The sequence below is a fragment of the Heterocephalus glaber genome, unplaced genomic scaffold, assembly GCF_053883595.1.
Source record: "Heterocephalus glaber isolate CG9 unplaced genomic scaffold, H.glaber_assembly_v1.0 deba00001806, whole genome shotgun sequence".
Lineage (NCBI taxonomy): Eukaryota > Metazoa > Chordata > Mammalia > Rodentia > Bathyergidae > Heterocephalus > Heterocephalus glaber.
The window spans coordinates 1,287,700-1,423,847 of NW_028258481.1; the positions used below are offsets into that span (position 1 = coordinate 1,287,700).

Genomic DNA, 136,148 nt, shown 5'->3' on the forward strand with positions numbered 1-136,148 from the left:
GGTGTCATTCATGCTAGGCAAGTCCTTACCACTGAGCTATACCATCACTCTCGACTTTCCTCTTCTTTAATATTTGTGGGTGTTTTGTTTTGTTTTGAGACAGGGTCTTGCTATGAAGTTGAATCACTGTGTAGCCCAAGCTGGCCTGGAACTAACTCACAGAGATAGATCCTCTTGCCTCAGCCTCCTGAGTGCTGTGATTACAGGCATGCGCCACCATGCCCAGCTAAGTTTTGTAGGTTTTTTTGTTTTTGTTTTGTTTTGTTTTTTGAGACAAGGTCTTGCTCTGTAGTTCAGGCTTTCCTTGAGCTACTTACCCCAGGTTGGCCTCGAACTCTCAGCAATTCTCCCACCTCAGTGCTAGGATTACAGATGTGTGCCACCACCCTTGGCTTAATTTTTGTGTTTTAAGGCTACAAATTCCCCTTCAGATGCTAATTTAGAGACATCTATGAATCCTGTGACCTTGCTAAATTAAATGCATTTATTAATAGTAGTGGGTTTGTTTTTTTTTTGTACCAGGGATCAAACTCGGGACCTTGAGCTTTCAAGGCAGGCAGTGGAACCACTGAGCTAAATCCCCGGCCCTACAATGGCTTTTAGATTCTCTAGGATTTTAAAAATAATTTTCGAATACAGTTTTGCTTCTTCCTTCTCAATCAGTATGCCTTTTTTTCTCCCCCTACTGGAGTGATGAGACAGTGTAATGTTTTTTATTTATTTATTTATTTATTTTTTGGTGCGGGGGATTGAACTCAGGACCTTGTGCTTTCAAGGCAGGCAATGGCACCACTGAGCTATATCCCCAGTCCCGAGACAGTAATGTTGATAGAAATAGTGGAACCTATATCTATGCCCTTTCCCTGATCTCAAAAAATACTCAGTTTTGCCAGGAGTAGTGGCTTATGCCCATAAATCCCAGCACTCAGGAAACTCAGGCAGGATGATTTTGTGTTTGAGGCCAGCCTGGACTACATATGAAGCCCTGGGTCAAAAAATAACAGCATCAACAACAAAAATTCAGCTTTTAGCCAGGCGCTGTGGGAGAGAGTGTGTAATCCCAGCTACCCCAGAGGCTGAGGTAGGACTGTCAGTTCATGATCAGCCTGGATGGCACCGCAAAACCCATCTCAAAAAAATTATTTTCAGTTTCTCCTCAGTGAGGCCGTGGATATTTCATGGGTGCTTTTCTCCCTTTTGTTGCTGGGGACTGAACGCAGCCTCATGTATCAAAGAACACATTGACCAGAGGTGTACCCTGCCCTCAGAGTACTTTTATCCAACAGAGGGAGCTGCCTTTGGGTTTTTTTTGTTTTTTGTTTTTTGGGGTACTGGGGATCAAACTTGGGTCTTTGCGCTTGCACAACAGGCGGCAAAACCACTGAGCTAAATCCCCGGCCCCTGCCTTTGGTTTTTGTCACGAGCGGGAATTGAATGTTGTCAGGGCTCCAGTCATTTCCTGTCATGATAAAAATGTTTTTGCCCTTTACTCTATTGGTATGGTGAATTTCATGCATTCATTTTTAGTTGTTAAGTCAGTCTTAGGCTCCTGGAATACACCCTGCTGGTTACCCTGTTTGTTTTTATATTGCTACACTCAGTTTGCTAATTTTTTTGAGATAGTCTCACTGTGTAATCCAGGCTGGCTTTGCACTCATGATTCTCCTGACTCAAATTTTCCCAAGTGCTGGGATTAAAGCAACCAGGCTTAACTGTCAAATGTACTGGCATACAGTTGTCCACAGCACTCTATAATACTTTTAATGTATATTAAATATACCATATGTAATTTTAAGTTGAGCACGGTGGCATGCATCTGTAGTCCTAGGTACTCAGAAGGCTGAGGCAGGAGGCTTGCTTAACTCAGGAGTTCAAGACCAGCCTGGGGCAATGTAGACCCTGTCTCAAAAAAAGAAAAATGAATACTCACATGTGTGTCAGAACATCTCTCCCGCTCTTTTGTCTCTTTGTGCACATGCCAGACAAGTGCTGTGCCACCCAGCTGCCCACAGCCCCTTTCATTCTTAACTCTGGGCCTGGTCATTTTTGTCCTCTTTTTCTTGACGATGCAGCCAGATTCATCTGAGGAGCCCTCAAGGAGCTAACTTTGGTTACACATGTCTTCTCTGTTTGTGCACCTGCTCCATGTCTTGTCTGACCTTTATTCTTTCCTTCTACTTTGTTCATTTTCTAGTTTAAAATTAAACCTTAGACACTGATTTTAATTTCTTTTTTTAAAAAATTACTTGTTTGTTTGTTTGAGCCTTTGCATTGGGCTACATCCCTGGAATCACTGGCCATGAAGCATGAAGACTTCCTTCCGGGCCCTGCCACTGTCTGTTTGTGGCCCCTTTGCTTCCGGTCCCCGCCCTGTCCCACTGACTAGGAGAAGTACACCCTGCTACGTCAGCCCTGCCAAGTGCCTGGGCCCGAGATTGCAGAATGAATTCAAAGGGCAACAAAGGTGGAGTGGGAAAGGTTTGCTGGGGAATAGGAGTAGCTCCTGAGAGCCAGGAAGGGTCCAGGAAGCAGGTGGCCACTGAGGGCCTTTGACAGGGTAATTTATGCAGCAGAGTCACACTGGGTACCAGGCGAGCCAACTACATGGAGCATCACAAGTACAGCTGCTAACTGAACACTGACTGCCGCAGCCAAGGCCAAAGATGGCCCTTCGCCTCCTTCCTGCTCCCTTTCTCTCCATAGACTGATTGCAGACCCCGGATGGCGCAGACCCCGGATGACACAGCCCCGGGAGACGGCGACACATGAACCCTTCTTCCGTGTTCCCTCTCTGCGCCTGCCCCGACCACGAGAAAATCACGATGCGTTCAGCCTAGGCCACTGGCACTAGTCACCTGCCTCCTCTTCCTGTTTGTCTTACAGTACAAATAAAGAGCACGCTCGACCCCAGGCAGCCATTAGCTCCCCACAGGCCCTGGCTCCACCTGGTCCCATCTTTCAAGCATAATCTTTTTTGTTTGGTTGGTTTTTGTTTTTTGGTACTGGGGATTGCCATGAGTTTAAGGCCAGCCTGGGCTACAAAGTTAGACCCTGTCTCAAAACTGAAAAAAAGGAATCTGTTATTTCTCTGTTGAGGTTACCCAGTAAGTTAGAAATAAAGGGGTGAGTCACTCCCTTCCCTCTGTTCAACTGTAAGCACCACACCACCCTACTGGTCATCCCTGCTTCCATACTCCTATGACAGGGAAGCTGTGTGAGCCACTTCGCTTCTGTCCATTCAGCCATTAACCAAACACCAGCCCTGTGACTACCGGGGCTTAAACTAGGAGGCCTCACAGGCTCTGAAGTCAGAGAGACGGTGGGGGTGCCTGGGAGCAGTGGTGTCTGACCCTGTAAATCCCCAAGCCAAAGCCGGAGTAATGCAGTCCCTTTTTGTCCCGTCCCCCGCCAGTCCCTCTTGACTTCATCTTTTATCCCTTCGCCCTTCTCCCTGTACCCGCTGTCCTGAGATCCTGAAAGACGTCGCCCCTATGGCACACTACGAGCACTGTGCTTGGCAGTCCTCTCCGTGCTGAACTCCAGAACCTGCACTGCCCCCGGCCCGCTCAGCTGCACCATGCATGCCTCTTCATTCTCCGACGCCACATTCCCACAGATGCTCTGAGATCCTCGTTTGCTGATTCCGGCAAGCAGTCCCCACACGGGCAGCCTTGACCGTCAGTGCAGCAGGCTGTGAGCTCAGATTTGCCTGCAGACTTGGCGAGTAGGCCCAGGGTCAAGCCACCTGGCGAGGCTTGAGTCTGAGCCATGCGGCGGCCGTTCCCTCTCCTGGCTCCTCTTCCTCAGACTTCTCGTCCTCCCCAGAATCAGGGCCTTGCCCCTTCCTCGGAAACTGGGGTTCTCACCAGCACATCCCCCAGGAAGCCTCCGGCCACAAGCAGCAAAACCAGGGAGCACTTCCCGGCCCAGGCCAGGTCGATGGCGGTGTGGAACGGGGCACAAACCAGCACCACGTAGCTTAGGAATTGCTGAGAATCGGCTGCCCTCTTCTTTGGGAGTGATAGGGGAAAGTTTTAGATAACTTAATAGACTGAATATTAAGGTAGTTATAGAAGCAAAATAAGTAATGTGTTCTTTTAAGATTTGCTTTTCCCATAACTCCTTGTTTAGGGTGCAGGCTATCTGACTCTAACCTGTAACTTCATTAACCTAACAAAGTTACCACGCCAGGGTGAATTTACAATGTATATGTGCCTATCTCGTGTCTGTGACTTGTAAATAGAAACTGGAATTGTATTTACACATCAAAGACCACTAGGGATGAGATAATGGCTAAAAAGGATATAAAAAGGGAAACGCTGAACAAAGAGGGTGTGGATACAAACCAGACCTGTTTCTGGTGTTCCTTCCTGCTCATGAGAAGAAATTTTATTATTTTACCCGAATTCTGTGTCTCTGTGTATTTCTTTCCAAGATTTCTGCAACCTTTGGTTCCCTGACCGGGAATCGGGAATGAAATAGCCCTTTTGGGCACCGGCCCGAACCCCACCGGAGGGAGCGGCTCTCTATCTCCTGGAGAGCAAAGGCGCGCCCCTGGGACTAATTTCCTAGGCTCCCCAACAGGACACAGAGACCCGCTCACCGGCAGAGGATCGCCCGAACCCGAGAAGGAGACCACAGAAGGAGGACTGCTGCTCTTGGTGTCTCCTCTGTCTCTTTCCTTTGCCAGGTGAGAAACCCCGGGAAACCCCCTAGTGGTTAACTTCTGGTTTTGCCTTGTGAATTTGTATTCTGTAAGTTTGGGCAAATACAGCGCAGGGGCCTGATCACCCCTTGTGCTTTGCCATTTGGGGAGGTAGCTTCTTTCATTTGTTTTGGTCACGGTTAGGGGTCACCGGGAGGGAATGTGATAACTTCTGTATAAATGTGTGAGTGAAAGAGTTCTGGACAGGAGAGTGTGTGGAACGAGCTGTGGAACAAGACAGAGGGAGGAAGCGCTTGTGCTTAGAGTCCTCCCCGAGTCATAGAATTTGTGTGTGGTCGCGTTTAACGAAGGTACAATGGCCGGGGATTTAGTTCAGTGGTTCCAGCACCTGCCTTGCAAGCCCAAAGTTCCGAGTTCCATGCCTGGTACCAAAAAAAAAACAAACAAAGGCACGATGGTGAGCTTAGGCGACAGCCCACCTTAGCCTGAAGGGACCTTATAATGGCCGAGAAGCCTGCAGCCAGGCAGGCGAGTGAGTGATCCCCACCTTCGTCTGTCTTGGGTCTCCATACAAAGGTACCCATACACACACCTACACTCTGATCGGCCGGTCATGGGGACAGAAACATCGTGTCCTACTGTTTTGGAATGCATGCTTAGGAATTTTAAGAAAGATTTTACTGGAAATTATGGTATTAAGATGAAACCCCCAAACTTAGAGCCTTTTGTGAGGTAGAATGGCCCAAGCTTTGCCCAGCTTGGCCAACAGGGAGATCCCTAGGTGAGGGTCTCATCTGGTCCATCTGGCTAACAGTCACAAATGTAAGACCGAGGGCCTTACCAAATGCTCCGAGGAGCTGACTGCAGTGAAGAACACCCGGGAGGGAACACACCGGACAAGTTGGAAAATAAAACAGACCTTTATTAGTCTGGCCAGACGGCACTCCCAAAGCAAAGTAGCTAAGCGAGGCAACTGGCTCAGAGTCCGAGGCTGTTTTATAGGGGGTTGAGGGGGAGGTTAACATGTAGATTTACAGAAAAAAAGGAACAAAGGTTAGTGGTCGACTGTCACGTACTGATGGTCAGCAGACATACACACTAATGGTCACGACCGTCACATACTGATGGTCAGCAGACACATTGATGGATTGTTCTACAGGTGGTGGGCCTGGGAACATTCGTTCTCCGGACAAACAAGGGGTTGAGCAATTTTACTTAGGAACTCTGTTTCGTTACAGATTCTATTATCCCAGAACTAACAAGCACATTTTAACTATTAATTTACAAGTACAATAGAGGCTAGGGGAATAATTGATTTTGGATTTATGTAGTCCCACACCACCCCTGGACGGGAACATCCAGCTCAATTTCCCTATATTGATTTAGGGCTCACATTGTGCCACAGAATGCCTCCTTGGCTTCATATGTGCGCCCCGGAAGCGAAAAGCAACATCCTGGTCCTCCGTCAGAAAGGGGACGATGCTGAAAAGTAACTGGTCCTTTCAGATCCGGACCAAGAGAATTTAGACTTTCCCCCTCCTTTTGAGTTCCTAAATTCACAGGTTTGGAGGAGGTGGGGACAAAAGCATGAAAACTGCTTGGCTTCAGAGCACCGTGCTGTGGTCAGACTCAGAGAGGATCAAATGGGGCTTATGCTCAAATTAAAAAAAAGAAATTAGAAAGAGAAAATAAGTGGTGGATTAAAAACAGCTAAAAAAGCTCTGAAGGAAATAAAACAAAGCCAGAGAAAGTAAGAAATTTTACAAGGGTTACAAATTTTAGCTAATTGATAAATGTATCTGTTTCGATTTTAAGTTACAAATTTTAGCTAATTGACAAACGTATCTATGTTTCAGTTTGAAAAGTTACAAATTTTTAGTTAATTGATAAATGTATCTGTGTTTCAGTTTGAGTTGAAGTTTAATTGGTGTGCTTAAAGTATTTCTTGTACATTGCAAACTCTTCAACTGTAATTATAAGGTTAACTTGCTCTTTTCTGTACTTTGTTGATAAAAAACCCTCAAGGTTACTACCATTCTATTGGCAGCCAACCAAATTTAAAGTGTAACAATCTGAGAACGAAAAAAGGGACACTTTAAAATTTTAACAGCTGAAGACAAGTTTGTGATTAAAGGTCTATAGTGAGATAAAAAATATATATTTAAAAGCTATAAGTAAAAGAGATACAATTTTGATATAAAAAATTTTGTATGTTTGTCTTGTTAAAAAGATAAAAAAATATACAAGGCCAGAAGGCCTAGGTATGTTAAAAGATGCGGGAAAGTGATTTATCAAAAAATATGTATGTTTGTCCCTCGTACCAAAAAAAAAAAAAAAAAAAATGTATGTTTGTTCGTTGGTTTCAAGTTTGTTATAAAAAGTTTAAATATGTTTACATTGGTTGTCATCAAAGGGTTAAATTCTAAATATGTTACTATAATATGTGTACATTGGTCATCTTCAAAGGGTTTAAGAGCCAACAGGTTACAATATGACCTCCTCCTTTATAGTGAGTTAGAAAAAAAGACTTGGAAAAAGGCACAAAAATGTCAGACCAAGGTGCGGTATTTGGGATTTGACCTAAAAAAAGACAAAGGAGGCTCGGTCCAGAGAAAAGGAAAGTCATTTATTCTCTGCCAAGACCCCTCCAAAATGCTTCAGTTATTTGATTCCATCTTTGCTACCCATTGTCCTAATTGGGAGGACTGTAAAGAACTTTGTAAAACTTTGTTAACCTCTAAAAATGCAGAGAGTTTTAGGAGAAATTAAAAAGATCAATGCTCCTAGAATGCCGGCAGGCACACAAAATCCAGGCGCTTGGCATGAACAGCAATTTCCAGTGAATGAGCAGCCCAATTGGAACCCCAACACCCCAGGAGGCCAGGACAGCTTAAGCAATTATGAGACAGCCCTCCTGGCAGGGATACGAGCCTCCAGTAAACCACCTACAAATATGATTAAAGTACTAGAAACACAGCAGGAGCCCAATGAGAGCCCTGAGAGATTTTATGAGTAGCTCTGTAAAGTTAACAGAATGTATACACCTTTTGATCCTGCTGTTCCTGATAACCATCAGTTAATCAATATGACTTTGTGACCCAGTCAGCTCAAGATATTAGAAGAAAATTCAAGAACAAGGAACTTGGGAGGGTATGACTATAACAGTTGCTACAATTGGCTAAAAAAGTGTCTGTGAAAACAGAGTCAGTGAGAGAGAAGGAACGGGCGAAGAGGAAAGATGAACGAGATAAGAGACAGCTGAGGGAGTTCCTTGGGGCGACAGGCTTCTGTAGAATTTCGATTCCTGGTTTTGCATAGACCACTAAACCTCTTTATGAAGCTCTAAAGGAAAAAAAATCATTAACTTTGGGCTATAGAAAAAAAAAGGCTTTTAGGCGACTACAACTGACCTTAGCAGCTGCCCCTGCTCTAGGCATGCTGGATGTAAAGCGGCCTTTTGTTCTTTATGTGACTGAGAAGAACCGTGTGTGTTGACCCAAGAAGTAGGCCCATGGAATCAACTGGTGGCATATTTGTCTAAGAATTTAGATCCAGTAGCAAAAGGATGGCCTCCTTGTCTTTGGGCCTTAGCAGCTTCAGTTCTGCCGATCCAAGAAGCAGACAAGCTGACTTTAGGTCAGGAACTAACTGTGCAGGTGCCACACGTGGTCCTAGAACTGCTGAACACAAGGGAGCATCGTTGGCTCTCAAATAATCAGGTTACTCAGTACCAAGCCCTTCTCTGTGAGAACCCCCGCTTACGGTTTATTCCTATAAAATCTTTAAATCCTGCTACCCTCTTGCCCATGGTGACAGGCCCTCCCAACCATGACTGCTTGAGTGTCACCCATGAGCTCTTTTCCAGCCTCCCTGACCTACAGATGACACCCTTGTCCGATGCTGACCTCGTTCTGCTCACGGATGGCAGCAGCTTCATGGAAGATGGGGTTCATCATGCTGGATATGCGGTAACCACAAAGGATGAGGTGGTCCTAGCCAGGGCCCCTTCCTTAGTTGGCACAGTGTGATAAGGTCTGGGCACTCATACAGGCACGCCGATGGGCAAAGGGTAAAAAGGTAAAATATATACGGACTTTCGCTACGCATTTGCTACATTACACATCATTGGCATGATTTGCCGAGAGCAAGGTCTTCTCATGGCAGAAGGGAAGCTAATTAAAAATAAACAGGAAATTATACAGATGCTAGAGGCAGTGTGGGAACCTAGCAAAGTCACAGTAATACATTGTTCAGGACATCAGAAAGGCAAAGACTTCATTGCACAAGGTAACAACAAAGCTGATGCTGAAAGCCGAGAAAGACACCGCACTCAAAGCCCTCCCCTCACCACTCCGGAGGCTGGTGAGGCAACGCACGGCTGAAGGATGGGAGCCCCAACAAGGCCGACATGGGTTATTGTGTTGTGCGATCACCACTGCCTTAAGCTTCCTTGTTTTTGAATTATGGGTGTTTAGGCCTAGTTATGAAAAGTTTGATGAACACTATGTGACTTTTAAAATGGTAAAATGGGAACCGGAAGGCTATCCGTTTACAATAGTCTTTGATAAAAACATTACGGGGGACCTGGGGTAGCTTCTGACTGTGGGGGGCTATTCTAATGAAAAATTATATTGCAAAGAGAAAACCCAAGTTTGGATCAATGGCTCCCTTGTTGGACGAGCCACTGGTAACTGTAACAATTGTAAACAAGGTCAGTGTAATCCTATATCTATGTATATGCCAGCCCCATGGGATCTTATTTGGCTACAAGGAGTAATATATTTCATTAGGACAAGAAATTTAAAAAGATCTTGAGGAAATTCGAGACGCACTTCAGGCTTTAGAAACCCAACTAGATTCACTGGCCAATGTCATTACAGAATAGGTATGCTCTCGATTTGCTCACAGCCCAGAAAGAAGGGACTTGCTTACTTCTTGGTGAAAAGAGTTGTTAATATGCTAATAAATCTGGTGTAGTACAAGAATCACTAGGCAAACTACAAGATCAGATCAAGGCTCTCGGGAAATGTGGTACAGGAGAGCTGTCCTATGGGATTAATTTTACTTGGGCAGGATGAAAAAAAACTTGGATAGGACCTCTTCTGAGTCCCCTTGTTATAATATTACTATTAATAATTGGTCCTGGTGTCATCCCGTGGGACTGCATAACCTTCGCCCCTTTTTCTCCAGCCCCATTGTGATTAAAATGTAAGTTAATAGATGGAGATGCTTGTTAGTCTAAGGATGCTAGATCCTCCAGCCCCATTGTGATTAAAATGTGAGTTAATGGATGGAGATGTTTGTTAGTCTAGAGATGCTAGATAGGAATCTGTAACCGACCTAGGGTCCCAGAGTAAACTACTCATCTCTTTGTTTATCCAGAACTGATATTCCAGGCACCACAATTGTTAGAACAAGCTGCAGATGTCTGCTAACCATCAATATGTGACAGTCGACCACTAACCTTAGTCCCCTTTTCTTTGATATGTTAACTTCCCCCTCAACCCCCTATAAAAACAGCCTCGGATTCTGAGCCAGTTGCCTCTCTAAGCTATTTTGCTTTGAGAGTGCCGTCTGGCCAGACTAATAAAGGTCTGTTTCCCAACTTGGCTGGTGTGTTCCTTCCCAGGTGGTCTTCGCTGTAGCCAGCTCCTTGGAGCATTTGGTAAGGCTCTTGGTCTTACATTCTGAAGGCACCGCTGGGATTCCTGGGTGTGCTCCACTTCAGCTCCTTGGAGCATTTGGTAAGGCCCTTGGCCTTACATTCTGGAGGCACCACTGGAATCCCTGGGTGTGCTCCACTTCAGCTCCTCGGAGCGTTTGGTAAGGCCCTCGGTCTTACAATCCAATGGATTTCAAAATTTATATAGCAGTGCATTGCTGCAGCTCAACATTACCAAATGCGAGTGTTAAGAAATGTAGATAAACTGGATAGAACTTATAATGGATAGAAGAATTATCCTGAAGTAAACAGAGGGAGGAATGATAGGGAAAAGTTTTAGATAACTTAATACATTGAATATTAAGGTAGTTGTAGAACCAAAATAAGTAATGTGTTCTTTTAAGATTTGCTTTTCCCATAACGCCTTGTTTAATGTTCGGGTTATCTGACTCTAACCTGTAACTTCATTAACCTAACAAAGTTACCATGCCAGGGTGAATTTACAATGTATATGGCCTGTCTTGTGTCTGTGACTTGTAAATAGGAACTGGAATTGTATTTACACATCAAAGACCACTAGGGATGAGATAATGGCTAAAAAGGATATAAAAAGGGAAACGCTGAACAAAGGGGCGGGTGGATACTAACCAGACCTGTTTCTGGCGTTCCCACCTGCTTGAGAGAAGAAATTTTATCGGAATTCTGTGTCTCTGTGTATTTCTTTCCGAGATTTCTGCAACAGGAGGAGGCTTCCCAGTGCCTTCAAGTGCTTCTGTATTTCATAGGTTTTTACAGATTTTCAGTAAGCCAGCGCCCCAGGCCCAGCTCAGCCATCAGCAGCAGAACCCCATGTGGTTGAGTCTGCGTTTCCTCCACATTTCTGTTTTCTTGAGCATTCCCATCACAGGCAACTCTTTGTCTCCCTTTCCAACATCTATAGTTCCCTCTTTTTCTCTGGTTGTAAATGGTACGGTCCCGTCTCTCGGCACATTGGTCAATTTTATGAGGCACAGAAATTATATAGAAAAACTTGTAAACTGGTGGCTACAATCCTGTAATCCCAGCACTCAAGAGGCTGAGGCAGGAGGATTGCTATGAGTTCCAGGCCAACCTGGGCTATATCATGAGCTCAAGACCAGCCTGAACTGCAAAGCAAGACTCAGTCTCAAAAAGAAAGAAAAAGCAAGCAAGCAAGCGAGAGGAGCTTGTAGTGCCTGTAGATGTTTCAGATGTTTTTCCACCCCTTCGAGTGGGCAGACAGAATGGAGCAATCCTTACTCTGCTGAGGATCTGTGTGGTTTGAGCTGCACTCGACTTTGTTTTCTTTTCTGTTGCTTTGCGGTTTCAGAGTCACTGCCAGGGCTCAGTCTCCCCACCCCAGCCTGTCCCTGGTGAGCAGCCCCAGCCCTCGTCAGCACTGTCAGCGACTGCTCTGCTTGGCCATGCTTGGGACCAGGCCTGGACCATGGCAGAGCATCTCAAGGGGAGATGGATGCACTTTGCCTCTAAGGCTCCTCAAGTCCTCTCTCTCGTCCTCCCGGCTGGGGTCACCCAGCTCCACCGGCTTCTCTGTCGCAGCCACACCCCATGATCCTGGGGTCCTTTGCCGTGAGCACCCAGGCAGAAAACTGCCCACTCCAGCTCCTCCCCACAGTTAGCCTGCTCCAGAGCACAGGCCTGGGGCTCCCTCGAGCAGTGAGACACGGGACTGTGTCTGTGTGAATCATCTGTCAGTAGCTGAGAGCACACAGTGTCGTGCAGTAAAAGACACACTGCCACACATCCTCCTCACCCCACCCCCACCCCCACCCCCCGCTTTGAACACTTATCCATCATTCTGCCTCAGCCTCCCCAGGGCTGGGACCACAGGTGTGCGCCACACCCCCACTTTATCTCACTGCTCTTGCCACTTTATACAGCAGCTCTGGAGTCCTCTTTCCTAAGTGTCTTTAGTTGTGCTGTCTTGGCTGCCTCAATGCCCTGAATCGATTCAAAGTATTTCCCTTTCATCGTCATTTTGACTGTGGGGAAGAGCTGGAAGAAGCCACAGTGTCAAATCTGGTGAATAAGGTGGATGAGCAGCTGGATGTGGTGGCACATGCTTAAAATCCCAGCACTTGGGAGGCTGAGGCAGGAGGATCACAGTGAGTTCAAGGCCAGCCTAGGCTACATAAGAGACCCAGTACCAAAAAACAAAACAAACAAAAAAGGTGGATAAGGCCACAGTGTCATGTTTTTATGAGTCTGCCTCTCCAGTGGATGGCACTCAGCAGCGGCATTCACCATATCTATCTATTTTTTTAATCACACCTTGTGGAGACATTCAGGAAAAAGGACATGCAGAACGTCTCAGAACGTGACAAAAAAGAGCCAGAAATGGTGTCAAACACCTGTAATCCCAGCACTCAGGAAGCTGAGCCAGAAAGATGGCCATGAGTCCAAGGTCAGCCTGCGTTACATAGTAAGTTCAAAGTCAGCCTGAACTACAAAGTGAGACCCTGTCTCAAAAAACAACAGAAAAAACAAAAGAAAAAAGAGGGAAGGTCGATGCCATGAGTAGAGCGAGGAGGGGTTCAGGAGAGTCAGTGGCAGTACACCTTTCACTGTGATACACTTTCAAAAGTTTATACATTCACCGTGCATATACATACATATATATACACATATATACATATATATTTGGTTTTTTGGTGCCGGGGATCAAACTCAGGTCCTTGTCCTTGCAGAGCAGGCAGCGGAACCACTAAGCTACATCCCTGGCCCGGCCTCACTGTATATTTTGATCGCACTTTACATAGCATATGCTTGATCGTCTATAGTTCCCATGACATATAGCAATAGGTCACAGGGAACTCTACGGGCACGTCAGTGATGACGTCCACCGCTCTGGGCGCTGCGGAGGAAGCCAGTTTCTCCCGAGCGGTATTCCTGGTCTTCTCTGAGATCCCGGAGAAGACTTCTTAGGTTTCCACCTGAGCACTGGCCAGCTGGTTTCCCTCCCGTGCACTTGAGTCCCCGTGCTTCCGAGGGTGTGACGGCCTCCTAAACGCACTCCTCCTGCCAGGACAGCGAGAGACAAACAGGCTGCTTCCCGGCGCTCCGGCCCTGGGCGGGGCCTCTCCTTCAGGACAGTTAGGACAGTGCTGCTGCTTCCAAGGGAAAGAGGGAGTAGCCTCTTCCGGGCCCAACCTGAGTGGCCGCAGCCTGGGACACAGATCCAAGTTGCCCTGAGTGAGGGCTCCCAGGAAGAGAAACTGAGGCAACACATTGGTTACTAGTGCTATGAGAGTCGCACGCAGAGCTCGCTGTGGCCTCCTTCTCCCCGTACCTCCCCTTCCCTCTCCCATCCTCTCTCCCTGTTCTCTAACGTCCCCTGCTACTCTCACGCGTCACACGTCACTGTATACCCAGAGGACGAATGAATACCCTCAGGGACACGGCGGCCACTGCCGGGCTCAGATGGCTCTCAGATGGCTCCTCGCTCGCTCGCTCGTCCTGAGTGGGCAGACTGGGCACCTCGTCAGGTCAGGTCGAGGCGGGGTCGCGGCCTGAGGACAAGGCCTGCACAGCACAGCCGCAGCTCACAAGCCCCCAGAGCTCGCCCTTTCACTTAACCTCTTTTCCCATGATCCGCCCGGCCGGTCCAGGCAGAGCTTTACTGTTCCTCTTGTTTCAGGACTGGAGTCGGGCCCAGGCCCCTGCACGCTGGGCGACGGCGCTGCTGCAGAGCTCCCGCCCACCCTGAGACGAGTTTCTTCATCTCCTCACTAGATTACTCTTTATTACAAAGGAGGCGACTCAGGAGCAGCTGGCCAGGTGCCTGATGTGCTCACCAGCCTGGAACCTGGAAACCTGCTCTGTACCAGGGCGTGCCTGCAGCCCCTCTCCCCCCTCAGGTCTGCTTGGTTCCCCTGGCCGCTGGCCCTTGACGGGCAACCCAGGAGACCTGTCCCACTCTAAGCATCCACGCAGACTCGCTTTGCGGGGCCCGGGTTTTAGGTGTGCGCCAAGCAGAGGTGTCACGGTGTAAAAGAAGGTAGACTATCTCGTGCCTGTTTCCTGCAATCATGGTGTGTGCAGTGACCGCAGACAGTCGGGCTCGGAGAGGCCAGGGAAGCGAGGCCAGTGAACAGCGAGCACGCTGCAGCGTGGATCTGAACCCCGGCCACAAATCCGGAGTCTGGGGTGGAACTGACACAGGGGATGGGCCGACCCGAGACACTGCTGGGGCCCGCTGCCCATCCCTGCCACTGGCGTCTGCGTCGTCCCCATAATAAACTTTAGCCTAAAGGCTGGCCCGGTGCAACCTCCATCTATGTGTGGCCAGGATCCAGGGAGCCAGTGGTGGAGGGAGGATTAAGGCAATTTTCCTTTGTAAAAACCTTCTTGAGATGTTACCCGTTAGTCACAAAGAAGCCAGATTGTCAGCTGGACGAGGCAGCAAGCGATGTGAAGGTTACAGCACAGACCTTCCCATTCGCTTTTCCAAGGCTGGGGTCCAACCCAGGGCCGCGTGTGACCACACCCCAGGCCTGTCGACTTCACTCGGGACCTGGCGCTTTCGAGGGGGGCGGTGCCACGGAGCGACATCCCTGGCTCCTTGCAGACCTTTTTATTTACTATTTACTTGGAGAGACAGGGCCCTGTGAGTAGCCCAGGCTGGCCTCAGTCTCATGATCCTCCTGCCTCTGCCTCCTGAGACCATAGGAATGCACTACTGGCCTCTACTTAAATCTTTTTTATAATTGAATTTTGTGCTATGTAAACGCACTGAGACACACATGCACACGCGCACGAGATTCAGAGACACCAGGTGCCATGAATACGTCAGTGAGGAAACGGGGACTTGGCTGTGCTCAGTGGGTGCGAAGAAACAGAAGTAATCGGGCTGATGCCCTGGGGTGCGGCAGAGTGGCTGACTTTAGCAGCCAGTGCTAAGCAAGGGGCTGCAGTATTCCTCCGAGCCTTTGTGAGAAGATTCAACACCACTCCACGGCTTGTCCTCCCTCACAGAAGAGGTGTAATCAGTGCAGGCGGCAGCCATGCTAGACCTGCGGGTGCTGGTACCTCAGGCATTCTAACTGTTCTAGCCGGGCGTGGTGGTGCACACTGGTAATCCCAGCACTCGGGAGGCTGCGGCAGGACTGCGGTGAGTTCGAGGGCGGCCTGGGCTACACAGTGAGTTCAAGGGCAGCCTGAACTAATAGCAAGACCCAGTCTCAAAAAAGAAAAAAATTCTACCTTTTCTTTTTTTGCGGCGGGGCCTTGCTGTGCTGCCACGCTGGTCTTAACTGGGCACCAGTGATCCTCCTGCCTCAGCCTCCCAGCGAGCTGGAATTACAGACAGGCATCACAATGCTTGGCTTACCTTTTCTAACCTACTTTAAAATCTTTTCTTTCATTTTGCTTTTTTCTGTTTGTTCTTTTGATGCAGGGTCTCCCTATGTAGCCCAGGCTGGCCTCGAACTCGGGGCACTCCTGCTGCAAGTGCTGGGATCACAGGCATCACCAGCGTGCCCAGCATACGTGGCTCACTCTTTATGTACAGTCTCCTCTATTCCACATCTCGTGTCAGAGCAACCCTAGACCTAAATATTTGCTGTCTGGCCCTTTGTTTAAAGAGTTGGCTAACACCTGTGCATTCTTCGTTTTTTTTAGACACAACTTTTTTTTCAGGATCTTATTTTTATTTTTTGAGGTACGGTCTTGCCCTGTAGCCCAGGCTGGCCTCGAACTCTTGATGCTCCTCCTGCCACAGCCTTGCGGTGCTGTGATGACAGGTATGCAGCCTTCCCCATGTTTCACAGGACAGCTGTCAGGGGTGGTCAGATGGAGTTACGGCCGCCCATCCCATATCAGGGCCCGGCCCGGCCCGCTGAGCCCTGCGCTGGGAGCTTCCTTCTGGGTGCTACCTCCTCACTCTGGCAATGGAAATGGCTCGGGACTCAGGACGTCCAATACTTCTGCTGCCAGACAGGAGGAGGCGGAGGCACTCGGGGCAGGGAGAGCACTGCAGCATCAGAAGCCCAAGGTGCAGCTGCTGTGGACCGAGGTGGGGCTCGGGCACCTGCCGGGTACTGTGCTGCGTGCAGTCTGAGGCCGGCCCCATGCCACCCTCCCATGGGGAGCTCCAGTGACGTGGACGGCTTCTGGTCGTTATGAGAAAGGAGTTCAGTTTATTTCCCATTTATAAACGTAACACGTCCCGTGGGTGTGACATCTAAACGTCAGCGGGGCCGCTGGTCAGGAGCAGGGCTGGTGCACGGGGGCCTCAGTCACTGTGCTGGTGCCAGGAGAACGGGGGCTGGTGTCCACTGTCCCCTCAGAGCCACAGGATGGAGGGGCAAGGCAGAGGGCGTGGTGGTGAAGCAGGCATAGGGCGCCCGCCACGTGCAGAACGGCGCTTCCTCCTGGTGCCCTGGGTGCCGTGGGCGCCCAGTGCAGCGGCCGGGCCTCCTCGAAGAGCAGCCAAGGTGCTTCCAGCAGGAGGCGGAGGTCGCCGTCAGCCCTGCAGGAACTCCTTTCGCAGCCACTGTGAGTCGCGGTAGAAGCGGGGGTCAGCCAGCCGCAGGGCGGTCCGCTTGTAGAAGTAGCAGTACAGCACGGCTGCTGCGGGGAGGGAGGCAGGCAGCGCTTAGGCCCGAGCCGCGAGCGCAGGGCAGCGCCTGCTTCGTCCCTGGCGCGGGCTCGAGCTCCTTACCCAGCCTCTGGAGCACGAACAGTGCCTGCAGCCCGCTGGTCCACACGAAGCCCAGGGAGTTCCTCCAGCGCAGGTTCTAGGGAGAGAGGGCCCGGTCAGCACCACACACGGCTCAGCTCCTGAGGTGCCACTGGGAGGAAGCGCCTCACCGCGCTCTCCTCCTCTCCCCAGAGAACCTCAAGACTCCCTGTGCTGTAGAGGACCCTTCAGCCCCGGGAGGACCCTGGGCACTGCCTCCCGGGACTCTCAGCCCAGTTCCCGTCAGCAAAGGCCCAGCTGCCATGCTGTAATCAGTGGCTCTAGTTCATGAGGCCGGAACATCTCTAAGCCCAGCACCAGGGCCAGGCCGGCTGCAGGCGGCACCCGAGGCCTCGGCACAAGCACTCAAGGCCTCCTTTCCCTGGTCCCAAGCGAAGAGGCCACTTTGGGCCAGAGGGGACTGGGACCCCGACCTGGAGCCTGGGGCCTCACTGCGGCACGTGCTCCCCGCCAGCTCTGCCCCAGCCCAGACATGAGGTGCTGAGTGCCGTCAGCGCAGACACAAGAGGCACAGAGACAGAAGAACCTGCGGAGCAGCAAACCTGAAGCCAAGGAGCCCAGGCGACCCGGGCCTCAGGTGCCAAGGGGAACTCCTGGGGCCCGCAGAGGGCACAGGACGCCGAGGGCAGCAGCTCTGCTGCCAGCTGCCCCCCCCCAACACCGCTGTCATAGCCCAGCCCCGGCACGATGATGCCCAAAAGCCCGATGACAGTCAGTCAGCTTCGGGCCTTTGCCTGCCGGCCAGTTTGAGGCGAGACTGACCAAGTTCGGGGAACAATCCCAGCCCTCGCTCAAGGCCCCTCAGCACAGACAGCCAGCTGGTGTGGCTCAGTGGCAGGGCCCACACAAGCATGGCCTGCTTCCGTCCACAGCGCCACCAAAACAACACTATTTCTTTTAATACTGCTTCTGAGCCAAGCACAGTGGGGCACGCTGGTAATCCCAGCACTCTGGGAGGCTGGGGCAGGAGGATCCTAAGTTTGAACCTAGCCTGGGCAACTTAATAATTTAGTGGGACCCTGTCTCCAAAAAAACAGGCTGGGGTAAAGCTCAGTGTGAAGGTCCTGGGTTCAATTCCCAGCACTGCAAAAAAACCAGAGAGCCTGGCGTGGTGGCACACACCTGTAATCCCAGCACTTGGGAGGCTGAGACAGGAGATTTCTGAGTCCAAAGTCAGCTTGGGCTACACAGTGAGTTCAAGGCCAACCTGAACTACATAGTGAGACCCTGTGTCAAAAAAAAAAAAACATTGAAAAAAACCCAAAATCGACAAACAACCCAAAGACAAAACCAGAAGCTTAACTCCAGAGAGAAGGCCGGACAGGAGTCCTCTGCCTGTGCCTAGCACTCCAGCCCAGAACACTCCCCTTCACTCATCTGCTGCAGGGGCTCAGATGACACTGGGCTCCCAGAAGACTCGGAGCCACGCTTACCATGACCCACATGTGGAGGGAGATGCTGAGGGCGAAGTACATGGCCGTCAGGATGATGGTCCCTTTGAACTTACGGAACAGGAGGCTGACCAGGCCGGCCTGGAAGACGAAGGTGTTGAAGAACATGAGGAAAACGATGATGACGTTGAAGAGGATGGCAATGTCCTGGATGCTGCGGACAGAAAACAGAGCACCCACATGGAGGCCTGTGCCCCAGGGCCAGTGTTCGGCCCATCCTTTTCTGTGACAGCATGGGCTGCAGGACCCAAATGACACAAAACTACAGCCACCTCTTGAGTCACAGTAGACACAGGCTGTCCTGCCAAGCACTTCTGAGAGCTCATTTCTTCCCATTTCCTGTCACTCAGAGGCTGGTCCATAAGACAGAGGTGCACTGCCTCATCCTTGCTGGGGCTCAGGGCCTTCCAAGGGTCAGCCCTGTCCTGCCCCCAGACAGACTCTGAGACCCCATTAAGGAAGGCAGCCTCCCTCGCTCTGCAGCATGTGACACACCTCGGCAAGAAACGACCAGACCTTGCCTGACGTGGCCACTGTCCCTCTCCAGAGGAGAAACCTGTGGGCAGCAGCCTCTGGCTGACCACTAACCAGGACCCCAACTGCAGACAGCACACAGCACTGGGGGAGGGAAGCCTGTGCCAGGGCTGTGACATTCAGCTGACAAACAGCCTCGGGGAGCCATGAACCCTCAGCCCTGCAGGGATGGTGAACCTTTTAGAGCTTTCAATTGATACAAACAGCCTGCTGCAGCACGTAGGCCATAGATTCACCACCGCTGGGCTATGGGATCACACACCTTAATTTCTACGCTCACTCTTTAACCTGTCATTTGCTAATTCTCTTGCATGGTAGAGACAACACTGCTACCTGCAGGAGAAAATGACAGGGCAGGAGACTCTCCCTGCTATGTGAACTGTTCCCGTCCCCAGCCCTTGTGAGAAGACACACAAACATGCCTTGGGCCGTCTATGTACCACGGGGAACCAGGACAATGTCCAATTTTCTCCTGGCTGATAGTTCTCTACTAACAACCTTGCTTATGCTGCCCTGGGCCTGGGGTGGAACCCGGGCCCCCACATGCCCGGCACAGTCCAGCCACAGATGGCTCTGACAGTCAGGGAAGCCGCTCAGCCTCCCAGAGCCCCGTGGACTCACATGAAGAGCACCAGCTGGACGACAGGTGCCATCCGGAGGAGCTCGGAGAACGCGTTGACAAAGAGGTCGTAGGCCAGCAGCAGGAACTGCAGGGACAGCACAAGGCTGTAGCTGCTGGTCTGGAGCATCTTCCTGCTGCTTTCTGGGCCCAGGCCACATCCCAGTCCCTCCCGGACACCAGGAGGGGTGCCGACCTCTTCCAGTCACAGCTGTTCCTCTTGTGCTAGAGCAAGGACCTTTAGGGGCAAAGAGAGAGGCGATATCAGAAAGCCACCAATAAACACAGACTGAGCACCTACTGTGTGTGAGGCACCATCTCAGAGACCAATTAGTGAACAAAACCAGCAACCAAAACACCCCCATTTGTCATTCCTCTGAGGAGCCCTCACCCTCAAACCTTTCTCTACCTACACCCTCTAAAGACCGAGCTGTTCCTAACCAAACAGTCCAGGAGGACTGGAAGTCAGAGTGGCCGCCTGCTCCTGTGAGAGCAGTAACTACAACAACAGCTGAAAACCCATCGGGGTGTGGTGGTGTGGCCTGTAATCCCAACAACCTGGGAGGCTGAGGCAGGAGGATCTTGAATTTGGGCTCAGCTTGGGCAACTCGGTGACTTAGTGAGACTGTCCTAAAAAGGAGGAGAGGAAGACTGGGGATGTAGCGGACATCGAAGGCCCTGGAACTAGGGAAAAAGTGAGCACTATGTGTCACTTGCAGTATGCAAGGAGGTCTGTAACCACTAACAGTACTCAAACCTCATAGTAACCTCAGGAGGGGTGGAAGATGCTCTGACTTTACCCATGTTACAGACAAGAAAACAGGAGCCCAGAGGCCTAGACCAGTTTGTCAAACGTTACCCAGCTGGTAAGCAGCACAGCTGAGATTCGGGTGCAGTCTGCTCCTAACTCCTGCACTGCGCTGCCTGGTACTAACTAGGTAGCAAAAGGGTCCACGCGGGATGGAGCTGGTGTAGATGGAAAGCACTGGAAGGAAAAAGGGCTCCGTGAAAAGGTCACATCGTGCTGGGGCAGCAGCACAGGGGCTCGGGTAAGGGGAGCTGGGCCTTTGCTGCCACAGATCTCAAGAGGCACGAGTTCTGGGGGTGCCCTGCGACCCTGCAAAAGGCACCGGGCTGGTGGTGCGCACCTGTAACCACAGCACTCAGGAGGCTGAGGCAGGAGGATCACTTGGAGTTCGAGGCCGGCCTGAACTACACAGTGAGACCCTGTCTCAAACCAAACCAAACCAAACCCGGACTGCTCCGAAGTGTCGGAAGGTGGTTAAGTGAAAACCCGCAAGGCCTTTTACACTTCACAAACTCTGCACACCGCTCAATCCCGGGATCACCTCGGCCACGTCAGCGCGCAGAAGCCCTTCCGCGCAGAGGCGGGAAGCAGAGGTCCCCGTACTGGACGATGGCCGTGGCCGTGGCCTCCACACCCCACCCACCCCCCGTGAACCCACGTCCTTTAACCCGTGCAGCAACTGCGCGTGCGCGGCGTGGACAAGGTCCGGGTTCCCGGCACTCCCCCAGGGCGCCGCGGGCAGGCCCAGGACGCCTAACCCGGTCCGCTGAAGGGAAACGCGCCTCGCATCCCCGCCACGCAGCGCTCTGCACTGCCGGGCCGCCGCCCCCAACCGCCTGCCTTGTCCTAGAGCAGTTTTCATCACTCTTCTCAGCCCACTTAAAAGTGGGGTTGTTTGGCAAAAGCTCAAACCCAAAGCAACGGCGACAACAATCCTAGCTTCCGGTCGCTCTACCCATCTTCTCCTCACCCGCACTCACCTCAAAGAGCCCACGGCGGTTGCCATGGGGACACAGTCCTGCTTCCGGAAGCCGGCCAGAAGTTCCGGAAGTAGATGGCCACCGCTTCACGTTCGGTGTCCGGCAGGCCGCCATGTTTGTCCTTCGCTTTCTGGGCCCGCCTGCTCCTGGTCCTCCCATCTTCCGCTCATTTTGAGAGCCAGCCCCCGGCGGGAGGCTGTACGTCAACCACAACCTTTCTGCTTTTTCGGGATGAGGGATGAGGGACAGAGCGGAGGCGTCGCGGTGCCCGAGGCCCTGACCCCGGGCGTGAGGAAGAAACGCCCGCGGGGGAACTGCGACCGGAGACCGAAACCTTGGTGCTGCCGGACCATGGGGCTTGGACTCCATTTCCCAGGAGGGCTCGCGCGCAACCGGCAGTTCAGCGAGCCTATAAGAGCGCCCCGCGGCGCGCGCGCCTCTACTCTTGCCGACGGCGGCCCCTGTGGATTTTGTACGCTAGTTCCAGGACTTGGAGGAGTGGCGCTGCGGCTCCCGGCGGCGAGAGGCGGGCCTTGGGGGGGGTCCCCGGCCAGTGGCGTCCCGCTCTGGCTAGGGGTGAGAAAGAGTCGGGGCTGGGATGTCAAGACCTGGGATCAAGTGCTGGCTCCGCCGTACCTAGCTTTGCGCTGTCGCTACCCGTCTCGGCTTCGGTTTGCTCTTTTAGGAAAGGGACACTGTTCTCTGAGTCCTTCCTTGCACAAGCGGTAGTTGCGAAGGCTGGAACGCTTTGGGGGAGGTACGGAAAGCAGTCGAAGCCCCCGTCCCCTTTTCCACCCAGGGTTGGCTGGGACCAAGTGCCCAGAAGAGGGGGAGGTATCAGCCCTGACTCAGTCCCAAGCCTGGGTCACTGGGGCTGAGCACCTGGCTTACTTAGCTGGGCTGTAGAGCCGCTCAGCCTGGAGTCCTGATGTTACACGAGCTGCCTTGGGAAAGACCGCACCCTGGGCACAGAGGAGGGAGCACCTGGGTGCTTCCCAGCGCTGCCACCCGCTTGCCAAGTCATTTTCCATCTTTAGCCCTAGTGTTAGGTAAGGTTAGGGCTTGACTCCTAAGTCCTGTTCTCAGGATTCCTGAGTTGGGGGAGCAATGCTCTTTGTTCTGTCATCTGTTTGTGATTCTAAAATTTGAAAGTAATGTGAGAGTTTGGAATACAGTGCAGCCTTTTTCCAAGACTAAGACCAATGGGGCATCCCCATTTCTCATTCCTGAGCCCAGTCCTGGCGAAGCCTAGGACAGTGGTGGTGAACCCAGGGCACGCATGCCGCAGCAGGCTGTTTGTATCATTGAAAGATCTAAAAGTTTGCCATCACTGACCTGGGAGAACCCTTCTGCAAGGGAATTGAAGGAAGTGTTGGATTACAGTAGATTCCTTAGATCAGGGTCGAAGGACTGTAAGTCACAGGCCACATCTGGCCACCTGAATGGTTTCTGCGTGTTGAAATGATTGAGAGAAATGAAAAGCTTTTTTGTATAGGGGTAGTGGGGATTGAGCCCAATTTTGAGGCAGGGCCTCACTAAGTTGCAGGCCGGAACTAGTGATTCTCTTGCCTCAGCCCAGAGTGCGGGGATTATAGGCGTGTCCCATCGTGTCCCGCACAGGATAGCATTTTTTTGACATGTGAAGATGACAGACAGACTCAGATTTTAGTGTTCACAAAAGGTCACTGGAACGCTGTGATGTCGTGCTCACTTGCTAAGTGGTTGTCTGTGGCTGCTCTTGCAGTACGGTGCATCAGCAGAGTGGATGACAAAGTTGTGCAAGCGACCGTGACCTGAAGATTGAAATTATTTGTTACCTGGGCCTTTTGGAAGAGGTTGCTGCCTCCTGTCTTAGAACGGGGCTCTGCAGGGCAGGGCAGAGCAGGAGGCCAAGCTTCGGCCAACACCTCCTGAAGCCCTGCCCAGCACCTACATCAGTGTCACTGCCCCCATTCCAGGAACTGAGGGCTGGTCTGTGTGCTGTGGTCAGCGGCCTAGACTTCCCTGCCCTTGGTCACGAAAGTGCCCCATCATCTGCCCTTCACTCATCACAGCAGTAATTGGGACTTTATCTAGGGGTGTGGATACAGTCCTGTTTGGAGCATATTTACTTTTTTTTCTGTGTATGTGTGTTTTGGGTTTTTTTGTTGTTTATTGAGACAAGGTCTCACTATGTAGCCAGGCTGGCCTCAAACACAGCAGTCCTCCTGCCTCAGTCTCCCAAGCGCTGGGATTAGAGGCATGCACCACCATGCCTGGCTACTTTTCTTTTTACAAAGGAAAAAAAGGAAAAGATTGGGATCTCAGGACTCTGGGAGGCTGAGGCAGGAGGATGGCAAGTTTTAGCCTAGCCTGGGCAACTTAGCACTTAATGAGATCCTGTCTCAAAATGAAAAATAAAGAACTGGGGAGGTGGCTCAGTTGGAAGTCCCTAGGTTCAATCCCCAGTACCTCCCCACCTCACAAAAAGATTGTGGAAATAGTTGTTGTTAGATGCTGGAGCCCGCTGCTGACCAGGGCTTCTTACAGCTATGTAATGTCGCACAGGGGGCCTGGTGCACTGGCAGGAGTTGAGGTGGCAGCACAAGGCTGGGTAGTGAGTCTCCAAGCTCAGTCGCCAAGTCATGAGGCAGGAGACATGGAATTCTTCTGCCACTCCTCCTTGGGAAGCTTGTTCCTCCCTGGCCTGGGATCTTCCTTTCTCAAAGGTTACTGACAGCCTGGGTCACCTGTGGAGCCCAGTTCCCACCCTGGTTATGTGGAGCTGGGTCAGCACAGCTTCCCATCTGGGCTGCTGAGAGGCTTGGGCAGGCTCAGGGACTTCGAGCTTCACGGTGTTGTTTGTTTGTCTTGTGTTTTTGTTTTCATTTTCAGGGATCGAACTCAGGATCTTGCCCTTGCAAGGCCTGCTCCGTCCAGTGAGCCAGATCCCCGGCCCTTCAGGGTTTTGTTTGTATGTTTGTTTTTAGAGACTAGTTCTCATGTTGCCCAACCTGGCCTTGAACTCCTGGGCTCAAATGATCTTTCCTGTCTCAGCCTCCCAAGTAGCTGGGACTGCAGACCTGCGTCACCACACCCAGCTAACTGCAGTTTTTGTTAGCAGTTAGGATAAAATCCTTCAAGAGTGATAAATGGGAAGTGTTGTAATAGTTGCTTCTCAAAATGTCCTTAACATTTTCTCTCCTGCTGACAGCCGTGATGGGGGGAAGTACTGGCTGTGGGCTGAGAAGCCAACAGAGGAGGGTCAGACACCGGACACCCACTTACCGTCCTGACGCGACTTAATGGTTCTGAGCCTGACTCCTCGTGTGTAAGATGGGCTACTGCTGTTTACATTCTTGGTGTTCACAGATGGCGTTCAGCATGGAGTTAGTTCTCACTGCTGTGCCTCTTTCAGGTGCAAACAAGTGCGAAGGCGCGAAGCACCCTGCTCCAGCCAGCCGCCCAGGCCGTGAGGCCCCGAGCCCAGGCCACGCCTCCCAGCTCCTGCCAGGCCTGAAGGTGAGGAATTGGGTGTGGGCTCTCCTGGGTGTCACGGCTACCTCTTCAGAGTGAGGTGCCTCACATGCGAGAAACCAGCTCGGGTGGCCTGAGTCTGTGGGGTGGGGATGGGGTGGCTGCCTTGAGGTCGGGGCCTGTGCCTGTTGCACGTGCACGTGTGTGTGTGTGTTCACGTGTGGCACTGAGCCTGGCGTTCTAGGGCAGCCCTCTGCCCCCAAGCTGCACACCCAGGCCCTGGCCTGGCTTTTCAGAGCAGCTGCGTGGGACGTGGGAGACACGAATACCAGGCCTGAAACCAGAGCTGGCTTCTGAGTTCATCAAGCACATGTGGAAAACCCTAAAATTAACCCTCCTACTTTCTAGGGTGTGAGTTCTCGCTTCCTGTTTCCTTCCCTGGACTTTCCCCAGAGCACAGAAAGCAGAAGTCTCAGGCTGGAGACACCTGCAGGTGGCCCTGCACTGGGGGAGTGCAGTGAGGCCTGGGTGAAGGCCTGGCTCCCGCCTTGGGGTGCTGGGCCTGGAGTCACCCCATCTGGGGAGGAGGACCCTTCTGTAGAAGTGGGGGCCACAGGGCCGTGTCCCAGTGGCCTTGTAATACAGGTTGAGCATCTCCATCCAGAATCCAAAGTGTTCTGAAACTATTAATTGTTTTATTTTATTTTTTTGAGACGGGCTCACTATGCAGTTCAGCCTGGCCTTAAACTCACTAGGTAGCTCAGGCTGACGTGGAACTTGCAGTGATCCTCCTGCCTCAGCCTCCTGAGTGCTAGGATTACAGGTGTGTGCCACTATGCCCAGCTGTGTTCTGAAGCTTTTTGATCACCAAAGTGAAGCTCAAAAAATGCAACATGCAAATATTCCAAAATCCAAAATTCTCAGCTGGATATAATGGCACACACATAATCTCAGCTACTTCAGAGGCTGAGGCAGGAGGATCTCAAGTTCAAGGCCAATCTGAGCAACTTAGCAAGACTCTGCCTCAAAATAAACATGAAAGAGCATTTGGGGATGCAGCTCTGTGGTAGAGCACTTGCCTGGCATGTGTGCACCCTGGGTTCCATCCCTAGTAGAGCAATGACAAAGATAATGAAAATCTCGGAAACCTACAACCCTGCCAGGTGCTGCTGTGAGCTGCACTCATTTGGGGGCCACTGGCCATTGAGGCCTCATGGGCAGGGCCCACGCAGGTGGCAGGGAACTGAAGCAGAGTCCAGGTTCTGGCCCCAGAGCCCGCTGGGCTGTGAGGGGCAGCTGGCCTGGCCCGTGGGGACAGTAACTCTCTTGCCCCTTCCAGGAGCGCTGATGGCGATGGCTTCCAGGGGCTTCTACCTGGCCTGCCTGCTACTGGGTGCCCTGGGGTTCCTCTGCATCCTTGGCACCACCTACTGGGCCCAGCACTGGCGAGGTGGCTTTGCCTGGGACGGCGGCAAGCACATGTTCAACTGGCACCCGGTGCTTATGGTGTCGGGCATGGTGGTGCTCTATGGAGCTGGTGAGTGAGGGCAGCATGGGGCGAGGGCACGGCCAGCTTGTCTGAAGTGGGCCTGGGACTGCCTGGCTGGTGCTGCATGCAGTTGGCATTCAGGGAAGCGTGGTAAGGGCAGGGGCAACTCAGGTACTTGGGGCAGGAGTTGGTGAACTTTCTGTCAAGGGCCAGGCTGCAGGCTTTTAGCTAGGCATGGGGGCGCGTGCCTGGCATATCCTCACTCTGGGAAGCTGAGGCAGGAGGGTCCTTAAATTCTGTCCCAGCCTAGGCAACACAGTACCCTGGGAAGAGTCAGTTTTCAAAATAAAAAAATGAGGGCCGGGTGTGGTGGCACACGCCTGTACTCCCCACACTTGGGAGGCTGAGGGAAGGAAGATCTCTGTGAGTTCAAGGCCAGCCTGAATGCACAGGGAGCCCTTGTCTCAAAAACACACACAAATAAAATAAAATGAGGGCTGAGGTTGCTCAGTGCCCAGTGCTGCAAGTAAAACAAAAACATAGGCTTTGTGAGCCGCGTGCTCTTCGCAGCAGCTGCTCGTGCCTCACTCACTCACAGCCTCAGCGAGTGCAGAGCACACAGGAGCTGAATCGGCAGCCACAGAGATCAGCGTGGGGCTGGGTGTGGCCTGAGAGCAGCAATTTGCTGCCTGTGTGCTGGGAGCCAGGGGCTGAAGCCTCCTGTGGCATAGCCTGGGCCTGACTAGGGTTTGCTTTCTCTTCAGGGCTTTGTCTTTGTCCAGGCATTGAAATCCATGCCTTATGAAATAGAAAGTGAGCCCCCTTCTCCCCTGTAAAAGGGGAATAACAGGAACCAGGCATGGTAGTGCACGCCTATCATCCCTGACCCAGGAGGCTGAGGCAGGAGGATCACCTGTGGGCTATGTAGCAAAACGGTGTCTAGGGGCCAGGGATTTAGCTCAGTGGTGCCACAACCTGCCTCACAAGCAGAAGGACCCGAGATCAATCCCCAGTAGCAGGGCAAAACCCTGTCTCAAAAAAAGTAGGGGTTGGGCCAGGGATTTAGCTCAATGGTACAGCACCTGCTTCGCAAGCGCAAGGACCTGAGTTCAATCCTCAGTCCGGAAAAAAAATGGATTGAAAAAAAGCAGGGCATGATGACACTGATGGCAGCAGCTCACTAGTGCTTTGCAGACTTCCCCTGCTTGGTTCCTACAAGCAGCTGTGGGCAGGCGCTGTTACCCCTGCCGACCAGAAGGAGCCCCAAACAGCTAAGAGGCAGAGCCCGGACTCCGACCTTCACACCTGCATTCTTTTCCTTCTTCATAATTTACTTTTCAGTGGGGTCTCCCTATATTGCCTGGCCGGCCTTGAACTTGTGATCCCCCTGCCTCAGCCCCCCAGGGAGCTGGGATCACAGGTGTGGCCTCTGCCCCCGGCCAAGCCCTGAGTTCTTGGTAGGTGACCTTGGCTGGGAGAATTCGATTTGATGAGCCGGTGCTTTTTGGCCCATGCAGCTGTGTTGGAACTACACTTAACAAACGACTGCCTGACAGATGTTTCCTTCTTTGAGGCTTTGGGGATTGAACACAGGTCCCTGCCCTGAGCCATATCCATGGCCCTCCCCCTTTTTTTCTTAAATTTTGACTATTTTGAGACAGGGTCTCATGAAGTTGTCCAGGCAGGCCTTGAACTCATGACCCTCCTGCCTCAGCCCCCAGAGCAGCTGGGGTCCCAGGTGCCTCGCATGGGCCCTCCCGACCCCTCCAGCGGCTGACTGTTATCCTGGGACCGAGGCCACGTGGAGGGCCTCAAGGCCTGGTGGCTGGGTGGGCACTGGGGCCCAGCGGCTGCTCTCTGTCCTGCAGCGTCGCTGGTGTACCGCCTGCCACAGGCATGGCTGGGGCCCCGGCTGCCCTGGAAGGCCCTGCACGCAGCTCTGCACCTGGGAGCCTTTGTCCTCGCTGTGGTGGGGCTGGTTGCTGTCTTCCGGTACCACAGCCATGCCGGGATCACCCACCTATACTCGCTGCACAGCTGGCTGGGCCTCACCACCACAGTCCTGTTCTCCTGCCAGGTGGGTACCCCCTCCTGCTGCTCCTGGCCCCTCTGCTTGCTGCCCCACAGCTGCTCATCGCTCATCCCGGCGCCCAGGGCGGAGCAGCAAGGCCCCATGGCTGCCCAGACCCTGCCCTCTGGACAGAGGTGGCTTCTACAAGGGAGGGCTTTGTCCAGGGTGCTGGAGGCCAGTGGCAGCGAGGGTCCACGCCTGCGTGTGGCTGGGGGACAGGCGTCCGTGCAGGGCAGTGGGGCTGGGGGTCGCACAGCACCGCAGGGTCCCCTCCCCTCCCCTCCCCCCCCTCAGTGGTTCCTGGGCTTCACCATCTTCCTGCTGCCCTGGGCGTCACTGTGGCTGCGCAGCCTCCTGAAGCCGCTGCATGTCTTCTTCGGAGCTGCCATCCTGTCTCTGTCGATGGCGTCTGTCATCTCCGGCATCAACGAGAAGCTGTTCTTCAGCCTGTGAGTGCGTGGGGTCCCTGGGGCCGAGGCAGGGAGGCCACGTGTCTGAGGTGTACGCAGTGCCTGGTGCTGGGCCCAGCGCGCCACCTGGCCCGTTCCTGTCGGGGCAGCAGGACTGTCCCCTTGGGGCTAAAGTAGTGAGCTGACCCGCAGACACTGACAGAGCTCAGCCTGCTGTGGCCCTGCTGCGAGAGCTGTGACGCACTCCACTGCCCTCCGGCTTCCATGCCCGTCACCGCCACTTAGAGGGGGACACGGAAGCTGGGGCGCTGCCGCGGGCCTGTCACACAGCCCTTGGGAGGCCGAGGCAGGAGGCTGGGGAGTCCAGGGTTGGCCTCAGCAAGTTGGAGGGCAGCCTGAGCTACACAGTGCCGGCCGAGTACCCAGCGACGCCCTGTCCCCAAACAATAAGCGAGGGCACTGAGGCACTAGGCTGTGACTTGGCCAGGAGACAGCTGCAGTGACAGTGCTGGGATTGGAGCCCCCAGCTTGTTTACAGGAGCAGAGTGTCTCAGGTGTTGGTGTGCAGGGACTGAGCAAGTCGGCTAAGGCCCCGGGAGAGCACTCTGCTCAGCGACCTGTCACAGCCACGTTTTGTAACCCTAGGAAGAATGCCACCAAGCCGTACCACAGCCTGCCCAGTGAGGCTGTCTTTGCCAACAGCACGGGGCTGCTAGTGGTGGCCTTCGGGGTGCTGGTCCTCTACATCCTCCTGGCGTCGCCGTGGAAGCGCCCCGAGCTGGGGGTCTTGGCCGACAGACAGGTCTGGCTGTTGGTCCCTGTCCCCAGGTGGCTTGGCCAGGTCTAGGGGTACTGCCTGGGAAGGACTGGGCCTCTCCCCGTATCGCCTGGCAGCCTGGGGGAGCAGGATGTGGCGGTGGCACCAGGCCAGGCGCGGGGGGCTGGGGCTCTGGTGGTCAGACACGCTGTCCAGGCTCCCTCCCCATTTACTATGGTCTGGGGGACGCCATGTGGCCTCGCCTTCCCCAAGGAAGGGCTCTGGCATGAGACGGGCACATGGTTGCCCCTGCTTCGGCTCTGCCAGCCTCCGGGTTGTTCTCGCCAGGCAGGCACCTGACCGAATTTGGGCCCGGGCCTCAGGCCCTCCCCAGAGACCGGGTGCCTGGGGCAAGGGCTGCAGGTCGGGGCCACTCACCCCTGCGCTCTGCCCTCTTTGCAGCCCCTGTTGTGTGACAGGGAATGATGTGAGAAGGAGCTCCCAGAAGTCGCCGCTGTGCCCTGCACCCCTCAGAAGCACGGTGCACCTGCGCCTGCCTGGTGTCGGGGTCTCCCTGCCTTGGGGCTGGCCCTCCCTCCAGCCAGCTGCTGTCTCCACTTCTCTGGGTATTGGCAGGGACTTCTCAGGCCTCCATTTGTGCAGGAGCCTCCTGCCCTGGCCACTGCTGCTTGCTGCTTACTGCTCTCCATGCAGATCGGGGGATCCACAGGAAGTGAGCCTTGGATCCGGCAGAGTCCAGCCGGTGTGGAAGCCAGGACGTGGGTGCAGCCCAGGCGCCGTTACCCAGCTGTTGGCCCTGCGTGTGGCATCACGGCACTGTGTGTGACTGTTTGCGTGGGCTCTTCCTCTTTTAGCTGCTGCTCCCGCCAGGGCGTGGATGCCACCCTTTCTGGGGCTCTCATGCCTGTCACGGCCAGGTGGTCCTAGCAGCCCCGTAACTGTGTCTCCAGGTGTCCCAGGATATCGAGGGAGGCTCCCTTACTCCCCATGCTGGCCATGGGCACCCTGCCCACCCTTCTGTCCCATTGTGGCCCAGAGGAAACCAAGGCGGCCGTGTGGGGCACTGTGCCCAGTGAAGCACAGAGCCTGTAGCTTCTGCGGTCTCCCTGGTCCCCTGCTAGCTGCGGCCCCCTTCCCACACGCTGGCTGGGCTCTCCGAGCCTCTCAGGACAGGCTGTGCTGGCCGCAGAGCCCAGGCAGGGAGGCACCCGGCTGCCCGTCCCGTGTGTGGCATCTCCCTGGCTCACAAAGCTCGGCTTTCATTAAACCCCGTGTTGTAGAGCTGACGCTGCCCTGTCTGTTCACCCTCGTAGCCTAGGGGGCAGAAACGTTTCTTCTGCCTAGTTTGGGGGGCTGCATGGCTCTGGTGTCTGGGGGGTTCGAGTCCCAGGAGCCGCGAAGGCCCCTCTGTCAGGACCAGGTGACCTCCCCGGTCTCATGTGGACATAAGAACGTGACGGAAGCCTTCTCTGTGGAAAGGGTGAGGGGCGCTGTCTGACCCGGGGGACTGCGGCCTTGAGCTGCTTCTCACCTCAAGAGGAAGGAAATGCTCCCTGTTCTACATGCTGGAAAATGACAATGCAAAAAAAAAGTGATTGCCCCAGCCAGGCAGCGGCAGAGCTGGGGCCATGTCCACTGGGCACATCTGCCTGTGAGCCAGTGGCAGCCTGGTGGGTAGGGACCCACAGCGGGGCAGGGGAAGTGCTAGGGCAGCTTCCGGGTGTGCCTCCCGGCTGCAGGACAAAGGCCCCAGGAGGCTGCGCTCCATGTGGTTTATTGCTCAGCTTCCTTTTCCGTGCAGACTGGGTTCAGGCTTGGAAGGCCTTCCTGGAAGGGTTAGGGGCAGCGACCTGGGGGCTGTACCCCACCCTGCAAAGGCAGGACCCCACTCCAGCTGACTCCACAGGCCAGTGCAGGGCTCCTGCCACACTCAGGGCAGGTGCAGGCTGGAGGGAGAGGAACTGGCTGGGCAAGGCAGTCACACGGCCAGGCTCTGCAAGGCCTCCAGGATGGCTCGGAGGATGGCAGCGGCAGCCACTGCGCCGGGGTCCGGTTGGTCCAGGCGGGCAGAGCTGATGTAGCTGGCCCTGCCTGCCGCGGCCTCCATGGTCTTGGTGGCCTCAGCTGCGGCAGCAGCACTCTGGGGACGGGCGGGTGGGGGGTAAGGACAGGCACGGCCTGGACACTCTGGTCCATCAAGGGGACAGCATGCCCTGCATGGTTCCCTGTGGCCCTCTGTGACCCACCTGGCTCCCCATGCTACGGCCCACCCACTCACCTGCACTGCTTTTTTCAGGACAGGCAGGAGGCTGGCCCCGGGGTGCTTCCAGGCCTGGAGCTCCTGTCCTGCTGCCCACAGGGAGTCCAGCTGCAGCGGGGACAGAGACGGGGCTGAGGGGAGGCCCTGCACTGAGGGGGCCTTCAGGGATCCAGGCTCCAAGGAGGAGGGTACACACCATGGTCCTGTCGCCTGGTGCAGCCTTTCCGTACCTGGCGGGGAAAGAACCACAGCCTCACGTCGGGGTCCTGTTAGGGGGGGCCGGCCGGCCGGGAGCAGGCACACCGTCACCCCATGCCCAGGGCTCCCAGGGCCCCGGCTCACTTCCGCATGGCATCCAGGCCGGCGTCCATGGCAGCAGACCAGGCGGCCAGGTCGGTCTTGGCCTTGAGGGGCTGGGCAGCTGCGGTCAGGAACAGGCCGTAGAGCTGGGGGCACAGGATGCTGAGACCGGAGCCACCCTCCGACCCACAGCCCTCCCGCCAGGCTGCCACCGCTCACCGCCCCAGAGGAGCCCCCCATCTTCTCCAGCAGCAGGACGGACAGGCTGGAGAGCAGGCGCGCGGGGCTGGTGGGTGGCGGGCCCTGCTCCAGCCAGCCCTGGATGGCTGCAAACAGAGAGCGTGGAACTTGGGGGACGCCCTCCTGTCCCCCTCCCTGCTGCGCCAGCAGCTTGCGTGTCAGTCACAGGGGTGTGGAGGCCAGGCCAGGGACTTGGGCTGCTTTGCTGGCTCTCTTGCCAGGCAGAGCCATGCCACCCTGGCCCGCAGAGGGCGCGTCTGTGCCTTTCCTGAATGAGCGGTGGGCAGCAAAGCGAGTCCTGAGTGGAGGATCCCATTCTCCCGGATGATGGCCCCCACACCTGGAGCACAAGCTCCTTCCTCTTCCTCAGGAAAGCAGAGGAGGGATGCTGGTGTTTTGTGAATGTCCTCACGGGGCGGAGGAAGGTGGTGCCCAGAGCAGCCCTCCACATGCTTTGGGATCTGTCCTGTGCCCACCCAAGAACCAGTGCCCCTCCAGCCCTCCTGCAACCCAGGGCCTGCTCTGACCTTGGGCCGCGCGGCTGTGGGTGGTCCCACAGTCCCCGTCACCGGCTGCCCGGTCCAGGGCGTTCAGGGGCTCCTCCAGGTCCTGCAGGGTGGTGCACACCTGCTCCAGCACATGCACCACCCTGTGTGAGGGCACACCTGCGGGAGGACAGAGGGCCAGGCCACTGGCTCCACACCATCAGTGCCAGGGCCCTGCTGCCCACCCCACATCCCCTGGGGCACCAAGGATGTGGTCCCTCCCCAGCAAGGCCTGGCACCTCCTGCAGCAGCAGCAGCTTCAGGGGCCTCTGGAGGTGCGGTGGGGGCTGCCCTGCTCCGTGTCCGCCCGGTCACGGACGCCCTGGCCATGTGCGGCCAGGCTGCTGCGGTGGTATCAGCATCTAGGACAGCACAGGGACTTCAGACACGCTGGCCAAGAGGAGGGAGGACCCACCTGGCCCTGGAGGAAGGGGCCTCCTGCATGAGCAGGGATCCGGAGAAGGGTTGCCTGGGTGGAGACCCTGTGCCGACCCCTACAGAGCCACATGGGAGCTGGAGACAGCTGGAGAAGGCTGATGGTCAGGGTTGGCTCTGAGGGCTGGGTGCCAAGCCTCACCTATCAGCTTCAAGAGGGGCTCGTCTGCCAGCAGGAGGGTGAGAGAGACGCCGGGCATCTCCAGGGCGGACATGAAGGTGCCCACCAGGGCACGGGCGATCTTCACCTGGCGGCCCTCTGCAGTGCCAACGCAAGAGGCCCATGAACTAACTCGAGAACCCCGGCGGCCCAAATTCCTCCACTGCTGGGTGCCCTCCGTGCTCCGAGCCACCAGCAGCACTGTGACGGTCAGACCCCGGCATAGAAGGACCGGGCTCGGGTCCCCAGTGAGAAGGGCAGTGTCGTGGCTCAGCCGAGGCCGTGACTGCTCAGTCCTGCTCTCGGCCACCCAAGACCCTCCCTGGACCGTCCCCCCTCACTCCGCTTGGCAGGGCTGGGTCCCCAGTGTGGGCTCACCCAGGCAGCGGACAGCAGCGTCAGCCACGATGCCCAGCTCCAGGAACGACAGGCCACCCAGGTTGTTGACCATCAGGACCACCGAGGAGCCTGCGTGCCCGTGAGACGCCCCGTGAGACCCGAGGTGCGGGGTGGCCCGGCACCCAGTAAAGGAGGGCGCTCACCTGGCTGCACAGGCACACGGGACACGTTGGAGGGGTCCGTCATGTGGTCCAGCATGAGCGCGACAGTCTCATCGGCGGTCGCCATCTGTCACGGTGACCAGAGGTGAGCTGTGTCTGGGGGCCTTGGCCTCAGGTTGGCTGGGGACAGGCGTCACCTACCTGGACCCGGCGCACACCTGCTTCCCCATGGATCCCTAAAGAGAGGAGCACTCATGTGGCCTGCCAGGCCAGGGGCAAGCTGTCACATCTTATCAAAGACTGAGCGTGTGGTGCCAGGCCAGGCACCGGGGCGGGGCGGTGAATGGGACTGGTGGTGGGGACAGCCAGAGTCCCCGCGGCTTCAACTAGAGGGAGGCGTGAGCGCCCAGACACGGACACCATCACCTCAGATGCGGGGAGGTGGGGACAGCACCGTGGACGAGGCCAGGTGGCCCTGAACGCCCTGGAGAGGGAGCCACACCTGGGTGTGGGGGATTCGGGCGGGGATCAGGCAGGGTGGCCGGGCCTGGTCTCCAGTACCCCTGGTGACCACTGAGACGCTAGCTGCAGGCGGCCAGGCCCGGGACGCAGGTGCGGCTTACCCAGGCCCAGCTCCACCTCGCTGGCGGCGAGCTCAAAGGTGGGTCTGGAGCCGGGGACGCTGCACGAGGACAGGCTCACACCCAGGGTGCCTAGGACAGTGGGATGCGGGGTGCCTGGCGTCAGGACAGGCAGCAGTGGTGCCTCGGGAGGCCCAGCCCCGACTGTCCCCATCTCCGTCAGGACAGAGACACCAGCTGTGGTCCCCAGGAGCCCTTGCCTCCCACCTGGAACAGGAACTGCTCGAGCCCCCGGGCTGCACTCACCCATGGCCTTGGCGACCTCGCTCACCCGCTCTGCGATCTCCTCCAGCCCCACGCCAGCCTCGGCCAGCGCCCCCGCCACCTGCAGCACATGGCCCAGTGGGAAGGAGTCCCCAGCCACTAGGGGCCAGGGGGCTGAGAGGATCCTGCGGAGAGAATCGCAGGGTCTCCACGCCCCACCTGGCCCCCGGCATTCAGGGCGCAAGTGTCTCCCCTTCATTCCCAGCGTGCCTTTCTGGGTCTTCAAGAATTCTGGGCTATTGGAGCCACCAGGAACTTACAGAGCACCATGTGGCCAGTCGGCGATTCTGAGGGCCATGGCCTGGCTCACTCAGTCCAGCCACCCGCCCGCTGTCACCAAGCACCTAGCGAGCACTGAGAACAGAGGGCGGAGCCACATCCCTGCCTCTGAGGGACACAGGGGGAACCGGCGGCAGGGAAGGAGTCTGCGGTCCACAGAGGCAGAGGGGGGCTCCACAGGAGGCTGCCCCAGCCCCAGACACGTGTTTTCAGTCACCTGTGGTGGCAGCGTGGGGACAGACAGGGCAGTGGGCACAGCAGAGGTGTCTGACCCCAGCGAGGACAGGACAGTGGGGGCGAGGACGTGTGTCACGCAGGCACTGGGTTAGCAGCAGGGCAGGGTGGCTGCATGGCTGGGGCCTGGGCACTCCTGGGTTGGGGGTGGCGGGCAGCATGGCATGGCATGGCATGGCACGGCACGACACGGCAGGGCAGCTCAGCCCACCTTGTGGATCAGCACGGTGCCACAGAGGCCCCGCCGGCCAGCCTTCTTCAGGACGGTGAAGGCGCTGTCGTCCCCGATGACCACCATCTCCACGGGGAGGCCCTCGGCACGGGCCTGCTCACGGGCCAGGCCAAAGTTGAGCCGGTCCCCAGTGTAGTTCTTCACAATGAGGAGAGTCCCCGCTGCCGGAGTGGCCAGGGTTATCAGCGCCTGCCCTCGCTGCCCGTGCACCCTGCCCACAGGAGCCCCATGCCAGCTGACCTGTGCCTGCCTGGGCCACCGCCCTGATGGCTGCCAGGATGCTGCCCACAGCTGGGGAGGTGAACACAGCTCCCGCGATGACACCCGTCAGCATCCCCTTCCCGATGAACCCTGGGGACGCGTGGGCAGGTGTGAGTGCTGGGTGGGGACAGTGCCTGTGTCCCGTGCCTCCCTGCTCGCTTGCCGCTGTGTTCCCTGCTGGCTGCTGTCTGGGCCCCAGGCAGGATGGCGGCCCCAGGACAGCAGGGGCCTTGTTTGTGGGGCTCAGGCTGGACCTGTGCCCAGGACAGGCCGGGCACCCTGGACTCGCCAAGGGAGACGGGAAAGCCACTGACAGCAGAGGCCAGTCCCGCCTCCCGGACCTCGGCCAGCCCTGACAGCTGGAAGAGCTGAGACCCCGAGGCCCAACCTCATGCTCCTGGAGGTGCCGGAGTCCCAAGGTGACTATCCCACTGCCCCACTCGCTCCCCGGGCCGCTCACCGGCGTGGGCAGGCTCGTGGCCAGAGCCTCCACCTGACAGCAGGGCCACCCGGCCCTGGAGGCTGTCCAGGTCAGAGCGCAGGGCCACGCGGTGGCCCTGCAGGAGCTGCAGACCCGGGTTGCAGGCCACCAGGCCAGCCAGGGCGTCGTCCGCGCAGCCCACCACTGAGTTCACCAGCTTCTTGGAGGTCTGTGGGAGAGGGGCGAGGACGTGGCTTGGGTGCAGTTGGTGGGGACCCCCAGCCTGCCAGCCATGCTGCTGTGCTGAGGACCCCTCTCCACAATGACTCAGGGGCTCTAGGGACACAGCTCCACCTTGACTGGGGCCCTACTGCACCAGGAAGGTGATTCTGTGACTTTCCTTCCTTCCTTTTGTTTGGGAGACAGGGTCTTGCCATGTAGGCCAGGTTGGCCTTGAACTCATAGGGATCTTCCTGCCTCAGCTTCCTGAGTGACTTGACAGGCATGCCCCACCACGCCTGGGCTCTGTGACTTTACTTCTTAATGACTCTTTCTTCAGTGCCTAACTGATAAACTTTTTGTATTCTTGCTTCAGCTTGCTCTGAAAAATGGCTTCAGTACAAAGAAAACAGGGGAGTTAGAGTTCCCAGTATAACAGATTAATGAATGTGGGTTGCACGCCTGCTTCCATCACACGAAGAGCCTCAGGCTGCTGCCCCTGGCTAGGGAGAGGACCAGCCAGGCCTCTCACCCAGGGTGAAGGCTTCCTAAGCCTGGGGTCAGCAGTCACAGAGACTTAGGTTCAAATCCCCCTCCTGCCTCTGATGAGCCAACTCACAGAGCTGCATCACTGTTGAGAGCAGTTCTTCCTCTGACCGCTAGGATATAATGTGCACCTTCGAGGCGGAGAAGCTCAACAGGAAGGAGCTGCTCCCTTCTGCGACGCTAACTGAGCTATGGGGTGGGACTCAGCCCCTTCCTTGTCAAGAAACAGCCAGACCCCGCCTCGTGGGCCCAGAGGAGGGTGCCCAGCGCCACCTGGTGGCCTCGAGGTGGCCTGCAGCTCAGCCAGGTTCTAGCAGGTGGCCTCTCCGATTTTACAGCTCCTCCGAGAGCCACCAGCTGGTGGGGGGTTCCTCAGGCAAAACACAGCCTCGGTGCCTCCCTGTCCCGAGTCTAGCAAGGGCCAAGGCCATGCCAGCTGTCTAAGGGTGAGGACAGAAGCTCAGGCCAGGGGCAACCCAAATAGTAAGATCAGCTGTTTGCCAAGCAGTGACTAGGAGCCAGGCCTGTTCTAAGTGCTTTTCAGTGTGACTCATCTAATTCCCCAGCAATCCCATGGGAAGAGGTCAGCCCAGACAGCAGACAGACAGTCACACAGGCAGCAAGGGTCCCAGTCTGCCTGGCTCAGAAACTGGTCCCGCTGGGGCCTTCTGCTGCTTTCCTGAGGGCCTGAAGGGAGACAACAGGGTGGCGGAGGTCCTACCCGAGGAAGGGCATGGGCTTGTGGCTGTAAGTCTACAGGGACAGGGACGTAATGCGAAGCTGTGAGCTGCTGTCAACTCCAAACCCAGCTTCTGCCACCATTCTCGCCTTCCAAGAATCTGTCCTACCTGAGACTCCACCCTCCCTGCCCTGGAGCTAGAGGAGGGCTGGGGACAGCGCCACCTGGCCCCAGTGATGAGGGGGTACAGGAAAGGAGGCATCATGTGAGGCCACGGACTCTGGTCTGACCAACACCTCGCAGCCCCTCGGCAGCAGGTCTTAACCTGCCACACTGCAGATGGAAAGAGGCTCCAAGAGGCCAGGCCTTCCGTAAAAGGTCGCACAGCTAGTGGGTGTCAGGGTGAACTCTGAACCGAGTCAGCTCACAGCTTACTTTGGTGCATATCAGCTTTAAGAGCGGCCTGAAGCAAAGCCCAGGGGCGTGGTAAGCCTCCCACACTGTAGTCAGGCTCCCCGCCCAGCCCACCCCTGCCCCAGGCTCCGCCGGACAGCTCATTCTCCCAGGTTCCTTCTGAGACTAGTGAGTGCCTATTTAGAACAAGTAACTGTCAATGTTCTACTCGAAATGTGCGACCCAGACACGGTTAGGTGGAGAGGAGTTTCAGGGGGAGGCAGAGGCCACCTCAGGCCTGGCTGGGACAGTGGCCGGCAAGACATAGAGAAGCAGGGGCAAGGCCAGCAGAGTGGGGGTGAGCCTCTCTATCAACCTCTGAACGTCAGGAGGCAGCAGCTGCTGGTCAGGTGTAACGGACTCCTGGAGCCCCAGGTGGGGGTGTCCACTGCTTCAAGACCACGTGTCCTCCCCTGCCCTGACCCCAGGACTCACCATGGCGATGCAAAATGCTTCTCCCTCTGCACGGAGCTGCTACGGGCGGGCAGACCTGTGGGTGCTACCTGGTCTGAGCACAGCTGAGCTGGCAGCCGTACCTGCAGGGGGGGACGATTGGAGCCACTGAAGGCTGGAAGCACACTGGCAGTTGAACCTCCAGTGCCTGGGGGATCAGGGAGCTGCCCCAGACTTTGATCCCAGTCCAAACTCTAGTACGTGGGCTAGGGATGGAAAGCAGCGTGCGGCTGACCAAGGTTCACACCTGCATCTGGCTGACAGCGGGCCGATCGATCCGTGTTGGGCACAGGGCTGCCCTATGCCCAGCAACAGCACCCAGTTCACAATCGGGGGCAACGCCAGCCATGTGTAACTTCATCTTATACAGGCCTCTCTTGCAGCAAGGGAGTTACAAAGGTCTCCACACACTTTCTGTTGTTGGCCCTGGCCCCACACCAGGAAGGAGCCACCTTTGTTGCCCTTTGTTGTCTTACTTCTGGGAAACACTCAGTACCCCAGGGATCGTCCAGGGTCAACCTGGTGAGACAGGACTCAGACCCCCATCCAGTCCTTCTCCAAAGCCTATGCTCTTTCTGCTGATAATGCAGTGCTCCCAGTCAGGCAGTCCTGCTGTGGGAACCCGAGGTGTAAACCCCACTCATATGTGTGTGTGCACGCACACGCGTGTACAACCCAGCCCTGGCTCTGCACTAGCGCTACCTGGACTTATGCGGGGCCTTTAGTAAACCCAGTCCCCTGAGCCCCAGCTTCATTTGTAAAGCAGGAGCAAGCTCCTGCCAGCATCCTGCACAGCGGATGCGTGGCTGAACCTGAAGGGCCTTTAGGGTCACCAAAGTCCCCACCAGCCAAACCCAGGGTCTGGGGTTGGGATCTGTGCCGCAGTGGGGGCGCTGATAATGCCAGGCCCTTACGAATAACCGGCGAAGAGGGGCCAGGCGGAAGCACCGGAGGGTGCAGAGGCCGGTCAGCCCGGGTCGGACACACGCTGTCGCCTCGCGCCCCACTACTCTGAGGTCCTTCCGGTTTCGGGGAAACAGCTCCGAGGGTTCTTGGAGCGATGGAGGGGCAGAGTCGGGGGGCTCAGGGCGGGCTGGGGACGCGCACCAGGAGGGAAGGTAAGCTAGGAAGGCGGCCGGGGACCCCACCCGCTCTCGCCTCTTGCTCCGCTACTGGAGAACCCGAAAGGCGCGCTCTCATCCGGGACCTCGGACACCGGGGGCGGGGCGTCGGGGGGTGGGGCCTCCCTTGGTTGGCCGCCTCCGGCTCCGCGAGTCCTCCCGGAGGCCCGGGAGGTCGTCCCGTGATGCCCCGCGCCGGCCGCTCTGGCCTGCAACGTGTCTCGGGGAGGAGTTGGCTTCGCGCGGGCGGGGGCTCCCGGTCTCTCCGCGGTGTCCATCCCTCGATCGTCGCTCTCGGTCCCGCCGGGCCGCCCCAGGCCTCGACATGTCGTACAATTACGTCGTGACGGCGCAGAAGCCCACCGCCGTCAATGGCTGCGTGACCGGTGAGGCAGTCGGGGACCCTGGAGAACGGGAGCAGGAGGGACCGAGGCCTAGGGAGGCCCGCGAATCTGGGCGGCGGGAGAACCGGGCCAGCATGTGGGCGCGCGGCCCGCAGCCTCCCCGGCCCGCGACCTCCAGGGAGTGGCCCCAGCGTCCGCGAGGGGCCCGAGGAGCTGCTCCCGCGGGTCCCCTTCGTCCTAGGAGGTCCCTTGGCCTCCGGGGCCGGGCGGCCCGTGGGACCCCGCGCGAGTGTGAGCTGTGTGTGTAGTGTCTGCTGTTTGAGCCCCGAGATTGGCCTGTGGTCAGGGGAAGAGACGGTGGCGATGGCACCTTTGCGATCAGAATTTAAGGTCGGGGAGCCGGGGTGGGGGACAAGGACGTGGAGGAATGGGAGCCTTGCCAGCCTGCGCTTAGCAGGGACTGGAGCCCTTTCCAGACCCACCCTTCCCCTGGGGCTGTTGTTTACCGGGAGGACTGGGTTTTTAGCCCGGTCTTTGCTGGGTTTGCCTTGTTGATCATGTGGGAGCATCATTAAGGACATAGACGCCCCAAACTGGCGAGTATTCATCCTGAACTCACATTCTCAGCTGGTTATGCAGCCCCCAAACCTTTGTGTTTATGTAAATCCTAATCGTGATTGCAGAACGGAAGTCTGTTGTTCAGGGACCTGTGGGAGGCTTAGAATGGTAGAGGTAGATTGCCGGGAGGGGAAGAGGTGTGGAGGAAGTATGGAAAACGGAATTTCTTCCTTTGACCTGGCCTGTTTGGCAGAGGTGTTCTTGTGAGGCTTTGGATGAGGACTGGAAGACGTGAACAATTCCTGTACCATCCTCAGTTATGCTCCCTACTATACAGTGGTAGGAGAGTAAGATTTAACAGGGTCATCTTTAAGGCTTTCACAGTCGTTTGTCAAAGGACACACTGCTCTTAGGCCTCCAGTCCAGTTTTCTCAATCTGACTATGGAAGCAGCTCTGTTGAATGCATGGAGACCCTTCGAGGTGCTGGATTTGCAAGAAGGAATAAATGGAGGGAGTCAGGGAAATCTGAAGTAGATGAGAATTCTGGAGTTAATTAGGTAGGCAGTGGTAGGATTGATATATAAGGGCTTGCAGGGCCTTTCCTCCAGCTTTAAAAGTTAGAGGATCTAGCTGGGTGTGGTGGCGCATTCCGGTAATCCCAGCACTCAGGAGGATAGCTGGGAGTTCGAGGCCAGCCTGGGCTACATAGTGAGTTCAGGGCCACCCTGAACTACAAAGGAAAACCCTGCCTCAACCCCCCCCACCCCGAAAAGTTAGAGGATCTATTCTTTCAGGACACTTTACTTCAGCGGAAGACTTGAACCTGTTGATTGCCAAAAACACAAGATTAGAGATCTATGTGGTCACTGCCGAGGGGCTTCGGCCAGTCAAAGAGGTGGGCATGTATGGGAAGATTGCTGTCATGGAGCTTTTCAGGCCCAAGGTAAGTAAGTGTCCCCCACTGGGACAGTTGTTGGTCATAGGTTGCTTTACATGATCGCTTAGGATGGGTGGATGGCATAAGGCTTAGAGGAATTTGCTCCTTTTTTTTTTTTTTTTTTTGGTACCGGGGATCAAACTCAGGTCCTTGCCCTTTCCATCTTTGGCGGTGGAACCACTGAGCTAAATACCCAGCCCTTCACTCCTCTTTTTGAGTGGCAGATTTCTGCACCTACTCTTCCTAAACAAACCTTGACAAGTAGAAAAGATTTCCTAGGGGAAATTCTGTCAAGTTGACTTTTCTGAGAAGAAGAATGACAGCAGTTGGAAATGTGGGTCACCGTATTGCCTAGTGACTGAGCGGGTAGCAAATGGGGTAGTCTTTGCTTCATTCCTTTTTTTTTCATTCCTTATTAATTCTCACATTAGGTGTCGCTTTAGTTGTCACTTATGACACCTTTCAGAGCCTTGATTTCTCCATCTACAAAGTGGGAATAAGAGTGTCTAATCCCCTTTAGTTCTTGTGAAGATTAAATGACTCAGTAATATAACCTGGTAATAACGGGTATTCACTGTTAACAGTTTCCATCACCAGCATTTATCATGATAACTCAAATGTTTGTCCAGTTGACTCCCACATTGCTTTATTGTATCTTAAATGTATCTAACAAAAATGCATTGGGTTCAACTGTTTAATTATAACTCTTTCAACAAAACACTCATGTTTGTGAGGTCTATGTTAAATAAGTAAGACTTTGAAGATCCATCGTAGCTTTCATTGTTATTACCACATTTTTTCCTTTCTCTAAATACTTGGAGAGGAAGGGGACAGGCATTAGATTCATCTTTCAGAATTTGAATGACAAGATTGAGATTAGCTTGATCAAAATAGGCGAAGACAGTGTATTTAGAGCCGAGAGCCAGAGAGTCAGAGTGAGGACTAGCTGTTTACCAGCTTTAGTTCTGGCCTTTAGTACATTCCCTGAGGGCATGTGTGTGGCTGGGACAACTCATAGCTAGTGTATTTTCTCTTTTAGTAGAGAAAGAAGTATTGGGAATGTTCTTAAAGAGCTTAGCGCGCTCAAGGAATGATCGTTTAAGGCAGGACAGGTTGTTCCTGTTTCTGCAAGAACCTCTTGATGGCATAATTTTGGTTTTCAGGGGGAGAGCAAGGACTTGCTGTTTATCCTGACAGCTAAGTACAACGCCTGCATCCTGGAGTATAAGCAGAGTGGTGAGAGCATCGACATCATCACACGAGCCCATGGCAATGTCCAGGTGAGGCAGCTGCTCAGGTTGAGGCTTTCCCAGGAAGGGCGAAGTGACTCAGTGGTCCAGCGAAGAGCACAGGGTGTCAGGGCAGCCTCGGCGTGATCAGAGAAGCAAGTGGAAGGCACACACAGTCACTGAGCTTCAGTGTTGCGCGGGATGTGCATGCAGATGTGTGGGCTTCCTGGCACGGCAGGCAGGTGTCACCAGTTCACCACCTCTCCTAAAATCATCCCAGGAAAGTGTCCTCTGTTAGCGTGTGGGTGTCGAGCCTCCTTCCTAATCCCCATTTTGTTTCTCAGGACCGGATTGGCCGCCCTTCAGAGACTGGCATTATTGGTATCATTGACCCTGAGTGCCGGATGATCGGCCTGCGACTCTACGATGGCCTTTTCAAGGTTATTCCGCTAGATCGGGACAACAAAGAGCTCAAGGCCTTCAACATTCGCCTGGAGGAATTGCATGTCATTGATGTCAAGTTCCTGTATGGTTGTCAAGCACCTACCATTTGCTTTGTCTACCAGGTAACAAGGTGGGGGAGAGCGGGAGGAGCTGGTTGGGAATGATGGGGTGGGTTTCTGCTAACGGAGAGTCTGCACTTGGTGGTAGCACTGGGAAAGGGCGAGAAGGTAGGTTAATGCCTGTGTCCTGAAACGTTTTGAACAATGCAGTTAATGCTGTAGTGCTTATCATGGACGTGACAGGCTTTCTGGGGCTTGTAGCAGACTTAATCCTGAGCTTACCCTCTGCTTGTAGGCCTTGGAGCTTTTGTATAGTGACCCAGTTTGTTCTTTGTCTGAGTCTTAGGGGGTTATGGAAACTTGGCTGTAGAGAAGTGATCTAGAACTTGCCTTTATAAGCAAAGAGGAATGTCTTTTTCTAAGAAGAGGTTTGTGTTTTGTCTAGCATTTGCTTTCTGGAGCCTTGCTGGCTCCTGGCTTTTATTTTAGTCTGTGTTTGAAACTGGCAGAGCTGATTCTGGGCGGCTGCTCCCTGGTCCGGATCTGTGCCGTGGGGTTGGGGGCTCCAGACTGACAGCCAGGGTCTCGGTGATGTCTCCGCCTTCTGACTGGGGCCCAGGCTGCGTGAGTTCGTCTCTTGCCTGTGGTTGAGGAGCTGGCAGAAGAAACGATGGCTCGTAGGACAGCAGCTGCATCTAGTAGTGCAGGTGCTCGTGTATTCCTGTGAGCGTTGTGGTGTCATCACAAGTGCTGTGGCCCTGAGGCTAGTGAAAGAGGGTTCATTGAGTAGAGTTGGAACTCTGCTTGATTTTGTTAAGTTTCTCTCCCTGCTTCAGTTTTCTTTTTTTTTTTTTGGTACGGGGGATCGAACTTGGGTCCTTGCGCTTGCGATGGTGGAACCACTGAGCTAAGTCCCCAGCCCAGTTTTCTTTTCTTTTTCTTTCTCTTGTTTTGAGATGGGGTTTCGCCATGTAGTTTAGGCTGGCCTTGAACTCGTGCTAGGATTATAGATGTGTGCCTCTGTGCCCTGCCCTCTGTAGTTTTATAAACATCAGGTCGCTGAAACATTGATGTTACTGAGTACTCGAGGCTGACTGGCCCCAGCCCAAGGTCTGCTACTTATAAACAGATCTGTTTCTCTGTGTGAGTCTCAGGCCCAAGTCCACTCTGGCTTGGACTTTTGGTGAAGTCATTGATGGGAAAAATGTCATCACGCTGTCTCCTGTTGTATGCCAGTTATTCAGTTTGACCGGTATCTCCGTACCTCAGCGAAGGGCCATCACAGTGACGGAGATGTGCTCCTGCGCTGCAGCAGGTTGTTGGATTCCTTCTGCAGCGCCTTAGACTCCGTCTGGCCTTTAGTGGCACCATCTTCCATTGGTGAAGCGCAGCCATCTGCCTGTCCCCGCTCTTTAGTCTCTCAGAGGTGATTCTGCAGCCCCAGGACTGGTGTGAGCCATTGTTCTGTAAAAGGAGGGGCAGAGTCATGGTTCAGAAGAGGGAGGAGATGGCGCTAACAGTGTCAGGCTGGAGGACAGTCTGCAGAGGAGCGCTGCAGTCTCTCCAATGCTTGGAGGGATTGGGTCGGGTTTTTTAAATCTCTGAAATGTGGCTCCTCAATGAGTTTTTCTCTTTCCTTGGGGCAAGGAATGGACATAGGCACACCGGGTCTCTTCCGGTGTCCAGTACGGTGTGGCAGGTTCCTTTTCCCGTGTGAACCTCTCTTGGTTGGCTGAGTTGGGAGGCAGTCAGTCCCAGATGTCAGCAGGTGACTGTCAGTGTCCTGACGATGAGGATGGAAGGGAAGGCTGACAGGACAGGCTGGCAGGCCCGGGGAGTGCGGGTCGTCCCTCAGCCTGGGAGTCACCTTTCTTAGAGCGAGCCGCTCCACCCCCCAGGACCCTCAGGGCCGGCACGTGAAGACCTACGAGGTGTCTCTCCGCGAGAAGGAGTTCAACAAGGGCCCTTGGAAACAGGAGAACGTGGAGGCCGAGGCTTCCATGGTGATCGCAGGTTGGTTCGGGACGTTCCTCGCCCTGGGTCAGAGCGGCCCCTGTGTGCCTTCTGTTGCCCACCTTCCCGCCTTCGTCCTGGCGTCGGGCTCTCTCTGCGTGTCCTGTCTGCACGGCCTGCTTTCGCTCCTCCATGCTGTCCTGGGAGCTCTGTTCTTGCTCCTCCGCCCGGGTGTGGGGTGCAGGGCTCGCCTGGGGAAAGTTGGGAGGATTTTGTGGAGTGGTAGGTGGAGGTGAGTCTGTTTCCTTGCTGGGCAGGGCGTTTAGAAACTGCAGGCCCAGCTCATCTCATCCGCCTGCTTCATCCACAAGCCCAGGCCCACACACCAGGGATGAAGCCCGGCGGGCGTCCTGGCCTCGCAGGGGCCACCTCACTCCTGAGGGAGAATTGTCTTCCACATAGTGACCCTGATCACAAAGGAGATGAAGCTGAGGAACAGGGTGCAGAGAAGTCACAGCGCAAGCTCTCAGTGAGAAAGGGCCTGGAGTTTAGGAGAGAAATGGGGAGACCACAGGGAAGGGCGGGCGCTCAGATCATGCTGCTGTGTGTGCGCTGCGGCAGCAGGGGTGATGCAAGGGGGTTACCTGGGGTGGGGTCCCAGGACCCAGGGGCTGTGATGGGAGGGTCACTTGAGTGCAGCCTGGGCAGCATGGCAAAACCTGTATCAAAGAGCAGAAACCAGCCCTTGCTGGGCTGGGGCATAGCTCAGTGGTGGAGGCCAGGACTGGATGCCAGTACCACCGAGAGCAGAAAGAAAACAAAACCTACCGGGATGAGACAATGCCAGGCCAAGGTTCTAACACGGGCATCTCAAAAGCTGTTGTGTTTCTTGGGCTTTGATAACCCTTTTTAAATGATTTTTTCTTTTTTTTTTTTTTTTGGCTGCTGGATATTGAACCCAGAGCCTTTGCACTGAGCTACATCCCAAGCCCTTTAAAAAAGTATACTTGTTGTTTTAGACAAGGTCTTGCTAGGTCATTAAGATCCCCAAGCTGGGCACTTGTCCTGCCTCAGCCTCTCCGAGCACTGGGATGATAGTTACGTGCCCCAAGCCTGGCTTAAAGATTGTTTTGAAGTTGGCCTCAGGGCTAAGCGGACCTGTGCCCTTGCCTGTGGTTTGACAGGTAGGTCTACAGTGCTGAGGGTTCTGATGCTGCTGTCTTCCTTGCAGTCCCTGAGCCCTTTGGAGGGGCCATCATCATCGGGCAGGAGTCGATCACCTATCATAATGGTGACAAGTACCTGGCCATTGCCCCTCCCATCATCAAGGTGAGCGCCTGTCCTGTCCTTTCTCTTCCCTAACCTTTGCCTGCTCCTCCTCCCTGTTTCCCCATTTGTCAGGTGAGACTCCGTGGACAGATGCTGCCTGCTCCTGCAGAATACAGCGAGGCTGGCCTGGCTTTGCTGGCTGAGATCTTGTTTGCTAAGTACAGGAAATAACAGTCAGAGTAGGTTTGTCCTTCCCAGCTACAGGGGCACCTTTGAGGCAGTTCTGGCAGATTTTATTGAAACTAGTATTTTCGGGGCTCCAGTCAGGCCAGGCAATAGGGATGTGTCGTACAGACTTCAGAAGTTAAGCCTCTGCATTTCAGTTGTGGAAATGAAACCGGACAAGCTCAGCTGTGCTTCCTTTTGGAGGGCATGGAGCCTGTGGCAGAGTTAGGGCTGGGAGGCAATTAGTGGGCATCCACAGAAACCTGCGGTAGCAGTGGTGGCCCAGTGAATACTTGCAGCTGCTTCTTGTTTCCTTTTTCTTTTTCTTTTCTTTGTGGTGTGGGGATGGAGCACAGGGCCTCTCAAATGCCAGGCAAGTGCTCGACCCCCCAGTTACACCCCAGTCCCCTCTGTACGTTTCTGCTTTCCACAGAGTAATGTGTGCGTGAATCTTTCAGGCACCTGGTTGAGCTCCTCAGAAAACTGTCTTGTCCTCACAGTAAAAGCTGCTGGTGTCCCTTCAGAGCAGCGCCCTGACCCGAGCGAGTCCTTGAGGCGCAGGGAGTCCTCTAGGGCCTGCTTTCTGGGTTAGAAGGCATGGCCTCTGATGACTGTTCGCTCCCTCACGGCAGCAAAGCACGATTGTGTGTCACAACCGTGTGGACCCAAATGGCTCGCGGTACCTGCTGGGAGACATGGAGGGGCGGCTCTTCATGCTCCTGCTGGAGAAGGAGGAGCAGATGGATGGCACCGTCGCCCTCAAGGATCTGCGTGTGGAGCTTCTCGGAGAGGTGGGCCGCCCTCGTCCTGCGGGTGCCTGTGACCCGAGATGTGTGCTCCTCACCCTGCCCTGGGACTTCTGCTGCCGAAGGGATTTCCCACTGTTACCATGGAGACTCCTGGCTGCCGGCCACCACCTCAGGCTTAAATCGGAAGGAACACAGGATGCAGTCCAGCACCAGTAGCTCACTGTTGTGGGAGAGTCCCTGAGTGTAACACTCACATGGGGCCCTCTAGAGGCTCCTGGTTTTGTGCAGAGTGGAGCTGCCGAGTTGGATTGAGCTCGGAGCAGGCACCTCTGAGAAGAAGCTGTGAACTTTTCCGAGTGGGGTGGGTGAAGGGCAATCACAGGCTCCATCAGGCACGGGAAGATTGGCTTGCGGGAGTCGATGAGGCTCCTTTCCCGAGTTAGGCTGCGGCGGGCAGTTCCTGGGGTCCGGGCGGGTGGACGGGCCTGATCTCTGCTCTCCCCACCAGACCTCCATCGCCGAGTGCCTGACCTACCTGGACAACGGGGTGGTGTTTGTTGGGTCGCGCCTGGGCGACTCCCAGCTGGTGAAGGTGAGAGGCTGTCCCGGCTCTGTGCTGCTGTCCTCGTGCCTCCCCCATTCTCCGGGTCTGACTCTCTCCCTAGGTGATCTTACACCCTGCTCTGGCCTCCAAGGAGCTCTTGTCTATTGTTTTCTTCTAAGTTTTTGTTTGTTTGTTTGGTACCAGGGATGGAACTCTGGACCTTGAGCTTGCGAGGTCTTCTAAGTTTTATTAGTGGACGTTTGCAATACGTGATGTTCGTGTCCGATTTGGTAACTTGGTGTGTGTGTGTCATGTGTCTTGGTCATTTTCCACGCCTTGGCTCCCTCCGCCCCCAGGCAGCTCTTTTTCTCAGCCCTTCTTCAGCTCCCGAGCTAGGTGCTGTGGGTTCTGCGAGGAATGAGACACAGTGCTGCCCTGTAAGTCACAGCCTGATGTCACGGATCCCTTGTAGAATACGAGCTTTGGCCCTTACGTGCATACTGACATTTGATGTTGACTTTGAAAGAGTCAGTGCTTCTCTGAAGTCCACGCTTGGAGCTCCAGGGTTGAGCCTGCGGGCTGGTTAGTGGTCACCCTTGGGACCACTGGGTTCCTCAGTCCCTTCCAGGAGCCCTTGGAGCACAAGAAGGACAGATCCAGCAGGATCAGGGTCTTCTTTTGATCACAATATTCTCATTCTCTCTCTCTCTCTCTCTCTCTCTCTCTCTCTCCCTCTCTCTTTCCAGTGGCAGTGGGGATTGAATCCAGGGTCTTTGGACTAACCTATGCCCCCAACTCTTTTTAAAGATTTTTGGTTTTGGTACTGGGGATTGAACTCGGGACCTTGCACTTGCGAGGCAGGCACCGGAACCACTGAGCTAAATCCCCAGCCCTTAAAGTTTATTTTTAAAGTTTTGACATAGGATCTACCTAAGTTGCCCAGGATGGGCTCAGATTTGTGATCCTTCAGTTTCAGTCTCCCAGAGTGCTGGGATTCTCTCAGTCCTGAAGATTGAACTCAGAGAGCACTGAGCCATATCCCCAGCTCTTTTTTAAAAAATCTTACTTGACAGAAGATCTCACTGCGTTGCCCAAGCTAGCCTTGAACTTGAGATCCTCCTGCCTCAGCCTCCAGAGTCGTGGGACTACTGGCTCGTGCCATCACAACGTGCTTAGTCATCTCTGTAGGGCGGAGACTGTTGGGGCACTCCAGGACTACCATCATTTTTTCTTCTTAGCTCAACGTTGACAGCAATGAGCAAGGCTCCTACGTGGTGGCCATGGAGACCTTTACCAACTTGGGGCCCATCGTGGATATGTGTGTGGTGGACCTGGAGAGGCAGGGGCAGGGGCAGGTAAGGGCCATCTGGAGGCCTGCTTGGTCCAGTCTGCGAGGCACTTCACACCTGAGCACCCCGTTAGGGGTCCTTGGCCATCCCAGAAGTGCAAAGCTTAGGGCTGAGAAAAGGCGAAGGATTTGTCCGAGGTCCTTCCGTTGCTGCGTGGCAAGGGCATCTGCTCCAGAGCCCGAGCTCTTCCTAGTAGATGGGGTTTCAGACCTGTCTGCCTGTCCAGGAGCATGGAGAGGAGGCTTCTGCTCCATGTCTGGGGACTTGGGGACCACCTTGGCTAGTCTGCACCTCGCTCCCAGCTCGCAGCTGGGGGCCGGCTGCTGGGCTGCTGCAGTGTGACTGCTGCACTCCAGGGGGCTCCTCGGGACCCTTTCCTCTGCTTGCAGCTGGTCACTTGCTCCGGGGCTTTCAAGGAGGGGTCCTTGCGGATCATCCGGAACGGCATCGGGATCCACGAGCACGCCAGCATCGACTTGCCGGGCATCAAAGGTAGCCTCAGTGGGGGATGTGGTCCCTCAGCTTCCTTCCGTGTTGTGGAGGCTGGAAGGGCACAGATGGGGAGTGAGAGGTGACGACAGAGGGGTGGCAGGACCCAGATACGTTTTGCAGGAAAGGAGAAAATTTAAGAATCCTCTTTATCAAAATGGGCATGCAGTGGAGCAGCTGAGGAGGAATAAGTGACAAGTTAAATTTTAAGTTGTAGCTGGGCATGGCAGCACATGCCTATAATCCCAGCACTTGGGAGGCTGGGACAGGAGGATCACCATGCCTTTGAGGCCAGCTTGGGCTACATGTGAGTTCAAAGCTAGCCTGGACTACACAGCGAGACCCTGTCTCAAAAATTTTTTTTAATGTTGTTTATATAAGTGCATTGATAGGATCCTTAAAGCAAGAGGGACTATGGCTATCACAGAGAGGTAGATTATAAATGTAACTTAAAGCAAAAATGTCAGAGCAGCTCTAAATTCCAGAAGAATTGTAATTCAAAACAGATTAGAAAAGCCCCGTGTGGTGGCACACATGTGTAATCCCAGCGTTCTGGGAGGCTGAGGCAGGAGGGTTGCAAGCTTGAGTCCAGCCTGGGAAATTTAGGGATTTAGCAAGATCTTCTCTCAAAAGTTAAAAAATTAAAAATAAAAGGCTTGGCCTGGGGATTTAGCTCAGTGGTTTCACCGCCTGCCTCACAAGCGCAAGGTTCCGAGTTCGACTCCCGGTGCCAAAAAAAATAAAAGGCTGGAGATGTAGCTCAGAGAAAGCTTACAAAGTGACACTCACAAAATTGCCATCAAACATGTCTGTCGCGAGTGCCTATACATGGGCTAAACTCACCGCTCTGAGCAGAAATGATCAGTTAGAATCATGAAGCAAAACCAAGCCAGAGTGGCACACCGGAGGCGTACATCTTCCAGAAGTAAGGCTGGGAAGAGATGAGTCAGGAAACAGGTGCGAGATGGGAACGGGAGAGATCGAATGATCCCGACACCCATGATAACCAGCTGCGGTACTGGCCAGCAGCTGAGCAAGGCAGCGGGCGGTGGCGGAAGGTGGCAGGGTCAGTAAACAGGAAGTGCAGGGAGGCAGAGAGGCTGTTAGGGAGACCAGAGGTCAGACACTGAGGGATGTGCAACACCCGCACAAGGGTTAAGCGCGGAGGGTCAGCTGCAAAAGGCACGTCCAGGTCTACAGATGAGTGTTAAAATTGCTCTCTCTTCCTTTTGTTCTGTTTACTACACCTTGACAGAAACAGTTGTAGGTTTTTTTCCTTGACTTGGACAATTCCAAGTGGAAAAATCAAGAAGCTTCACTGGCAAGGAAAACTTGAACTGAGAGATGGGAGGGTCGTGCCTTTGCGCCTCAGCCACTCTTGCTTGCCTAACACAAGCCAGGTGTGGGGTTTCATCCCTGCCCTGTGAAAGGAGGCACACCCCTACAGTCCCAGCTACGCAGAGGCTGAGGCAGGAGGGTTGCTTGAGCCTAGGAGTTCAGGGCTAGCCTGGGCAACATAGTGAGGCCCTGCCTCAAAAAAAGCTTTTTAAATTTAAGAAAAAAATTTTTAACAGCCGGGGATGTGGTGCTGTACCTGTCTGGCAAGCTCAAAGTCCTGAGTTCTATCCCTAGTACCAAAAAAAAAAAAACCTAAGAACTTTATCTTCTAGGTTTTTGAGATGGTCTTGCTGTGTAGCTCAGGCTGTCCTTGAATCCATGATCCTCCTGCCTCGGCCTCCTCAGTGCTGGGATTACAGCCTTATGCCACCATGCCCATTTCTGCATTTGCTTGTAAGACAGTGCTTATTCTGCTTCCTTAAAAAATCAAAAGGATAAACAAGAAACTCTCACTGGTTGCTACCCCGAGAGATGAGTTGGAAAATGTGTGATGCCAGGGTCAACATGGTTTTTAAATCGCACACTTGTCCAGAGTCTTGAAGTCAGGAAAGCGTGAAGGGACTTGAGCTGGGGACTTTGAGCAGCGTGTGGAGCCCTTTGCTGGAGCCACCCTTGCCTCTGACCTTTGCCCTTGCTCTAGGCCTGTGGCCGCTGCGATCCGACCCCAGCCGTGAGACTGATGACACCCTGGTGCTGTCTTTCGTGGGCCAGACCAGGTAGGGGCCTCGTGCACTGCTCCAGTGCGGGTGAGGGCTGCGTGGGGTGCGCTGCTCCCGGGCTGAGCCGGGCATCCTGCTCAGGGTTCTCATGCTGAACGGAGAGGAGGTGGAGGAGACCGAGCTGGTGGGCTTCGTGGACGACCAGCAGACATTCTTCTGTGGCAACGTGGCGCACCAGCAGCTCATCCAGGTGATGCGGGGAGGGGCTCTCCCCTGGCCGAGGTGGCTGAGTCCACCTAGGGGCACCGTCGGGGGCACTGAGCTCAACACAGGCAGGCTTTAGGGCTCTGAAAATGAGGTAGAAATTGTAGGGAAATTACCTGTTTATTTTCTGAGAAGTAACTCTTGACTTTGGACTTGCTCCTTGTTGGTTTTGCTTTTCCTTTGTAAATGTTTGAATATTGCATTTATTTACATTTTCTTTCAATACACATACCAATATGTTGGCTGGCTGTGGTGGCACAGGCCTCTAATCCAGCACTCAGGAGGCTGAGGCAGGAGGATCTCCATGAGTTGGAGGTCAGCCTGGGCTACACAATTCAAGCCCAGCCTGAACTATGTAGTGAGACCCTACCTCAAAAAAACAATTTGGGGGGGAGGTTTAGCACTAATTATATCCTCTGAGACTCAGAGCTTTTACCTCTATTGTAACACTGCTACACATGTATTTGAAAAATTTGGAAAATACCAAAAAGCACAAAGAACATAAAAAATAATCAGGCTTAATGCTGCCACTGGTATGACTTTGGCAGCTTTGCCCACGTAAAAGTACAAGCAGAGCCCTTAGGCCAGGCCGCTCGGGTCCCAGCCTGAAATCTCCGCCATGTGAGCAGAGCCGCTGGCCCGCTGTGGGAGGTCTGGTGTCGGGTGCCCCACCGTCGCCTGCTGCCCCTGCCTTGCAGCTGTTCTGCTCGGGCCGGGCCATCCTTGCCCGTGGTGGGGAGGGCACTCATGCTTGGGTGTGGACCAGCTGTCCTGTCCTGACCCCGGCCTCTCCACAGCCTGGCAGGGGTGGTAGGCTGCAGCCGGAAGTCAGCTGCTGTTGGACTAGGGACCCATGGGGCACCTGGGTGTGGTCTGCGGCCCAGCTGGCTCCCTGTGTCTTGGGAGCTCTCCTCCCTGCGACATACAGGGCAGTGCTGCCGGATCGGAGCGGAAAGCAACATCGCCCTGCTTTTTATTCCTGCAGTGGCAAAGAATCGCTGAAGCCTTTGGTGGGGGCAGGCTCAGGCAGGGTGAAGAGCTTGGGTATTTTTGAGGTCTGATTTGGGCTTGAGACAAACAGGCTGGTGGTTGGTGCAGTTCCGGAGACCTCCCCAGGGTGCAGCCAGCGCCACCCTGGGGAGCCTGGCAGGGTCATGGGCACGAGAGCAGCAAGCAACCCAGGCATCTGAGCTGCTTCCTCACAGATGATGTCGCCCACTCTGCACCCTGCATTCAGCCAGCAGGGGTTGGGATACTTGGGGGAGTTGTGTCTGTGTCAGACGTGCGCTTGTCCTTGTCACTGTCCGCTGAGCCACACAGTGTGACACCTGCTCACCTGCTTCACCGGGTGGGAGCTGTGGGCATCTAGAGGTAGTGGTCTGAAGGAGGATGGGTACACCTACCCCGCTGTCTGTGGAGTCTGGGGGCTGGGACTGCACTGGCTGCTGAGTGATGACTGCAGGTAGCGGCAAGGACAGAGCTGCTCAGGCTCTGCTGGGCCTCGAGGCACCTTCTGCTTGCAGCGAGGTCCCTGCAGGTGCTGGAGTCCGCTGCCTCTGCCCTTAGATCACGTCTGCATCTGTGCGCTTGGTCTCCCAAGAGCCCAAGGCACTAGTCAGCGAGTGGAAGGAGCCGCAGGGCAAGAACATCAGCGTGGCCTCCTGCAGCAGCAGCCAGGTGGTGGTTGCCGTGGGCAGGGCGCTGTATTACCTGCAGATCCACCCGCGGGAGCTGCGGCAGATCAGGTTGGTGTCCGATGCCGCCTTCTCGCCATGCCCGGGGCCGCCTTGACTCGTGGCTTCCTCCTGCTGCCATGTTCCTCTCTGCTCAGCCAAACCGAGATGGAACATGAAGTGGCCTGCTTGGACATCACCCCGCTGGGGGACAGCAGTGGGCTGTCCCCGCTGTGCGCCATCGGCCTGTGGACCGACATCTCCGCCCGGATCTTGCAGCTCCCATCCTTTGAACTTCTGCACAAGGAGATGCTGGGTGGAGGTGTGTGTCCTGGGCTCGGGGGTCCGCAGAGGGTGGCACGGACACTCACCAGGCCTCTTCTCGCAGAGATCATTCCACGCTCCATCCTGATGACCACTTTTGAGAGCAGCCACTATCTCCTCTGTGCCTTGGGTGATGGGGCCCTGTTCTACTTCGGGCTCAACATCGAGACGGGTGAGGCCATGGGCGGGGCCGCTGTGCCCTGGGACCGCCGGTTCTGTTCTCTCTCCTCTTCCTCTTTGCTGATGCCATTCCTCCTGTAGGCTTGTTGAGCGACCGGAAGAAGGTGACCCTGGGCACCCAGCCCACAGTGTTGAGGACTTTCCGATCTCTGTCCACCACCAACGTGTTCGCGTGCTCCGACCGCCCGACTGTCATCTATAGCAGCAACCACAAGCTGGTGTTCTCCAACGTCAACCTCAAGGAGGTGAACTACATGTGTCCGCTCAACTCCGACGGCTACCCCGACAGGTGAGCCTGTGAGCCTCGGGAGCCCCTGCAAAGCAGTCGCGCTGTTTCCCTCAGACCAGACCCTCCCTGTGCCCAGGTCAGTGAGCAGCTGCAGTGGGGGCCCAGGGCAGAGGTGCTGTTAGAGATGCCGACAGTTTGTTCGTAGCAGTGCTCGGAATCAAACCCAGGCCCTTGTTTGTGTTTGTTAAAGACGTGCACTTTTCATGGCTGGGGCGTAGTTCAGGTGGAACACTTGCCTAGAATTGGGTTCCATCCCCAGCACTAAGAAATAGAATTCTGATCCGGCCGGTCTGAGGTGGGCTCCAGAGTCTGTATTTTCAGGGAATTCTCAGGTGATTCCAGGGGTCATTCAGCTTCTGGATCTCCAGACCGAGACCGAGGGATCACAGCGTCTCCCCTGGGGCAGGGTGCCCAGGGGCCAGCCAGCACCCCCTGGATGGACTGACAGACTGACTGACTCGTGAGGAGATGTGTTCCCTCTGGGCTGGACCTGTGGCCCATCCTGGTGACACAGTAGCTGGAGCAGTGCTGGCCCATCCAGAGCAGGGAGACCTTGTTCTGGAGGGTGGGTGTGAGCTGTAAAGCTGTCAAGCCCTGTGAGGCCTGGCTGGACCAAACATAGGGTCGGAAAAGTGGTTCTTAGGTGTTGAGGGTCGCGCATGACCAGGGGCAAGCTGTGCGCTGTTGTCTTGCTTCCTCCCCGTGGGCTGGCCGTGGACTCCTGTCCTGCTCAGCCTCAGCCAGACCCTTCTTTCCAGCCTGGCACTGGCCAACAACAGTACCCTCACCATCGGCACCATCGATGAGATCCAGAAGCTGCACATCCGCACGGTTCCCCTCTATGAGTCTCCCAGGTGAGGGTGGGGCTGGGCGGCTCGGGGCACACCGGGCACCTCTGGCCTCTGAGTGCACCGAGCTCTGCTGTCCTGCAGGAAGATCTGCTACCAGGAAGTGTCCCAGTGCTTTGGGGTCCTGTCCAGCCGCATCGAGGTCCAGGACACTAGTGGAGGCACCACGGCGCTGAGGCCCAGTGCCAGCACCCAGGTACGGGTGGGCAGCCTGCTGGCCTTTGTGGGGCAGCTTTCTGCCTGGGCCCTGTGGTGCGAGCAGTCTCGTGCCCCGTGGGCGTGTGTGACTGAGGGCGGTCCCATCCCCGGAGCCTGGCCTTCAGCTGTCTCCGGTAGAGTGAGGATTGAAATGGGACGGCCAGGAGCCGCCCAGGGCCCGAGTCCTCGAGACCAGAGCGGTTGTTTCCCTCCATGTGTTCTCTGCTCTTGCTCCTGCATGTCTGGCAGAGGCTCCTCCTCCCTTTGAGGGTGGAAGAGTCTGTCACTCGGTTAGGTCCCCCGAGTTCCCCTCTGGCCTTGCTGGGTTGGCTTGTGGCGTTGCCTCTGCTGACCCTTAGTTTTTGGACGCGTGTGTTGGTTCTGTGTGCAGCCAGCTCCTCCTCCTGGGTGCCTGTGTCCGCTCTGTGTCCGCCTGCAGCCCTCGGGCCCCGCTGCTCTAGCAGCAGCGGGCATCGGCCTCGCTTGGGCTGCCTGTGTCCTCATGCCGCTCTGACCTCTGCCTGCAGGCCCTGTCCAGCAGCGTGAGCTCCAGCAAGCTCTTCTCCAGCAGCACCGCCCCGCACGAGACCTCCTTTGGGGAGGAGGTGGAGGTGCACAACCTGCTCATCATCGACCAGCACACCTTCGAAGGTGCAGGCGCGCTTGCTGTCCTCCTCAGCTGGTCTGCCTGAGTGCCGGGCGGGTGGGCAGGTGGGGTGCGGGACCCGGGCCGTGGGCAGGTGAGATGCCATCAGCCAGTCCCCTCCTGCTAGTGCTCCATGCCCACCAGTTCCTGCAGAACGAGTACGCCCTCAGCCTAGTGTCCTGCAAGCTAGGCAAGGACCCCAACACATACTTCATCGTGGGCACGGCCATGGTGTACCCCGAGGAGGCAGAGCCCAAGCAGGGCCGCATCGTGGTCTTCCAGTACTCGGATGGTGAGTCGGTGCTGTGTTATAGTCCTCTTGGCCGCTGCTGCGGGAGGCAGGGCACAGTGAGATCCCGCTTGGCTTCTCCCTGTCTCCTCTCGGAGGGCAGAGGAGCGTGAGGTGAGCAGCCGGTGAGGGGTACAGGGTCAGAGCAGGGTGCTCTTGGCCCTCAGCCTCGCACTCTGCGTGTGCCGAGTGTTTGTTCCTCCGCATCCTCGCCCGAGCTTCTGGGTGTTTCTGAGGTTTCTGGCTTGTTATCAGCCAGAGCGCTCACAGGTGGGGTCAGGGTGGGCCTTGGTCCCCCGTGTGGAACCTGCAGGTTTGGGTTCAGATGAGGACATGCTGGGCCCCACCCGTGCAGTCGCTGCTGCTGCACAGTGCTCTGAGGCCTTGCTGTGAGGGGGCAGCGCTCATACATGCTGACTCCGCCTGCTGCTCCCTGCTGCTGGCATTGCCACTGAGCTACAGCCCCAGCCTTTTTTTATTTTGCATTTTTACGTGGGGGCTCACACTTGTCATCTTCCTGCCTCAGCCTCCCAGAGTGCTGGGAGGATGGGCGAGCCCAAGGAGGGGTTTTAAAGGCAGGAAGTAGAGGCAAAGGGCCAACCAGAGGACTCTTGATTAGAGATGGAGTGGGTTCAGCAGCAGGATTCAAGGACGTCTTTCTCCCAGGAAAGCTACAGACCTTGGCTGAAAAGGAGGTGAAGGGAGCTGTGTACTCCATGGTGGAGTTCAACGGGAAGCTGCTCGCCAGCATCAATAGCACGGTGAGCCACAGCGCCTGAGTCCTGGGCTGTGCGGGGGCAGGAATAGCGGTGTGAAGGGCGGGCTGAAGCCCAGGCAGGTGAGAGGTGTGGTCCTGGGACCCCGAGTCCTGCACCTAGGTGCCGGCTCAGATGCCGGGTGCCGTGTGGAAGCCAGGGCAGCGCCTGTGCACCAGCGGCATCCGCTCTGCGGCCATGCCACCTCTTCCTGCAGCGGATGAGCTCTTCCAGCTTCATCGGAGTCTCACTGGAGAACGTTACATACAGCGGTACCTCGGTTCACGAATGCTTTTGTTTGTGAACAGTGTGGTTCGCAAACAGAAGTGCTTGGCAAAATTTTGTTTTTGTTTGCAAACTGCATTGGGTGACAGAACATGACTGCGGCCATCTTTCCCACACAAACACAAAAGTGGTCGTCTTTTCCAGAATCGTGGAACAAATTAAGTTCATGAGCCAAGGTATCACCTTATATTTAAGATGCATAACTGAAGGTTTTGATACATTTGTTTGTGTTGTTGAGACAGGGTCTCACTATGTAGCCCAGGCTTGCCTCAAACTCATGATAATCCTCCTGTCTCAGCCTCCTGAGTGCTGGGATTACAAGCATGCACCACCTCATGTGGCTGATAAAAATGTAAAAAATGAGTGTCATGGTCAGCTGGATTTGGAAAATGTGGCCGTGGCTCTCCCCTCCCAGCAGTGCCACAGGCCGTGGTAGCTCACTGGGGTGGGAAGACAGGAAATGGTGCCTGATGACTTCCTTTGGAAGCCCCCAGGGATCTGCTCACTGAGAAGGTGGCAAGTGAAGCCTTGCTGCATTCATTCCAGGGCTGTTCGGTAGTGGGACTTAGTAGTAAATGTAAAAAAGGACAAGGAGGCGTGGTGTGGGCGACCTCGGAACTCCAAAGGGCGCCAGTGGACGCCAGGTGAACGTGAGCTGTGTGCAGGGGCACAGCGGTCATCGCTGGTCCACAGAAATGCACGGGAAGCCGGCGTGTGCTGCATGCACGCCTGTCCCAGCTGCTCAGGTTGAGGCGGGAGGGTCAGGAGCCAACTTAGACTGTCTCAAAACACATGCGGGTGTGATTTTATCTTTGCTGGTAGCTACATTAATGTAAGAAATAGGTTCGGTTCTTAGTAGTATAGATTATGTAACCCAACACCACTGCCATACTTCAAAGCGTCATGAGTGTGAAGGCTTCATGAGAGCTCACACTTCTCAGACCAGGACTCCAGCACCGACCCTGGGTGCCCCTCAGCCAGGAATGGGTGGCGGCCCTCGAGGGCGTGGCCTTGGCTCTGACAGTGGGGGGCTCTTGCGCTGGGCTGCAGTGGGGCTGTGGTAACAGTCACAGGGACTCGCAGAGGGCATAGCTGTGGAGCAGCAGCCTCGGACACCCTGAGAAACAGCATGCTCTGCTCTGCTCTGCTCTGCTCTGCTCTGTCCGAGAGCTCCAGGTACAGTCCCCTGGCCCTGGGCTGTGGTGGCTGTCTCTGCCTGTCCTCATTGGTCACAGGACAGCTGCCTTCTCTGGGAGACGTGGTGTCACTACTTCCCGAAGGAAGCATGGGGTAGTGCAGGAGGGGACAGCAGTGTCTCACATTTAGTGGAGTGTCAGGGGCCGACCTTTGACCAGTTCTTTGGATCCTTTTAGTCATTGGCAGCCTTTCTGTTGGACCTTTCCATTCTGTTTTCTCCACTCCTTGGTTGAATATTAAAATGTTCCAGGAATGGAGAGTTTTGGTTTTTTGTTTTTTTGAGACAGGATCTCACTGTGCAGTTCAGGCTGGCCTTGAACTCACTATGTAACCCAGACTGGTCTTGAACTTCAGGGGATCCTCCTGCCTCACCCTCCTGAGCACTGGGATTATAGGCATGTGTCACCAGGGATGTAGTTTTGAGAAGGGTTCAGAGAAGGTGGTTGTTGGGAGGTGATCTTTGTGCTTTCTGATCAGAACACTGGAGGGGGCTCCTGTCTTGTGGACCATTTCTGTACCTCAGTGAGCCTGACCCATCTTGTCCTGCACTCGCTCCCATCACTGCCCTCTGCGTGCAGGCACATCTTTCATGTAAACAGGAGCTTTGTATCCCAGCTGGCTGCTTGTTCTACCGAAATGAAAGCATCCCCCACCCACCGAGACCACCCCCTGCACACCGCCTTCCGTGGAGCGGGTGCAGTCCCACCCAGGCCTTGCCCTGGCTGAGCCCCGTGCCTCCCCAGGTGCGGCTGTACGAGTGGACCACGGAGAAGGAGCTGCGAACCGAGTGCAACCACTACAACAACATCATGGCGCTCTACCTGAAGACCAAGGGCGACTTCATCCTGGTGGGCGACCTCATGCGCTCCGTGCTGCTGCTCGCCTACAAGCCCATGGAGGGCAACTTCGAGGAGGTAGTGGCCTGCGGCCTGAGGCCTTGCGGAGCCCCAGCCCGTGAGGCTTTGGTGATGGGGTCCGATCAGGTGGGGGGTTCCCCAGCAATGTACGTTCAGTCCCCACCCCGAACCGGGCAGGGCCCGCTTGGCTAGAGATGGAGATGGCTGTCTCGGCCGTTGTGAAACCCAGGGAGGACCCCCGGGCCCAGAACCGACCTGCTAGCTGCTGATGGAGTGTTCTTGTTGCACCTTGTGTGTTTTAAGATTGCCCGGGACTTTAATCCCAACTGGATGAGTGCAGTGGAGATCTTGGATGATGACAACTTCCTGGGAGCTGAAAATGCCTTTAACCTGTTTGTGTGTCAGAAGGACAGGTGAGCGATCCAGTCTGGGGGCCCAAGGGTGTCGGGTGCTCGATCGGGCTCAGGTGGAACTTCCTGAGGGGACCAGAGGCCGCAGGACAACTGAGGTGGGCTCCTGGACCCCCGGCACACTGGCCACCGTGCAGGCCAGGTCAGGCCTCTGGGACAGCAGTCTGGGCGGTGACTTCTCCTCTGCCTTTCAGTGCTGCCACCACCGATGAGGAGCGGCAGCACCTGCAGGAGGTGGGGCTCTTCCACCTGGGCGAGTTCGTCAATGTCTTCTGCCACGGCTCCCTGGTCATGCAGAATCTGGGCGAGACCTCCACCCCCACGCAGGGCTCTGTGCTCTTTGGCACGGTCAATGGCATGATTGGTGAGCACACAGCTTCCCGAGGCTGCCCCCAGGGGGGCAAGGGGAGGAGCAGGTGTCTGCCTGGCTCTGGAGCTCGGGCGGTTCTCACTGTCCCTCCCTCTCCAGGCCTGGTGACCTCCCTGTCAGAGAGCTGGTATAACCTCCTGTTGGACATGCAGAATCGCCTCAATAAAGTCATCAAAAGTGTGGGCAAGATTGAGCACTCCTTATATCCTTCCAGAGCCGTGTACCAGGCCCTGAGTGCTGCACTACCCTGGCCACATCCTGGCTTTCCCTTGTCCCCATTTCTGTCCTTGGACCTTGTGTGTGGAAAATGCCAAGCACACACAGCAGGAGGACGGCACTCCCTGCGACTTGCCTCCACTGCATCTGGGCTGGGTGGGTCTGCAGTTCTGCCCCGGCCTTCCAGGCTGCGTGGCAGATGGACCAGGGAGCAGGGCCCCCCCCCCCCCCCGGGCACAGCCGTGTCTGGGCCTAGAAAGTTTAGCATGGAGAGCAAGAAGCGGGGACTCCAAAAGCCCCAGGGGCAGCCTGCGGGGCGTGCGGGCAGCTTGCTCAGGTGACAGGAGCCCTCCTTGGTGGGCGTGGGTATGTTGAGGAGCCTCAGTTTGCTCATCCAGGGAGCACTGGACTGGACTCAGGCGAGTGCTTCTTTCCGGGCATGTACTTCAGATTCACCTGGAGCACTTTTTAAAACCATCCAAGCCAGGCATGGTGGTGCACGCCTGCCATCCCAGCACTCTTGAAGGCCAGGGCAGTAGGATGGCAAGTTTGAGCCCAGCTTGGGCAGCATAGTGACTTAGTGAGACCTTGTCTCAAAAGATAAAAAGTTTAGGGCCTGGGATTTAGCTCAGTGGTTTCGTTGCCTATTGTGCAAGCGCAGGGACCTGAGTTTGATCCCCGGTACCAAAAAAAAAGATAAAAAGTTCTTGGGGTGTAGCTCGGTGTGAAGGCCCCAGTCTTGATCCCTAGCAACACAAATAGCAGAAACAGAACCACCTGTATGTGTCCAGGCTGCAGGCTAACAGGGTCTGAGCTGTAGTCCTAAGTGTCATTTTGAGGCTCCCTGCAGTTGAGAACCATCGGATTAGGCAGTGATGTTTGCATTTCCCCTTTCAGTCCCAAAGCGTCCAGAGAGTAGTGTGAGTTGCAGTGAAACTGCTGTCCTGTCCTGGCCCTGGTGGTCCCCGGAGGCCATGGGGAGGCTGCGCTTACTCAGAGGCGCATGCTCCTTAACTCGCGTCTACCTGGAGGTCCTTCCACACCGAGCGCAAGACAGAGCAGGCCACGGGCTTCATCGACGGTGACCTGATTGAGAGTTTCCTGGACATCAGCCGCCCCAAGATGCAGGAGGTGGTGGCCAACCTGCAGGTGAGCTGGGCCAGGGCCCTGCGGGACCCTGGGTTCCTCCTGGTGGGAGGGGAGTGGCCCTCCTGTGCTGCCACCTCTGCCATTTGGCCCTGCTGCTCTCGAACTGAAGGCAGCTGGGCTCACCCGGGACCCCAGGGGCAGGAAGTTGCTGTAGATCTGGAGTTTGGGGTGTCGCTCCCTGGGGCCAGCTTTGCCCCACAGGCCTCGATGACCACAGCATTCCCGTGGCTGGTGTGGAGGCTGCTCCCGCTTGGCCCTCACAGCCCTCCTGGTCACCTTGCAGTATGATGACGGCAGTGGGATGAAGCGCGAAGCCACAGCGGATGACCTGATCAAGGTGGTAGAGGAGCTGACCCGGATCCATTAGCCCAGCGGGCCCTTCCGGCCTCCCCACAGGCTCCGCCTCCGCCTCCACCCGCCCTTCCTCTCCAGGAGTCCTGGCCTCCAGCCAGCTACCAGAGGCCACTGAGTGGCAGCAGGGCTTATGGGACTAAGCCCGTTCAGGAGATGAGGGGCCGCCGCTTAAGGTCCCCCTGGATTTTTACTGGTTGTACATGAGTCCCTCTCACCTTGGACCGCCCTCCTCGGGGAGGGCTTTTGCAGCTCTGCTGCTGACAGGAAGCTGTGTGTGTGTGTGCGTGTGTGTGCGTGTGTCCCAGTGCCACCCTCATGCTTCGTCCTCTGCTCTTCTGATGTGGGTGGTGGGTGTGGGGGGCTGCGGGTGCGGGGATGAGGGCAAGGGGCTGCTCGTCCTGGGCGGGAGCTGCCCTTGGCTTTCTCCTCCAGCCTCAGGGTTGGGGGCTGCCTGAGAGGCGGTGGGGACCCCGGCCCCAGCCCTTCTGGGTGGGAGGCTCCCTTCTGCAGCAAGGAGGCGGGCTGTGTGTTGGTTGGTAGTCTCAGAATCTTACCAAATAAAGTAGAACGTGAGAAGCCCCTGGCGTCTGCCCCGCCCGGCCGTCGGGCGCCCGCGTGTGCCTGCTGCTTGCTGTCCCGCAGCCACCGCACGCTCCTTGCTTCTGAACACGAAGTGGCCTCTGGGCCTTTCCCTTGGTACAGGGCTGTTTCCAGACTCCAGGGGTGAGGGGCATCAGGCTTTGAAGCCTCAGCGCTCCCTGTGGTCGTCTGATTCCTGCGACCTTGGGTTCTGCTTCCTCTGCTGGGCCTTCCTGGCCATGGCAGCACCAGGTCTGGTGTGCCCTGGCTTCCGGTTGCCACACACCTGTTCGCGCTGTGCCTCTGGTCTAATGACGCAAACGTGGTGTGTGAGTCTGGCAGGCAGTGCCTGTTGCGTCACCTTCCAGCGTGAGCCAGAGTGGTCCCAAGTCCGCAGTGTCCTGAGGGGAGGAAGTGCTCCGTCCCAGCAGCGCATCCGGATGACCCTAGACATTGCAGCCCCTTGAATGGTGTCAGGAGATGGGTTTCAAGTTCAAGCTTAGAAGGGGAGTGGCGAGGAATCACCCCGTTTGGGGTCTTCCTGAGCGAGCGCACATTTCCTGTTTGCCAGCCCTTCCTTCTGCGGCTCTTCTGGGGTGTGGGGGTCTGAGGGATTCAGAGGGAAGCTAACCAGCAAGTCAAGCCACATTCGCCCTGAGACGCAGTGGTGGGACTTGAACTCAAAGCTGGGGCTGGATTGTGGGAAGGGCCTGCCCCATGCCAGGCCCAGAGCTAAGGCTGGCAACCACAGTCAGACCATGATGATTTCTACATTGGAGTCCTGAGCGCCAGGCTGACCGAGGTGCCCACCCACGTTAAAACTGGTGGGCTGAGCTCCTTGGGGGCCTAGACTGGATTTGTCTCTTGAATCCAGTCATCCTGTGGAAACACTGCTGCCACATGGCCACACCCCCTCAGCAGGGAAGCCTCAGGGTGAAAGGCCAGCAGGAGGCCCTGCTGTGAGTTGTCAGAGGAGGAACCCTCAGGGCCTCTGCACGCCACCCACGGAGGGCCCGAGGGCATCCACAGCCAACCGCTCGGATCTGAACTCGGGCAAGGGTCCCTTTGGTACCCGAGGAGCCGCAGCCTGAGGAGGGGAAAGGACATGAGCTCCTGTGCAGGGCTGTGCCCAGCCAGTCCGTGAGAGTGAGCAGCGAGTCAGGCCCCAGGGCCAGGTTGAGAAGCCTCAGGCAGCAGGGTTGGAGGGGCCAGGGTGTTAGGGACAAGGCCAGTCCCTGTCACCAGAAGGAAGGGAGCAGTGAGCGCCTGGGGGAGAAGGGGTCTTTAGGCTGCTCACTGGGCCAGGAGTTAGGACAGCCGGTGTGCACCTGTGTGTGCCTGCAGGGCGGAGAAGGAAGCCCGGCAGGAGAAGGGCACCTGGTGACTGGGACTGTTGGTGGCAGTGGAGGGCAACCACAACCTTGGAGCCAGAGGCAAAGCTGTCCCAGGAGTCTGGCAGATGGACCAGGTGCAACAGGGCCTACACGAACGTGGAGAAGTAGCCGCTTGCCTAGCAGCAGGTGCTCTGTCCGTCCCACCAACAGAAAATGACAACACCTGTGGTGTGACCGCCGCACGCTCAGCCTTGTGGGCTGTGGCATCATGGCCTCATGACAGCCAGGTCCCAGGGGCCATGCGGGCAGGTGTGGTGTCCAGGAAGGAGAGCAGCGTCGGCACTGCTGCCAACATCAAGGACCTCAGTGGGCAGCTGGACCAAGGGAATGGGGCCTGTTTGGGTGGGAAGCAGACACTTGAGACAAACATCGACTGTTCTTCAGAGCCCGACTGCACAGCTGTTTGACAGAGCCCTAGCTGGGGCTACACAGAAGCTTGGCTGACTGGGTCGGGGTGGCCAGGGCAGAGTCCTCCTTTCTTTCTGTTTCCCAGCCGCCTTTGACCACCTCCGTCCCTCAGAGTCTGCACCGGCGGGGCGTCCGGGGAGTCTTGCAGTTCTGATCCTGCGGCTCCATCGCCCCCTCGTCCCCCGCCCCAGTCAGGCACCTGGGTCTTTCCCGCTGGTGCCAGGTAGCCCATGGGGTCAGGCCGCGTAGTGTCCCCTGGCCAGGAAGCAGCGGCTCAGCCATGCGTGCACCGGGGTTGGGGCGACCCTGGGTCGGACTGCTCGGGTTCACCTTCCTTCTCCTGACCAACCGAGGGGCCGAGGGGCCGGCCCTGCCCCTGTCCCGAGGCTGCTCCTTACCAGCGCTGCTCGGCAGCTGCCCTCCACCCTCCGCCCTCTGCAGGAATCCACTTCATGAGGCCCGGGTGGCCGGCTGGGTGTGCAGGCGAAACCCCGCCCTGGGGTCCCGATCTTTGCCCCCTCCCGCTGGCCGCGCCTCCCAGCACGGCGGGCTGCCCGGCCTTTGTGTCTGGCGGAGACGGCAGCTGCTGCACGGGAGGAGGCACGGGCTGTGCAGTGGACCCAGGCCATGGGGGCTGGACTCCTGCTCCGGGCCGCCTGCGCTGCACTCCTGCTCCTGCCTCCCAGGGTGCCAGGCCAAGGCCCCTCGGAGAGGACGCAGCCCCGGCCCTTTGCAGCCGAGAGGTAGGGGCCGCGGGGCTGGGGCGGCCCGGGGCGGAGGACAGGAGACCTGGCAGGCTGGGGGTGCCTGCACCCCAAGTCCGTGCCCTCCAGGGTCCCAACAAGGTGGAGCGCACACAGTGCTCACGGTGCGGGCCGGGACGCAGGGACCATGGCGGTGTCCTGGCGTGTGGCCACGCCCTGGGAGCCTCCCACAGCTGCTGCCACCTGCCCCAGCCTGCAGGTTCCCTGGGCCCCTGGCTGGCACCTGCCACTTCATTGGCCTGGCCGCCCCTGCAGCCTGGTGTGGGGAGCAGGAGCACTGGCCCTGGGGTGGGCGGGGGACAGTGTTGCCAGCAGCCTCCTCCCTGGCAGCTCCAGAGGGGGCCTTGGGCCAGGGACCCCACTCCGTGCTCGCCATCCCCTGTACAGGACACATCACATGCGACACACATCACTGTCAGCCCGGTCCGCCCCTGTCCCCAGTGCCAGGCACACAAGGCGGGTGCTCTGAAAAGTGCCCGTTGGCACAGTGGCAGCTTCCTCGGCCTCTGAACATGGTGGAGCCCATGGCTGGACAGCTCCTGCCTGCTGCTGTGTGATGTTGGGCTCCCGGGCCTGGTCCATCTCTGTGACCTCCTGACACCCTGGCCACCTGTTCCTCTCGGCAGGGAGGGCACCCAGGAGCCCCCAGTGCTGTCTGTCTCCGCAGGCGCCGCCTGGGCCCCCACGTCTGCCTCTCGAGCTTCGGAAGTGGCTGCTGCCCTGGCTGGATGCCCTCCGTAGGCAGTGGGCACTGCACCCTGCGTAAGTCCTGTCCACACACTGGCCCGACCCAGTGCGGGGCCGACAGTCCAGAGCCAGCCTCTCACTCGGGTCTCTCCTTCAGCCCTCTGCTCCTTCGGCTGTGGGAGTGGCATCTGCGTCGCACCCAACGTCTGCTCCTGCAAGGATGGAGAGCAAGGGGCCACCTGCCCAGGTAACGGAGCAGTGGCTGAAGAGAAAGCTGAGTTAGCCCGGGAAGGCGGGCGGGCGGCCGGCACCTCACGCCCACTGTGCGGACTGGAGGTCGGGGCCCTGTCTTGCCCCCGAGGGCGGGACCAGGAGGGGGCAGAACTGGGCTGGCCTCAGGCCCCTCCCAGCATATCTCGGGACACTCCTCGGGCAGGGGCTGGGCCCTGCCAGGGCTCATGGGTGCCACGCCTGCCTAGACGCCCACAGCCCCTGCGGGGAGTACGGCTGTGACCTGGCCTGCAACCACGGTGGGTGTCGGGAGGTGGCCCGAGTGTGCCCCGTGGGCTTCTTGATGTCGGAGACCGCCGTGGGCGTCCGGTGCACAGGTGGGAGCGGGGCCCAGGAGGGTGGGCGGGGCCCCTCGAGTAGGCAAAGCATGTTATAGAGGCAGCCACAGCAACCAATTTCTTTCTTTCTTTCTTTTTTTTTATTGGTACATTTTAGGTATACAATAGAATATTTATATTTTAGGTACACAATATAATGACATTCATCATTGCAGATTTGCACCTTTCCATAATCTCTCTTGGTTCTTATTTTTCCCCCTCCCCTGCCCTCCCTTCACCCCCTCCACCCCTCCCTATTTACAAAGACTTTGTTTCCATTTTCCATTTTCTCATATTAATTCCCTTCCCTTCTTTCCTTTCCCCTGCCCCTCCCACTTCTCCAATTTTTTGAGTGTTTTCAGAGCAGTGAACCCTTTCTTGGAGTTTCTTTTTTTTTCTGAGCTGCATGGAGGTCTTTTTCATTTTTCAGTTTTCATTTTGAGACAGAGTCTTGGAAATTCCCGGGCTTGGCCTCTCAACTTGCAAGTCTTCTGTCTCAGCCTCCCGAGGAGCTGGGCACCACTGCGCCTGGTCTCTTTGGAGTTTTGACTTTGTAAACATAATGTTTTTCCTCTGAACAGAAAATGTAAATTGGGATCATAATCTTGGCAAGGTGGCGAACACCTGTAATCCCAGCACTCAGGAGGCTGAGGCAGGAGGACTGCAAGTTTGAGCCCAGCCTGGGCAATTTAGCAAGACTTTCCTGGTGCCCACTCTCTCTTTCTGGGGTACGGGTGTGGGTCCTAGCCACGCTCAGAGCTGCTGTTCGAAGGTTTCCTCTTCCCAGACATCGATGAGTGTCTGAGCTCCTCCTGCGAGGGCCGCTGCGTGAACACGGAAGGCGGGTTTGTGTGTGAGTGTGGGCCGGGGATGCAGCTGGCTGCCGACCGCCACAGCTGCCAAGGTGAGCAGGCGGAGTGGGGAGGGCAGCCCTGGGGCCGCCTTGTGTGTCCCCCGAGGAGGTGCTGGGCCAGCCCAAGTTACAGATGGGGAAACCGAGGCTGGCCAGGCAGTCAGAAGTGGAGTCAGGGTTTGAAAGGCACTAGGGCAGAAGCAGTGGCCCAAGGGTGAGGCCAGCACCTGCACGTGCACTGGGGAGAGAGTTCAGTTAGTCAGTGGAGGTGAGGCAGGGAGGGAGCCGCAGCAGGCCGTGCCTGGGGGCCTTGGCTAGGAGTCTCTTGGTCAGGTGACCCACTGCACGAGGGTCTGGCCAGCCCCAGGGCTCAGAGGGGTGGGCCCGGGATGCCAGACTTGTCCTGACCTGGCAGACATGGACGAGTGCCTGCAGACGCCCTGCCAGCAGAGATGCAGGAACAGTGTGGGCAGCTACAAGTGCTCCTGTCGGGCCGGCTTCCACCTCCACGGCAACCGGCACTCCTGCGTTGGTGAGCGGGCGGGTGGCTCTCCCGGATGCAGGGAGCTCTCGGGTCCCTGAAGCCCACTCGCTGGGCCTGCTCGCCGGGCCTGCTCAATGGGCCTGGCGGCTCCTGGGGAAGGCAGCCCAAGTCCCAGCCTTTCCAGCAGAGCCAGGGTCTGTGCAGGAGACCCAGAGCAGGCAGCGAGTTCTGAGGAAGAAGACGTGGACACAGCTGCCCGGGCAAGGCTGCGGGGTAGAGCTTCCCGGCACTGTCACTGGCCCGGGCAGCTGCATGGCAGGGCTGGGCTCAACACAACTGCCTGGGCTGGGAGGGAGGAAGGGGCGCCCCAGCAGTGCCCGGCAGCCAGGCCCTCCTGCAGATGTGAACGAGTGTCAGAGGCCACCGGAGAGGCGCGTCTGTCACCACGCCTGCCACAACACGGTGGGCAGCTTCCTGTGCACCTGCAGACCCGGCTTCCGGCTGCGAGCTGACCACAAGTCCTGCGAAGGTGAGGCCAGGCCAGACCCGCCCAGTCACAGCCCACCTTTCCCCGCCCCTGAGCAGTAGCCACGCCCTCCAAGCCTGACCCTGCCTTCTTGGCCCCAGGCCCCGCCCTAGCAGCCGCAGGCCCCACCTTCCTACCCTTTTCTTCAGTTCATCGCGTGCATTTCCCACTTTTTTTTTGGGTACCGGGGATCAGACTCGGGTCCTTGCGCTTGCAAGGCAGGCAGCGGAGCCCCTGAGCTGAATCCCCAGCCCGCATTTCCCACTTTTGGCTTCCCCCTTGCACTTCTTTTTCCATTCCTCTTCCCCTTCCTTGTCACGGTTCTCTTTGCTTTCACCGCTCCCGGCTTCCTGGCCTGCGCTGTGGGTCTGCGGCCCTTGGCAGTGGTGCCCGCGGGAGGCGGCTCTGTCCTGTCGCTTGTGCTGGGCCACCCCCATCCTGCCCGGGGACGCTGCAGCTGGGACGCAGGGGTGCAGCTGGGTCCCTGGGGGCCTAGGCCTAGGGCTAGGGTTAGTGAGAGTTGGGCCTAGGGCTAGGCTGTGCCCGTGGGAGCGAAGCAGGGGAATCCCGTGCAGCCGCCCCTGTGCGGCCCTGTGTTCCTTCAGTCTTCCGTGTGAGTGTCGGCCGTGGCGCAGCCCCGTGGCTCCCCTTATCCCCAGTGAGCCAGCACTGGAGGAGGGCAGAGCCCAGGACCCAGCCCCGCCTCCGCCCCTGAGTCCCTCTCTGGAAGACCCTGTGGTTCTCTTGCAGCTCTCCCCAAGGCACTGTCAGGGCCCTCGGCCATCCTGCAGCCCAGGCCCCCCGGAATGGCCCTTCTGCTTCCGGAGGCTGGCCGGCCGGGCCTGTCCCCAGGACACAGCCCCCCTCCTGGTGCCCCGGGCCCCCTGGCCGTGGTCAGGGCCACCCGCCCTCCAGCCCCTGCGTGGCTGCCGTCCACCCCGATGGCCACCCCAGTGCCTGCTGCCACCCTGCTGGGGACCCTCGGGCCCCCCTTCCTCCTCCACGGGGGGGCGCTGGCCACCCCTTCCTCCCCCCCTGGCCCCAAGGACCGGAGCCTGCCACCAGGACCCTCTCCCTGCTGGCACCTAGGAGTCACGTATGCCTCAGGGAGCCGCTGGGCCAAGCCGGGGTGCAGGCAGTGCTGGTGTGAGGTGGGTGTTCAGACCCCGCAGCCCGCTCCGTGTCTGACCTGGAGGTGGCTGCAGCACCTGCTTTGCTTCCAGGACGGGGAGGTGACCTGTGGGGAGGTGAGGTGCGAGGCCACGTGCTCCCACCCGGCACCCCCGGAGGAGGGGAGGTGCTGTCCCTCGTGCACAGGTGAGGGCCGGCCAGGGCACGTGTGCACGTGCACGTGCGTGTGTGTGCATGTTTGTGTGTGTGTGTGTGTGCGTGCACGTGTGGCAGTCCTCTGTCCTCCCAGTACCCTCACCCCAGGGCGGGTCCGGTGTCCGCACCTTCACACCGCCTGGACGGCAGCCCCACTGCTGGGCTGCACCCGGGACACTGGCCCAGCAGTGGGGCTGCTCTGGGGCATGCTGTTTTGAGCACTTGTCTACGCTGTCATTCCACGAGTGTGCCTAAATCCACGCTGCAGCCCCCAGGCTCTACCTGAAGTCGGCCTCTAGCTTTTGGCTTGCCCCCTGTTGCCAGTATTAGAAGGGACCTGAGTTTCACCAGGGCACCCAGCCCTGCTCTGTGCTGCCTTCTGAGGCCCGTGTGATGGGGGCCTGCAGTAGGGACCCGGCCGACAGGGCAGAGGCCCATGAGGGCCCGGAGCTCCTGGGGGACAGCAGCAGTGACGGCATCCACCGGGCCAGCCCTGGCTCATCCCCAGCACTGCGGAAACAAAACAACACAAGCCCAAAAAGCTCTTGCCATGTTTAACCCAGAAAGGCTTTTACTGATTTTCCCAACAAGAAGTGTGTGTTTTTACTGCATCCCCGCTGGTACTGAGCCCTGACAGAGGGTCCGTACCGGGTACTGGACACTGCTGGGTGCACGGTGACGTTTACCTTTCACGATGAAATGCAGAGCCGCGGCGGGGCTCAGCGACATGAGCAGGGCCGTCCTGCTGCCCTTCCTGCTGGGTGCCATGGAGCAGCTGTGCTCTGCAGACCCAGCGCCCAAGGCCACAGGTGCCTGGGCCCTTGCAGACGTCTCGGGTCACCCTGGGTCCCAGGCCGTGTGGCTCAGGTGTCCTGCTGGGCGTCAGGCGGAGTGAGAAGGTTCCAGGTGCCCACGCCGGGGGAGCCCTCCGGTACCCTGAGTGGCCGCGTCCCTCGCTGTGCTTCACAGGCTGCTTCCACAGTGGCGCTGTGCGGGCTGAAGGGGCCGTGTTCTCTCCGCCTGGCAAGAACTGCACTGTCTGCGCCTGCGTGGTAAGAGTCAGGTCGCCGTCTGGGCCTTGTGGTGTTCTCCTGGCCTTCCGGTCTGGCCTTTGGGGCGAGGAGGGGAGCCCAGGCCTCAGAGGGAGCTGGTGGAGCAGGGAAGGTCTTGGGCTGTGGGTTTGGGTTGGAAGCTGTGGAATGGAAAGCGGGGGCGAGTAAAGCTGGTCACTGGGCTGCCCGTGTGGACACTGTTGGCAAGGGGAGGCTCAGGGGCCTGCAACCTCCCGGGCTGCTCTCTCCAGGCTAAAGATTTGCCCCACAATAAGAGTAGCTGTGTTCGGGAGGTAGAAGGCTCATTACCACACCCAGCTTGCTGAGAAGTTCTTTATTTTTATTTTTTGCACTTCTGAGGATTGAAAACCCGGGGCCTCTGCACAGAACTACACCGCAGACCGTTTTTATTTTTTATTTTGGACAAGGTCTTGCTCAGTGGCTAAGTTTCCCAGGCTGGGCTTGAACGCCATCCTCCTGTCTCAGCCTCCCGAGTAACTGGGGTTGCAGATGTGCGCCATCTTGCTCAGCTCAGTGTTTTGCTTTAGGTAGGGGCGAACCCCCAAGGGTGGTTAGTAAGCACCCACTGCGTGCCAGTATTGTGACTCTGCGCCCCTGCAGGCCAGGCATGGGGCTTGGCCTGCTATCTGTCTCCACCCCAAGGTCCCACCGGCTTCAGGGCCAGCCTTCCTGTCCCTGCTACTGCAGGGATTGGGCTGAGGTCTGTCAGAGTCCCGAACCCAGCTCTGTCTGCCCCTCACTGCTCCCGCTCTGCCCACCTTTAAAAGTGGCTCCTGGCCTGGCTTTCACGGTGGAGCCTGTGTCCACATAGCCCAGGCTGCCCTTGAATTCATGTCAACCCACCTGCCTCAGCCTTCCGGATGCTCAGGTCACAGGCGTGAACTACAAAGCCTGGCTTAACTTCACGTTTTAAAAATTTGTCTTTTAACTTCCTGCTTTGCCCTGTAAGAGCCCAGGTTAGGGCTCAGATGTGTCCACAGGGAGTGGCCGGTCCCGCCTTCCCGTCATGAATGGTGGGAGTGGCTCCACTCTCTGGTGTCAGGGAAGGGTCCTCTGACATTCCAGCATGAGCCTCAGTGGCAGAGGTCATGCGCGGTGGCCCCCTGAGGTCTCCTGTGGCTTCCCTTGGGCGCTGGGGACAGCGGCCAGGCCTGGCCCCGCCCCACCCCGTTGCGCTCTGTGCAGGCGGGGAATGTGTCCTGCATCTACCCTGAGTGTCCTCCTGGCCCCTGCGAGGTGGCCTCGCCCTCCGACTGCTGCACCTGTGTCCCAGGTGAGTGGCCCTGGGATCTGAGCCTTTTGTGCTTCCCCGGGAGGCTGGGCGGGGCTGGCTTCTGCCTCAGGCACTCTGGTCAGGCCCCCAGTGAGTGCAGGGTCCACTGCTGTGTGTGCCCGCTGCTTGGCCCTCGAGGTAGGCGGGAGGGGCTGAGCCAAGAAGGCAGGGGCCCCTGGACCCACTGACAGCTAGGGCCTGAGGTGACTGCACCACTGCCTTGGATGTCCCCAACACCCTTCGCCCCGTGGGTGGGGCACCCCGAGTCCTTATACCACCTCTATCTCGTTCCCTCGTTTGGAGGAGGAAACTGAGGCTCAGAGAGGTTGTGTTATTGCTCAGGGATACACAGCCAGTTAGCAGTGGAGCAGAGTGATTTCAAAGCTGGTGTTCTTTTTTGGGTACTGGGGATTGAACTCAGGACCTTGTGTTTGCCAGGCAGGCACTGTACTGCTGCGCTACATCCCTGGTCCATGGTGTTCTGCTAAAATATTATTTCCCTAACTTTTAAATGTTATATTATTATTGTTGTTGCTGTTGTTATTTTGTGGTACCAGGGATTGGATCTAGAGCCTTTGAACTGAGCTGCATCCCCAGCCCTTTTTATTTTTTACTTTTTGACAGGCTTTGGCTAGGTCACTAAGTTGCCCAGGCTGGGCTCAAACTCTCGAGCCTCCTGCCTCAGCCTCCTAGAGTGATGGTATCAAGGCCTGTGTCACCAGGCCTGGCCTATTATGCTGGGTTTGTTTGGGTTTTTTTGGTACTGGAGATGGAACTCGGTCCTTGCGCTTGCATGACAGGCGGCAAAACCACTGAGCTACATCCCCGGCCCCTGTTATGCTGATTTAATTAAGTTCCTTTGAGTGGCCAGTAAGAGTCCTCTGGGGTAGGAGATGTTGTCAAGCCAACTGCACAGCGGGACAGAACTCTGTCTCGCCACAGTCAGTGACTGTGCGACTGGGTTTGACCTTGTCTCTCTCCCTGCAGTGAGGTGCTTCTTCCATGGCCACTGGTACACGGAGGGGGCTGTGTTCAGTGGGGCGGGTGATGACTGCACCACCTGCGTCTGCCAGGTAGGGGCAGGGTGGCAGGGAAGGGGGCCCAGGCCCGGCTGTGATGGGGCCCAGGCCCAGCTGTGACAGGGCCCACTGGGGCCAGGACTCACGCAGGCCACCTGGCATGGTGTCTGGATGCTGCCGTCCGGCAAGGTGGCTGGCTGGTCACCAGCTTGGGCCTCCTGTGCCCTGGGTGACAGGGCTGTCACCTGGGGGGGTCCTGGGGGACTGAGCAGGAGAGAGGAGGTGCGGTGGGGTCGCGGGGTGAGGTCTGAGACACTGGCATCAGGGGCCGAGCTTGCAGGGCACAGAGGGCCGTGGGCTTCACACAGGGAGGGGACGGGCAGGGCCACCACGGGGGGCAGGAAGAGCGGTCCAGAGTCAGGGCCAGGGCTGAGCGGGGCCATGGAAGGGCTCAGCACCCTGTCCCTGGAGAGGCCGCTCGAGGGCGAGGGAGGCGGCAGGCTCACCTCGAGCCCCTGCCTTCCAGCACGGGGAGGTGACATGCTCCTTCACGCCGTGTCCCGAGCTGGACTGTCCCCGCCAGGAGTGGCGGCTGGGGCCCGGCCAGTGCTGCTTCGCCTGCCGAGAGCCCACGGCCCGCTCAGGTGAGGCCGCCAGGACCGTGGGTGCCCAAGTGTGGGCAGGGGTGTCTGTCTGGGACCCCTACCCACTGTCTCCCTGCCTGCCTGGCCAGGCTGCTCCCTGGATGACAATGGGGCCGAGTTTCCGGTGGGACAGATCTGGTCGCCCGGCGACCCCTGTGAGTTGTGCATCTGCCAGGTGAATGACAGCCTGCTCGCCTTCAGCTGCTTCCCGCTGCCCTGCCTGCGTCCCCTTCCCCATCAGCCGATGCCCTGCTGGGCTTGCAGAGCCTCGTGTGGCCCTGGGGTCCTCCTGGGCTTCCTCCGGGGCTGAGGCGGGTGGGACCTGGGGTAGGAGGAGATGCTGCACCCGAGTGGGTCGGCTGCAATGCCAGCCCAGCCGCTCACCTCACTGTGGGTTTCGGCTTCCTTTCCGCTTTCTCTTTCAAGATGAGGTCCTGCTGCAGCGGTGCAGTGGGCGCCCCTGGGAGCCCCTGTCAGATCTGCAGGACCCCAAGATTCCGTGCACACCAGTGTGTGAGAAGCTCTGCCTGCCCGTTTTTGTTTTTTGTGGTTCTAGGGTTCAAGCCCAGGGCCTTGCACATGCTAGGCGAGTGCTCTACCACTGAGCTATACCCCAGCCACTTAAAAATTTTTATTTTGAGATAGACAGGGTCTGGCTCAGTTGCCCAGCCTGGCCTTGAACCTGCAGTCTTCCTGCCTCCAGCCCTTAACAAGCTTGAGTGTGCTCTGTGAGAGTTAGATGGGGAGGAGAGCCGCCCACCCAGTCCGCTTCTCTCCTCTGTCAGTGATTTGGCACCCGCTTCACCGGAGAGAAGAAAAGGGCATGGACATTTAGATTCTTTAAAAAGAGCAACAGGAGAGAAAGAATGGGGATGGGAGGAAGGAAGAAGCGGGGAGGAGAGGATGAGAGAAAGGAGTCTGGCCTGGCAGTGCGGCCTCCTGATGCAGACAGTTCTGCTGGGATCGCTTCCTATAGGGACAGGACTTCACTGTCCTCCCTAGGTTTGGGGCAGACTGAGGTCCAGGGAACTCGGAGGCAGGGCTGTGGCTGGGCTGACAGGGTGGCCTTGGCCGCCATTGCAGAGGGACGGGAAACCAGGCGGCCCAGTGTCCCCTGCTGGGCTGTCCCGACCCTTTGGGAAGCTTGTGCCACCTTTCCAGGCAGCTGACTCTGCAGGCCCTGCTGCCCCAGCCCAGTGTGGCACTGCAGGCCATGCTGTGTGCACTGCCCTCCTCTGGCTGAAGTCCCCCTTCCTGCAGGCAGACGGCTCGGTGAGCTGCAGGAGGACAGACTGCGTGGACTCCTGTCCCCACCCCATCCGGATCCCAGGGCAGTGCTGCCCGGACTGCTCAGCAGGTGATGCCCCCACCCCAGCAGATTCTCAGGGTTCTGGGTCCCGGGCACCCCACCCATCCAAGCCTTACCTCCTGTCAGACCCCAGAGACCTGGGTCACCCCACTTCGCAGAAGAGGAAACCAGGGGCCAGGAAGTAAAGCAGTTAGCCCCCGGAGCCCTGTCTTGGCTTCCCTGTGTGGTGGGATGCGGGGGGCACAACCCACCGGGAACTGTACTTGAGCAGTTAGGACCTCGTGCGTGTTTGGCAAGTGCTCTGCCCCGAGCCACAGGCCAGCCCTTCTGGAAAATTTCATTTTGAGTAGGGTCTTGCTGGGTCTCCCAGGCTGGGCCCCAACCTCCCGTCCTCCTGCCTCAGCCTCGTGTGCCCCGTGCCCAGCTGAGCCTGTGGTTTTTAATAGTCATTTTTATCTTTTCCACTCTCTCAACATGAACAGATGGTTGTAGAAAATTGAGAAAATACAGAAAGCAAAATAAGTAAATAAAAGAGGCCCTCCAGCACAGTTAACTCCGTGGCTAGGTCTTTCTGGTGTCTTTATGACACACTTAACGCTCACTAGATGTCTCTTAGATGGGTTTTGTTCCTGCGTCACCCACTTTTCTGCTCGCCAGTGTGCAATGCCTGGCATCATGGTGGCTTCTGGGGTCAAAGTGGCGTCTTAGCTTGAGCCCGGGGGTACCAGGAGCCAGAGGGGCAGTGTAAGGGGAGTGGGTGAGTGGAGAACTTGTGTTTCCTGGCCCCACTGCACCTGAGACCCTGGGGGTAGACACTGTGGTCCCCAGCAAATCCAGTGCTGGGCAGCATGGCCTGACTCTTGTACCCAGATAAGCTCTGAGCTCTGCTCCACGCCCGCCCCAGCCTGCTCACCACGTGTCCCCTCCACAGGCTGCACCTACACCGGCCAGGTCTTCTACAACAACGAGACCTTCCCTTCGACACTCGACCCGTGCCTCAGCTGCATCTGCTTGGTACGCACCTCCCTGCTCTGGAAGCCCAGCAGCTCCTGGAGCCAGAGGCTGAGCCCAGCCCCGTTACCTGCCCTGCTGGTCCCTGCAGGGTCCTGGGAAGTGCACCCCTCGGGGTGCCAGGGAGAATCTTTGCCAGTGTCCACATGGCTGGGTTCACAGGGACAGTCCAGGGAGGGCGCCGGTGGTGAGGGCTGTGGGCCAGGCTCCTGCTGAGGGCGCCAGCTCCTTTTCCCAGCCCCAGGGGAACCAGCACGTGTGTCCTTTGGACATTCTGCGGGTGCCCCCAGGCGTCCTGTTCCTCAGACAGCACCGGGCACATGGGCAGCGTCACCTGCCCATGCCCCCACGGCTGGTCAGGCGTAGGGCTGAGGCTGAACCATGGAGTCTGCTCAGAGCCCCCGAGCGTGGGTGGCCGGGCGCAGCAGGTCTGGGGCAGAGGGGAAAGTCCTGCCACTCCTCCGCACAGCTCACTGTGGGTGGGCAGAAGCAGACAAGGCCTTCAAAGACTGCAAAACACAGGGCCAACAAGCGCTCCAGCTGTGTGGTCGGCTTGTCCTCTGGTTGTGCCGTGCTGGCTGGACCCCAGGCCCTACCCTGTCCCGGCCGCCTGCTCCCAGTCCCAGCACTCACCATTCCCTGCGGTCTGTGGGCGTTTGGTCAGCAGGCCCCCGCTGACAGCAGAGCCGTGGACACCGCCAGGCCTCGCACTTTCGAGGCTGTGTCCTAGCAGGGTGGAGGGAAGGCCGCTCCTGCCCGAGGTCTTCCCGACACGGCTGCCGAGCGCCTGTGCCCACGTCTCTTGTCCACAGCTGGGTTCGGTGGCCTGCTCGCCCGTGGACTGCCCCATCACCTGCACCTACCCCTTCCACCCTGACGGCGAGTGCTGCCCCGTGTGCCTCGGTGAGTGGGGACCCAGCACAGCCCGGGCTCCCATGGGGCTGGGCCTTCACGCCGTGTCCTGTGCCCCCAGACTGCAACTACGAGGGCAGGAAGGTGGCCAACGGCCAGGTGTTCACGCTGGAGGACGAGCCCTGCACGCGCTGCACGTGCCAGGTGAGCTGCACCCCTAGCATCGAGGGCAGGGGACGCCTCTCCTTGGCCCTCGGCCTCCTCACACACCCTCTGCTCCCGTAGCTGGGAGAGGTGAGCTGTGAGAGGGCCCCCTGCCCTCCGGCCTGCGCCCAGCCCACCCTGCCCACTCCTGCTGGGCACTGCTGCGCCTCTGCCTCCTGCCCAGGTAAGTGCCAAGGCCTGGCTGTCGCCCGCTGCCTCCCCCCTGGGTTTTCCTCCCAAAGCAGAACTAGCAGAGGGCTGCTGGGGAGAAGCCCCAGCCCAGAGAGGGGGTGTGACTTGCTGGGTTTACCCGGCAGGCTGGGGGCTGATGCACACCGGTCATCCCAGCACTTGGGTGGGCTGAGACAGGAGGGCTGCACGTTCAAGCCCAGCCTGGGCAACTCAGCAAGACTGGTTTCTAAATAAAAAATAAAGGACTGGGGTGTAGCTAAGTGCAAAGGCCCAGGGCTTAATCCCCAGTGCTGTGGTGGGGTCTCACGCGCGCGCGCGCGCGCACACACACACACACACACACACACACACACACACTGGGGCCTCGAGGCTGATGGAGCGGGAGAGTCCTAGGGTGTCCATGTGAGTGGCATCTCCCAGTCTCCCACCATGCATCCTGGCAGGGGCCCTAACGGAGGAGGATGAGCCGGTGATGGAGATGCCTCATGCATCCCCCAAGGCATGTCAGAATTTCGGCTTTCCCTGCACGGGGTCCGTGTGTACCTCAGATGTGGCTGCTTTTCATATAGGGGACAATGTCACTCTCAGCCTGCTAGATGTCAGATACACAAGCTCTGTTCCCAAAGCTGAGGGATGAATTCCAAGGAAAAACGGAGGTTAAGAGTAGGAAAAATTGAGCCCGGGAGGTAGTTCAGTGGCACTGCACCTGCCTCGCAAGTACAAGGTTGTGAGTTCAATCCCCGGTACCAGAAAAAAAGATTACAAATGTAGCCGCTTAGGTAATCTTGATCCAATGGGGAAGCAGGTTACGTGACAAGTGTACATGGAAAGAAGACCTTTTTAGGAGGGGATGGGCCGGGAGGTCCTGGTCACCCCTGGGTGACTGATGTCTGTCTAGACTTTATTGGACCAGGTGGTACCAGTTATAGTGCAATCTCAAGTTATTGCTTACCCCTTGGGGAGGAACGTAGGCCTGGTCATCCCATCTTTATCCTGAGGCCTGGCCTTCAAGCGACCGCCTCCAGCCACCGCTGTAATGTGTGCTCAGCTGCACTGACTCCCTAGAGGGCCCAGCCCTGTCTGACTGCCTACACTGTTGTTTCTACCTAACTTAGCTGTCTGTCAGGCTTCGAACGGGTTTAGACCCCTAGGAGGATGGCGCTCTCACTGACTGGGCCTGAATTTCCTCCTGGCCTGAGGTGGCCCAGCCTGACTCCTGGAGGGCAGCTCCTGAGCTCTGTGTCCTGCAGCCCCCAGCCTGCCTGCCCCTGCTGGGATGGGCGTGGCCACCACCGCAAGCCCCTTTGCAGGCAGCGATTCCGCCGGCTCCCTCCACTCACTGACGGCCAAGGGCCAGGCTTCACCCAGACACAGTCTCCGCGTGGCTCGGCGCCATGGGAGTTCAGAGGACGCCAGCTGCTGTTGCCAGAACGCAGGGCTCCGGCTATGCCTGCCGCGCCTCTTCGCAGCCAGCCAGCCCTTAAGACCCAGCTTTGTACTGAGGCGGCCGGGCGTTGCTCCTCTTGCTGATTGAGAGTCATGTGGCAGCTCCCGAGATGTAACTCGGACCACGCACACGAGTAAGCGCGCCTCCCGGCGGCCGTTAGCTGGTCGCGGAGCTGAGCCGCGCCCTCGGCCGACTTTCACAGCCGCCCGGTTTTCCTCCCGAGGGCCGAGTGCCGGCGTGCGCCCGCAGCGTAGCTCTCCCAGGACCTCCCTGTCTTTGGCTTCTTCTTTTTCCGGTTTGTTTTTTCCCCCTGAAGGTGTGCCGGGCTTTAAAAACAAAACAAAACAGCCACGATTTTTTCCGTGTTGGGATGAACCCAGGTCCTGGCATGCTCGGCGAGCGCTCTGCCGCCGAGCCACCACTGAGGCCCAAGTGGCAGCTTTTACGTAGATTTTAGCCAATACCCTGGCCTCAGAGGACAGTGGAGCCGGCGGGTGGAGCTCCATGGTGCACTTGTCACCGGCAGTGCATCGCCCTGTCGCACCGTCAGGGCCCGCGGTCTGAGCTGGCGCTGAGCTCGAGGCCTTTCCCGCCGTCCCAGGTCCATGAGGAAACGGAGGAGCGGGGGCTCCGTGCCCTGCGCCAGCCTGCACGGAACTTGGCGAGAGCCGCCGGGTCCGGGCTCCTCTCAGTCTCTGTCTGGAGCAGCAGCCGCGTGGTCCCCTCAAGCGCCCCCTGGCCGCCCCAGAGCCGCCCTGAGCAGAAACCCCGTGTCTGCCCCCGTCCTTCGCAGGGTCCCCGAGTCTGCTGGACGAGAAGCCGGGGATGTCCTCTGCTGGAGCCGCCCGCAGCCCCCATGGACACACGGAGGCCCCTGGCACCTGCAGCTCCTGCCCGGGGCGGCCCCCAGCAGCCCGGCCGAGGCCTGTACTGCCGCTGCGCCAGCTGCTCTTCGGGGCCAACGCCTCTCGCTTGCTCCCCGAGCGCACAGGTCGGCAGGAAGCCTGGGCCTCGCCGCAGTGGGAAGCAGGGGGCCCTTTCCCAGGGGCGCCTGGCTCTTCCCCAGCGCCTCCAGCCTCCTCTCTGCCTCCGGCCCCTCCAGGGCATCCCCGTCCTGCCTCGGGGCCCACGCTCCTGGCCGAGGCTTTGCCGTCCTTGGTGACGGTCCCCAGCCCGGCTAGGACTCCCGCCACCGCCCCTGGGCTCTCGGAGGCCACCCCACCGCCCAGCTCCCAGCAGCCCTCCACGGGGACCCCCGGAAGGAAGAGTCCCCCGTCTGAGGCGCCCCTGGCCTGAGGGACTGGGGGTGAGGCCGCTGAGGGACGCAGGCCAAGTCCAGGCACAACAGCAGGGCCGGCCGCCGGGCTGTGGTGGGCTGGCTCCCAGCTGTCCCATGAGAGGGAGGGGTCTGCGCTGCCTGCCCAGGCCTCCCCGGGCCACAGGGAGGCCACGCCGATGGCTTCCGAGGGGCCGGGGCTGCCCACCGCAGTGCCCTGAATAAATGGCTTGTTTCGCCAGTCTGCCGGCTGCTTCAGTTGCCCTCTGGGGCCCTGTCTTGCTCTCCATGTCCTGGACATTAACAGCCTTGGCAGCGGTCAGGGGCTGTGTGGGAAGGCCGTGCTGAGCGCCCTTCGGGGTGGTGGGGCTCAGGGCTGGGCTGAGGCCTGGCTCAGCCCCTCCGCCGGGCAGGGCAGTGGCGCTCCTGACCTTGTGCTGCCGTCAGTGGCCCAGCCTTCAGGGTCACAGAGGCCCTGGCACGCGCTCGGGTGCCCCGTGCAGCAGCTGAGCGACCTGATGACCTTTCCCCCGGTGTGGACCTGGGCCGGGTCCTGGGCTGATGTTCACCTCCGGGGTGGATCCGCCCCAGACATCGGGTCCCGGCCTTGAGCTGGGCCACAGTGGTTCCTGGGACGCTGAGTGTGGGGCTCAGAGCCCCCTCAGACGGCAGTGTCGCCGAGTCAGACTCAGTGGGAAGGCGCTCCGCCCCGTGGCCCTGGTTCCCAGCCCCTGCCTGGCCGTCACCAGGGGTGAGGAGGGGCTATGGCTGGCCCGAGTCCTCAGCACCTGGGCCTGACATCGCAGCTCTCCTAGCCTCAGTTTCCACCCTTCAAGTTCCAAGAAGCTTATGGGAATGAGAACGGCTCTGTGGCCTCAGTTTCCCCATCCTGGGAGCGTCCCAAAGGCGGGGTCCAGACCTGCTTCGGGTGGCCGATTGTGGAGGCTGAGACCACCGGGCCTAAAGACAAACCACAGTTTCTGATCAGGATGAACTCCTGGAGGTCACAAAACAGCTTTAAATAACTCGCTCTGGTTGTGTAGAGAGCCCCAACCCCCAGCGCCAGTATTGGGAATCAAACCCAGGGATGCCCTATGCTGAGCTACACCCCTGGCCCTTTTTCTTAATTAATTCTTTTTGAGACAGGTCTCGCTATGTAGTTCAGGCTGTCCTTGAACTTGCTATGTAGCTGAGGCTGGCCTGGAAATTGAAGCGATCTGGCGAAGCCCATCTGACCTCCAGTGCTGCTTGACAAAGTTCCAGCTGGGGAAAGAAAGGGTGGAACACATCGCACCCTCATGTTTTGGTGGGTTTTTTTGCCATAATGTTTATAATTGTTCCTCTGGCCACAGGAGTCATTGTGTTTGTGACTAACAACAAACTCTCCATGAGGCAAATTGGCAATGTTGTATTGAAATCTGATCTGGCTCAAAAGTCCCAAATTCCAGTTTCTCTTAGTTCTATTGCCACATCCACTCCTAAAGAAACCTCTCCTAAAACCCCCTCTGTTTCCCCACTACTATAACTCCCCCTCTTATTGCTGACCTTCTTATTACTAAAGGGGTCTTACGAAGAGATTGGAAGGACAGACTTTAGATGTAAGAAATAGTGGGAAGTAAGAAATAGAGAGAAAGTTAAGACAGGTAAATACACTAGGAGGCAAGTTACTCAGTTTTTCTCAAAGTACTGTAAACATCTCCTGCTCATGGACCATGAACCCAAATAACACTTAAGTAAGATGAATAGAGGTATAGGAAAATAGAGAGCTAATAGCAAACTATATTAACCATTGTGCAGTTTCTCAAGGGCCAGCTGGTGACCACAAGTTTGATATTTAATTAACTAAATCTTGTCTGTACCCCCGCTGATATAGAGATTTTGATTAAGTTACATTCTGTTCTGCTTAGGTGTGGGTAAATAAGGGGACAATTGTAATTTTTAAAATATATTCATGATGTTCAATGAAATGAATCAGCTTAGAAAAAATATACCCTGTTTAGTAAAAATAACCTTTACCTCACTAGATGTTGCTAAGGCAACCTAAAATGTAAACATGTTCCGCCCAATGCTCCCTAGCTAGTGCTTAGAGATATAAAAATAAATCGGACCCTGAGACTTCTCAGAGGGAACCTGCACATTGCTTGCGAAGGTTCTTTTCTCATCGCCGGCCCGAGACCTCTCCCCTTCCTACCCTGCATCGACTGCAGCTGGTGTGCGGCAGGGATCCTCCCACCTCTGCCCCCTGAGTACTGGAATCACAGGCCTGTGCCACCACACATGGCCATCATTTTTTATTTTGAAATAAGGTTTTGCTAAATTGCTCAGGCCAGCCTCTAACTTTTGATCCTTCTGCCTCCACCTTCCAAGTAGTTGGGATACAGTGTGCACCACAGCACCAGCTTCGTGTCCTTATAAAGTCCATGGCGGCCCTGTCTCCGGGCCCAGTGCACAGGTTCCCTTTTGCAGCTGCACCCCTTGGACAGACCCTGGGGTTGCTGCACACCTGGCTCCAACACAGTGCTACGAAGCATACCTGCAAGTGGGTCCTGGGATCCATTCCCAGAGGTGGAGCTGCCGGGTCGAAAGGTGCAGGACTTTCCAGTGTTGGTGGCTGTCACGATGTCGTCTTCTTCAGGGGCCGGCCAGTTTGTCCTCACCCCACAGTCGTGAGGGGGATCTCGGCATGGGAAGAGAACGGAACGACTCTCCTGGCCACAGTGCTGGGAAGATGCACGCTCTGCTCCAGGCTGGATCCAGGCGGAGAGCACAGCTGAGACCTTCTTACCCCTTCCTCCCTCTCTCCCTTTCTCTCCTTCATTCCTTCCCTCCTTTCTACCTTTCAAAATTTTTCTAGTGCTGGGGATGAACCCAGGGCCTTGTGCATGTCAGGGCCAAGTGACAGCTCCAGCCCCTGTTTCCTTTTAAAAACCCGTCTCTTCAACAGGCACAGTGATGGATGCTCATAATCCCAGCACCCTGGAGGCTGAGGCAGGAGTTTGAGGACAGCCTGGCCTGCACAGTGTGTCCAAGGCCATTTTGGACTACACAGTGAGATCCTACCTCAACCCCCCCCCCCATAAACCACAAAACACAGAACTGCAGAGCTGTGGGGAGTGGGCTAGGAGTGGTAGGAGGGCCTGGGACATGGGGTGCTGACACCCACCCCAACCCTTCCCAGACTCTGTCCCCAGCAGACAACCTGAGCATCGAGAGCGGTGGCAGGGCCAGAGCGGGAGGGACAGGTAGACAGATCACCAACACAGGTCGCCGGTGGCCAAGCCATGAGAGCCGCAGTGCCTCAGCTTGCAGCAGGACTTGTCAGAGCCTTTGGCCAGGTCCCAGGCCTCCAGGCCTTGGAGAAGGGCAGGGAGTAGCACACTGGATACAGTGCTCACTGTGAAACTGTTTCTCCTGCCAGGGATTTAGCTCAGTGGCCCTGTGCCTGCCTCTCGCCTGCCTCCCAAGCACAAGGTCCTGTGTTCGATCCCTAGTACCAAAAAACAAAAAACTGTTTTTCCTGCCATATTTTACCACCAAATATCCTTTGAGAAAGGCAGTGCCCACCATAGTCCCAGGTCGGAGGGCATGTTTGGGGCCGGTACTGTGGTGGCACAAGGATTTACCAGCAGACCTCAGGCAGGATGAGAGGTAGTTCTGCTCACACTGTGAGGAGGGGCAGCAGGTGAGAGAGAGAGGGAGGGAGGGAGGGAGAGAGGGAGAGAGGGAGAGAGGGAGAGAGAGAGGGAGGGAGGGAGAGAGGGAGGGAGGGAGGGAGGGTGGGAGAGAGGGAGGGAGGAACTGTGCCGTTGGGGGAGGGGTTGGGGCTTTTAGAAGGGGATGCAGACATGGAAATGGGGCTGAGCTGGCAAACGTGGGAGTCTCATAAGCGTCCTGGGGCGTGCCGCTCCCCGCTGAGCTGCAGGGCATCTGAGTGTCCAGTGTCACTGGAGTTGTGCCTGAGCTGCCGGTGGTCCCACCAAGCTCGGTCGGGCGGGCGTCTGTCGGTCCCGACCTGACCTTCAGGGACGAGGGTAGCATCCACTCGGAGGGAGGGCAGCTTTCTGAGTTGACTTTAGCTCTGTGTCTTCAGTCTTCCGAGGTGCGAGGTTTCTGACTGTGCAGGGCCTGCCGGGCAGGAGTGAGTTGGCAGAGAAGTTCGGGCACTGAGGATTTTAAACATTCGTCACCAGGACAGGACCAGCGGGATGCAAACGTCCTTTGGGGCCAGGTCGCCCTGATGCTCTCAGCTCCTCCCCTCCTCCCCGCTGCCTGGCCCCGCCCCGCATGGCTGTTCTGGGCCGGCTGAGCCCTCAGGTCTTGGCTGGCTGAGGACAGCGCTGCCCTTGTGACCGTGTTTGCTGTTGCCCAGTGGGTGTGACCATTTCTGTCCCTTTGTTTTGTTTTGTCTGTGGTCTTGGGGGTCGAACCCAGGGCCTTCACACTGAGCGGCACCTCTGCCCTTTTGAGTTTTTGTTTTGAGATAGGGTCTTTTTTTTGGCACCGGGGATCGAACTTGGGTCCTTGCGCTTGCGGGGGGGGGGGGGGGGTCGGCGGCAGAGCCACAGAGCTGAACCCAGGCTGAGACAGGGTCTTGCCAAATCACTGAGTAGCCCAGGCTGGGCTTGAACTTGAGAGCCTCCTGCCTCAGCCTCCTAGAGTGCTCGAATGCTAGGAGTGCACCCCAATTCCCAGCTTGCCCTGATGTTCTGACCCTGGGGATGGGAAGGGGAAATCCAGTGAAGAGAAGCAGCCTCGCAAGCATTTTGGGGGTTTGTTTTATTCTATGTGACTGGCATGGCGATGGCAGGAATCCAGGCCCCTGGTCCCGACAGTGTGGGGCCCCTGGAGAATTAACTGTACACATTTACAGCGGCCCTGAACAGGGGCCACATCTTCCTGCAAATGCCCAGGAGCCCTCAGACATGAACCCTGAGAGCCAGGCCTACCGAGATGACACAGAGCCGCCACCCCGGCCCCTGAGCAGCCCTGCTGGTCTGGAGAAGACAGAGAGACGGGAGGCTCAGCAGCAACAGCTGCACCCGGGCCGTGTCTGGGCTGCAGTCCACATCTCACGGCTGTGTCTGGATGCCCCGGGTCTGGAGTTTGTGACTGATGCCTGGTGCAGTGCTTGGCCAGAGGGCACAAGGATTAAGTAGTCTGAATAAGATAAAGGGAGGCCAGGGAGGTAGCTCAGTGGTTCTGCTGCCTGGCAAGGTGACGAGTTCGATCCCCGGTACAAAAAAAAAAGAGAAACAAAGGGCAGAAAGACGCTGTCAAGGCTCCTTGTTACTTTGCTGTTTTCTGCTGCCATGGACTGTTGCCCCCCTGTCACCCTGCCTCGGAGCCAGCCAACTATAGACTGAAACCTCTACAGCTGTGAGCTAGATAAACTTCCTCCTTTAACTGCGGGTGTCGGGTACTTTGTCTCAGTAAGGAGAGAAAAGTGACTGACACACTGTGCGTACGGCCGCCGGCAGTGACTCCTAGGCAGGCAAAGGCCAGACTGGCTCTCTGCAGCCAGCCCAGTCCTCCATGATGGTGATAGACAGACGCCCGGAACACCTGTCTTCCTGTTCTCGCAGTGTCTGGGCTGGCAGAAGCCTGGGCGAGCCACCTGCCCTTTCAAATGAGCAAGGGTGCCCCCCAGGAACATTCCTCAGTTCTCCCTCCACACAGGACTGCAGGGCAGCGACCACGCCCAAGACACGAGGGTCCAGCCCAGCCCCAGGAGGCAGCCCATGCTCCTCCCGCCTCGTGCCTCGGTCTCAGTGCCCAGGTCTCAGGGGGCAGCACGTTCGGCACCATCACAGGAGGGCAGGTGGCAGGCTCAGGTAGTAAGGACCAAGTGGGCCGTTAAAAGAGCAACTGCGCCGGTCAGGAGGCTGGTCATAGGGCTAACTGTCAGCAGCCCACGAGAAAAGCTGCATGAAACCACGGGGTGAGTGTTTTCATTAAAATGTCACAGAAGGGAGATCTCGAGTCAGCCCCAAATTGATTAAAACACTTGGCTTCCTGCAAAACAAACGATGTAAAAGCCCAGAAGAAATGTGCAGAGGCAGAGACTCAGGAGGCACCGAGAAAACGGGTCGCTGCCACACAAGCCTCATTTACTCCTGACCCAGACTTCTCCCCGGCAAAGGAGGAGCCCGAACGTCAGCAGAGGAATGGGCAAATGCTGAGAGCAGATACACAGAGCGGAGCAAAGCTGTGCACCGCCCGGGGGTCCCCAAGTTCACCCAGAGGAGAAACGCACGAGGACAGCGACATTCTCCCCTCTTCTCAGAGGGCGCCCCTTTCTCCTTAGTGCCTGGGTCAGCACTGGGCGGAGCGCCGGGAGGGCGCCTGCGCATCCTGAGGGAGCGCTGAGAACAGCGCCACCAGGAGCCGGGAGCGGGGACTGCAGGGGCCCGGCCGGGGGTGAGAGCTCTGGAGGGCGGGGTGGGGGGAGCCGAGAGGCGCTCGGGGAAAGCGAGGCTGGGCTGCCGGAAAAGGACGATTCTGCACGAAGGGACCCGAGTCCTGACGAAAACGGCCGAGTGGGGTTCGGCGGAGCCGAGGCTGCGCTGGAAGAGCCTGGGTTGTCAGAGCAGGCAGAGGCGGCTCCGGCGGGCGGTTCGGGCACAGTGGGAGTGTTTGGGGTCTGAAGTGGCCAGCGGGACCGAGCAGAGGGTCGAGGTGGGGGTCCGAGGGACCTGCCCTGGGCGCAGAGGTCCTAGGCAGGGCGGGTTGTGGGGGCCCAGGGAGAGAGAAGAGAGAGTCAAGGAGGCGTTGAACAGCAGTGGTGACAGTGGACGTCCGCGTCTCCTTCCTGATTTTAGCGTGAAAGCTTTCAGTTTTTGTCCATTTAGTATGATGCTGGCTGTTGGTCTGTCATAGATGGCTTTTACCAGATTAAGGCAAAGACCATCTATTCCAATTTTCTGTAGGGTTTTTTTGGTTTGTTTTATCATGAATGAGTGTTGGATTTTGTCAAATGCTTTTTCTACATCTATTGAGAGGATCATGTGGTGATTGATTTGCGTGTGTTGAGCCGTCCCTGCACCCCTGGGGCGAATCCCAATTGGTCAGGGTGTGTGACCATCTTGATGATCTGCTGCATTCTGTTTGCCAGAGTCTTGTGGATTTTTGCGTCTATGTTCATTAGGGAGATTGTCCTATAATTCTCTTTTTTTGGTTGGATCCATCTCTGGTTTTGGTATCAGGGTAATGCTTGCTTCCAGGAATGAATCTAGGAGTCTTGCTTCCCTTTTAATTTCATTAAGGAGTTTGAGAAGTAGCAGCATTAGATCTTCTCTAAATTTCTTGTTGAATTCTGCAGTGAATCCATCAGAGCCTGGACATTTCTTGTTGGTAGGTGTTTAATTACATCTTCAATTTCATTGGCTGATATTGGTTTATTTAGAATTTTTATTTTAAAAACATTATTGTTATTGTTGTTGTTGTTGTTGTTGTTATTATTATTATTATTATTTTAGTTCTGGGGATTGAACTTGGGACCTTGCACTTGCGAGGCAGGCAGCCGAACCACTGAGCTAAATTCCTGGCCTTTATTTAGAATTTTTATATCTTCTTGATTCAGCTTTGGTAATTCAGATATATCCAGGAATCTGTCCATTTCTTCTGTGTTTTCCACCTTATTAGAATACAGGTTCTCGAAGCAGGTGTTGATGATCTGTATTTCTGCAGGATCTGTTGTGATTACACCTTTTTCATCCCTAATTGCATGGATTTGAGTCTTTCTTTTTTTGATAAGATTGGCTAAGGGTTTGTCAATTTTATTTAATCTTTCAAAGAACCAAATCTTCAATTCACTGAGTGTCATTTTTTTAGTCTCCATTGGATTAATTTCTGCTCTGATTTTTATAATTTCCTGCCTTATACAAGATTTGGGCTTGACTTGCTCTTTTTCTAGAAACTTGAATTTCAACATTAGGTTGTTTATTTGAGCTTGCTCTGTTTTTCTGATATGGGAATTCATTGCTATAAATTTCCTGCTCAGGACTACTTTCATTGCATCCCACGAGTTCCAGTATGTTGTATTGACATTATTATTTAATTGTAGAAACTGTCTAATTTTTTCTTTAATTTCATCTATGACCCATTGGTTGTTCAGGAGGGTGTTATTTAATTTCCATGTGTTTATGAAGTTCTTGTGGTTTCTTTTGCCATTGATTTCCAATTTCATTGCACTGTAGTCTGATAATATGCATGGGATAATTTCAGTTTCTTTGCATTTATGTAACCATGTTCTATGAGCTAGTATGTGGTCTACTTCGGAGAATGTTCCATGTGCAGGTGAGAAGAATGTGTATTCTGATGTTGTAGGGAGGAACACTCTGTACACATCTGCTAAGTCCATTTGTTCAAAAGTTTTGTTCACTTCTAATACTTCATTGCTGATTTTTTGTCCAGGAGATCTGTCTATTTGTGACAGTGAGATCCCCTATTACAACTGTATTTGGGCTTATATGATTTTTCATGCTTGTTAATATTTGTTTTATATAGTTGGATGTGCTGCTATCTGGTGGATATATATTTATGATTGTCATCTCTTCCTCTTGGATTTTTCCCTTTACAAGGATGTAGTGACCTTCTTTGTCTCTCTTAATTAGTCTTGGCTTTGAATTCACTTTGTCTACAAATAGAATAGTTACCCCTGCTTTTTTTCCGGGTTCCTGTCACATGGAATATTTTTTTCCATCTCTTGACTTTCAGTCTATGAAATTGTTTTTGAATTAAATGTGTTGCTTGTATACAGCGTATTGTTGGATTTTGCTTCTTGATCCATTCTGCCAGTCTGTTTCTTTTGATTGTTGAATTGAGACTGTTAACATTGACAGTTATAACTGATATGTATTATCTTATCCCTGTCATGTTATTTTCCTGCTGTTGGCTTCCTTCTTTCCTTTCCTGTTTAATTTCTTGCCTTACCTGGTGGATTCATTCTGTTGGGGTTCATGGAGTTGCAATTCTTGTTTTCTCTTTCTAAAATATTCTTCAGAACACTTTGGAGGGCTGATTTGGTGGTCTTGAATTTTTCAGGTGTTCTTTGTCAGGGCAGTATCTTATTTCTCTCTCAATTTTGAAAAGTAGTTTTGCAGGGTACATCAGTCTGGGTTGGAGGTTGTTTTCCTTTAGGGGTTGAAATGCTTCATCCCAAGCTCTCCTTGACTTGAAGTTGTGTTGAGAAGTTGGCTGTGATTCCTCTATAGGTGAGTTCGTTCTTTCTTTCTTTCTTTCTTTCTTTCTTTCTTTCTTTCCTCTTTTTCTTTTTTGGTGATTTGTTTCTTTTCTCTAGCATCTTTTTTCCCCTTAACGTCTTTTAATATTCTGTCCTTGTGTTGAATTTCTGGAATTTTGATTATTATATGCCTTGGGGAAGATTTTTTTTGATCATGGCTAATCCTCTGTTGGTGGCATTGTAGACTAGTGCAGCCACTGTGGAAATCAGTGTGGAGATTTCTCAAAAAAACTAAAACTAGATGTTCCATTTGACTCAGCTATTCCCCTTCTTAGTATCTTCCCTAAATAATTAAAAGAATCATACCACAGTGATATATGCACACTCATGTTTATAGTGGCACAGTTTGTAATGGCTAAATCTTGGAAACAGCCCAAATGGCCATCAACCAATGAAGAAAGAAGATTTTTTTTAATACAATGGAGTACTACTCTGCCATAAAGAAGGATGAGCTTCAGACATTTATAGCTAAATGGATGCACCTTGAGATCATACTCTTAAGTGAAATACTCTAAGTCAAATAAATTGGACACATATGTTTCTCTGGTGTGAAAAAGTGAAAGTGGAAATAAGAACTAAAATGTATAACAGATATTGGGAAATGGGAAGAAAATGTTCAAATGGGAAGGAGAACAGGGGTGGAGGGAAGGAAGGACAGGACAAGAAAAAAAGGTGAAAATAGGGTTGGAGATGTAGCTCATTGGTGCTGCACTTGCCTGGCAAGTGCAAGGTCCTGAGTTCAATTCCCAGAACTGGAAAAAAAAAAAGGGAAAATATGTACCAGACATTCCTGCCCAGTACTAGCGGGCCATGAGTGGCACATGCTTCCTTCCCTAATTTGGCTTTATTTTTTTATATTAGGAGTCAGACCAAAGCCCTGTGTGACTAACATGGGCTGTCAGATAACAGAGTTAGGCTAGCATTGCTTCTTTGCTGATGGCTGTCACTGAGACCCAAGTCCTGGCCTGTGAAGTGGCAGGGCCCTGCTGAGTTACGTGCAGCTGAGGTCAGCGTGACCCTAATTAAAACCCTTTACCCTGAATTATGGCTTCTCTGTGACCTGATGGGTTGCTTGCTATTTGCACCTGGCACCAGTACCTGTTTCTTCTATCCTAGCAAAATAAGCAGTGCCGACTCCCTGACAGCCCTGCCTGGCGCTGTTGTGCCAGGTGTCTGGCAGTGCTTCACTGGATGCCTTCAAAGCACACCCTGCTCCCTATTCCTTCCCATGGTTGTATTCAATAAACACTGGATGGACGTGGGGGCCTATGTCTTTGTTGCCTAGAGTAGCACTGATCAGTCCCAGGACCCAGCTTCTCGTTTCCTGTCTTTATTCTTTTTTTTTTTTTTTGGTACCGGGGATCGAACTCGGGTCCTCAGCTTTTGAGGCAGGTGCCAGAACCACTGAGCTAAATCCCCAGCCCGCCTGTCTTTATTCTTTATAGCCTTATGCTGTCGTGGCTCACAGGAGACCAGGACCCACCGCAGGGGTTCTGGTAATGAACCATTTCCCGTTCCTTATAAAAGTGGAAACAAAGCTTTTGTACATAGGGAGGGGAGGGGGCTTGAGGGGAGAGGAGAAGGGGAAAAAAGAGGCAGGATGTATCATGTACAGGTGCAAATTCCCTATGATAAGTGTTATTATGTATGCCTAAAATGTACCAATAAATGTTTTGCTCTAAAAAATACACAGTCTAACAAGTGAAAAGTTTGAAAGATAATTTTACCTGCATTTTAACCCTTATGAATATACACAATATGTATTAATTTTTCTTAGTAGCCTACTTCACTTTTTGTGGTTTTCCTCTTAGCCTTTGTCTTTTTAATATCCCCTTCCTAGAAATGTCTTCTGTAGAAATCCCTCTATCAACTTTCACTTCCAGTTACCCTTTTTTTTAAAAAAAATAATTTAATGGGTCTCAAAATTCTGTGACAGATTTTTGGTCAAGTTGTTTCCATTAAAGTCACTTTAAAAACTAACAACTTAAAACTGCCACACACAAAAAGAAAACAAATGGTTCACAAAACATTCTCCTTTCCTCCTGAAGGTTTTATGATGCATTGTTATCATTAACCAGTCTTTTAATATTAAAATTTAAATGGCCAATTAGGAGAAACAGTTCTAAGACTGGTCTCCCACCACTGATTAAGACCAGGGTGGCAGGTGTTAGGGGTGATGTTCATTTAGCCTTCTGAACTTTCTGGGCAGACCTGGTGACCTTGTAGCTCCAGCAGCCGTCTTGTCCACTGCTTTGATGACACCCACAGCAACTGTCTGTCTCATATCACGAACAGCGAAACGACCCAGAGGTGGATAGAGAAGCTCTTCACACACCTGGGCTTGCCTGGAACCATGCCAGCAATGGCAGCATCACCAGATTTCAAGAATTTGGGGCCATCTTCCAGCTTCTTACCAGACCGGCGATCCATCTTTTCTTTTAGCTCAGCAAACTTGCAAGTGATGTGAGCCGTGTAGCAATCCAGTACAGGAGCACAGCCAGCACTGATCTGGCCCGGATGGCTCAGCATAATCACCTGAGCAGGGAAACCAGCTGCTGCCACAGCTGGGTCATTTTTGCTGTCACCAGCAACGTTGCCACTGTGAACATCTTTGACAGACACGTTCTTGACATTGAAGCCCACAATGTCACCAGGAAGAGCTTCACTCAAAGCCTCATGGTGCATTTCAACAGACTTTACTTCAGTTGTGACATTGACTGGTGTGAAGGTGACCACCACGCCAGGTTTGAGGACACCAGTCTCCACTCGGCCCACAGGGAAGGTACCGATACCACCAATTTTGTAGACATCCTGGAGGGGCAGCTGCAAAGGCTTGTCAGTTGGGGGAGTGGGTGGCAGGATGCAATCCAAAGCTTCAAGCAGTGTGGTTCCACTGGCATTGCCATCTTTATGAGTGACCTTCCATCCCTTGAACCAAGGCACGTTAGCACTTGGCTCCAGCGTGTTGTCACCATTCCAACTAGAAATTGGCACAAAAGCTACTGTGTCGGGGTTGTAGCCAATTTTCTTAATGTAGGTGCTGACTTCCTTAACAATTTACCCATATCTCTTCTGGCTGTAGGGGGGCTCAGTGGAATCCATTTTGTTAACACCAACAATGAGTTGTTTCACACCCAGCATGTAAGCCAGAAGGGCATGCTCACGGGTCTGCCCGTTCTTGGAGATACCAGCTTTGAATTCACCAACATCAGCAGCAACAATCAGGACAGCACAGTCAGCCTGAGCTGTGCCTGTAATCATGTTTTTGATAAAGTCTCTGTGTCCTGGAGCATCAGTGATAGTCACGTAATACTCGCTGGTCTCAAATGTCCACAGGGAGATGTCCATGGTGACACCACGCTCACCCTCGGCTTTCAGTTTATCCAAGACCCAGGCGTACTTGAAGGAACCCTTCCCCATCTCAGTAGCCCCTTTTTCAAACTTTTCAGTGGTTCTTCTGTTGATGCCACCACATCTGTAGATCAGATGGGCGGGAGTGGCGGACTTGCCCAAATCCATGTGTCCGATGACGGTGATATTGATAGGAGTCTTTTCCTTTCCCCTGTTGGCTTTGATTTAGTGGTGGTTTTCACTACACCTGTGCTCTCATGGCAAACCCATTGCAAAAAGCTCCAGTCACCCTTTAAAAACTTTTCACAAGTTTTTATTAGTATACCTTTATGGTGCATGATAAGTGCATTCATTGGGGGGGAATTGGTCCATATACAGATAGCATTTTGATCCTCTACACTTCCCCTCCTAATACTCTCCCTTTCTTTTGTCTAAATATTCTGCCAGATAGAGGTATACTCTCATTTGGGCTCCTTGGTGCTGGTAGACTCTGTCTGCTTAGATTCCCTTGAATAGTGGGTCTAATGCTGCTTTTGTGAGCATTATTTTTCTAGAATTTCTTTTTTCATAGGAAAATTTTACTTCTCTGTCGAAGTTTTGAGGCCAAGTTTGCCGGGTATAAAAGTCTGGGTTGAGGGCCAGGGATTTAGCTCAGTGGTTCTGCTGCCTGCCCTGCAAGTGCAAGGACCCGAGTTCGAGCCCCAGTACCAAAAAAAAAAGTCTGGGTTGGAAATTGTTTTATTTTAGGGCTTGTAAAGAGTATTGGAAGCTCTCCTGGCTTATAAGGATTATGCTGAGAAATTCACAGTTATTCTAAAGGACTCACTTTCATAGGTTATTTGCGGGGTTTTTTTAACAGTTGTAAACTGTTTTTTCTTAACAACTTTCTGTAAATTCTCTCCTTTTGTCTACTTTCTGGACTTTTGATTATGATGTATTGTGGAGAGATTCTTTTCTGATCTTAGCTATTTGAGGTTTTATGGATCTTGTACTTAAAAGCAGAATTATTTCCCTAGATTTGGACAATGTTTTGCTATAATTATAGTGCATATATATATATTTTTTCCATTAAGTTTATTGGTTCATTTTAGGTATACAATGCAGTTACATTCATCATTGGGATCGTGTACCTTTTCATGATTTATCTTGGTTCTTACTTTTTTTCCCTTTTCCCTGCCCTCTGTACACTCCCTCCACCCTTCCCTATTTCCACAGACTTTGTTTCCATGTTTTCCTTTTCTCGTATTTTTTCTTTTCCCTTCTTTCCTTCCCCCACCCCTCCCACTTCCCCTGCTCCTTTAGACCTTTTCTTCCTATTACACAATATCAATTATACATTTTTAAAATTACAATATCAAAATTTAGAGGACATCACCACAAATTTTACAGAATTTAAAAGGATATAGAGGGCCGGGGATTTAGCTTAGTGGTTCTGGCGCCTGCTTCAAATGTGCAAGGACCAGAGTTCGATTCCTGGTACAAAAAAAAAAAAAAAAAAGGATATAGAAAGCATATTACAAAAACCTTTTTTGAAATAAATTTGACAACTTCTAAGAAGTACCTTGGAAGACAAATTAATGAAACTAACTGTGGAAGAAATATAAAATTTGAATAGCACCTATTAAAGAAAGTATATTCCTAGCTTGAAAACCTACCCATATGACAACAGGCTCGTATACATTTTAACTGATAAATTATATCAAACAATTAAAGCAGAAAAAAGAAGGAACACTTCTCCCCTCATTTTAGGAACTCAACATTGTGCTAATCCTAAAACTGGATAAAGATAATAGAAGAAAAACATATGAACATAGATAGAAATTTGTTTAACAAAACAAACTATTATTAGAATGATTACTCGATAATGCAAAATAGGAAGAAAAGGTCCAAAGGGGTAGGGGTAATGGGAGGGGCAGGGGAAAGGAAAGAAGGGAAGGGAAAAATGATGAGAAATGCAAAAAATGGAAAGAAAGTCTTTGTAAATAGGGAAGGGTGGAGGGCATGAAGGGAGGCCTAGGAATGGGGAAAAAAAATAAGAACCAAGATGCATCATGTAAAGGTACAATTCCCAATGAGAAATGTAATTGTGTTGTATACCTACAATGCACCAATAAAAGAATTTAATTAAAAAACCCAAAAAATAAAAAAACCCCAAACTATTAGAAGTCAGATCTGGCAGTATGTAGAAAGTGGTTTTATTATAGGGATGGCTGTGTTGGTTCAGCATTGGAAGATCCACCCCCATAAGTTATCATTTTATTTATTTATTTTTTTGTTTTTGTTTTTGGTACCAGGGATCGAACCCAGGTCCTTGAGCTTGCGCAGCAGGCGGTGAAACCACTGAGCTAAATCCCCAGCCCTAAGTTATCATTTTAACAGAGGAAAGGAAAAAGCCATATGATCCCATCAATAGTTACAGAAAAAGTACTGGACTAAATTCTACAGCTGTTCATGGTAAAAGCTATCAGGAGACTAGAAGTAGAACAGAACCTTTTCAACAGATAAGCCAGGTACTCCATACTTCCAGCAAAAATGCCTTATATGAATGGAGAAGATACAATGCTTTCTCCATAAGGCGGGGAACAAGGGCAGATAGGCCTACTCTTCATCTGTCCATTAAACTTTGAAACATAGGGCCAAACCAAAATAGTCTGGCAATAAAAAGATACAATTAGCATACAATTGGCAAGGTATAAGTAAAATCTTAATATGTAGAGGAAATGATTATCTACAGAGAAAATACTAAGAAATCTCTAGGAGCCCCTAGAACCACACATATATGGTCCACTGAGGTTTTTTTTTTTTTTTTTTTGGAGGCTTTAACATTAACATTTTATAGAACATAAACTCAATTCAAGAGCTGAGGAAAAGATAGTGTTTTCAGCAAATGGTACTAGAACACCTGCTATCCATATGTAAAAAATTAACCTCAACCCTTTATTTCCATACATAAAAATAACTTGAAAGGATCTATGAACCTAAATAGGAAAGACTAAAACTATAAAACTTTAAGAAGAAATTATAAGGGAAAATGTTCATGAATTTAGGGTAGGCAAGAATTTCATAGGATACAAAACACATGATGTATAAAAGAAAGAAATTGATAATTCCATCAAAATTCAGAACTTTAAATGACATCATTAAGAAAATGAAAACTAGTCCTTAAACAGACCATATGTATAATACATATAACCTAAGACCAGACTATATAAGGAACTCTTACAGCTTATTAATAGACAACCCAATTAAAAAGTAAACACAAGAAGATGATAAATAGCCAGTACAGATAAATAGCCAGATACAGATATTGACTTATCATTGTTATGAATTTTTCTTTTTGTTGGATTTTCCCCCTTTGCATTTAATTTCTTGTTGCCCCCAGTGGATTAATTCTGCTGGGCTTCCTGGGGTTGTGATCCTCATTGTCTTTTCCTAGGGTATTGTCTAAAAGTTTTTGGAGTGCTGGTTTGGTATTTATGAAGTTCCTAAGGTGCTCTTTGTCATGAAAGTATCTTATTTCCCCCTCAATTTTGAAAGATAGTTTTGCAGGGTACATCAATCTGGGTTGGAGGCTGTTTTCCTTTAGGGCTTGAAATACATCACTCCAAGCTCTTCTTGCCTTGAGGGTTTGCATTGAGAAGTCTGCTGTGATTCTGATGGGCTTTCCTTTGTATGTGATTTGTTTCTTTTCTCTAAATGCTTGTAGAATTTTGTTCTTCTGTTGGGTTTCTGGAATCTTAACAATTATATGCCTATATGTAGATTTTTTTTTGATCAAGGCTAGTTGGAGTCCTATATGCCTCACTTATCTGTATGTCAAGTTCTTTTCCCCTGCTTGGGAAGTTTTCTGCTGTCACTTCTGTGAACAGTTTTTTTATGTCATCTGCACTCTCTCCTGTTTCTTCATTGACTCCCATCAGTCTTATGTTATTCTTCTTTGCATCATCTAGCAGCTGCTGGATTGATTTCTCATGGTCCCTTACTATTTTAAAGCAATTTTTCTTTTCCTGGTCACTAATTGCAATCTTATCTTCTATATCTGAAATTCTGTCCTCACATTGGCTCATTCTGCTGTTTAAGCTTTCAATGGAGTTTTTAATTTCCTGGAAATCTTTTTGTATCTGTTTTATGGATTCCATTTGTTTCCCATGTTGGGGTTCCATCATGTTCCTCAGCTCCTCTATTTTTTTAAATCTGTGTCCTCTCTAGATTTATTAATCATGTCTTGCACTATGGGCACAATCTCTGCTTATATCTGAGAAATTATTTCTGATTTTATTTTTTCCAGATCCTCTTTTGTTGCCAGTTCAGGGAGTCCAGGTGGTTGAGTATCAAAGTGTTCCATCTCATTTCCCTTTGGGGTTGCTGTAGGTGATCTGGAAGTCTGGTTTTGAGACTTGTTTACATGTCTTCTCATTTTTGACAGGGGAGGGGGGTTTGTGGCAACCACGCAGCTCACCTCCTGTGTACTGAGGGGGCTGATACGGTGGCCCAGAAGCCTCCTCCTGGGCACTCGGAGCTAGTACATACATTTTTATACCTTTTGAATTGTCTTTTAATTTTTTTATTTATCCTTATAATTTTGAGCTTGTTATTTTTGAGTCATCTAGCACCTGTTGTATCTAGCTTACATAGTGACTTGTCATTTTTTAGGGTATTATTGAGTATGTGATCTACTACATCTACCTTTGTCTTCTTTTTTTTTTTTGGTCCTGGGGATCAAACTCAGGACCTTGTGCTTGCAAGGCAGGTGCAGTGCCACTGAGCTGCATCCCTGACCCCACTTTTTCCTCTGTTTGTAACACTGTAGCCCCATATTGGCCAAGTTAGCTACCTATTCATTCCACTAAATTTTCATACCATCTATCTCTGGTTGCTTTTTGTATACCTTCTAATTCTCCTTCACAGTGCTCATTCATGTCTTACATTTTATTCCTTAACTCAGTTTTACTGTTTGTTTCTTCTTTAAGATTACTGAACATTAAGGGCCGGGGATTTAGCTCAGTGGTTTCGCCACCTGCTGCGCAAGCGCAAGGACCCAAGTTCGATTCCCGGTACCAAAAAAAAAAAAAAAAAAAGCACAAAGATTACTGAACATTTTATTTGTAAAAATAATTTGTTTAAATCCTCTTTGAGCTTGTTAAACACTTTAGCATTTCTTTTATCTTTTCAAATATTTTGACATTTAGTTTCTGAGTCCTTTGCCTATAGCTTGCTCTTCTTCGGTGTCTGTGAAATCAGCTTGTAGGGAGTTAGGGCATTTGGAGAGCATCATGTTCCTAGGCTTTCTATGTTTTATTTATTTATTTACTTATTTATTTATCGACTTGAGACAGGGTCTCACTGTGTACTCACAGCAGTCCTCCTGCCTCAGCCTCCCAAGTGCTGAGATTGTAGGCATGTGCCACCATGCCTGGCCTCTAGTGTTCATTGGACACAGGGTTGAGGATTATTCAGAGCAGAGTATCTGTCACTATTGTGAAGATCTCTAATTAGATTCTGTCTCACTGTGATGTGTACTTGTGTTTTTCTATGTTTTTATGTTTGTATCCATCTTCAACTTTTCCAGGGTCTTCTTAGAGTCCTTCATGTTCTTTGGGCTTGATCCTCAGTACCACTCAGAGAGGAGAGAATGACCTGCACTAATGTTTGTGTTACAAAGATAAACCAACAAATAGGGTACAGTGAAAACCAACTAAAAGAAAAACAATATCACCATTAACAATACAAAATAAAACAACAATAATCACAGAGTCATGGACAAACTAGTGCCCGGTATGGAGGTGCATGCCTGTAATCTCAGCATTTGAAAGGCTGAGGCAGGAGGATAGCTATGAGTTTGAGGCCAGCTTAGGCTACATAGTGGGTTCAAGGCCAGTCCGAACTACATAGAGAGATTCTGTCTCAAAAAAAAGAGACAAATTAATTATGCACGTACCATAAGAACCAACAATAGCTACAGATATGCCATTCTTTTTTTTCTTTTTACTTTTTTTTTCAGATATGCCATTCTTGACAAGAGAAAAGATATTTGTAATGAAGATGTATACACAAAGACAAACCAAATAATGACATACACAAAATACCTACAGTAAGCAACAGGTGTATCACATTTAACAATAGAAAATAATTCAGCCATAATTGCATAGAGTCGACAAAAATGATAAAAATTTGTAAAGCTTAATAATAATAATGATGATGATAATGGAGGGGTTGGGGCAGATAGAAAATGAAAGAAGTAAAATATGAGAAACAACAAAAATGAGAAGACAGAGAGAAGAGTAAGTTTAAAAAGTCCAATTGAAGGATTAAATAGTTAATAGAATTAGGTAAAAGTAACAGAAAAAGACAAGCAAAAGAAAATGGAATTGAAAAGAATAAAAACAGGAATAAAAGATTAAAAAGAAACAAAAACAAAACATCCAACAAACAGAATAAAAGAAACAAGTCTACAAAATTTCACCATGTGTTTGGGTGAGTGGTTTCTTTCCAGGGCCGGTGGTGTTGGAATCCACCAGGCACAGGGGTGGGACAGGAAGTCGTAGTGAGGCCTATTTGTTCCCATGCCTGCTTTTTGCTATGTGAATGCTGCCCTGCCTGGCCTTTCCTGGTGGGCTTGGTCAGTCAGTGATACGTTTGCCTTAGGGCTGCATTCACCGAAGCAGCTCTCGGTGATTGTGCCCTTCTGGCTGCCCCCGAGTCACTGTCTGCCTAGCTGTATGGCCTGTGGGCTTGGGAGGTGGCTCCCCTGTTCAGAGTCCCTGTGTCTGTCCACCCCAAGATGGGCAACTGTCCAAGCCGAGCTGTACCCCTGAGCATGTGGAGAGGTGGGAAAGGAAACAGCACTGAGCTCTGTGCTAGCAGCAGGCAGGGAGGGGCCGAGCAGTTGGCTCACAGTATCAGCACTTTCAGATTCGGCCCCCTGAATAGCACATGGTCAGCCCGGCTTCTCAGCACAGAGTGTGGCACAGATGTGTCCTTCGAAAGCTTGCTGCTGTTTGAACTTCTCAGGGATCTGCACCTAGCCTGCCCCTTCCCTGCCGCTGTCTCTCGTGGCCATTTCCTTCCCACTCACTGTGGAAGCCTGACCCCAGAGGCCCTGAAGTGTATTTGTTCTGTGAATCCTGATTCCTAGGGAAGCCCAGTCCTAAACAATAAACCCCTCCCCCAAAGGGCTTCTGATTATGTTAACCCAAATATGGTGGATGGTGCCTTGGATTTCTTCTCCAACTCTGCCCTGCCATGTGGAAGGAGTCACTTTCCGAGTGAGACCCCATGCTCTATGCAGCTTACAATAACTGTGGGCTTCCTTGGGTCTAGGGCTGCTGGTCCATTGTTCTTCCTGGGGCTGCTGCCCCTGTCTATGCTGACCTTGCGTCTGCAGACCTAGGGCCTCCTCGCTAGGTACACGGGTCAGCAATCTTGACTTCTTTATTTTCTCTATGTTATATTCTTTCTCTTGTTTTCCTGATGTGTCTAGTTCTTCTGTTGGATCTTTTGTGATTCCTTGAGCTCTACTTCTTTTTATTTTATTTTATTTTTTTGGTACTGGGGATTGAACTCGGGACCTTGCCCCTGCAAGGCAGGTGGTGGAACCACTGAGCTAAGTCCCCGGCCCTCTACTTCTTTTCTCTAAGTAGTAGTTTTCCAAGTGTGTTGGTTCCAGCCTGAAGAGGCTGTATTTTGCTGCTAGCCTTACTGTGCCATTTTTAATTTCTCATAAAAGCTTCCCATTTGTCATCACCTCTCAAGTATGGAAATGAAGTTTCTCAGTATAGAAGTAAATGCCAAAGGGAGGCAGAGATAAGACTGCTTTAACATCATCCAAGACACAACTGTCACTATATACAATCCCATGGTTGTCACAATTGTCTGCTAGCCAAAGCACCTAAACACAGTGAAAATCATAGATGTTTCTCTTATTTCTTCTCATCTTTTCTTTCCACCAAAAACTGCTTCTAGATGCCCTGATTGGTTGAGGTGTCCATTTCCTGTAGTCTCACCATTACTCAAGCAAATCTCTACCTAAGTCCTTGCTCTGTGAATAGAAACATACTTAATATGTCTGTTTCCTACTCAATGTGGAATGTCTTTGGGGAGGCAACCATGCCTTTTTTTTGTTTTAGTTCCTACAGTCTACATATTAGTCAGATTTCCCATCCCTTAGACACAATACCCAACACCCACAACTTCAAGGAGGAGAGACTTAATTTGGGTCACAATTTTAGGTGGATTCAGTCCTGGACTCCTGGGTTCAAGACAGACACTCCATGGGTTGCCCATGGCAGAGCAAAGATGCCTACTATGGCAGCCAGGAAAGAAAGGGGAAGAGGACCCGGGAGAAAATGGTGATAGACCATTGGCTGCCTGACTCGAGGGGCCACACCCACAACTGTGCTCCACCACTCAGCCCACTCCCACAGCCCATCAAGCTGGCTCTGCACCCGAACAACACAGCCTAGCTAGCATGGGGATGGACATAATAGGAAGTATCTCAAGCGTATTGTTTCTTTTTTGTGGTATTTTAGACCAAACCCAGGGTCTTCACACTGTGCTATATCACCAGCACTCCCTACATGTTTTCTTTTTTTTTTTAACTTCTGAGACACGGTCTCACTAATGTGTGAGGTTGTCCAAGGTGGCCCCAAACTTGGAATAATCCAGCCTCAGTCACTCAAAGTGCTGGGGTTACAGTGGTGTGCCTTCATACCCAGCTTGGACTATTTCTTTCTTTTTTTTTTTTTGGTACCGGGGATTGAACTCGGGTCCTTGCTCTTGCGCAGCAGGCGGTGAAACCACTGAACTAAATCCCCGGCCCCAGTTGGCCTATTTCTTAAAGTGAGCATAACTGTAAGGTTTGAGTCTCAAGGTGACAACATTTCAGGGAGAATCCAAGGTCTCCCTGAACATTTGCAGTATGCAGTCCGATCCGGCATTACGGGGCGCCCTTAGGTTCCTTCCCTTCATGCCATGCTCAAACTTACCACATGAACGTGGATTTCAAGCGCTTTTGCTTTAGTCTAAAACAATGGTCCCATTTTTCTTTTCTTGACAGGTGATCAGAGCAGACTCCTCAGATTCCACACTCGCAGAGCAAAGGATAAATATGGAGGCAAAGTTGCCGATGAGACTATGAGGTAAGGGGTGGCCACTGCGGGTCGGGGAGCGAAGAGGAGGGAGTGGGCACTGAAGGGTGAAGCTGCAGAGGAAGCATATGGTTCAGCAGCGCCTTACAGGGGAGAGGTGAGACAGACTGGAGGGTTCCAGGCCAAGGGATCACCTGAGTGCAGCCTGGTGCTAAGTGTTTTAGCCCTTGCACATGTTGCTATTTATCCTCTGTGAGCTTCATGCCAACACAGTGTTGTTCCATATCCCGGGAGGTGGAAATAATAAATGGCTCTTCCAAGCCCACAGGGTGCAGATACCCAGAGAGGGCGAATTACAGCCACACCCCAAAGCCCCGATCGTCACCTGTTCCCTTTAACCTTGGGAAGGGTTGCAACCAGCTGCTGATGGTGCCCCCAGACAGGCTGATTCTACATGGGATGCTGGAAGCCTGGGCTAGTTTTCTCCTGTAAACAAACTGAAAACTCTGCCCCTGCTCTTGTAACAACTGTTTTCTTTTGAATTGTCTTTGTGTGTGTGTGTGTGTGTGTGTGTGTGTGTGTGTGTGTGGTTACCACAAATCTAGGAAGCTTACAGTTTCTACAGAGAGAATCAAATATCAAAGCAGGTTTAGAGGGAAAGTCATTTGCTTAAGAAGAAAACAACCCCATGCCACCACAAGCCCACAGTCCTCACAGATGTTATGTTAGTCAGAGCAGATGAACACAATCCAACTCAATAATAAAAGACCCATTGGGAATGGTGGGCTCATGCCACCTGTGGATGCCTCGTTGTAGAGTAATAGCCAAACCTTTACACAAAAGAGGCAACTCAAGCTCTAGAAACTGAAGCCTTGAAACAGACAGTAGCTGCTGAAGAGTCCTTCTGAGCCTTAAAATGGGCAAAGATACAGGCCCCAGCATTAGGAATCCTAGAGCTAAGGAAGCCTTTTTCCTCTTCATAGCTGAAAAACAGGAAGTAGCCATAGAAAGTGGACCTACCACTTCCTGCATCCCTTACAGATTTTCAGGGACCAGGTCTCTCTGGGAAATAGTACATGTAGCACAAGTGGGACTGTGAGGCCACTCCCCTCCATCCATCTGAATTTGGGCAACACCTCAGGGCCAATCCTGCTCCCATTGTCCTAAGAGGAGAAGAAGTAAGAAAAACAAAGACCCATTAAAGCTCTGAAGATGCAGCCCAGGGTATGTGCATGCGTGTTGGATCTGATGGCATGACCATAGTAATCTTTTCCCCACTTGAGCTTCATTAAAGGTTCATGTATGGGGACTGAATATCATGCACGTGATTAAAGCAGAGTGAATTGTGGGAGAGTCATGTGCACCGGATGACCCTGAGATGATTCAACACCCTGTCAATCATTTCTGTCCACCACGTCCAGAGAGATCCAATGGGAATATTCTTCCCATCTGCCCAGTGTCCCAGCAGTCCTTTTCCCACTGGTGGCACCTTTTGTTTCTGTTGGCATGGACACACACGCCCCAACCACAGGCTCCCATTAACTTCAATACATGTGACTGCTTTTCTTTTACCAGCAGTGATACACTTGCAATTCTTTGCTCACCATACACAATGATCTGGAATCTATCTTTCAGATCCATGACACATGGTAGCACCAAGATTTATGATTTGTGAATTGTATGGTGAGGATATTTTCACTTTTGTAATAACTGGCTAAACTGTCTTCCAACATGGCTATACCATTTTGAATTCTCACTGTAGGAACTAGCCTGCAAGCTCAAACTTGACCAAGGGGTGATGAAGATGAGAAATAAAGAGATACAGAAACAAGTTAAAATCTGGGGGGCCAGGGGCACTCTGTGTCCCTTGACATAGAGCCCCAAATGACTGGCGCACCCTGGCTTTATTCACTCAGGCATGGGCACAAGCCATCAGAGTTTCACAGGATTCATCTGTCTCCCTCCTTCCACCGTAATTCTCTGGAGAAAAAACTTAACCTCAGGTGTTTTTACTTTTCCCTGCAGCATGTTGGCACACTTGCATGCTCTCTTCTCATTGTTCACCGAGGAGGCCAATTGGGCCTCATTCTTCCCATCTGGTCTGCCATATCTCACTAGCAATGAATAAAATTCATGTTGCTCTACATCCTCACAAGCATTTTGAATGACTGGTGAATGATCTTTTCTTCAAAAGGAAAAAATAAATACATAAAGAGATATAAGAGATATAAATAAAGAAACTACATTGTTGCATCACTGATTGCAAGGATTTAAGTCAGGACCCCAAATTACAGGTGTGTCTGAGATAGACCTGCGGTAGCACCCACCTCCAGTCCATCTCCCAAGTGACCAGTAGCAGACACAGTTATGGTTTAAATATGGGGGTACCTCCCAAGGACTCTTGTGTTGAAGGTGTGAACCCACTGGAGAAAAACTGAGAGGTACAGCCTAGAGAGAGTATTGGGTCACAGGACACCAAACTCATCAGTTGATGCACCCTTTTATGAGATCATAATGAAATGGCCTATGAGGAGATTGGACCCAGTGGGAGAAAGTGGGTCCCCAGTGAGGCAGGAGATTAGGGTATGGCCAACTGGCTGGGAAAGTGGGTGTGATCTGTCAATCACAGAGCTCCAGGACACATGTGCAGAAAGAATCTTCAATTCTCTTCATGAGAACTCAAGCTGGGTATTGACAGGATGGCCTAGACCTGACATCAGCAATTAGGAAGTAGGGAGAAGTTCAAATAACTCCCAAATTATCTATTCCACTGTTTCAAAATATTTTAGCACACACTACTAGATTCTCTTAGTTAATTGAAAAGAAAATTTTGTGCTATACCTTTCTTCTCCTTTTTTCTTTTCTTGAGATAACTTCTTGCTATGTAGTTCAGGCTGGCCTAGAATTCATAACGTACCCCAGGCTGGCCTCAAACTGGTGGTAATCCTCCTGCCTCTGTATCCTGGGTGCTAGGATAACAGGCATATGCCACCAGGCCTGCTTCAAATTTTGTGTTATTATCTGTTTGTTCCTTCTTTATAGGAGAGAGTCTTTTTTGTCTGTGACTTGTACTCTGAGTAATCTTTTGGCTATTAAGATTATGATGGACAGTATAATAAATATGATTATTTTCTAATTATCTTGCTATGAAATTTTGTTTTGCTTTTTAATGAAAAGATTTTTAAAAAGAAATTGTCTTTATTATATCATTAGACTTAATTGACAATGGGCCCCACATAGATTGATGTTCATCCAGAATTCTGGGTTACAAATCTTCAACAGTTGTACTGTGGATGTCTTGCTTTCAACTGCCAAAGAAGATCTCATTGTACTTCCTACAAGAAAAACTCTTAAAAAAAAAAAAAAAAAGAAAGAAAAACTCTTGTTTTACACTTTTTCCCACATACCATTCATATGTTGTGGCTGGATTTTTGTGGATTTTGAATTACCTAGTTTAATTGTGGAAATTTTCTTTGATCCCTTTTTTGTGATGTTTTTCCTCCCTATGTGCCCTCATTTTTCAATTCTATTTGTAGAACATAGTGGGGTTAACATCTAGAATTCTTTTTGTACTCCACATTTAATTTCTTTCTCCTAAAAATTATAGATATAAGTCTTTTTTTTTTTTTCTGGTATCGGGGATTGAACTCAGGTCCTTGCATTTGCGCAGCAGGCGGCAGAACCACTGAGCTAAATCCCAGGCCCAGAAACATGTCTTTTATTGTAGTATTTTCATTTTTCTTTACATTTCTTTTGTCACTGTCCTTGCTTATATTTTTACTTTCTCTCCAGCTCCTTTTCTTTCTTAATTATTGGTGACCGTGAAATCCATGCACTGAATCAGGACTGTGCATTCTGTGAAGTCCTTCTGGAAGTCCCTGAGACCAAGCACCTGGCAGGGCCTCTGGGTCTGGGCCAATCAGGAGACAGGATGAGTCAGTTAGGGGCTTTCCCACTCCCCTCTCTCTTATCCCTAGTCTCTATATCTGCGAGAAACCATGGTTGGTGGTCTGGAGCAGTAATGTTGGAAACACAGAGAGAAGAACGGACAAACACTGATTTTGAAATGCTGTGCAGATTTGCTTGTGATAGATACAAGCTTAAATACTCTAATTTCTGACTTGAGAAATTGAGTTTTATTCCATGGAAAGGAGAGCCAGTGCAGGTCTACAGTAATGAAGCTTATGCCATCACCAGAGCTCGGTTTTCGCGATGTGAACCTGTCACAGATTTAGGACAGTTTGAAGGAGGAAGATATTAGAGGAGGGGCGCCTAGACAGACATTGGCAGTGTCAGTCCAGGGTAAAATCGGGAGGCTCTAGTGAGCACAGCGGCCCTGGGACAGGCCAGTGTTTGCGAGTCTGGAGCATCGCTTGTCAGTCAAGTCTGCAGGAGTGGGGAATGTGAAGGCAGTGCAGGAGGATTCCTGACCAAGGTCCCCCTTGGTGATGTGGGTCCTCAGGACACCTTTGTTACCAGGGCATCACACCTGGAACTGATTGTTCCCAACCCCAAAAGGCCACTTCATCATGAAAACCTCTCAATGCAAGACCCAAATTGGAGGATAATAATAACACAAGTGGAGATGTGCAGGGCAAGAAATTTACTGAAGCAAGACGTTGAAACCTTTACATTTTGCAGTGAAGACCAGGGAATCCTTGAAAGACTGAGTACATCAGGAGAAAAGATGTTTTTTATCATCGTAAATACATTCTTGTGTAATCTTGCTCTGAAATTAAACAAAAAGAGAAAGAAGGAAAGGTGAGGTCATCATGCAGGTTCTGGAAAAGGCATATTAACTCAACCAAGAAGTTCATGGAGTTTGCCAGCAAAAGCCTTTGTAACAGCAAAAGACTAAAAACTAGAGTACGCATGGGAAACTTGGGAAGGGATCTGGTACAATTACATCAAAGCATTATATTGGGTGAAGGCCTCATCTAAGTCAGGCAAGTACACACTGCGGTGACACAAGGTGTGGCTCAGGTCTCCATGGAAGGGTAAGAGAATGGGAAACCAAAGCACCCAGGAGTTCTTTCATCTGATGCCTCAGGGCTTGGCATCTACTCTGCCCTGCCATGGGACCGATGGAGTGCTGAGACTCAGGGAGGGGCTGGGTGGGTCTGTGGGCAGCAGTGTCGTCAGGAGAGTCCCAGCTCTGTCAGTCTGCAGAGAAACCCACTGCAGACTGGGCTCTGACAGAGCTGGGCCCAGGCCCCTCCTTACTCTCTGCACATTGCTCGAGCCCCACTGCATTCCACAGTGACGGTGACCTTCATCAAAGTACCGACAGGGAGGAAGGAGGCTTGGCCACGAACCAGCCCTGCCTGGACCTGGTTGTTTATGGTGAGGTCACCACAGGGAACACATCATCCAGGGAGGTGCCCTGAGAAGGAGGAAGCTGCCCAGGTTGCTGTGTGTGTCTGCCTGTAACTCAGCAGGTGAGCTCCTAGCATCCTCTCTGTGGCCCTGGTTCATGCTGTGAAGAGCAGAGCAGCAGGGCAGACACCCCAGCTGCATCTCTGGGGACAAGCAGGCCAGCCCTCTTCCTGGCTGTGTCTGGGGAGAAGCCTTGTGCATAAAGAGAAGGAAGTTACCAGTATTTTTAGTATTCTGATTCTGGATAAAAAGCTAAGGTTAGCCACACAGTCCTTCACTAGCAACTTGGCAGCCACGGCTTCTTCAGGTGGGTTGAATTTGCGAAGACTCATTTTAAACAGGTATTTAGTCGACATCAGGAATTTAATAATTTCATCTTGAAGTGCTGGACATGGTATAGCATTGGCTGGAACAAAGGTAAACAAAAATTTTGTAATGGAAGAAAAGTTTTCCCTTGGGTTCCTGAAGTTGGACAACATAGAACCACCTGCACTTTATGCTCCCATCAATAATGTTTCTGATGAAAGCGTGAGACTCTGAAGATTACAATTTGCTCAGAGCCACACAGCAAGAACAGAGCTAGGACTGAAAGTCAGGCTTCCTGATCACACAGTTAGTATTTTCATCTTTTAAAGGCACACTCAGTACTTTTCAAAGGTTCTCTGGTTTGCAGAAATTCCCTGGTCTAGGTTTAATAAGTAGGTGTTTCTGCCCATTGTTTACACCTCCCCAGTGCTGGACAGTGCGGAAGAGCAGTTTTTGTCGTCAACTCTGAAGTGCATGTGAAGAGTCACGGTCGGCCAGAGATTAGAGTAGTGAGAGTGAACCTGGGGGAGAGCAGATGAAACTGATATTTTGAGATTAGGCTAAAGAAATTATTGCATGCCATTGGATAAGGTCATGGCTAAAAAGCAGAAATTATAAGAGAAGCAATTGGCTTTAACCTCGGAAAGTGATATGAAAAGTGGTGATGACCTCTATTCTGCAGTGAAGTCCAGATCCCAAGACAGGCTGCGGGTAGGGACGCGGACTCCTTCCCGAGCCCAGTCGGGCTTGTGAGGAAGACCAGGGAAAGGTTTGCTCGGTGCTGCACAGAGGACAAAGGCTTCTTGCAGGCCACTGTGGAGAGGAGGTGCCCTGCCAGGCTCCAGTGTGATCCCAAAGTGGGCATCACACCTCGGGGAGCATCTGGAGAGGGTGGGGCAGAGTGAGCACAGAAAGAGCAGAGCGATTTTGGCAAGTGGGAGGACAGAGAAAGACTGGGAGAGGTTGGTTCTGTGCTCGAGACAGAAAGACAGGCTCGGTGCAGCTGGTAGGAGTCACAGCTGAGTGGCTGTACTGGAGCCAGCACACAACAGCAGGGCTCCTGTCCTCAGCACTCACGCCACGGGGGGCCTGGCCCCACCCTCATTTGAAGTCTTACTCCGCAGAGACTCTGAGGGCACTGGCAGCCTCTTCTTGGGCTGGGCGCTGGCCACATGTCCTCCACCCCAACACTCTGAGTTTGAATTTAATGTGAAGAAGCTGTGGGACTGACAGTGCCTCATGGTCTCTGGGAAGGTGATATCTGATGACTACAGAGATCAGCTTCACATCTGCAGCTGGACCCTTTGTGCACCCCCAGGACGGCGGCTATAAACATAGCCCCTGACAAAAGATCATTTGTGGAGTGAGCTCGAGATCCACGGCCTCAGCGCTGCGTGGCAGGGCCCAGAGTGACGCCTGGCCTCGTGGTACCTTCTGCAGCACCCACGGATCAGATGGCAGTGAAGGAGTGAGGGTCCGGGCTGAATTTCTAAGTTTGCCCACAGTGATTCTCAATAAAGGTTTTTAGGTGTGGAGAAGCTCAGGAAATGAGCCCTGGTGTCTCAGGGAGCTGACCTACCAGCACATCCAAGTGTGGGTTGTTGTTGGTTTCGGATCCCATCCTCCCCCAAACCGCTGTCCCTCATGTTCAGAGCCGGGAACTTACCAGGGGCTGGTGCTGGACTGGTCACCAGTGATACTCACCCTCATGGGAGCAAAGCCCTAGAGCAGCAAGCAGAAGAGGCAGGTACAGCTTCATGCTGCTTGGTTTGCTCTGAGCTGTCAGTGTCACAAATGGTGAATGAACTGCACTCTGGCACCAGAGCCTGTGAGGATGGCGCGGCGTGGAGCGATTTATACCTGGGGAGCCTCCCTGGTCCAGCCCAGAGGTGCGTGGCAGGTCACCAGGCCTGGCAAGCAGCCCTCCTTCCTGAGCCAAGGCTGGTGCCATCCCTCCATGCTCTCCCTCCATCCGGAGTTGGGCGGAGCCCAGGAGGGCGGCCCGGGGGACTCTGCCTGACCGGGCTCCTGTAGAATCCACTGCTGGAGCCTCGGGCTTCCTGCACAGCTCTTTGCTCTCTCTCTCAGCTCGGAGGTGCAGGTGGGTCCTCACAATCTGGGACACACCGCAGGGCAGCAGGAGAGAGTGGTTGGTCGTAGGAGAGCAGGTGCACAAGAAGACCCCTCTCTCACGCCCGTGAAGGCCACCCCTGTCTGTCTCCAGGCCACAGTGCTCGTGTGAACAGACCCATGGCTGTCTCTGCCCTTCCTTCTCCAGCTGCCTTACCACTAAGGAGCACTGAACGCTGCCGACTGCTTTCCTCCTTTGCAGGAATTTGGGGTGTAAAATAACCATTCCGACCTTCTTCTCTTTCCCCACCAAGAGTCAGAGGGGGCAGAGCCTCAGCAGTACTGGGAACTCACCAGGCCGGTCCAGCTCCTGGGCAGAAGTGAGTGACAGGAGAACAAGCAGCCGCTTACTGGCTCCCTCCCTCTTGAGCCCCAGCCTTCCACTTCAACCTGATCGTGGTCACCAGGACCAGTCTCAGTGTTAGTAGGAGCCAAGGGCAGCTCCTGTCACCGCAGTGCACCCTGCTGCTCCCCACAATGGAGCGATCTTGCTCCCTGTGGGTGTGGAGGAGGAGTTTTCCATCATCCAAATGCCCTGTGTAAGTGTAAGCGAGAGAGCAGGAGCCAGGACTCAGAGCTTGGGACAGAGCGGTCAGGTCTGGGAAGTGCAGTCCGGTCGAGCCCGTGCCTCTCCGTGCAGTGAGGCTCTGGAGTGAAGCCCAGACACCTTCCCATTTCAAACATTTCCATTGATTCTGGGGGGAAGCAGGTCTGAGAACCCCTAGGAACACTTTTGTCAGTGCAGGGGACCCTGTGACTGTGTAATGGACGTTTCAGGTTGGTTCAGTTGAGTCCAGCAGTGGCGCCAGGGGTCCTCATTTCCAGCAGCCAGGATGCTGGGGCCACCCCGGGGCCAGCTCTGTCTCCACCCCTGGAGTGGACAGGAGAGTGGAGCAGCTACCACTCACTCCTTTCAGATCCACACTTATGGGTCATTGTGCCTAAGGACAGTGACATCATTTGTATAACTCAGTTTTCACAATTGTAAAAGTGTTTTAATAATAATGCATTTATGGTAGGACTGATTTGATGACTAAAGCAGTGTATGGTTTAAAAGTTAACTGAAACTAACCTTCAATAATGATAACAGGCATCATTTTGTAATCTTTGTCCAACATGCCAGAGGCTGCTAACCTTTCTTACTTTACCGTAGCCTGGCCAAGTGGAAGAAAACTTGATTTTTAACAACTATACACGAAGTTGTATGTATCCTCTCTGTTGAAACAGCTCATGGCGTGTGATGCTGCAGACCCATGAATTAAAGGAGGGACGCTCTCCTGCAGTGGTGAAGAATCCCAGTACCTCTCGTCGGGCTTGGTCACCAGCACTCAGTTCCATTAAGGAAAACGGGACCCCTCAGAAAGTTCTGTTTCTGTGGAGTTCAATTCTTCCTACAGTTCTCAACATCTGCCCGAGATGTTTCCTTTACTTTGTAGATGGCAAGTGTTATGGCGGTCCTACTTTCTGCCTAGTTGGCTTAAACTCTCGTCCTCATGGGAGTTGCTGCCCAACACACTGCCTCTGTTGCCATCGTCCTCCTTGGGCTGTGCTGACACTGTGGGCCTTGCCTAGGCAGTCTTCCAGAGGCCACATGTCATTATGTACCATCACTATGGAGACCAGGGCCCCGTGACTGGCTGCCCATAAGCAGAGTCCAGATTTGCCTGTTTTGCCTGAGCCGTTGCTCGGGCGAGTGCGGGCTCCTGGTCAGTGCAAAACGAGCCACGCTCTCGAAGCCAGGCTTTCCTCTGCCCTGCTGGAGGAGCACTGTTGGTGGCATTGTGATGATGGTGAAAGCCGTTCAGGGGGTTTCTACCTTGAGCAAGACCCGCAGGAAGAGCATGACTGTCCAACCACCATCGCAACTGTGATTTGCTGGCACACAGAAAACTTAATAAAGGGATAAAAATGACTTTGATTCCAACCAAGCTCTTACAGTCTTTACTGCGGCCTGTCAGTTAGGAGGGTTGCACCTGAGGCTCAGGATGCCAGCGGTGAAGGAGGCCCAGAGGGGGCTGCAGACACACAGGGAGGCAGGCAGTGCCGAGAAAGGGACTGGACCTGGTGACAGGGTCACCGGAAGCACAGGCAGAGCCACTCCGGGCCTGTAGAATTCAACAAGCTGAACAGACGGTCAGGAGGGGCCTGAGAGAACAGAGTTGGGGAGAACAGGAGCACCACCACACGGCCAAGTTCACCCGAAACAAACAGGTGCAAGGGGGAGTGAGGAGAAGTTTTTACAAAAGAGCAGGAGGAGCCAAGTGGAGTGGAGATTCCACCTTGCCGTGCTGGCCGTGGAGGCAGAATGGGTGGGGAGGTGTGGCACGGCAGAACTTCTGTCTCTGCGTTTCCCTCCTGGGCATCAGGTCCTAATTCAGAAGGACTTTTATACCTGAGATGTACAATTTTAGAAAACGGAGACCAGAGCTGCACTTGAGGCTGCACTGTGGCCATAGAGGAAACCTTGTGCGTTGTCAGTGGGACTGTGAAGTGTGGCAGCCTCTGAGGAAAGCAGCACAGGGGTCTCCTAAAAGGTAACAACAGAGGCCGAGTGGTGATGCCCAAGGAGCCTGGGGTAAGAGAACTGCAAGTTCAAGGCCAGGCGGAGGAACTCAGGAGACACTCTTTCAAGGTAACGGAATTAACGAATGGTGATCAAGCAGTCCTGATTCACATCCTCCATATATATATATATATCTCCATATCCATGTATATATGTATATTCTCTAGTTTATTACATCACTTATTTTATCACTGAGACAACTGAAAAACAGGGAGTAATGAACATGATTAAAGTGGTACAACTGTAAAGACAGCAGGCCCAGCTCAGAGTCTGATCATATACAACTTGTTAACAAAGTGGTATATTAAGTCACTATATGAGTCAGCTTTCTATGCCGTGGCAAATTCTGTGAGAAAACCTCACAAAGGAGGTAAGGCTAATTTTGACCCATATTTTTTGTCCGTAGTCTGTGACCATATTGCTTTTAGGGCCCTGTCGTGGAGAATCATTCTGATGGAAGCATGTGGCTTCAATGCCTTCCATGAAATCTGGGCAAACGTGTAGGGAACCAAAAGAAAGAGAATTGCACAACTTGGTGTCAGGCAATATTGGAAAATTTAAGGATATAACTTATTCTCTAACCACCCTACAAATTAAGGCCACCCGTGACAGGCCTACGAGGGCACTTGCACGCCTGCCCTGGGCTGTGTGGTGCTGATGACATCTCAGGTCACCCTGTGTTCACGGCCGGGGGCAGGCCGCAGCTGACTTCCAGTGCTCACTACTGGGTTCAGGCTCAACCCAGCCCTTTCCCACCGTGGCGTCCTCAGCGGGCCTCACCTCACAGGATCTTTTGCTCACGTGCAAACTGAAGGTGACAAAGTTAGTGCTGCTTCATAGGATCTCTGCATGGTATGATTTAATTAATAAGAAAAGTACTGGCAGTGTCTAGCAGTAAATGTCAATTATATGAATTTAGAAAAGGGATGAAGCAGTGACGTAAAATAAATCACTTGATCCCAAAAATAAACTTTGAAAAGGGCTTTCAGTGATTCTGTCAATAAGGAAAGTTTATTTATGATAAATGTGAACAGAATGAGCTTCAGAATCTGGCCTGGTTCCCGTAGACATCTCTGACCCTTAAGAGAGAAAACCACTTTTTACCAGAAGGGCTTATTACTTTTGGTCCGGTGCAAGAACATATCATTGTCGCTTTAATATCCTTCGTAATGAAGAGTAAAACTAAATGTAGAGGAAGGGGTGCAGCGGAGAGTTTCTCCCGTGGTGCACACCATCCGTGGGGCTCTTTGCTCAGGGGACGTGTTGGTCACTCGGGTCCTGTGGGTTGAGGGTGAGACCCCGAGGACCATCCAGAGACTTGGTGTCAACGTGGCTGGAGGCTGGAAGCTTTGAAACGACCACTTCAAGGTTGTGATCCCCACGGAGACTCTAACCACGTGTGTGTCATGTGTTCACACGAGAGTCTTTCTTTCTTTGGACTTTTCCAATTCTCCCAAGGTAAGACAGCCATCCTCAACCTCCATGCCAATGCAGAACATTGACTGTGAATGTAGACATCTCTAGACCTCCAAGAAATGAATTAAAGCATGTAAAGCATGTACATTTTTCTTCTACAACTGGTTAAAATTTCCCGTCTTTAATAAAATTTGCTTTGCTTGTCGATGGTTGGTACCTCACTGTCCTTAGTCTGTGATTCAGAGGAGTTCAGAGAATCGAGGCACGGTGTTTTCCATGAACTCTGGTCTCATCTCTCATTCATTTGATGAAGACATGTGATCAAATATACAGCAAATGCTTAGTTTTTAAAGATTGTAGTAAAAAACACCATGGCCTTAACTTTCCTCAGATATTCCTCCTCACTTTGAGAGAAAACTGTGTTCTGCATTATCCCCTCTGGAAGATGAATCCAGGAACTCCCAGAAATGCGTGGTTTCCTGCTGAATTCTCAAAATGATAGCTGTCCATCCGGGGCACTGTCTTGCTTGAGCTCTTTTGGTATTAAAAGCTTTATTTGAAAAGGGAAATCGAGAAGATTTACATAAGAGACACTCACCTGTTTCTGAAATTTCGAAACTGTGGAATCATTAATCCCTTTTCTCAGAAAACAAAACACTGAGTGAATCAGAATAGCAAGCACCATTTCCGGCAAAGGGGACTAGTGATCTTCATTTCTGAGAGGACCTTGTCAGTCTCCCGCAGGCTACACCCCCTTTTCACTGTTAGGATTCATCGCTCAGCCCCTTTTCATCTCCTGACCTTTCTCTTGACTTTTTGTCACATGACATTTGCCTGTTTAATTACTTCTTTCTCATGGTAGTCTTTGTTAGCTTACATGAACCAAGTTATATACAGTTAGAGTGCAGACTTCCTGAGCCCTGAAACAACATATGAACTTCTGTAAACTCTCAGAAAGAGAGCTCTCAAAGAAACTCAGAAAGCAGAAGGCAAGTGGCCTCAGGATTTGTGAGACCAAGCAGGAGATTCATGGTGTGAGACTCACTTAGGGTCCTAGAGACCTTTACTTTGCTTAGCTTCTGGTTTCTGTTGCTGAGCAGAAAGACCTTCCTCCCATCCTCTGCCTGGAAGGGGACCCCGAAGAGTTATGTGGCAGAGCACATGTTGAGGAAGGACGAGGGAGCCGACGACCTGTTCTCATCCTCTTGTGTTTCTACTGTCATCCTCCCCAGGTCGGAGCTGTGATGCTCATCCAAATACTTTCCCGAGCCTCTCTTCCCTTTCTGCACCAAACTTGTGATTATGCAGGGGCTTTTGCCATGTCACCAATCTGAACTTCAGTTTCCTCTGCTTATCCTTGTCTGTAGGTTTTGTCCTGTGAGTCCCCCACCTGTCAGGTCATCCTGAACGCTTTTCATCACATGTGGGCAATTTACGTTTGCCTCACTCACATTGTCTAGTTGGTTGTTTTGTTCTTCCGTTGTTATTAACTTCATCTTTATGACTTTTTAGATCTTCTAGAGGTTTGGTGAGTAGAGAGTAAGCTTGAGCTCTCTCTGTGCTTTTTTAAAAAATTCTGCTATTGGTACATTTTAGGTATACAAGACGTTTACATTCATCATTGGGTACTTGTACCTGAACATGATGTGTCTTGGTTCTTATTTTTTCCCCATTCCCTGCGTGCCCTTCACACCCTCCATCTCTGTGCTCTTAATGCAATCTCGGGTCACGCATTTCATTTGTTGTGACTGATGTACATTTGATGATCATGGGCTCATGGCAAAAGCCAAGGTTTTCTTTTGACATTAATCTTCTTTTGCTATTTACTTTTCTATTTAAAATTGCAAGCTTCCTGATTTTGCAGTACTGACAAAGGTGAAGATTATCCCAAGGAAAACAGTTGTTGCAACCGCAAGGACAGAAAGAAGTTCCAGTTTTGTGTACAGGAGAACTGGAGCCCAGCTTTCCATAGCTCGAGTGGCGGCTGTCTGCCTGGAGAACACCACAAGTCGCCTGACTCACCTCACTCCGGTCAGTGAGGACGTCTGACCAGGCAATCACTGAGGCAGTTTGGGGTCTAGATACATGCTTTTCTTCTCTGCATTTATGAAAGATATGAGCTTGAAAGAGGCATTTATACCTCCTCCACCTCAAAGAGAGGATACGGAATACTCTTTCCATGAATGTACTGCGAGTGAAATGTTAGCAGAGGTGTGAAGCATTCAGCGCCATGCCGTATTTGGATGACGGCTTTGTCTGCTCATTGTCACAGCACCTGTTCATGGACGTAAAGGTCACGTCCTTGTGGGACTAGTCATGTGCATGACACACCTCACTTCTCTTCCTGTCCCATTACCCGCCCTCCATCTCCTGGCAAAGACCGAGCTCCTCATTTTCCTTTATCTCTCTTTAATTTTGTGCTTCAATATAGTTATATTTTAGCTTTCTCATGTAAGAGAAAATGTTTGACATTTAAGCTTGTGTGTCTGATTTATTTCACTTAATATTGCAGTTTCAAGCTGCATCTATTTTCTGTCTTTTTTTTCTGGTGTGAAATACATTTATTGCAAACTTTATAGACACAAAAATAGGTTCCCTAGGCCATTCACATGCACATTAAAACCAAATAGTTGCAAACTACAACAATATATGACACAAATGATCATGAACTGTGATGATTACAGGATTGTTGTCTGTGCATAGTGATCAGAGCCATTATCTGTGAAGCTTTAAGATCCAGAAGTCTTGTTACTACCAAACCTCCGATTAACACTGTGAAGTAGGTGTTGAGGAAGGAAGTTCCACGAGTCGGCTAACATTTCCTTAAAGCCAATGACTGCTTCTAAGCTTAGCGTACAAGAGATTTTGGCTGAACTGCAAATGTAAGTATTGCATTACTGTGTGCAGCTCTGTGGTGGACCAGTGGAACAATGGCTTCCCCTTCATGACAGGCACAAGCTGTATGCTACAGCCTTGGCTTTTCCGCATAGGGTGATGAAACTGTCCCCCGTAGTTTTTACTGATGCAGTGAGTCCAGGCATCCCTTGTGGCTGTTTTTCGGTGGTAAATGCTCCAAAGAGAAAAAGATGACCTGCAGAAAGTGGTGAGTGAGTGCCAGGTCAGCCAACCGGCTGTGCCTGGGGGATTAACTCGCTCTGTCCCATGCACCCAGATTGAGGCAGTGGAGGCCATTCATTCCAGCGTCTCGGTATCTGCCTCCAAACTCAAAGCCTTTATTTCCTACAGCTGGCTCCAAGCAAATGTTCCAGTGTCTAAAATATGTACATGACGATTCCGTCCTCTTGGATGACTCGAGTTCCAGAGGATGTCTCATCAAATTCAGAAGTTTCCAGTGCGTCATCTTCAGGTAAATATCCATACCCTCCAAGCATATTAGCTGGCTTTTATACACCCAGAGGCCGAGTTTGTCCTTTGGTGATGGAGGGATGCCTTGGGAAGCAGGCCTTTCCCGCTGTAACACCCTGTGTGTCCCCTCGAATCCAGGATGAGAAGAAATGCACTGCCTCTCGAGCGGTGTCCCCCAAACGAGGCCAGAGCCCTGTCCACACGCAGGCCCCTTCCCGGCGCCGAAGGTAGCGTTTTCCTCCATCGTCCAGTCTCCGTGCTGTAGATCCACAGTTCTTCTCCGGGCAGATTAAAATCATACAGTCCTCTGACTTGACTCTTGTAGCCGCTGGGGACAGGCGAGCTCCGCGCCTCGCAGCCCTCCAAGGCCGCCAGTCCTCCCGAGGCTGCAGGCAGGAGCGGCAGGGACGCACCGCCCTGCATCCATTTCTTCCCAAAGGCTGCAGTGCATCCTCTGTGGCAGGGTGGTACTGCCTTGTCTATAAATAGCACATTTTCCTCCTCCGTTGTCCTTTTATGCATATGAAGGCCACATGCAAAATTTACATTACGAATTGTGCTGCTGTAAACATGGGTATGGATGTACCTGTCCTACTTCTTTTCAGGAGATTCCTAATAGGCAACTACCTGAGTAAAATAGACATTTAATTTTTAGTCATTTGCTGAATCTGCTCACTGATTTCGATAGTGTTTTTACTAGTTTGCATTCCCACCAGCGATTTAGAAGGCTTCCTGTGGATGATGTCTTCATTCTTTCATTTTCATGACAAAAACGTGTAGCTGGCAAAAGTCTTACAATTCTGCACCTTATCCCTTTCCTCTCCGTGTTTCCTTTGCTGTGCAGAAGCTTTTTAATTTGAGAGAATCTCATCTATTGATTCTCAATGTTCCTTCTTGTTCAATTACTTTTCTGCTCAGAAGGTCCTTGCCGATGCCTGTGCCTTCAATATTTTCATCTATTTTCTCTCCCAGCCAGCCAAGATCTTTGAACCATTTTGACTTTAGGGTACGGCCTATTCTCCCTTCACCACTTGTAAAGAAGCCGTCTCTCCTGCAGTATGCGTTGTTGGTTTCTTTGTCAATATCAGGTGGCTGGAATGTGTCCATGTGCATTCATCAATTTAGGAGCAGGCAAGAGCCCCTCTACCTGGGGCTCGAATTCAATTCAATCATTTGACATATGTGGGGTCTTCGGCTTCATTCATCTCAGAGTCTAGTTAAAATAAAGGTGAAAATATTAATATCTACTTTAAAGGATTTGTGTAAAGCACTAACAAACGAACAGAAGAAAAATACTCTATGTACTCTCTTCCAGTAAATGTCAATTATAAAAATGGGGAGGGAGTCATGTAAAATAAATCTCCTTGACCCCAAAATAAAATATCCAAAAGGCTTAACTGCTTATGTCAATAAGGAAAATTTATTTCTCTAAATGTTAACAGATTGTGCATCAGAATGTGGCTTGGTTTCCACAGACATCTCCAAGTCTTACACGGAGAAAATCCGTTTTTAATAACTTGACTTATTACCTTTGGTCAGGTACAAGAAACTGTTACTGTTATTTTTAAATCCTCAGTAAAGATGGGTGGAACTAAAGCCAGAGGCTTCGGGTTGATGTGGATAGGCATTATTGGCCACCCAGGCTCAGAGTCTCTGGACTCCTTGCCTCAGCAGAAAGTGTCCTTTTGGCTGCAGATGAAAGTCCAAGGGACTCCCTGCGGACGTGGCACTTAGGTTGGTTATGCCCTGGAAACTACTGAGAGATCGCTTCAAGACTACCCTAGCCACAGACCTTTGACCGATGGTCCCCTTACACCCTCCTTTCATGCTCGCCCTCATTTCAACTTACCAGAGACGAGGCACGCCCATCCTCCATCTCAGTGGCAGGACGCAAAGTAGAGTCTGAATGTAGAAATCTCCTGGTGTCAAAGAAATGAATTAAAAGGGGCCGGGGGTTTAGCTCAGTGGTTTCGCCGCCTGCTGCTCAAGCGCAAGGACCTGAGTTCGATCCCCAGTACCAAAAAAAAGAGAAAGAAATGAATTAAAGCAGTACTTTTTGCAGCACAATTTTTTTCTACACCAACTGGTATCCGATTTTTTGCTTATAAAAAATTCAATTTGTCAGTGGGTGATACATCACTGTCAATTTAGTCTATGACTTAGAATTCAGAGAATCAGGCAACAGTGTTACCACCTAACTCATTCATTCCACCTCTCTCATTAATGTGAAAACCATCTTTAAAGTTTTCATGTTAAAAGAAAAACCTGAAAAAATGCCTGCTGTAGAAGTAAATAATACCAATGGCCATACACAATCAAAAATGGATTTGTCCTGCAGGAACAGCCCAGTGGGAAGTTTCTCGGGCCCAGCAGTGAGCCCCCAGGCAGCACCCAGAGCTCTCTCCTGCCCTGCCCCCACCTGGCGGAGTCTTGCTCCTCTGCTTCTCGCCCAAGGTTGGGAGAGGGGTGCTTGGCCACCCAGGGCGACGCTAAGCTGGTCCCATCTGTGCACCCCAGGCCCCTCCGTGAAGGGGTTTGATTCAGGGCTAAGGTCCAGGCTGTCCCTTGCTGGGCAGGACTCCTGGTGCCAGTCCAGACTTGGCAGTAGTTTAAGAGCACTTCTTGTGGACAGAGGCTTCGGGCTCTGCCTGGTCACCTTGGTAGCTCAGCCCTGACCACAAGGCAAAGTCCTGAAACACTTTCCTGCCCAGCCCCTCTGTGGCTTGCAGTGTGGCCCTTGGCTGGGGCAGGGGTGGTGGATGTGATTCTCTGGCCACCTGAAGAAGATGCCAAATGCTCAGTCCGTGTGTCCTAACCTACGTCAGTGTCACAGTTCCGCCCTGCACTGGCTTCATCCTGCAGTGCTGGGTGTGCCTTGGAATTCTATGTGTATTTTTCACTGCCTCCCTCTGCCCCGGGTGGGAGGCAGATCTGTCTAGGCTGCACTGCTTAAAGTTGTAGAAAGGGACACAGGAACCTCTCTCTCTATGCTTGTCTTGTTTTACACTAAACCCAGGCCCCATGCTTCCTCACCTGGACCGTTCAGCAGTGTGCAGCAGCTTGGTGTGTGGGCAGCTGTGCTAATCAGTGTCTCTGTGGGGAGAGAACCGAGGCAGGATCCTACTCATGCACCATCTTACAACAACCCTCCTCTATCTTTTTCATTTTTGTTTTCCAAATTTCTGTGTTTTTACAATTCTAATTTTAATGTTTCTTTTTTATTGGTAATGTGGATTAAAACCAGTGTTTTGTATAAGTGAGGCAAGCATGTTATCCTTGAGCTATATCCCCATCCCAGTTCCAATATGTAAAAGGTGAGATGGATGCGTATGTTGGAAAGAAAAGCAGTGCAAAAGCTTTTAATGAAAAGTCACCAGTTTTTTGAGTTCTTTATACATTCTAGATAGTAGACCTTTGTCTGAGGAACAGCTGGTAAAAATTTCTTCCCACATTGTAGGTTGTCTTTTAGCTTTGTTGGTGGTTTCTCTTGCAGTGCAGAAGCTTTTTAATATGATGAGATCCCAGGTGTTGATTCTTTGTTAGCTCCCATGCTACTGAAGTTTTGTTTGTAAAGTCTTTTCCTATGCCAATGTCTTCAAGAGTTCTACCTAACTTATCTTCCAGCTGGTTTAGTGTTTCTGTTTTAATATTTAGGTCTTTAATCCATTTTGATTTTAATTTAGTGCATGGTGATAGGTATGGGTCTAGTTTTAATCTCTGATAGGTTGAAATCCAGTTTTTCCAACACCATTTATTAAATAGGCTATCTTTCCTCCAATGAGGGTGGTTGGCTCCTTTGTCAAAGAAGAGGTGGCTGAGCATGTCTGGAGTTGTTTCTGCATCTTCTAATCTATTCCACTGATCCTTGGGTCTGTTTCTTTGCCAGTGCCATGCTGTTTTTATCACAGTAGCTTTCTGGTATAGTTTCAAGTTGGGGATTGTGATACCCCCAGCCATATCTCTGTTGTCTAGAATTGCTTCTGGTTCCAAATGAATTTTTGGATTGTTTTCTCTAGTTCTGTGAAATATATTGCTGGAATTTCAATCGGCATTGCATTAAATCTATATAGCAGTTTTGGAAGTATGGCCATTTTCACTATATTGGTTCTTCCTACCCAGGAGCAAGGGGTGTCTTTCCATTTTCTCATACCCTCTTTGATCTCTTTTTTCAGAGTGCTGTAGTTTTCAGTGAAGAGGTCTTTTGCTTCCTTTGTTAGACTGATTCCTAGATATTTCATTTTTTGGGATGCTATTGTAAAAGGAATTTTTTCCCTAATTTCTCTCTCAGTGAATCTGTTATTTGTGTACAAGAAGGCTATTGTTTTTTGGGTATTGACCTTATCTACTCTACTGAATCTGTCAATTAAGTCTAAAAGTCTTTTGGTGGAGTTTTTTGGGTCTTCTATGTAAAGTATCATATCATCAGCAAATAATGACAGTTTAACTTCTTCCTTTCCTGTCTTTATTCCTTTTATTTCTTTCTCTTTTCTAACTGCTGTGGCTAATGATTCCAGAACTATATTGAACAGGAGTGGTGATAGTGGGCATCCTTGTCTTGTTCCTGATTTTAGTGTGAAAGTTTTCAATTTTTGACCATTTAGTATGATGTTGGCTGTTGGTTTTTCATAGATAGCCTTAATCAGGTTGAGATAAAGACCTTCTATTCCAATTTTCTGTAGGGTTTTTATCATGAATGGGTGTTGGACTTTGTTGAATGCTTTTTCTGCATCTATTGAGATGATCATATGGTTTTTGTCCTTGGCTCTGTTAATATAGTGTATTACATTTATTGATTTACAGATGTTGAACCATCTTTGCATCCCTGGGATAAATCCAACTTGGTCAGGGTGTATGATCTCTTCATGACCCTCTGTATTCTGTTTGCCAGTATCTTGTTAAGGATTTTTCCATCTATGTTCATTAGGGAGATTGGCCTGTAATTCTCTTTTTGGGTTGAGTCTTTCCCTGGTTTTGGAATCAAAGTAACACTTGCTTACAGAAATGAATTTAGAAGTATTGCTTCCCTTTCAATTTCATTGATGAATTTAAAGAGTAATGGTGATAGTTCTTCTCTAAATGTCTTGTAGAATTGAGCAGTGAAGCCATCAGGACCTGGGATTTTCTTTGTTGGTAAGTTTTTAATTACATTTTCAATTTCACTCATTGTAATTGGGGTGCTTAGAATTTTTATATCTTCTTCATTTAACTTTGGCAGTTCATATATATCTAGGAATCTGTCCATTTCTTCTGTGTTTTCCATTTTATTAGAGTACAGGTTCTCGAAGTAGGTATTGATGATCCTCTGGATTTCTGCTGGATCTGTTGTGACTTCACCTTTTTTGTTCTTAATTGCATGGATTTGAGCTTTTTCTTTCCTTTTTTGATAAGGTTGGCTAATGGTGTATCAATTTTATTTATTCTTTCAAAAACGCAACTCTTTGATTCATTGATTTTTTTGTATTGTTCTCTTAGTCTCCATTGCATTGATTTCTGCTCTGATCTTTATAATTTCCTCTCTTGTATGAGCTTTGGGTTTGTCCTGTTCTTCTTTTCTAGGAGCTTGATGTTCAGCAGTAGGTTGTCTATTTGAGCTCTCTGTTTTCCTAACATGGGCATTCACTGCTATGAATTTCCCTCATAGAACTGCTTTCATTGTGTCCCATAGATTCCTGTAGGTTGTACTGGCATTATCATTTACTTGTAGATACTGTCTAATTTCTTCTTTAATTTCCTCTGTGACCCATTGGTTGTTCAGGAGAGTGTTATTCAATTTCCATGTGTTTGTGGGGATTTTGCTGTTTTTTATGTTATTGATCTCCAATTTTATTGCACTATGGTCTGATAATATACAGGGAGTAACTTCAATTCTTTTACATTTACTTAGACATGTCCTATGAGCTAGCATGTGGTCTATTTTGGAGAATGACCCGTGTGCAGCTGAAAAGAATGTATATTCTGATTTTGTGGGGTGGAACACTCTGTAAACATCTATTAAGTCCATTTTTTTCAATAGCTTGGTTCAATTCTAGAATTTCATGATTGATTTTTTGTCTAGATGATCTGTCTATTTGTGACAGAGGGGTGTTGAGGTCCTCCACTACAATTATGTTATTGCTTATTTGGTTTTTCATGTCCATTAATATTTGTTTTGTATAGTTGGGGGCATTCATATTTGGTGCATATATATTTAGGATTGTCATCTCTTCCTCTTGGATTGTTCTCTTCACAAGGATGTAGTGACCGTCTTTGTTTCTCTTGATTAGTTTTGGTTTGAAATCTACTTTGTCTGCAAATAAGATCGCTACCCCTGCTTTTTTCTGCATTCCTGTGGTGTTGAGAACTATTTTCCATCCTTTTACTTTCAGTTATGAATTTCCTTTTGAGTTAAGTCTGTTTTTTGTATACAGCATATTGCTGGATTTTGCTTCTTAATCCATTCTGCCAGTCTATTTCTTTTGATTGGTGAATTGCGGCCACTAACACTGATGGTTATAATTGATAGATATTGACTCATCCTTGTCATGATGTTTTACTGTTGTTGGCTCTTTTATTTTTTATTTTCCCTCCTTTCCCTTTAGTTTCTTGCCTTACTTGGAGGGTTAGCTCTGTTGGGCCTCCTGGAATTGTGACCTTCATTGTCTTTTTCTAGGATATTGTTTGGAATTGTTTGGAGTGCTGGTTTGGTGTTCATGAAATTTCTCAGGTGTTCTTTGTTGTGGAAGTATTTAATTTCCCCATCAATTTTGAAAGATAATTTTTCAGGATACAACAGTCTAGGTTGGAAGTTATTTTCTTTTAGTACTTGAAATACTTCACTCCAGGCTCTCCTTGATGTGAGGGTTTGTGTTGAGAAGTCTGCTGTGATTCTGATGGGCTTTCCTTTGTATGTGATTTGTTTCTTTTCTCTAAAAGCTTGTAGGATTTTGTTCTTCTGTTGGGTTTCTGGGATCTTGACTGTTATATGTCTAGGTGTAGATTTTTTGGATTTTTTTGAGTTCTATATGCCTCACCTATCTGTATGTCCAATTCTCTACCTCTATCTGGGAAGTTTTCTACTATTACTTCTGCAAACAGTTTTTTATTGTGAGCAATGGTTTTTGGGAAAGCTCTTGTCAAATTGTCTTTATTTTATCATTAGGTTAAACAAACATTAGGCTAAAAGTAGATTTATATTTACATTTTCCAGAGTTATGAGTTGAAAATCTTCAAATATTACACTGTGGCTACTTTGCCTTCCACTACTTCAGGGGTTCTCAATTTACTTTCTGGGAGGATGACTCTTTCTTTACACTGATATTCCACTTATCATTCAAATGTTGTAGTTGGGGAGAATGATTGGGTTTCTGTGTATTTTTAAATCGCCTAGTTTTATTCTGGGAATTTTCTTGTATCCTGTCTTTGTGCTTTTTTTCGTTCATAGATCCCATGAACTTTTGATTCTACTTGTATAACACAGTGGGCTCACTATCTATAATTTTTTATCTTCATGTATTCATTTTATTTGATATATGACTTTTGTAGTATTTTCATTTTTCTTTACATTTCTTTTGTCGCTGTCCTTGCTTATATTTTTACTTTCTCTCCAGCTCCTTTTCTTTCTTAATTATTGGTGACCGTGGAATCCATGCACTGAATCAGGACTGTGCATTCTGTGAAGTCCTTCTGGAAGTCCCTGAGACCAAAGCACCTGGCAGGGCCTCTGGGTCTGGGCCAATCAGGAGACAGGATGAGTCAGTTAGGGGCTTTCCCACTCCCCTCTCTCTTATCCCTAGTCTCTATATCTGCAAGAAACCATGGTTGGTGGTCTGGAGCAGTAATGTTGGAAACACAGAGAGAAGAACGGACAAACACTGATTTTGAAATGCTGTGCAGATTTGCTTGTGATAGATACAAGCTTAAATACTCTAATTTCTGACTTGAGAAATTGAGTTTTATTCCATGGAAAGGAGAGCCAGTGCAGGTCTACAGTAATGAAGCTTATGCCATCACCAGAGCTCGGTTTTCGCGATGTGAACCTGTCACAGATTTAGGACAGTTTGAAGGAGGAAGATATTAGAGGAGGGGCACCTAGACAGACATTGGCAGTGTCAGTCCAGGGTAAAATCGGGAGGCTCTAGTGAGCACAGCGGCCCTGGGACAGGCCAGTGTTTGCGAGTCTGGAGCATCGCTTGTCAGTCAAGTCTGCAGGAGTGGGGAATGTGAAGGCAGTGCAGGAGGATTCCTGACCAAGGTCCCCCTTGGTGATGTGGGTCCCCAGGACACCTTTGTTACCAGGGCATCACACCTGGAACTGATTGTTCCCAACCCCAAAAGGTCACTTCATCGTGAAAACCTCTCAATGTATTATGCAAGACTGTAGAACAACAATGCAGTAAGTAGAGATGTGCAGGGTGAGGCATTTATTGAAGCAAGACCTTGAAACCTTTACATTCTACATCGATAAAGAGGGTGGGGGAGTTCCTTGAGAGATAGGGTGATAAATTCTTTTAAGCTTCACTCAGCACATTTTCAAATAACTTTTCTCTGAAATTGAAGACAAAAAGGAAATAAGAAGAAAAGGCGAGATCAGTTATGCAGCTTCTAGAGATGACATTTAACTCAATCACATGTTCTGTGGGGTTTTGCCAACAAAAGCCCTTCGTAAGGGCAAAAGACTAAAAAATAGAATGTGTTTGGGAAACTAGAGCATAGATCTGGTGCAATTACACTGAACCATGCATGCTGGGTAACATCCTTGTGTGAGTCAGGTGAATACACACAGCAGTGACCCAAGGTGTGGCTCAGGTCTCCATGGAAGGTTTAGGGGAGCCCAGGAGATTTTTCCTCTGGTGTCCCAGGACTTTGGAGACTGCTCTGCCCTGCAATGGAAACCCAGGGCCAAGACTCAGGGAGGGGCTGGGTGGGTCTGTGGGCAGCAGTGTCGTCAGGAGAGTCCCAGCCCCGTCACTCTGCAGAGAAACCCACTGCAGACTGGGCTCTGACAGAGGCCAGGTTCAGATCCCTCCCTACATTCTGCCCTGTTCACATTCCCGACAGTCCCTGTGGCATTGCACAGCGACTGTGGCCCTCTGAGTGAGCACAGCTCACCCTCAGGGAATGTGCCCAGGTAGGGAAGCAGCAGGCTTGGCCATGAAACATCCCTGCCTGGACCTGGTTGTTGTTCTGGGGTCACCATGGGGAGCATGTCATCCCTACAGGTGCCCTGAGAAGGAGGAACCTGCCTGGGGTGCTGGGTGCAGCAGAGTTTAATCCAGCAGGTGTGCTGTTAGCGTCCTCCCTGCGGCCCTGGCTCCTCCTGTTAAGAGAAAAGCAGCAAGGTAGGTAGCCCCTACCCATGTCCCAGAAGTAAAGACAGGACTTTATTCTTGCTGTGTGTGTAGGCTGAAGACTTATTAATAAAGCTAGAAAATTACCAGGAATTTTAGCAGAAAGAGTTTGTGATCATTTTGAATGTGACCTCTGCATCCCTTCACTTCCACTGTTGCAGCCATATTCTGTTCAGGGGCACAGGATTGCCCAAGTGCTATCTTGTAAATGTTCATATCTGAGAACAAGAGGAATCCAGCCTCCTTTCCAATCACTGGGCACAGCAAGGCATGGGCTGGAACGCAAGGAAAAAGCAGTTTTTTAAATGGAAGAAAGTTTTTCCCCATGGCTTCCTGAAATAAGAACAGACAAGACCACTAGCAGTTTATACTCCCATCCAAAATCATACTGATGGCAATGCGAGAGACTCCAGCTTGAGTTGCACAGGATCGCATGGAAGAACAGACTAGGACTGAAAGTCAAGGTTTCTTTTCTTTGTTTGTTTTGTTTTGTTCTTTTGGTACCAGGGATCGAACTTGGGTCCTTGCTCTTGCAAGGCAAGCGATGCAACCACTGAGCTAAATCCTCGGCCTAAAGGCAAGATTTCTGATCATTTGTGGAAAAAAATTCATTTGAATTTTTTTTTTTTTTGTACTGGGGATCCAACTCGGATCCTTGAGCTTGCACAGCAGGCAGGGAAACCATTGAGCTAAATCCCTGGCCCATATTTGAATTTTTTAGAGGCACACTCACTAGTAAAGTTTCCCTGGTTTGCTGAAATTCCCTTTTCCACATCTGAAATGACTAAGTCTTGTTTCCCAGTGGAGCTGCACTTTTCTAGTCTTGGATAGAGCAGAAGAAGAGTTTTTTGGTCATTAATTTTTAAGTCCATGTTAGAGTCACAATCTTATCTGAGATTACAGTGGTGAGACTAAACCTGGGGGAGAGCAGATGAAACTGTTAAGATGTGAAGAGGAGATATTTTGAGCTCAGGCTGAAGGGATTGTTATATGCCATTGCATGATGTCAGCGCTAAAAAGCAGAAATTAGGAGAGGCAGTGAGTTTTAATGTCAGAAGGTGACACAGGAAGTTGTGGTGACCTCCATTCTACAGTGAAGTTTAGATCCCCAGAGAGGCTGAGAATAGAGAAGTGGACTCATTCCTGACCTCAGTGGGAATTGTCAGGAGAAGTTAAAAAAAAATTGATCTGTCCTGCACATAAAGACTCTCTGAATGGCCCAGAACCCAGGAGGTGCCCTGCCAGGCTCCAAGAGGAACCCTTATCAGATGTCACGCTACGGGGGGAACTGCAGAGGGCAGCATCACAGGTAACACAGAGTCCAGGCCACCATCAGCAAGGGAAAGAGAGCGAGTGAGAGACTGGTTCTGCTCCAAGGCCAGGAAGACAGGTGCAGTCTAACTGAGAGGGTGGCTAGAATTCATCCGGGAAAAATAGGAATCAGAGCTGAAGGGTGGTACTGGATCCACCACGCACCTTGGTAGACACCCAGAGAGCCAGCAGTGTTCCTGCTCATGTTGAGTGTGGCTTAGTCCCAAAACCCATTTGTAGGCTCTTTATGCAAAAATTCAGAGAGTGTAGGTGATGTTGCTTAGACTTGGAGCCCTCCAGGTTTCCCTCCAGCTGTGAAATTTCAAGAGTTTGAATTAAAATATAAGAATCTGTGGTATGAACTTGCACTTAAACTTTCTGGAGAAGAAAATATCTGATAACTACAGAAATCAGCTTTACATCTACTGTTGGAAACTTGGTATACATTATCTCACCCTCTTGATGATAGCAGTGAATATAATCCACTAAAACACATAGATGGATGGGGAAGCACTTACTCCAAGGCCACAAGGCTGTCAATATTTATAAAAACAAAAATGATAAGACATTAAAAATGGCAGGAAAACACAATCTTTCCAGGCTGGCCTTGGGAGATCTGGAAAACAACAATTTAGATAAAATAAAAAATAACTTGTACTCCATGGATTAAGAAAGAACCAACAAGAAAACTAGAAACCACTGAGAAATTGAAGACAACACAAAAAGAAAATGACCAGTCAGGAATGCTAATCTCAGTTCAAAGGGAAGAGGCCCTGACTCTGCAGACCCAAAGTCAGTACAGAGAGGGGCAGCAGCCCCAGGAAGAACAATGGACCAGCAGCCCTAGACCCAAGGAAGCCCACAGTTATTGTAAGCTGCATAGAGCATGGGGTCTCACTCGGAAAGTGACTCCTTCCACATGGCAGGGCAGAGTTGGAGAAGAAATCCAAGGCACCATCCACCATATTTGGGTTAACATAATCAGAAGCCCTTTGGGGGAGGGGTTTATTGTTTAGGACTGGGCTTCCCTAGGAATCAGGATTCACAGAACAAATACACTTCAGGGCCTCTGGGGTCAGGCTTCCACAGTGAGTGGGAAGGAAATGGCCACGAGAGACAGCGGCAGGGAAGGGGCAGGCTAGGTGCAGATCCCTGAGAAGTTCAAACAGCAGCAAGCTTTCGAAGGACACATCTGTGCCACACTCTGTGCTGAGAAGCCGGGCTGACCATGTGCTATTCAGGGGGCCGAATCTGAAAGTGCTGATACTGTGAGCCAACTGCTCGGCCCCTCCCTGCCTGCTGCTAGCACAGAGCTCAGTGCTGTTTCCTTTCCCACCTCTCCACATGCTCAGGGGTACAGCTCGGCTTGGACAGTTGCCCATCTTGGGGTGGACAGACACAGGGACTCTGAACAGGGGAGCCACCTCCCAAGCCCACAGGCCATACAGCTAGGCAGACAGTGACTCGGGGGCAGCCAGAAGGGCACAATCACCGAGAGCTGCTTCGGTGAATGCAGCCCTAAGGCAAACGTATCACTGACTGACCAAGCCCACCAGGAAAGGCCAGGCAGGGCAGCATTCACATAGCAAAAAGCAGGCATGGGAACAAATAGGCCTCACTACGACTTCCTGTCCCAGCCCTGTGCCTGGTGGATTCCAGCACCCCCGGCCCTGGAAAGAAACCACTCACCCAAACATGTGGTGAAAGTTTGCATTCGTTTCTTCTTTTCCATTGTTTACTTTTGTGGGGTTGTTTTTGTTTCCTTTTAGGTATCTTTTGCTCTTTGTTTTTGTTCTTTTTTCTTGCTTGTCTTTTTCTATTATTTTTACCAAATTTGATTCACTCTCTTTTATACTTTGATTGGACTTTTCTCTCATCTTCCTTTTCTCAAATTCTAATTCCTTCATCTTCTGCTTCTTCTCTCCATTTTTATTATTATTACTACTAGCTTTTAAAATGTTAAGCCATTTAGTTGACTCTATACTATTATGGCTGAGTTCTTTTCTACCGTTGCAAGTGGCATGTTGTTGTTTTTAGTGGATATTTACTGGATGTCTGTATTTGGTTTGTCTTTGTGTCTACATTATTCTTGCAGATCTCTTTTCTGTTGTTAAGGGTGGTATAGTTGTAGTTATAACTGGATCTTATTGTTTGTCAATAACTGGTTTATGTTTGGCCTATTATTTTTGATTTCTTGTCTATTGTTAATGGTGACATAGTTATTCCTTTTAATTGGTTTTCAGAAAAATATTAGAAAATATGAAAAGAAAGAAAACATAAATAGATGTTATAAAAAACTTTAATGGAAAACACAAGTAGCCAAATTGACCAAGGTGGGTCAGGGATTTAGCTCAGTGGTTCCAGTGCCTGCCACGCAAGCACAAGGTCCCGAGTTCGATACCTGGTACTAAAAAAAAAAAGCAAATTGACCAAGGTGACAACAGGGTCACAAATAGAAGACAAGGTGGATCTAGTAGATCATAAAGTCAGTGATACCCTAAAAATGACAAGATACCATACAAGCTAAGTCCAACAGCCATTAGGTGACTCAAAACAACCAACCTCAGAATTATAGGAGTAAAGTAAAAATTTATAGGAATAAAGTAAAAATTAGAAGACAACTTAAAAAGTATAAAAAATGTATTCACTGAAATCATTGCAGAAAAATTTCCAAATCTAGGGAAATAATTCAATATTCAAGTATGAGAGACATATAGAACCCAAATAGCCATGACCTGAAAAGAACCTCTCCACGACACATCATAATCACAATTCCAGGAATTTCACAAAAGGAGAGAAGACTGAAAGCTGTTAGAGAAAAACAACAACTAACCTATAAAGGCAAGCTCATCCAAATAACTGCAGATTCCTCAGAACAATCCCTATAGGCCCAGAGAGCTTGGAGTGAAGTTGTTCAAGACCTACTTGTCAATGCCAACTTTTCTATCCTGCAAAATTGGCCTTCAAAATTGACAGAGAAGTAAAGACTTTCCAGAAGAAGGAAATCTTAACCACTTATAACCACTAAACCAGCATGGAGAAATGACTTAAGGCTAAACTAAATAGTGACAAGGAGTTCCACAGCATCAGATTCCAAAGGAAAGTATCTATCTAACTGGTAGAGTAGTTAAAGGAAAACAATAAAGGAATCAGCACTAGAAAAACAATGCAACTAGAGAAATCAATAAACATCTTACCATAATAGGTCTCAATTCCCCAGTCAAAGGCTCTGGCTGGCATAGTGTATACAGAGCAAAATGCAACCATATATTGCCTGTAGGAGACACACCGCATCCAAAGGAAGTACATAGACTGAAAGAGAAGGGACAGAAAGTGTCAATCCATTCAGCTGGAGCCTAAGAAAAGCAAGAATAGCTGTCTTATTTTCAGACATAGCAAACTTCAAGCTAAAAGTGATCAAAAGGGAAAAATATATCACCTGCACACTGGTAAAGGGAACTATTCAACAGGAAGAGATCACAGTGAAAAATCTCTCCCTACTAGAAAACAAAAACTACTAGACTTAAAAGTACTGTAGACACCAATGCAATCATAATGGAGGGCTTCAGTACCCCCTCTCACAATTAGAAAAATCAACCAGGCAAAAATTAACAAATATCAACATTAAGCCACACCACTGGACAAAGGGGCACAACAGATATCAACAGAGTCTCTCGCCAAACAACAATGCATGTTTTTCTCAACAGCACATTTTAAAAATGGAACATATCTTAGACCATAAAGCTTGCTTAAATAAATATTAAAAAACTGAAATAATCCCTCACATATTATCAGGTCATAGCAAAATGAAGCTAGAAATCAATATCAAAAGAAGTCACAGAAATGATGTAAACACATAGAGATTAAATAATACATTATTGAATAGTAAATGGGTCGCAAAAGAAACAAGAAATGAAAAAGTTAGGCCAGGGATTTAGCTCAGTAGTTCCACTGCCTGCCACCTGCCTCACAGGTGCAAAGACATGAGTTTGATCCCCAGTACCAAAAAAGAAGAAATGAAAATGTTTCCAGAATTAAATGACAGTGGAAGCACAATGTACCAAACCCTATGGAACACAATGAAAGGAGTTTCAGAGGGCAGTTCATACCTGTAAATGCACACATATGAAGAATAGAGCTATCCCAAATAAAGATAACGATGCACCTCAAGGTCCTACAAAGACAAGAAAAATACAAACCTGAAACCAGTAGAAGGAAAGAAATTGGAAATATCAGAATGAAAATTAATGAATTTGAGACTAAAAAACATACAAAGGATCAATGGATCGGAGTTGGTTCTGAAGGGGTGGAAGGGGGTCTGGGAATGGAGAGATAGGAAGGTAAGTGAAGGGGAGGTGAAAAGGATCAAGAGACAATGTATCTATTTGCCATTGCTCAAACAATAAATGGATTTACAATGTATCACAAATGTATACTAATAAAAAAATCGAGAAAAAACTTGAAAAGGGTGACCGGAAGTAGAAGTTGATACAAAGATTTCCAAAGAAGATGTCCCCAAGAAGAAGACATTTCAAAAGACCAAGGGAGGGCTGGGGATTTAGCTCAGTGGTTTCCTCGCCTGCTGCACAAGTGCAAGGGCTCGAGTTCGATCCCCGGTACCAAAAAAAAAAAAAAAAAAAAATAGAGCAAGGGAGCAAGAGCAATAGCAGTGAAAGTAAAATGGGCTGCTAAGAAGAGCTGCCATGTAACATTCATAAGTGTTAAAATGCAAGCAAAACTTATTTTGAAAAGCTTTCCACTTGATAGGCTGTATATTTTTAGTAAATACACACTTAAGAGATGGGACCAAATAGGGAATCACGAGGAGTCCAGTGCATGATGTCTTTCTGGGTGTCTGATCTTCCTTTACTTTCAAAATACATCATCTTCATCCATCTCCTCGCCTGGGCATTATTTCTGTTTTCCGCAATGGTGCTTGATCACTGTTCCATGTCAGTCCAACACACTGCTCCAGGACATCCGAGATGGAGAGCAGCCCACTGCAGAGGCCAGGGGATGTGGTCACCCGGCTCTAGGGAGGCACTGTCTAACGGAACTTAACAGTGATGATGAAATGGAGTAAAACACAATCTCCTTTTTCTTATACCATTGACTGGCTTTCTAAATAACATCAGAGATAATGTATTCCTCCCTGGAAATATACGAGACTAAGATCTAAACCATTGTCACAGCGACCATGATGTGCTGCGGGTCACATCCAGGCCCTGTCCTCACACACATCTGCTTCACATGGTCAGTGGGGATCTCAGGTCCACCCAGGAGCGGCTCCAGCTGCTCTGGGGCCTGGGGGCTGTAGCGGATTTCAGCATGCGTGGCCCATGAGGCAGAGGGCAGGAAGGGGGAGGTTCATTGGTCAGATGTGGAGGTGCTGTTTGCTCCATCACCCACAATCTACCCACCTAAACCCAGCCACGTGGCCACAGCCCCTGGATGCCACGGTCACTGTGCGTCCAGGAGAAAATGGAAAGTGGAAAGAAAAATAGCTCTCTTGTCTATTTTTACTGTCTTTTGGGTCTAGACCACATGGTAGTTTGAATATAGGTGACCCATGCGAGCACACACTAGATGTCACCTCTCTGATGTCCTTCCCAGAAGCACTAGAAGACACACGTTTTGCCATTCCTAGGTGATTCCTAAGCAGTTCCTTTATTCTTTGAGGAGGGTTTAATTCAGATGTCACCCCAACTCCTATGAGGTGCGGTTCCTGCTGAAATCTAAGCCTGTGTTGTAGGACATACCTAGACTGCTGTGTTCGTCCATGGACATGGGTCCCTGTCTGTCTCCAAAGTGAAGTGGCTCCATGTCCCACACACAGTGTTCCGGGTTCTGTGCAGGGAATGGAAGGTGGAGAAACCACTCCATGGGTTGCCATCCTGCTCTTCCATAAACCAGGTGCCATGATGGGCAGGGTGCAGGGGCACACAAGGACAGTAGAGCAGTAGGACTCTGGGGACAGCCTGATCTTAGAAGATCTGAGCTCCAGGACCTCAGAGAGGCTCATGAGAGGGCACCAGGAAAAGCCCTTATCCAGAGAGAGGCCCCATGCTGGGGACAGACAGGGACAGGAGATGTGCTTTTGAGGATCCTCAACCCTACTTGCATCAGGTCTTTAATGAATGATCTCATGTACAGAGGTCTTCTAAAGCCTCCAGTTTCAGGGGAGAACAAACAGGAGCTTTGCGGAGTATTTGCTGATAGTTTATTGAAATGAAAATGTATATAAGGCTTCAACAATTGTCTTGCTATGTATAGGTAGAAGGAAAAAGGAAGGGAGGAAGGTTATGCTTTGCAACATGGGCGTTCCATTTCTTATCATGCTCTGTAGTCCTCGGAGCCAAAGATCTTGGGGAAAGTTAGTATGGCGCACAGTAACTGCTACTATATATTACGTTCTGGAAAACAAAAACAGGGACATCATGTAGATTTTCAACTCTGTCCTGCAAAGTCAGATATTGACAATCAAATACTTTTCCTCTTGTGATTTTCCTGTGTTTTTGGTGATTGTGTAGCACCTGAGAAAGCTCTGGAAACACGATCAGGCTGTCTTCTCGTGTATCCTATCAGTCAGGTGATATTTATTGATGCCAAAGAAGTCTTTCTGGCTCTTTGCTCCAAAAGGCACCCTTTGAACTTTTTTTCAAAGCTTCTTGGTCTTTGAAATAATTTCCCATGGAACATGCCACAGGGATAATTTGTGAAAGACCTGCCAAGGTCTATCAGCCTTTCAGTGGAACACTAGTAAACTCTCCTCCAAAGAAAGATGTGATCGGGTCGGGGATTTAGCTCAGTGCTTCCAGCACCAGGCTTGAAACCACAAGGTCATGAGTTTGATCCTCGGTACCCCCCCACCAAAAGAAGGATGTGATTTCTCTGAACTCCCCTACTGCTTTAATTAACTGTTGGAATTATTCTTTTTTTGGGTACCAGGGGTCAAACTCAGGACCTTGCACTTGCGAGGCAGGCGCCGGCACCACTGAGCTAAATCCGCGGCTGTTGGAATTATTGAAGACAAACTGAAGACCTGCTTCTGTGGTCCACAGCATGGCCCTCACATGTGGATGATAAGCCCAACCTGGGTTTGGAACAAAGGACAATCACATTGTCCTGTGGTGCAGGTGATGTCCAGAGAATTCTCGTGCTTTTTGGTGTTTTTCCAAGTTTCCTACAGCAAAATGCTTTAAAGAAAATATTAGAAGACTAAACGCTCAAAAGATAGTTATAATGAGAAAGAAACACTCATGTTTTATCGCTGCTTTTCTTTTAAATGGTCAATCAACCATCGTGTGTTCGGTACTGTAATCTACACCAGGGTTTCACTGATATGGACTGAAAGGGTCCCAGGTTTTCAAATATGGAAACTAAACAACTTGTATGCTTAGAAGCACAATTCAAAATTCTGTACGTTAGGCACACAAATTGTTACTTTAATGTTTTTTCTGGATCCTGCCGAAATGTACTGATGAACTACAGTTTGCACCATGTGTTTTATTTCAGGTGAACCATCTTTCCTTAGTTGATTGTCCCCACAGACAAGGGCTTCTTGAGAATCCCGTTTGTACTCTCCATCGAAAATGTGTCGGTGTGTGTCACTGCAGGGGTTGCATGTGAGAGCAGGTGCGTGTGCGTGTGTATGAATGCCATCAAGAGCTGACGTCTCTGAACAATTCTTTTCTCTCTTTTGCCCTTTCCACTTATCATTTACTGAAGACTGCCACAGTAAGGTAGAAATCAGCCTTGGAATGAAGGTCTGATGAAGGAAAAGTCATTACACACCATGTGATTCACAGAGCAGAATTCCGTTTTCAAAACAGAATGTGCCTCAGCTGCTTTGTCATCATTAGTGAGACTCAGGGCTGCTTATTCCAGGGAGTGATTTTAAGACGCATGAAAGACAAAACCAAAATTACCATCAGCAGTTGGACGTTGGCCAGTGTTTCATCTGACTGCATGAGAAAACACTCTTTGAACTTCTTCACAGCTTCTTTAGTGGACTTGATACTTATGAAAGGTTGGAGAAACTCTGTGTATTCAGCCACAGTCACATTAGGGCTGATCGTCTTTTCTACCGCATCCTCCAGAAGCTGGCAGCCAGCACCTGGGGAGAAACAAGAATGGGGCTCATCGCTGGAGAGGACCCTCGATGTCAGTCATTCTTCTCTGTCCCTGAGGAAAGAAAGGCCATGGGGCCTGGCCTCAAGCTCTCAATGGACGGATTAAATGTGGGCTCCAGGGTCCCATCCAGGCCTGCAGGCCTGCTCCTGCCAGCCAGCCCTGAGAAGCCAGGCCCTGTGCAGCCTTGGGTAACAAGG

General features: G+C 52.2%; 7 protein-coding genes and 2 pseudogenes across 59 annotated transcripts in view; 3 read left to right on the plus strand and 6 right to left on the minus strand.

The window, feature by feature from the left end:
* Positions 1–12,176: 12,176 nt before the first annotated feature.
* Tmem138 (transmembrane protein 138) lies at positions 12,177–21,646 on the minus strand. Of its 24 annotated transcripts, none has more exons than XM_087203775.1 (6): positions 21,320–21,449; positions 19,868–19,909; positions 19,674–19,759; positions 18,511–18,599; positions 17,029–17,104; positions 12,177–16,937 (listed from the first exon to the last, which is right to left on the minus strand). In XM_087203775.1, exons 1-6 carry the CDS (start codon positions 21,339–21,341, stop codon positions 16,572–16,574), a joined length of 681 nt encoding a protein of 226 aa, XP_087059901.1. In that variant the 5' UTR covers positions 21,342–21,449; the 3' UTR covers positions 12,177–16,571. The 24 variants fall into 24 exon arrangements, with proteins under 24 accessions (XP_087059901.1, XP_087059900.1, XP_087059889.1 ...); XM_087203774.1 differs by having other exon boundaries at positions 21,238–21,447; XM_087203776.1 differs by lacking the exon at positions 21,320–21,449 and adding an exon at positions 21,460–21,646 and having other exon boundaries at positions 12,180–16,937; positions 18,511–18,672.
* A 251-nt stretch (positions 21,647–21,897) lies between these two features.
* Cyb561a3 (cytochrome b561 family member A3) lies at positions 21,898–30,947 on the plus strand. 10 transcript variants are annotated; one of them, XM_087203761.1, is made up of 8 exons: positions 21,898–22,035; positions 24,653–24,769; positions 24,857–24,960; positions 26,255–26,452; positions 28,273–28,481; positions 28,770–28,924; positions 29,531–29,687; positions 30,105–30,947. In XM_087203761.1, the coding sequence occupies exons 4-8, from the start codon at positions 26,263–26,265 to the stop codon at positions 30,126–30,128; spliced, it is 735 nt and encodes a 244-aa protein (XP_087059887.1). In that variant the 5' UTR covers positions 21,898–22,035; positions 24,653–24,769; positions 24,857–24,960; positions 26,255–26,262; the 3' UTR covers positions 30,129–30,947. The 10 variants fall into 10 exon arrangements, 9 of the variants coding, with proteins under 9 accessions (XP_087059887.1, XP_021107441.1, XP_087059884.1 ...); XM_087203760.1 differs by lacking the exon at positions 21,898–22,035 and adding an exon at positions 22,047–22,216; XM_021251782.2 differs by lacking the exon at positions 29,531–29,687.
* Positions 30,948–31,421: 474 nt separating this feature from the next.
* On the minus strand, positions 31,422–40,014 carry Tkfc (triokinase and FMN cyclase). 9 transcript variants are annotated; one of them, XM_013069101.3, is made up of 18 exons: positions 39,893–40,014; positions 38,768–38,868; positions 36,475–36,664; positions 35,994–36,104; positions 35,733–35,914; positions 34,991–35,069; positions 34,727–34,816; positions 34,305–34,339; positions 34,146–34,230; positions 33,982–34,071; positions 33,586–33,702; positions 33,248–33,370; positions 32,991–33,128; positions 32,443–32,549; positions 32,266–32,369; positions 32,120–32,153; positions 31,942–32,031; positions 31,422–31,803 (listed from the first exon to the last, which is right to left on the minus strand). In XM_013069101.3, the coding sequence occupies exons 2-18, from the start codon at positions 38,768–38,770 to the stop codon at positions 31,642–31,644; spliced, it is 1,740 nt and encodes a 579-aa protein (XP_012924555.1). In that variant the 5' UTR covers positions 38,771–38,868; positions 39,893–40,014; the 3' UTR covers positions 31,422–31,641. The 9 variants fall into 9 exon arrangements, with proteins under 9 accessions (XP_012924555.1, XP_021107435.1, XP_087059880.1 ...); XM_021251776.2 differs by having other exon boundaries at positions 39,934–39,994; XM_087203754.1 differs by having other exon boundaries at positions 39,944–39,962.
* Positions 40,015–40,090: 76 nt separating this feature from the next.
* Positions 40,091–62,993, plus strand: Ddb1 (damage specific DNA binding protein 1). Its single transcript, XM_004874353.4, has 27 exons — positions 40,091–40,292; positions 41,604–41,752; positions 42,910–43,026; positions 43,320–43,541; positions 45,377–45,491; positions 46,663–46,760; positions 47,558–47,716; positions 48,183–48,266; positions 49,457–49,573; positions 49,957–50,059; positions 52,095–52,170; positions 52,255–52,363; positions 53,944–54,122; positions 54,209–54,372; positions 54,439–54,546; positions 54,636–54,843; positions 55,602–55,697; positions 55,776–55,887; positions 56,417–56,540; positions 56,663–56,827; positions 57,491–57,585; positions 59,805–59,975; positions 60,222–60,331; positions 60,523–60,692; positions 60,798–60,900; positions 61,940–62,063; positions 62,347–62,993. The coding sequence occupies exons 1-27, from the start codon at positions 40,232–40,234 to the stop codon at positions 62,428–62,430; spliced, it is 3,423 nt and encodes a 1,140-aa protein (XP_004874410.1). The 5' UTR covers positions 40,091–40,231; the 3' UTR covers positions 62,431–62,993.
* A 111-nt stretch (positions 62,994–63,104) lies between these two features.
* Positions 63,105–80,590, plus strand: Vwce (von Willebrand factor C and EGF domains). Of its 12 annotated transcripts, none has more exons than XM_013069122.3 (21): positions 63,106–65,541; positions 66,189–66,324; positions 66,407–66,496; positions 66,729–66,857; positions 67,645–67,761; positions 68,126–68,242; positions 68,595–68,723; positions 69,471–69,871; positions 69,944–70,037; positions 71,016–71,098; positions 72,305–72,392; positions 73,380–73,465; positions 73,938–74,055; positions 74,145–74,230; positions 75,316–75,412; positions 76,296–76,378; positions 77,188–77,278; positions 77,349–77,431; positions 77,513–77,615; positions 78,934–79,203; positions 79,864–80,004. In XM_013069122.3, exons 1-20 carry the CDS (start codon positions 65,251–65,253, stop codon positions 79,155–79,157), a joined length of 2,646 nt encoding a protein of 881 aa, XP_012924576.2. In that variant the 5' UTR covers positions 63,106–65,250; the 3' UTR covers positions 79,158–79,203; positions 79,864–80,004. The 12 variants fall into 12 exon arrangements, with proteins under 12 accessions (XP_087059876.1, XP_012924576.2, XP_087059875.1 ...); XM_087203746.1 differs by lacking the exon at positions 78,934–79,203 and adding an exon at positions 80,173–80,590 and having other exon boundaries at positions 63,112–65,541; positions 79,864–80,061; XM_087203750.1 differs by lacking the exons at positions 77,513–77,615; positions 78,934–79,203 and adding an exon at positions 80,173–80,590 and having other exon boundaries at positions 63,105–65,541; positions 79,864–80,061.
* Positions 80,591–91,767: 11,177 nt separating this feature from the next.
* On the minus strand, positions 91,768–93,276 carry LOC147820695 (elongation factor 1-alpha 1 pseudogene; annotated as a pseudogene).
* A 13,341-nt stretch (positions 93,277–106,617) lies between these two features.
* On the minus strand, positions 106,618–110,547 carry LOC110347408 (uncharacterized). Its single transcript, XM_087203785.1, has 3 exons — positions 109,411–110,547; positions 107,619–107,806; positions 106,618–106,753 (listed from the first exon to the last, which is right to left on the minus strand). The coding sequence occupies exons 1-3, from the start codon at positions 110,060–110,062 to the stop codon at positions 106,700–106,702; spliced, it is 894 nt and encodes a 297-aa protein (XP_087059911.1). The 5' UTR covers positions 110,063–110,547; the 3' UTR covers positions 106,618–106,699.
* Positions 110,548–113,170: 2,623 nt separating this feature from the next.
* On the minus strand, positions 113,171–119,178 carry LOC147820696 (kelch domain-containing protein 2 pseudogene; annotated as a pseudogene). Its single transcript, XR_015448306.1, has 2 exons — positions 119,031–119,178; positions 113,171–118,394 (listed from the first exon to the last, which is right to left on the minus strand). The product of XR_015448306.1 is annotated as a kelch domain-containing protein 2 pseudogene (transcript).
* A 14,483-nt stretch (positions 119,179–133,661) lies between these two features.
* The window catches only part of LOC101712070 (mammaglobin-A-like), a 3,527-nt gene continuing 1,040 nt past the window's right edge, over positions 133,662–136,148 (minus strand). Inside the window, exons 2-3 of the mRNA XM_021251821.2 lie at positions 135,747–135,934; positions 133,662–134,231 (exon numbers count right to left, since the gene is read on the minus strand). Coding sequence (XP_021107480.2) covers positions 134,193–134,231; positions 135,747–135,934 — 227 coding nt within the window. The 3' untranslated portion in view covers positions 133,662–134,192. The remainder of the gene's footprint in view (positions 134,232–135,746; positions 135,935–136,148) is intronic.

Excerpts from the sequence above, each read along its gene's own strand:
- Vwce (XM_013069121.3), top strand. The coding sequence starts at position 65,251 with ATGAGGCCCGGGTGGCCGGCTGGGTGTGCAGGCGAAACCCCGCCCTGG. Across the intron at positions 66,497-66,728 it reads GCAAGGGGCCACCTGCCCAG|ACGCCCACAGCCCCTGCGGG; the intron begins GTAACGGAGCAG and ends ACGCCTGCCTAG. Across the intron at positions 77,279-77,348 it reads GTGCTGCCCCGTGTGCCTCG|ACTGCAACTACGAGGGCAGG; the intron begins GTGAGTGGGGAC and ends CTGTGCCCCCAG.
- Ddb1 (XM_004874353.4), top strand. The coding sequence starts at position 40,232 with ATGTCGTACAATTACGTCGTGACGGCGCAGAAGCCCACCGCCGTCAAT. Across the intron at positions 55,698-55,775 it reads CCCCTCTATGAGTCTCCCAG|GAAGATCTGCTACCAGGAAG; the intron begins GTGAGGGTGGGG and ends GCTGTCCTGCAG. Across the intron at positions 60,693-60,797 it reads CACGGTCAATGGCATGATTG|GCCTGGTGACCTCCCTGTCA; the intron begins GTGAGCACACAG and ends CTCCCTCTCCAG.
- Cyb561a3 (XM_021251782.2), top strand. The coding sequence starts at position 26,263 with ATGGCGATGGCTTCCAGGGGCTTCTACCTGGCCTGCCTGCTACTGGGT. Across the intron at positions 26,453-28,272 it reads GGTGGTGCTCTATGGAGCTG|CGTCGCTGGTGTACCGCCTG; the intron begins GTGAGTGAGGGC and ends TCTGTCCTGCAG. Across the intron at positions 28,925-30,104 it reads GAGAAGCTGTTCTTCAGCCT|CCCCTGTTGTGTGACAGGGA; the intron begins GTGAGTGCGTGG and ends CCCTCTTTGCAG.
- Tkfc (XM_013069101.3), bottom strand. Across the intron at positions 36,105-36,474 it reads CCACGAGCCTGCCCACGCCG|GGTTCATCGGGAAGGGGATG; the intron begins GTGAGCGGCCCG and ends ACGCGTCCCCAG. Across the intron at positions 33,129-33,247 it reads AGCTGCTGCTGCTGCAGGAG|GTGTGCCCTCACACAGGGTG; the intron begins GTGCCAGGCCTT and ends GTCCTCCCGCAG.
- Tmem138 (XM_087203763.1), bottom strand. The coding sequence starts at position 21,268 with ATGCGAGGCGCGTTTCCCTTCAGCGGACCGG. Across the intron at positions 18,600-19,673 it reads GTCCAGCTGGTGCTCTTCAT|GCCGGCCTGGTCAGCCTCCT; the intron begins GTGAGTCCACGG and ends TTCGTCTTCCAG. Across the intron at positions 16,938-17,028 it reads GTTCGTGCTCCAGAGGCTGG|CAGCCGTGCTGTACTGCTAC; the intron begins GTAAGGAGCTCG and ends CCCTCCCCGCAG.
- LOC110347408 (XM_087203785.1), bottom strand. The coding sequence starts at position 110,062 with ATGGTTATTTTACACCCCAAATTCCTGCAAAGGAGGAAAGCAGTCGGC. Across the intron at positions 107,807-109,410 it reads AGGGCTTTGCTCCCATGAGG|CCAATGCTATACCATGTCCA; the intron begins GTGAGTATCACT and ends CCTTTGTTCCAG. Across the intron at positions 106,754-107,618 it reads TCAGAATACTAAAAATACTG|AGCAAGATTACACAAGAATG; the intron begins GTAACTTCCTTC and ends GTTTAATTTCAG.